The sequence below is a fragment of the Pristiophorus japonicus genome, unplaced genomic scaffold (genome assembly GCF_044704955.1).
Source record: "Pristiophorus japonicus isolate sPriJap1 unplaced genomic scaffold, sPriJap1.hap1 HAP1_SCAFFOLD_749, whole genome shotgun sequence".
In the NCBI taxonomy this organism is placed as follows: domain Eukaryota; kingdom Metazoa; phylum Chordata; class Chondrichthyes; family Pristiophoridae; genus Pristiophorus; species Pristiophorus japonicus.
The window spans coordinates 17,523-130,855 of record NW_027254665.1 but is presented as its reverse complement, the minus strand read 5'-3'; the positions used below and the strand labels follow the sequence as shown (position 1 = coordinate 130,855).

The following is a 113,333-nucleotide window of genomic DNA, read 5'->3' as shown; positions in this document are numbered from 1 at the left end:
CCGGTCACTGCTTCCTGTAAACATAAAGTCCCGCATCGATCCCGCCAGTGCCGTCCCATTTAACCGATTCTCACACAGAAACCTCACATGACAGGAATTATCTGTGAGGGGAGACTGTAATGTCTGGGACTGTGTATCCTGCCCGGTAATTGTGACTGTCTGCCGGAGTTTTTGATCTCTCATATTTACAATAGTTGTAAAATATTTAATAATTCCCATATTCCTACAGCGACTACACTCCAAAAGTACTTCATTCGTCTTGTTTATTGGATGTGTTCGGGAGGGAATTGGATGTGGTCCTTGCGGTTGAGGGGGGGCGGGGGTCGGGAAGTGGAGGTGCTGGAGTGGGTGATCAGCTGTGATCTTGTTGAATGGCGGTGCAGGCTCGAAGGGCCGAATGGCCTATTCTACTCCTGCACCTATTTTCTGTTTCTATGTCTTGAGACGTTCGGTGGTCGTGAAAGGCGCTATATAAATCCAAACCTTTCTTTCCATTAAACAGCCGAAACCATTTCCCAACCCAACTGTCCGCGCTCCGATCCCCAGGTCGCTGCTCTCTCTGTGAACCGGTGGGTGGCTCTTAGAAGAGCCTTTGTGTTGTGTTTGGGGGAAAAGGGTCGAGTTATTCAGCCGCCGAATCCATAGAGAGTGCGGCCCTGCCTTTTCAGAGCGTACACCACATCCATGGCAGTGACCGTCTTGCGCTTGGCGTGCTCAGTGTAGGTGACTGCATCCCTGATCACATTCTCCAGGAAAACCTTCAGCACCCCGCGGGTCTCCTCGTAGATCAGGCCCGAGATCCGCTTGACACCGCCACGGCGAGCCAGGCGGCGGATGGCTGGTTTGGTGATGCCCTGGATGTTATCACGGAGCACTTTACGGTGGCGCTTGGCTCCGCCTTTACCCAGTCCTTTGCCTCCTTTCCCGCGACCAGACATGATAATGACTCTTCAGTTAAACTGCCGCTGAATGAGAAGTGAACTGCTGCCGGCTCCTTTTTATAGAGACGGAGCCGACCTGACTGAGAAAGCGCAGAGTGAGAGAGGCGGGAAGGGGAGGAGACAGAGTTAAGATTGACAGACAGAGCAGTGAGCGGCCTCTGATCTTCCAGCTCCGCCTCCAGCTTTCTGCAGCCGCCAATTTCAAACCGTTTTCCGACAATAGAACCGAAACAGACTCGGAATTTATATTCAAAGCTTCCAGGAACCTGAAGCTTTTAAATAAAGTCCCGTTACAATTAACAATCGCGAATATTCCCGCCGACATACAGCCTCTTCCCTGTCAATCTCAGACCTTGTTCCATCTCCCCACACTCCCTCTCACAGACGGGTTCAGCAGTTTACAAACACCGATTCCAGTTGATTTGGAGAATGTGGTGTTTGGGGTTTGAGTTGTGAGGCGGGGTATCTCCGCCAGTATCATCGTCTCACAGACTCTCCCCCTGAAAATGACAATGACCAGGAACTGAGACTGGAGCTGAACACATCCCCAGTTACAGTGAGGTCCGGGCCCTGCACGTGTACTCATCTCCTTTCTGTCTTTTGCTTTTGTCTCCTTTTTGTTTCCCTCTGTCTCCCTGCATTGGTTCCCATCCCCCTGCCATATTAGTTGAACTCCTCCCCAACAGCACTAGCAAACACTCCCCCTAGGACATTGGTTCCGGTCCTGCCCAGGTGCAGACCGTCCGGTTTGTACTGGTCCCACCTCCCCCAGAACCGGTTTCAATGCCCCAGGAATTTGAATCCCTCCCTGCTGCACCACTGCTGAAGCCACGTATTCATCTGAGCTATCCTGTGATTCCTACTCTGACTAGCACGTGGCACTGGTAGCAATCCCGAGATTACTATTTTTGAGGTCCTACTTTTTAATTTAGCTCCTAGCTCCTTAAATTAGTTTTGTAGGACCTCATCCCTTTTTTTTTACCTATGTCGTTGGTACTAATGTGCACCACGACAACTGGCTGTTCTCCCTCCCTTTTTAGAATGTCCTGCATCCGCTCCGAGACATCCTTGACCCTTGCACCAGGGAGGCAACATACCATCCTGGAGTCTCGGTTGCGGCCGCAGAAACGTCTATCTATTCCCCTTACAATTGAATCCCCTATCACTATCGCTCTCCCACTCTTTTTCCTGCCCTCCTGTGCAACAGAGCCAGCCGCAGTGCGATGAACTTGGCTGCTGCTGCCCTCCCCTGATGAGTCATCCCTCTCAACAGTACTCAAAGCAGTGTATCTGTTTTGCAGGGGGTGACCACAGGGGACCCCTGCACTATCTTCCTTGCACTGCTCTTCCTGCTGGTCTTCCATTCCCTATATGACTGTGGACCCTTCACCTGTGGTACGACCAACTCGCTACACATGCTATTCACGTCATTCTCAGCATCGTGGATGCTCCAGAGTGAATCCACCCTTAGCTCCAACTCCACAATGCGGTCCGTCAGGAGCTGGAGGCGGATACACTTCCCGCACACGTAGTCTTCAGGGACACTGGAGTCATCCCTGAGTTCCCACATGGTACAGGAGGAGCATAAAATGTGACCGAGCTGTCCTGCCATGACTTAACCCTTAGATAGGCAACAACAATGGTAAAGTTTACTCACTGTTATAGAAGAGAAAAAAGAAAAACGAAAAACTACTCCCAATCACCAGCCAATCACTTACCCCCTTGGCTGTGATGTCACCTTTCTGTTTCCTTCTACTTCTTTTTTGCCTTCTCCCTGTAGCTGCACCGGCACGCCTCTCCACGCACCTCTCGCGGACTCTGGGCCCCGGACTCCCTGCTGTGCCTTTTATAGGCCTCTCACCAAAGTCCCGACTGCCTCTCCATGCACCTCTCGCCGACGCTGGGCCCCGGACTCCCTGCTGTGCCTTTTATAGGCCTCATCAACGAACTCCCGACGCCTCTCCATGCACCTCTCGCCGACGCTGGGCCCCAGACTCCCTGCTGTGCCTTTTATAGGCCTCACCAATGAACTCCCGATGCCTCTCCACATCCCTCTCGCCGACTCTGGGCCCCGGACTCCCTGCTGTGCCTTTTATAGGCCTCTCACCGAAGTCCCGACTGTCTCTCCACGCACCTCTTGCCGACGCCATCAGGGCCATATCTAACTCCCTTTTGAATATATCTAACGAACTGGCCTCAACAACTTTCTGTGGTTGAAAATTCCACAGGTTAACAATACTCTGAGTGAAGAAGTTTCTCCTCATCTCGGTCCTAAATGGCTTACCCCTTATCCTTAGACTGTGACCTCTGGTTCTGGACATCCCCAACATCGGGAACATTCTTCCTGCATCTAACCTGTCCAATCCCGTCATAATTTTATATGTTTCTATGAGATTCCCTCTCATTCTTCTAAATTCCAGAGAATATAAGTCTATTCTATCCAGTCTTTCTTCATATGTCAGTCCTGCCATCCCGGGAATCAGTCTGGTGAACCTTTGCTGCACTCTCTCAATAGCAAGAATATCCTTCCTCAGATTAGAAGACCAAAACTGTACACAACATTCAAGGTGTGACCTCACCAAGGCCCTGTGCAACTGCAGTAAGACCTCCCTGCTCCTATAGTGTTGTACTCATAAGTGTTTCCACATCACGCGAAATAACAGAATCCCGCCTTCACAGACAGTACAAGAGAAAGGGGAAAGCGACAGAGAGAGAAAGAGTGGGCTGAGAGAGAGAGACAGGGGAGTGCGAGGCAGGACGGTGAGACACAGAAACGTGCACAGTATCAGTTCTAGACTGACCTGTGAGGTCCGGTTTTATCCTGAAAGATCCCATTGGAGGGACAGAAGATGCAGTCCCCTCTCTCACTGATATTGTACCACAGACAGACACATTATTAGTCCCACACTGCGGGACAGTGTCAGAGAGTGAGAGAAACAAGGTCCCACATTTAACCCTCGCTTGCCTGTTGTACTCTCTGTAATCTTGCAGCTCAGGGCCGTTCGGTATTACTCTCAGTGACCGAATGTTTCACTCTGATTAAATTAAACTGGGACAGTTTCTGTCAGATATTAACTCCTGCACAGTCCCAGCAAACACTCCTACTCTGCCGTCCCTCCGATGTTTCTGCAGGATTGCTTTGTGAAGACGGGCTCACGAAGAGAAAAACACCCTGCACGGAATGATCACAAATTGAGCATCTCAAAGGGGCAAGGCCCCCAGCTTTAAACATTCCCTGGCCTTGCCCCCCAGGCCCAGTTCCTTAGCTCAGATTCTGATAAAAGTAAATCGAGAAAAGTGCACTTTGCTTTTTGAAGGCTGAATTATTGCAGAGCTGCGCATGCGCGATTAAGCCCCGAACCAGTGAGCAGAAGAGCGCATGCGCCTTCCCCTCCCCCAGCCCAGCCTGTGCGCGCCATTCACTCAGTGACCAAAAAAATAATTTAAAAAAAAAAGGGGCCTTGAAAATGTCTGCTGTGTCACCCAGGTCGGGTGGCATGGTCTTAATGTTTTATGTTTTGCAGGTAAACTCAAAAGAGTTTCACTCAGTGAGCGGAAGAAGATGGTTTAAACAGCCGGGAATGGAGATACCGCGGTCTCGGGGTAAGGCAGCGAGCAGCAGCCTCCTTACAGCAGCACATCGCTTTGGGAGCGTGTCCGTAGATGGGCTCCGAGATCGGCACTGAGTCCGGGGGAAGTTCAGGGGGAGTCGGGGTCTGTGTGTAACAGGTGGAGTGGAGCAAGAACTGGTCTCAGTGCGTGGAGTGAGTGGGGGAAGGGAGAGGCCATTCTCGGGCTGTGTGTGGACAGCGTGTGTCCCGGGTAAGGGAGACAGAATGGGAAGGATCTGCTGTTGACAATCATTGCTGCTTTCTCCCTGCAAACCAGTAGTGAACGTTCCTGCTTTAGTTCCAGTCTCACCGTGTTTGTTGTCATTGGACAACGAGCGGTGGAAGCAGAGCCGGACACTGAGGATTTATACAAGGAGCATCTATTGCAGGCACCGGGTGAGAAATGTGAAGGACACGTTTTAAACAGCGGCTCTTTGTTTCTGGTTGAACGGTTAGTGCCCTGGGAGAGGAGAGCAGCAATCTGAGCTGTGTAAAAGTTCGTGCTCCATCGGGTAGTCCCATTCCTGAAGCAGGGGTTGGGTTGTGTCTGGATGTCAGTAAATTGCTGTAAATCTGCCCAACACACTTGGTGTGCAGAAGCTCAGTACTGCAGTACTGCAGTGGAGTCAGACTCTTGACACTGTTTGTATCGCTGGCTTCCCTTTGTGAATGTTCATAATGAATATTAATTGAACGATTACATTCATCACTTTAGTCTTTTCTACCTCTCCTGTTCTTGAATGATCAGAGGTACCTTATTCTCCTACAGGCAAGGAATTGAAGGAACCAGAACAAATGTGAAGTTTCCTCCACCTGAGACATAAGGAACAGTGCAACCAGCTCCTTCTCACACACAGTAGGTACGGTACCTATCACACTGTGCGGGTACACAGACAGGTTATCCAAATTAAACATGTATGTGGTGCTGAATGGCCGCCTCCTATTCCTGTGTAACAGGCCCGAGGGGGCTGATAACCGTCTCCTGTTCCTAATTTAACAGACTGGAGATACTGAGTGGCCTTCTCGTGTTCCTAATGTTATAAACACGAGGGGCTTATTGGCCTGCTCCTGTTCATATGTACCACCTCTAGGGGCAGAATGATCTCCTCCTGTACCTATGTATCAGGCTAGAATGGGATGAATGGCCTCCTTTAGTTCTGATGTAACAGGTTCCAGGGGCTGAATAGCCTCCTCCAGTTCCTATGTAACAAGCTTGAGGGGCTGAATGGCCTCCTCCTGTTCCCATGAAACAATCCCATGGGGATGATTGCCTTTGTCCTATTCCTAATGTAACAGACCCAAGGGGCAGAATTGCATCATCCTATTGCTTTTTAAATCCAGTTGCTGAATAGCCCTCTCCAGTTCCTAATATAATCAGCTCGAGGAGCTGAATGGCCCTCTCCAGTTCCTAATGTAATAGGCTCGAGCAACTGAATGACCCGCTCCAGTTCCTAATGTAATAGGCTCGAGGAGCTGAATGGCCCTCTCCAGTTCCTAACGTAATAGGCTCGAGGAGCTGAATGGCCCTCTCCAGTTCCTAATGTAATAGGCTCGAGCAACTGAATGACCCGCTCCAGTTCCTAATGTAATAGGCTCGAGGAGCTGAATGACCCTCTCCAGTTCCTAATGTAATAGGCTTGAGGAGCTGAATGGCTTTCTCCAGTTCCTAATATAATAAGCTCGAAGAGCTGAATGGCCTCCTCCTGCTCCTTTTTCACATGCAGGAGGGGCTGAATGGCCTCCTCCAATTCCTCTGTAACAGGCTTGAGGGGATGAATGGTCACCTCCTGTTCCTGGTTAACAGTTCCGAGGGGTGGAATTGGCCTACTCCTATTCCTATGTAACAGACCCGAGGGACTGAGTGGTCTTCTCCTGTTCCTAATGTAAGAAGCTCGAGGGGATGAAAAATGTCCTGCTGTTCCCATGTCACAGAATCAAAGGCTGAGTGGTTTGCTTGTGTTTCTAATGTTAGAGAGGCTGAATGGACTCTTCTTCCCACATAACAGAATGGAAGGGCTGAATGGCATTCTCCTGATCCAATGTAACAGGCTCAAGGGGAAGAATGGCCTCATCCTGTTCCTGTCTAACAACATTCGGTGCTGAACAGCCACCTCCTGTTCCTGTGTAATAAGTTAGATGGGATGAGTGGCCTCTTCCAGTTCCAATATAACATGTGCGACTGGCTTATTGGCCTCTTCCAGTTCCTATAACATTGTCGGTGGGCTGAATGGCCTCCTCCAGTTCCTACATAACATGCTTGAGGGTCTGAATGGCCTACCCCTGTTCCGATGTGAAAGGCTCCAGAGGATGGATGGCCTCCCTATTCCTGTGTAACAGTATCCAGTCGATGCATCGCCTCCACCAATTCCTTTATAGCAAGGCTGAGGTGCTGAATGCCCACCTCCTGTTACTTATGTAACAGGCTCGAGGGACTGAATGGCCTCCTCTTGTTCCTTATGTAACAGGCTCGAAGGGACTGAATGGCCTCCTCCTGTTCCTTATGTAACAAGCTCGAAGTGACTGAATGGCCTCCTCCTGTTCCTTATGTAACAGGCTCGAAGGTATGATTTGCCTCCAGGTTCCATGTGCTGAAAGGCCTCCTCAAGTTCCCAGATCCAGGGACTGTTCTTCCCCATTGTTTTGGAAATAGCATCGGGCAGTAAACAGGAGCTCACTGCTTCTTGCCCACCAGCTCTCTGATTGGGTTCCTTGTGCTGATTATGTTTTCTCATCTCGCTCAAATGTTGCTTTCTTTTCCATCACCTCTAGAGTTATTAGCCAAGTTTGTATCGAGCACATCGTGATCTCACCAGTAACAGCACTTTCCTGATGGTTATCCACGAGGCTGCTTCTGACATTTTCTTCTGCGTAAATGTTAGCCACCGTAAGTAACTGAAAAGCTTCGTTTCTACAGCAACAACAAACACTTGCATTTATGACAGATACAGAGTGAATCCCACACTCACTCACTGTACCACAGACACATATGGTTTATATTATGTACTAATAGCTCGTCTCTACTCAAAATATTTCTGAATCGCATTCATCCAATATAATGAGAGAAAAAAAATCACAGATATAGGATAAAACACACTCTCACATACCAGAAGCTGACAGATACAGAATAAAACCAACGCACACATACCAGGAACTGACAGATACAGAATAAATCCCACTCAGATACTAGAAAATGACAGGTTCAGAATAAAACCCACACTCACATACCAGAAACTGACAGGTACAGAATAAAACCCACATTCACATCACAGAAACTGACCGGTACAGTATGAAACCCACATCCACGTATCTGAACAATAATATGCAAGTAAAACCCACATCCGCCTATTAGAAACTGACAGGGAAACACTCACACCAGAGACTGACGGAACAAATAGAACAGGTTAGTCACTCTTACTCCAGTGTCAGGCTCACACAATTGTTTATTCAGTAATTCGGATGATAACTAACATGCTCTCAATGTGGCCCATTTAATGGGCCCAAGTTTCCACACGATAAAAAACGGGGGCCCCTCCGAGCTGGGCGCCCGTTTTTCGCGCCTAAAACGGTGCCTAAAAAAATAATCGCGATTCTGGAGCATTCTGCAGCTCTGTCTGCCTGGCGCGGTGCCCAGGGGGGCGGAGCCTACACTCGCGCCGATTTTGTAAGTGGGAGGGGGCGGGTACTATTTCAATTAGTTTTTTCCCTGCCGGCAATGCTGTGTGTTGGAGCGTTCGCGCACGCGCAGTGTGAAAAAAACATTGGCATTCGGCCATTTTTGTAGTTCTTTGTCGCTGTTTAATTTTTGAACATTTTTTTAAAAAACGCACATTGCCATCAGCACTTGCAGCCTTCTCACTGCCTCCCCCCCCACCCGCGGGAAGAACGGGCGCCTCCTCCCCCCGCCCCCCCCTGGGAAAGAACGGGCGCCTCCTCTCCCCCCCCCCCCGCGGGAAGAACGGGCGCCTCCTCCCCCCCTCCCCCCCACGGGAAGAACGGGCGCCTTCTCGCCCCGCCCCCCCGTGGGAAAGAACGGGCGCCTCAGGCTGACTGCAGCATTCTCCGTGCCTTCACACAGGTAGGAAGATGGTTTATTTAATCTTTTCTTTGCTTATAAATGTTTATTCAGGTTGGATTTATTTGTATAATATTTGTAGAAGTATAAATAAGGATTTATTGTAGAATTTAATGACTTCCCTTCCCCCCCCCCCCCCACACCTCGTTCTGGACGCCTAATTTGTAACCTGCGCCTGATTTTTTTAATGTGTAGAACAGATTTTTTCAGTTCTACAAAAATCTTCACTTGCTCCATTCTAACTTAGTTTGGAGTACGTTTTCACTGTGCAAACTTTGAAATCAGGCGTCAGTGGCCGGACATGTCCCCTTTTGAAGAAAAAAATTCTGTTCCAAAGTAGAACTGTTCTACCTGACTAGAACTGCAGAAAAAAAAATGTGGAGAATTGCGATTTCTAAGATAGTCCGTTCTCCACCAGTTGCTCCTAAAAATCAGGTGCAAATCATGTGGAAACTTGGGCCCTATGAGTGATAAAAGCAACTTGTGAAACAATCCCATTTTTCCTAATTTAATTTGTGACAAAAAGATGGTCTGAGCATGCGCTAAATACATGCTGCTCCTCCCCTCCCCACACAGTGTTTAAACCGACGGGAAGGGCCCAGGCGAGCTCCCCTCCTTCAGCTCTGTCAGCGGCTGCCGTTTCCTCTGTGCTCGGCTGATGATCGTTGAACACATCAGGGAGTGCAGATATCCCGGGCCCGAGTAAGGGAGCAAACAGCAGCCTCCTTCCAGCAGCTCATCGCATTGGGACTGTGTCCACAGATGGGCTTTGTGTCGGGGTAAGTTCAGCGGCAGTCGTGGGCTGTTTGTAAGGGGCAGAGTGGAGCAGGAACTAGTTGTGGAACATGGAGTGAGTGGTGGAAGGGGGAGGCCATTCTTGGGCTGAGTGTACAGTGTAAGGTAACAGAGAAAGTAAATCACCTCGCTCTTTCAAATCAGTGCTGCTTTCTTCCCCCAAATTAGTAGTGAATGTTCCTGATTCAGTTCCAATCTCACAGTGTCTGTTCTTGGACAGTGAACAGTGGAAACACAGCCTGACTGAGGAGTGTCGCAAAGTGTATCTATTGCAGGCAGCGGGGGAGGAGTGTGAAAGGAGACATTTCAAAAATGGGTTATTTTGTTTCGATGTGTTGAATTCTCCAGAATCCTGTGGCTGGTGATCGAGAGATACATTGTCGCTCGCTCATATACATCAGCATCTGGTCACTGTGACATTCTGTTAATGACACAGGCCCTCAACTCGGTTTCAATGGACTGAGAACAATTGTTGTACAGCCCAGGTACCTGTGGTTAGATTCCAGGACGCGATTCAGAGTTTTACAGGTAGTCCCATGGGAGGACTGTGCCAATCGGGTGTTCCCATTCATGGACCAGTGCTGGGTTTGGGTTGTGTCTGGATGCTGATAACTTACTATAGAATCGTCCTACACACCTGGTGTGGGGAATCTGAGTGCCGCTGTAGTTCTTGCATCTCTCTGCAAATTTGCTCCCCCATAATGTTGGAAAGTGTGAGATCATGCACTTTGGCAAGAAAAATCAAAGAGCAAGTTATGATTTAAATGGAGAAAGATTGCAAAGTGCTGCAACAGCGGGTCCTGGGGGCACTTGTGCATGAAACACAAAAGGTTAATATGTAGGTACAGCAAGTGATCAGGAAAGCCAATGGAATCTTGGCCTTTATTGCAAAGGGGATGGAGTATAAAAGCAGGGAAGCCTTGCTACAGTTGTACAGAGAATTGGTGAGGCCACACCTAGAATACTGCGTGCAGTTTTGGCTTCCATATTTACAAAAGGATATACTTGCTTTGGAGGCAGTTCAGAGAAGGTTCACAAGGTTGATTCTGGAGAAGAGGGGGTTGACTTATGAGGAAAGGTTGAGTAGGTTGGGCCTCTACTCATTGGAGTTCAGAAGAATGAGAGGTGATCTTATCGAAACATATAAGATTATGAGGGAGCTTGACAAGGTGGATGCAGAGAGGATGTTTCCACTGATAGGGGGAACTAGAACTAGAGGGCATAATCTTAGAATAAGGGGCCACCCATTTAAACCTGAGATGAGGAGAAATTTCTTCTCAGAGGGTTGTGGATCTGTGGAATTCTCTGCCTCAGAGAGCTGTGGAAGCTGGAGCATTGAATAAATTTAAGACAGAAATAGACAGTTTCTTAAATGATAAGGGGTTATGGAGAACGGGCAGGGAAGTGGACCCGAGTCCTTGATCAGATCAGCCATGTTTGTATTAAATGGCGGAGCAGGTTCGAGGGGCCCTATGGCCTACTCCTGCTCCTATTTCTTATGTTTTTATAAACCTTAGAATCATAGAAAAATGACGACACAGAATGGGGCTATCTGTCCCATCGTGTCCGTGCTGGTGTACATCATGTCCCATATTTTTCCCTCTAGTTGGTGGCCTTTACAATACATCTATTGCGTAACCTCTATTATTTCTTAACCATAGCCATATAGATTCTGTCCTTGACCCCTCCAGGACATCCTCTCTCTCCAGCATTGTAACATTCTCCTTAACCAATACTGCCACATCACCTCCTATCTGTCCTTCCCTATCTTTCCTGAACTCCTATATCCAGGAATATTTAATACCCAATCCTGCCCTTTTTGAGCCAGGTCTCCGTTATTGCCATGACAGCATATTCCCTGCAGCTCACCAGCCTTGTTTACTATGCTTCATGTGTTTACATACATACACCATAAACCCATCTTAGACCATTCTGTGTTCTCTCTTAGTCTGACCCCACCTAATACCTTACTATTTCTTGCTTTGGTGCTATCCGTCTCTCCCAATCCTTTGTGCCCTTTGTTTTTCCTTTATAATTTTACATCCTGGTGTCCATCCTCCTGCCAACTTAGTTTAAACCCTCCCCAATAGCACTACCAAACCTCCCCGCAGGGATATTGGTGCCGGCTCTGTTGAGGTGCAACCCGTCCGGCCTGTACAGGTCCCACCTCCCACATAAACGGTCCTAATGCCCCAGGAATCTGAAGCATCTCTCCAGCCATGCATTCATCGGCTCTATCCTACTATTTCTATACTCGCTCGCGCATGGCACCGGGAGTAATCTGGAGATTACTACTTTTGAGGTCCTGCTTTTTAATCTCTTTCCTAACTCCCTATAATGCCTGCAGGATCTCATCCAGTTTCTACCTCTGTCGTTGGTACCAACTTGGACCACGACCTCTGGCTGTTCACCCTCCCTCCTCACAATGTTCTGCAACCATTCAGTGACATAGTTAACCCTAACACCAGGGAGGCAACATACCATCCTGGAGTCACATCTGTGGCCGCAGAAACACCTGTCTGCTCCCCTGACTATCGAAGTCCCTACCACTATTGCTTTTCCTATCTTCCTCCTTCCTCCCTCCCCCGCTGTACAGCTGAGCCACTCGTGGTGACATGGATTTGGCCCTGGCTATATTCCTCGCCCTCACCATTACTCAGAACGGAATACTGGTTGGAGAGCGAGATGCAGTAGTGTTTTATATAGATTTAGCATCAATTCCTGGCTTTGTTAACCTGTCCTGCCACCTCCAAAGAATTTTGCACAGGCATCCACAGATCTCTCTCTTCTTCCATCCTGTTAACATTGTACCATTTGGAATGTATTGTCTCTCATTCTTCCGACCAAAATGGACCACCTCACTGTATTGAATTTTATCTGCACTCCTTTTACAGGGTTTTAGAAGAGGAGCATTTACCAACTGTAAACTCAAAACAAACATCACGTCAAGATCTGACAGAGTCACACGATTCATCAGGACCTAATTCAATCGGTCCTCGAATCATCTGGCATATTAGCGAGTTCACACTCATGACAGACCTTTTAAATCTGAGTGTGGGAAGGCCTTCAAAATCTACAAGTACCCAAAGAGACACCAGCGCCGAGACACTGGGGGAGCCTATTCACCTGCTTGTGTGAGGGATGGGATTCACTCGATCATCCGCTGCGATTAACACCAGTGAATTTGCAGTAGGGAGGGACCGTTAACCCGCTCCATTAGTGGGAAGGGATTAATTGCACCATCCGTGCTGCTGAGACACCAGCATGTCCACTCTGATGAGGGTCGGTTGACCTGCTTCGTGTTTTTGAAGCGATTCACTTATTCTTCCACCCTCCTGAGACACCAGTTTATGCACAGTGATGAGAAACCAATTAAATGGTCTGACTTTGGAACGAGATTTAAAAGTTCCCAGGATCTGAAGGGACATCAGCTGGAGAGAATAGGAGAGATTCTGTTCACCTGCTCCGTGTGCGGGAAGGAGTTCATTCAGTCATCCCACCTGCTGAGGCACCAGTGAGTTCATGGGGGGGACATGCCGGTGAAACATTCTGACTGTGGGAAAAGCTTTAAAAGGTCTCAGGAGTTGAAGCAATTCCAGCTGGAGGGAGCTGGACAGAGACCGTTCACCTGCTCCATGTGTGGGAAGGGATTCAAACAGTCATCCAGCCTGCTGACACACCAGAATGTTCACACTGACGAGAGACCATTTAAATGTTCTGACTGTGTGAAGAGCTTTAAAAGCTTCGGGAACCTGCTGACACACCAGCGTACTCACACTGGAGAGAGGCCGTTCACCTGCTCCGTGTGTGAGAAGAGATTCAGTCTCTCCTCCACCCTGCTGACACACCAGCGTGCTCACACTGGGGAGAGGCCATTCACCTGCTCCGTGTGTGAAAAGAGATTCAGTCTCTCCTCCACCCTGCTGACACACCAGCGTGCTCACACTGGGGAGAGGCCGTTCACCTGCTCCGTGTGTGAGAAGAGATTCACTCGGACATCCCACCTGATGACACACCGGCGAACTCACACTGATAAGAGACCATTTACATGTTCTGACTGTGGGAAGAGCTTTAAAAGCTCTGGGGATCTGAAGGGACACCAGCGAGTTCACACTGATGAGGGGCCGTTCACATGTTCTGTTTGTGGGGAGAGCTTTAAAAGCTCTGGGGATCTGAAGGGACACCAGCGAGTTCACACTGATGAGGGGCCGTTCACATGTTCTGTTTGTGGGGAGAGCTTTAAAAGCTCCGGGAATCTGAAAGGACACCAGCTTGTTCACACCGATGAGAGACCTTTTAAATGTTCTGACTGTGGGAAGAGCTTTAAAAGCTTCGGGAATCTGATGGCACACAAGCGTGATCACAGTGGGGACAGACTATTTCACTGCTCCGTGTGTGGGAAGAGCTTCACTCAGTCCTCGACTCTGCTGACACACCAGCGAGTTCACACTGGGGAGAGGCCGTTCATCTGCTCTGTGTGTGGGAAGTGATTCACTCGGCCGACCCACCTGCGGACACACCAGCGAGTTCACACTGGGAACAGGCCAGTGAAACATTCGGGCATTGGGAAAAAAGTTTAAACGGTCCCAGGAGCTGAAGAGACACCAGCTGGAGAGAGCGGGAAAGAGACTGTTCACCTGCTCTGTGTGTGGGAAAGAATTCCCTCGGTCCTTGACTCTGCTGACACACCAGCGAGTTCACACTGTTCTGTAACACAGGGCCCTGCAGAAAGCTGGGCCCACATGAACATGGAACGGATGAATGTTTTATAAATTCTTGTACTGCTGATAATCTTTCAAACTGTTGTGCTGATAATTCCCTTTATTTGACTTTTCATGCTATTACATAGAATATACAGCACAGAAACAGGCCATTCGGCCCAACCAGTCTATGCTGGTGTTTATGCTCCACTCGAACCTCTTTTGACCCTACTTTAATTAACCCGATGAAAATAACTTTGTATAGCTTTGTCCCTTGTGTTTATCTGGCTTCCCCTTAAATGCATCTGTGCTATTCACCTCAACGACTCTTTGTGGTAGCGAGTTCCACATTCTAACCACTCTCTGAGTAAAGAAGTTTCTCCTGAGTTTCCTCCTGGATTTATTAGTGACTATCTTATATTTATGGCACCAGAAATATGTTGAGCTTCTGTTAAGCTGAGCAGTATGTCGTTGTGCTTTACTTGTTCTGATGATATTAAATAAATGAAGTTATCGGAGCTGCAAGATAATTGCAGCTTTGGATTAGCAACCAACAGTATAAACAACTTAGCACTGTGTTCCTTCATGGCAATACTTCACGTTAACAAGTTCTGAAACTATTTAGAGGGATGAGAAAACAAGAGACGTAAAACACTTCAAATATCTGACCCATGATTACAAACGCAGACGTTAATTATCGCCACTAATTTTCACTTTTTTTAAAAAAAGTATGAGCAGGTCCTCTCATTTTAAAACAAAGTTTAAAAAAAAACAGTTGGAGTGAGTTAAGTATCAAAGCTTTAACTACAGCTAACAAGCTCATTTTTTCTTGTTGAGAAATTCATGGTTTGAGATACACAGGAACAAAGGATGGTTAAAAACATTAGAAAGCAAAATAAATCAGGAAGTAATTGGTGCCACCGAGCTTGGGTTTTTTAAAGCCTGGTTGTAAGAGGAAGCTAATGGTTTGAAGTTGTGGAAAGTAATGAGAGTTAGGTCAGGACACTGTGATAGGAGCATTGATTACAACACAATGATATAACCCAGCTGTGTACAGTCCTCAGTTCAACATAGTCATATCTCCCAGAAACCTTGCCTTTTCCTAGAATATAGGGGGCACAGTTCTGATCCACATTAGTGCCAATATCAAGTAAATAAAAACATTGAGCTACAGATTAGCATGTTTAAATTTAAAAGGATTTGATAGGTTAGATATGGAGAAACTATTTTATCATGAAGGGAAATAATCTTAAAATTAGAGCTAGGCCATTTAGGAGGGAAATCAGGAAACACTTTTTCATATAAAAGGCTGTAAAAAAAAAAAACTGGAATTATCTCCCCAAAAGGCTGTGAATGCTGGGATAATTGGAGCTTTCAAGACTGAGATCGATGATATTGTTAGTTAATGGTATCCAGGGATATAGAGATAGAGATGGGTCCTGTGGGAAGATCCAGGGATATAGAGATAGAGAGGGGCCCTGTGGGAGGATCCAGGGATATAGAGATAGAGAGGGGTCCTGTGGAAAGATCCAGGGATATAGAGATAGAGAGGGGCACTATGGAACGATCCCGGGATATAGAGATAGAGAGGGGTCATGTGGAAAGATCCCGGGATATAGAGAGAGAGGGGCCCTGTGGAAAGATCCAGGGATATAGAGATAGAGAGGGGTCCTGTGGAATGATCCAGGGATATAGAGATAGAGAGGGGTCCTGTGGAATGATCCAGGGATATAGAGATAGAGAGGGGTCCTGTGTAATGATCCAGGGATATAGAGATAGAGAGGGGCCCTGTGGAAGGATCCAGGGATATAGAGATAGAGAGGGATCCTGAGGAATGATCCAGGGATATAGAGATAGAGAGGGGTCATGTGGAAAGATCCACAGATATAGAGATAGAGAGGGGTCCTGTGGAATGATCCAGGGATATAGAGATAGAGAGGGGTCCTGTGGAAAGATCCAGGGATATGGAGAGAGAGGGGCCCTGTGGAAAGATCCAGGGATATAGAGATAGAGAGGGGTCCTGTGGAATGATCCAGGGATATAGAGATAGAGAGGGGTCCTGTGGAATGATCCAGGGATATAGAGATAGAGAAGGGCCCTGTGGAAGGATCCAGGGATATAGAGATAGAGAGGGATCCTGAGGAATGATCCAGGGATATAGAGATAGAGAGGGGTCATGTGGAAAGATCCACGGATATAGAGATAGAGAGGGGCCCTGTCGAAGGATCCAGCGATATAGAGACAGAGAGGGTTCCTGTGGAAAGATCCAAGGTTATAGAGATAGAGAGGGGTCATGTGGAAGGATCCAGGGATATAGAGATAGAGAGGGACCCTGTGGAATGATCCAGGGATATAGAGATAGAGAGGGACCCTGTGGCATGATCCAGGGATATAGAGATAGAGATGGGTCATGTGGGAGGATCCAGGGATATAGAAATAGAGAGGGGTCCTGTGGAAAGATCCAGGGATATAGAGATAGAGAGGGGCCCTGTGGGAGGATCCAGGGATATAGAGATAGAGAGGGGTCCTGTGGAAAGATCCAGGGGTACAGAGATAGAGAGGGGTCCTGTGGAAGGATCCATGGATATAGAGATAGAGAGGGGCCCTGTGGAAGGATCCCGGGATATAGAGAGAGAGGGACCCTGTGGAAAGATCCATGGCTGTAGAGATAGAGAGGGGCCCTGTGGGAGGATCCAGGGATATAGAGATAGAGAAGGGTCCTGTGGAATGATCCAGGAATATAGAGATAGAGGGGGGTCCTGTGGAAAGATCCAGGGATATAGAGATAGAGAGGGGTCCTGTGGAAAGATCCAGGGATATAGAGATAGAGAGGGGCCCTGTGGGAGGATCCAGGGATATAGAGATCGAGAGGGGTCCTGTGGAAAGATCCAGGGATATAGAGATAGAGAGGGGCCCTGTGGAAGGATCCAGGGATATAGAGAGAGAGGGGCCCTGTGAAAAGATCCAGGGATATAGAGATAGAGAGGGGTCCTGTGGAATGATCCAGGGATATAGAGATAGGGAGGGGTCCGTGGAATGATCCAGGGATATAGAGATAGAGAGGGGTCCTGTGGAAAGATCCAGGGATATAGAGATAGAGAGGGGCCCTGTGGATGGATCCCGGGATATTGAGAGAGAGGGGCCATGTGGAAAGATCCAGGGATATAGAGATAGCGAGGGGTCCTGTGGAAAGATCCAGGGATATAGAGATAGAGAGGGGCCCTGTGGAAGGATCCAGGGATATAGAGATAGAGAGGGGCCCTGTGGAAGGGTCCAGGGATATAGAGATGGAGAGGGGCCCTGTGGAAAGATCCAGGGATATAGAGATAGAGAGGGGCCCTGTGGAAGGAGGGAGGAAGGAGGACAGTAGGAGTATGTTTGAGATTGTGTGTATTTATTGGCACATGTGGCAGAGCCTGGTCTCCAGTTGTCTTGGATCCCCTTACCACTGGACCAAGACCTTGCTCCGTCCAGTCCGTGTGGTGGCTGGTGTGCAACGACCAGCTCACATTAAAAGAATTCAGGCACAGGCATTTTAAAATGTTTAAACCGTTTAAAATGAGTTCATCGGTCACCTGGGTGCTCATTTTTGGTCTGGAAGCAAGTCATCATCGACCCCGAGGAACTGCTTATGATGATGATGATTTTCTGAGGAATGAAACATTACTGAGCCCCTGGACCCATGTTATGGGATGAAGTGCTAGACAAGTAAAGGCCCAGTGTCTGGGTGTGAATCTAATAATAACCTCAGGGACCGTATAGGTGCGATAACCAGACGGGCTTGTGGTTATAGTCTGGTCACAGATGGACAAAACTCCCAGAATTAACAGGAGTTCAGGAGACGGTCAACGGATAGGTCCAAACAATCCCATTCACTGAATTTAAGCCGTTGTCAGTTGGAACAGACTCCAGAAGATCGCCTGTGAAGCCACTGTACTTCTATTCTGCAGACTGAGGGAATTATCACAATCTGTGTTCTTGTGAGCTTGATTACCTGATGTCCAAAACCCTTGGACCCTGGATCATTCAAGTCAACCTCAGTGTGTGGAAAGGGATTCATTGGGGTATCTCACCTGCTGACACACCAGAATTTCCACATCATGACTGCAGTGGTTCAATTGCATTATTTCCAGTGCTTTTAAACACATCCAGGACTAAACACATTCAGGCAACTGGGGTTTGTTAATGTTAAGAGTCCCCAATAAGTGGGCTGGATTTAAAGATTCTTCCATGTTCTCTCCATGCTAGTGTGCAGAGAGGAGCTGATGTTACAGAATCAGAGCACAGTAGGATGCCTTTCGGCCCATCATGCTGATGCCAGCTCTCTGAAAGAGTTACGTAATTAGTCCCGCTCCCCTGCTCTTTCCCCACAGCCCCGCAAATTTCTGCTTTCAACTATATATCCAATTCCCTTTCGAAAGTTAATATTGAATCTGCTTCTGCCAACCATTCAGGCAGTGCATTCCAAAACATAAAAACTCACTGCGTAAAAACTGTCTCTTCATTCCCCCTCTGGATTCTTTTGCCAATTATCTAAAATCTGTGTCTTCTCATTACCAGCCATCCTTCCACTGACAATATTTTCTCCTAGTTTGCTCTAAAAAAAAAAGCACCTCTATCACATCTCCACTTAACCGTCTCTGCTCCAAGATACATTGCCATTGTTCTGTGAATTCCTACAGCCTGAGGAATGGGACATGCTATCTTTGTGAGCAACGAGTGTCAGCATCCAGCAATCTCTGGTCAGGGACTGTTTTTTTAAACTGCCTCATGATCATTGTATAGAAATTTACGGCACGGAAGGAGGCCATTCAGCCCATCATGTCCGTGCCGGCCGACAAGCAGTTATCCAGCCTAATCCCACTTTCCAGCTCTTGGTCCATATTACTGCACTTCAAGTGCACATCCAAGTACCATTTAGAAGTGGAGAGGGTTTCTGCCTCTACCACCCTTTCAGGCAGTGAGTTCCAGACCCCCACCATCCTCTGGGTGAAAACACTTCCCCTCAAAACTCCTCTAAACCTCCTACCAATTACTTTAAATCTATGCCCCCTGGTTGTTGACGCCTCTGCTAAGGGAAATAGGTCCTTCCTATCCACTCTATCTAGGCCCCTCATAATTTTATACACCTCAATAAGGTCTCTCCTCAGCCTCCTCTGTTCCAAAGAAAACAACCCCAGCCTATCCAATCTTTCCTCGTAGCTAAAATTCTGCAGTCCAGGCAACATCCTCGTAAATCTCCTCTGTACCCTATCTAGTGCAATCACATCGTTCCTGTAATGTGGTGACCAGAACTGCACACAGTACTCTAGCTGTGGCCTAACTAGTGTTTTATACAGTTCAAGTGTAACCTCCCTGGCTCTTGTTGCTACCTCGGCTAATAAAAGCAAGTACCCTGTATGCCTTATCTATCTGTCCTGCTACCTTCAAGGATTTGTGGACATGCCCTCCAAAGTCCCTCTACGCTTCTCAGTGTTCTACCATTTATTATGTATTTCCTTGCCTTGTTAGCCTTCCCCAAATGCATCACCTCACATTTCTCCGGATTGAATTCCATTTGCCACTGTTCTGCCGACCTGACCAGTCCATTGATACCTTCCTGCAGTCTACAATGCTCTTTTTCATTATCAACCACACAGCCAATTTTTTGTATCATCTGCAAACTTCTTAATCATACCCCCCACATTCAATTCTAAATCATTGAAATATACCACAAAAAGCAAGGTTCCAGTACTGAGCTTTGCGGAACCCCACTGGAAACAGCCTTCCAGTCACAAAAACACCCATCAATCATTACCCTATGCTTCCTGCCTCTGAGCCAATTTTGGATCCAACTTGACACTTTGCCCTGGATCCGACGAGCTTTTACTTCCATGACCAGTCAGCCATGTGGGACCTGATCAAAAGCCTTGCTGAAATCTACATAGACTACATCAAATGCACTGCACTCATTGACCCTGTCTCTGTCTCTGTCTTGTGGTTAATTCCAGGAACACTATTCCAGAGTCATTCTGGAATGTAAAAATAAACTCCGGCTTCTATTGTCCATGGATAACCATCTTCTTAAACCACTCTCCTCAGTCTCCACCCTCTCCTCCGACAATGTGAGAGGAGCTCATGGCCTTCTTTGTCTCAAAGATTGAGACCATCCATTCAGCCGCCTCTGCCACTTCCCTTCCTCCCCCTAGCCCACTGGGCCAAACTTCCTCTGAACTTCCCTCCTACCCTAGCCCTAAACTCATATCTTTTTCTAGTTTCTCTCCAATTTCCCCTCATGACTTCTCCACGCTCATCTTGTTCATGAGACCCACTTGCTGCTGCCTCGACCCTATTCCCACCAATATGCTGACTACCCAACTTCCTTTTCTGGCTCCCATGTCCGCTGCCATTGTTAATGGTTCTCTCCCCTCACGTACAGTCCCCTTTTCCCTCACATCTGTCATCACCCCGCTCCACAAAAAAACAACCCTTGACTCCTCCATTCTTGCAAACTACCAACCTTCCATTCCTCTCCAAAGTTCGTCAACATGTTGTCACCTCCCAAACCATTCCCATCTTTCCCGCAACTCCATGTTTGAATCCATCAAATTAGGTTTCCAACCCTGCCATAGTACTGAAACAGCTCTCATCAAAGTCACAACTGACATTGTTTGTGACTGTGACTAAGGTAAACTATCCCTTCTCATCCTTCTTGACTTGTCTGCAGCCTTTGATACGGTTGACCACTGCATCCTCCTCCAATGCCTCTCCACCATCATCCTGCTGGGTGGATGTGCACTCGCCTGGTTCCATTCTTATCTAATTGTAGCCAGAGAATCACCTGCAATGGCTTCTCTTCAGAGTCAGGTGACAAGTAGCAGAATGGATAGCTCGCTGGCTTCAAGACAGAAAGCAGAGAGTAGGGGTAAAGGGTAGCTATCCACAGTGGGAGAAGGTGGGCAGTGGTGTTACACAAGGATCAGTGCTGGGACCACATGTTCGCAATTTACATTAACAATTTAGACTTTGGAATCAAAAACACAATTTCTAAATTTGCAGATGACACCAAATTGGGAGCAATAGTCAATACTGGGGATGCCTGCAACAAATTAGAGGAGGACATTAATAAACTTGCAGAATGGGAATATAATTGGTAAATGTAGTTCAACACAGATAACTGTGAGGTATTACATTTTGGTGGGAAGAATAGGGAGGTCACTTATTACTGGAAGGGAGCGAGTCTGGGTGAGGTAGAGGAACAAAGAGATCTCAGAGTACAAATACACCAATCACTAAAAGTTACGACACAGGTTAGCAAGGCCATAAAAAGGCAAACTGAGCACTCGGGTTTATTTCTAGAGGTATAGAGTTGAAATGTAGGGAAGTTATGCTGAACCTGTTTTGAACCTTGGTCAGACCACACTTAGAATACTGTATACAGTTCTGGTCACCATATAAAAAGGATATAGAGGCATTGGAGAGGGTGCAGAAAAGATTTACAAGGATGATATAAGAAATGTGAGGGTATACATATCAGGAAAGGATGAACAGGCTGGGTCTCTTTTCTATTGAAAAAGGCCAAGGAGTGACCTAATAGAGGTCTTTTAAATTATGAAAGGTTTTGATAGAGTGGTCAGAGAGAGAATGTTTCTACTACTGGGGAAGAGCATAACTAGAGGCTATCAATATAAGATAGTCAACAAGAAATCCAATAGGGAATTCAGAAGAAACTTCTTTACCCAAAGAGTGGTGAGAATGTGGAACTCACTACCACAGGGAGTGGTTGAAGTGAATAGTATAGATACATTTAAGGAGAGACGAGACAAGCATATGAGGGAGAAGGGAATCGAGGGTTATGCAGATAGATTTAGATGAGGAAAGATGGGAGGATTCTCGAGTGGAGCATTAACGCTGGCGGGTCTAGTGGGGCCAAATGGCCTGCTTCTGTGTCGTATATCCGATGTAATCCTATGTAATTCCTGCTCCCGCATCGTTACCTATGGTATCCCCCAAGGATCTATCCTTGGCCCCCTAATTCTCATTTATATACTGCCCCTTGGTGATATTATCCAAAACCAAAGCGACAGTTTCCATATGTACACTGATGACATCCAGCTCTACCTCACTACCACTTCTCTCAATCCCTCCATGGCCTCTAAATTGGCAGATTGCTTGTCCTGGATGAGCACAAATTTTCTCCAATTAAATATTGGGAAGACCAAAGCCATTGTTTTCGGTCCCCGTCACAAACTCCGTTCCCTAGCCACTGACTCCATCCCTCTCCCTGGCATCTGTCTGAGGCTGAACCACACTGTTCGCAACCTTGGTGCCATACTTATCCCCGAAATGAGCTGCCGACCACATATCCGCAGTCTAACTAGGACTGCCTATTTCCATCTCTGTAACATCGCCCGTCTCCGCCTTCTTCAGCTCATCCGCTGCTGTAACCTACATGCATGCTTTTGGTACCTCAGGACTTGACTATTCCAATTCACTCTTGGCTGGCCTCCCACTTTCTACCCAACGTAAACTTGTGGTCATCCAAAACTCGGCTGCCCATGTCCGAACTCGCACCAAGTCCCATTCACCTATCTCCCCTGTGCTTGCTGACCGACATTGGCTCCCGGTTAAACAACACCTTGATTTCAAAATTCTCCTCATTTTCAAATCTCTCCATGGCCTCGCCCCTCCCTATCTTTGTAATCTCCTCCAGCCCCACAACCTCCTGAGATGTCTCTGCTCCTCTAATTCTGCCCTTTTGAGCATCCCTGATTATAATCACTCAACCATTGGTGGCCGTGCCTTCAGCTGCCTGGGCCCTAAGCTCTGGAACTCCCTCCCTAAACCTCTGCTTCTCTACCTCTCTTTCCTGCTTTAAGATGCTTCTTAAAACCTACATCAAATATCCTAATTTCTCCTTGTGTGGCTCAGTGTCAAATTGTTTGTGTTGTAATACTCCTGTAAAATGCCTTGGGACAATTTACTACATTGAAGGCACTATATAAATACAAGTTGTTGTTGTTAAAGGGACAGTGGGATTGTGATACATCTTGATTTCAGTGCAGAGAGGAGGGAGAGCAATTTTGGGCAAAACATAAAGAAAATGTAAGATTGAAAATTGTGTATTCTGAAATTCTCTCCTGCACTTACAGTCATTAGTAATGTCAGGGCATTACATGGAGAGGACGTGCAGAAGGGAAGATTGAAGCAAAGATCACGTCAAGATCTGACAGAGTCAGGGCCTGAATATTGTCGGCATATGGAAGTGGAAAGCAGCAATCTGAGAACGGACAAACCTTACGCGTGATCCCTTTGTGGACACTCCTTCAGCCGACCATCCAGCCTGGGGAGACACAAGTGCAGCCGTACTGTGGAGAGACCCCATCAATGTGGGGACTGTGGGACGAGATTAAACTCTGTGTCTCAGCTAAAAACTCATCAACACAGTTACACCAGAAAATGGCCATTCATCTGCTCCGTGTGTGTGAAGGGATTTAACCACTCGTGGAAACTGCTGAGACACCAGCGAGTTCACACCGGGGAGAGACCGTTCGCCTGCTCTCACTGTGAGAAGAGGTTTACACAGTCTTACAATCTGTTGTCACACGAGTTGGTTCACAGCGAAGAGAGACCTTTTCAATGCTCTGACTGTGAGCAGAGCTTTAAATGGTCCAGCAACCCGATACAGCACCAGCGCTGTCACACTGGCCATTCATCTGCTCAGTGTGTGGGAAACGATTCACTCATTCATCCGCCCTGCTGGTACACCCTGCGAGTTCACACTGCAGACAGGCCGTTCATCTGCTCAGTGTGTGGGAAGCGATTCACGTGTTCATCCGCCCTGCTGGTACACCAGCGAGTTCACACTGGGGAGAGGCCGTTCACCTGCTCCGTGTGTGGGAAGCGATTCACGTGTTCATCCGCCCTGCTGGTACACCAGCGAGTTCACACTGGGGAGAGGCCGTTCACCTACTCCGTGTATGGAAAGCGATTCACTTGTTCATCCGCGCTGCTGGTACACCAGCGAGTTCACACTGGGGAGAGGCCGTTCATCTGCTCAGTGTGTGGGAAGCGATTCACTTGTTCATCCCCGCTGCTGGTACACCAGCGAGTTCACACTGGGGAGAGGTCATTCACCTGCTCCGTGTGTGGGAAGCGATTCACTTGTTCATCCACCCTGCTGGTACACCAGCGAATTCACACTGGAGAGAGGCCGTTCACCTGCTCAGTATGTGGGAAGCGATTACTCAGTCATTCAATCTGCTGACACACCAGCAGATTCACACCGGGGAGAGACCGTTCTCCTGCTCCGTGTGTGGGAGGGCATTCACTCATTTATCCTACCTGCATGTGCACCAGCGAGTTCACACTGACGAGAGACCCTATAAATGCCCCGAATGCAAGAGGAGCTTTAAAAGCACCGAGGAACTAAAGATGCATCAACCGGGGAGAGGCCGTTCAGCTGCTCTCACTGCGGGAAGAGGTTTGGGAGGTCAGCGACCCTGGTGAGACACCAGCGAGTTCACAGCGAGGAGGCACCGTTTAAATGTTCCGACAGTGAGAAGAGCTTCAGGAGCTCCAAAGACCGTTGACGAGAGCCCGTTCAAATCCTCTCATTGAGGTAAGACGTGTACACAATCATCCGGCCTTCTGAAACATGAGTGGCTTCACACCGGGGAGAGGCCGTTCCCCTGCGCCCTGAGTGAAAAGTGATTCACCAGTCCATCTGACCTGCTGAGACACCAGCGAGTTCACACTTCACTGCAGTGGTCTGATTCTGCAATTAATCACACCCAGGCCTGACCCATGTTAATTATGGTATTTTAGGGGGTTTGTTGATGCTGATAACCCAGAATAATTAGACTGGAGTTTAATATTCTGTATATACGTCTGTTGGAAGATAAATGCTCCTTTTATGCCGGAATTTCGTGCTAAACAATGAGAAAGTGGCTAACACTAGCATCATGGGTAAGCAAAGTTAGCCTGAGGTCGAACATGCAGCCAGTCTCGTGGCCCCACAAGTGCTTTGCTGACACAAAAGCCTCGGAAAAACATGTTTCTGAGCAAAGCGGCCAGAAGAGGAAGATCAGGTGAAGACAGAGACAGAGAGGTGATAGAAGGCACTGGAGAAAGAAAGGAGTGAACAGTCTGCAGCCTTGAGACAGTGGAAATAAGAGAGGGGTCTCTGAAGCAGCTGTGGTTCTACTGCCGTGTTCTCATGTTCACTGACCCGAGTTATACATAGACCCGAGTTATACACAGGAACAATTATATAAGTGGGGGAGGGGGGGGGGTGGTTAAGGGGAATAAATTTGCGGATGCCACAAAATTGGGGGGGTGGGTGTAGGGAATAGTCAATACTGAGGATGACAGCAACACGCAACACATTACAAGAAGACTTTAATAAACTTGCAGAATGGACATATAATTGGTAAATGATTTCAATACAGATAAGTGTAAGATTTTGTTAAGAAAAATAAGGAGGTCACATATTGCATGGAAAATATGTATCTAAATGGGGTTGCAAAGCAAAGGGAACTTAAAAATACAAGTACACAAATCACTAAAAGTAGCGACGCAGGTTGATAAGGCCATAAAAAAGCAAACCAAGCACGAGGGTTTATTTATAGAGGGATAGAATTGAAAAGTAGAGAAGTAATGCTAAACTTGTATCGAACCTTCGTTGGAGCATGCTTGTGTATAATTCTGGTCAGCATATTATAAAAAGGTTTATAGAGGCATAGAGAGGGTGCAACAAAGATTTACAAGGATGATACCAGAAATGTGAGGTTATATTTATCAGTAAAGGATGAACAGGCTGAGTTTCTTTTTTCTTGAAAGGTGATAGCTGAGGGGGGGGGGGTGACCGAATAGAGGTATTTTTAAATTATGAAAGGTTTTGATAGAGTAGATACAGAGAGAATGTTCCCACTTGTGGCAAAGGGCATAACTAGAGGCCATCAATATAAGATAGCCACCAAGAAATCCAATAGAGAATTTAGAAGTAACTTCATTAGCCAAAGAATGGTGAAAATGTGGAACTCGCTACCACAGGGAGTGGTTTAAGCAAATAATATAGATGCATTTCAGGGGAGGCTAGACAAGACCATGAGGGAGAAGGGAATAGAGGATTATGCTGATAGTGTCAGATATCGAAGGATGGGAGGAGGTTCGAGTGGAGCATAAATGCCGGCATGGATTGGTTGGGCTGAAGGGCCTGTTTCTGTGCCGTATATTCTATGTAATTAGTTACCCATCATATTGGGAGAACGGAGCCCAGCTCCTTGACTCAGCCGAGGTTCTACCCGGGTCATGAGGGTGTAATCACTGACGGCTTGTGGTAGAGCAGGTGTCGTAGGATTGATGTCTAGCTAAGACTGTGATGCTTGGTTAAATTCGGATGGACTTTGGACAAATAAAGTTTTACACCCAACTGAAGTGTCTTTGTGAGTTTGTTGAATCAACTGACATGACACCTGGTGAGTGCGATAATGTCAAATCAGTCAGTTTTAAGAATAAAATTGTGCAGTGTTAAATTTATCCATTATAATAAACATTAAATTTAAGAAGCCTTTTTTTAAAGTTTGTTCATCTTTATTTCAGGTTCGCTGTTTCCCCATATGGGAGCCCCAATCTTTGTTTTGTTGTAACATTTTTCTAAAAAGTAAACATTTATAGAGCTTATCCACTTCTTTGTTCGTGTTGAGAATTCTGTGTTTTGATTGGCTGTTTCGGCAGCTTGTTGACATCACAGCAACTCGCGCTCGGGGATTCCCACTGCACTCTGTTGATTTGAATAACACGTCGGAAAACACGAACATCTCGACACAGAGATTGCCACATCTTTGCGGGAAGCTTACTTTGGGGCCGGGGGTGAAAGTATTTGCTTCACTGCTGACCACAAATTACAGGCCATTATTAAACAGTTTTTGCAAAGTGACAGAGGCTGTCTCTGATACTGCAGGAAATGTGTATTTGAATAACTTATCAGGTGATGCTGATGTCCCTCTGGCCCTTTGAAAGGCCGCTCACTGTGGCTCCTCTCCCAGATTCCAGCCCCAGCTCTGTGTTCGCTGTGGCCCCTCTCCCAGATACCAGCCCCAGCTCTGTGCTCACTGTGGCCTCTCCTAGATTCCAATCCCAGCTCTGTGCTCACTGTGGCCCCCTCTCCCAGATTCCAGCCCCAGCTCTGTGCTCACTGTGGCCTCTCCTAGATTCCAATCCCAGCTCTGTGCTCACTGTGGCCCCCTCTCCCAGATACCAGCCCCAGCTCTGTGCTCACTGTGGCCCCTCTCCCAGATTCCAGCCCCAGCTCTGTGCTCACTGTGGCCCCTCTCCCAGATACCAGCTCTGTGCTCACTGTGGCCCCTCTCCCAAATTCCAGTCCCAGCTCTCTGCTCACTGTGGCCCCTCTCCCAGATTCCAGCCCCAGCTCTGTGCTGCCTGTGGCCCCTCTCCCAGATTCCAGCCCCAGCTCTGTGCTGCCTGTGGCCCCTCTCCCAGATTCCAGTCCCAGCTCTCCTCTCCCAGATTCGAGCCCCAGCTCTGTGCTCACTGTGGCCCCTCTCCCAGATTCCACCCCCAGCTCTGTGCTCACTGTGGCCCCTCACCCAGATTCCAGTCCCAGCTCTGGGCTCACTCAGCTGCTCTCACCTGGGGACAGCGCGTCACAATCGGCCCCCGCACACCTGAGCTGGGCACCAGGCCCCGCCCCCTTGCTGCGCCGCCATTGGTTGGAGGACCCGCCGCCAGCTCGCTCCGCCCATCTCTGCCGGGGCTCTTCCTATTGGTCCGAGCTCCCGTCAGTCAGGCCGAGCACACGTGGTGCTGGGCGGGCAGATTGAGGCGGTTTGTTCTGGAACTTTCCTTCAGCAGGATGATGTGATTGACGGATGGGACAAGGATCCCGCAGCCTCTGCTGTTCAGGCCTGAATCATTGGGCCGGTTAGCAACTTATTGAGGGCCTGCGGCCGGGGGTTGAGAAGCTGCTGCGATCCCGGGGGAACATCTTGTGGCGCCGCCCAGGTCCGTCAGTCTGGTCATTGGCAGCAACACCCGGGCTCGGCCCCGCCCACAACCAGGCTCAGCCCCGCCTCTCGCACACTCCGATTGGTTGGAGGACCAACTGCCCGCTCGATCCTCCAGCCCCGCCCCCGCTCTTTCTATTGGTCCGGAGCTGCTGTCAATCACCCGGGCAATGTGAGCTGAGCATGCGCGGTGGGGCGGCTGTGTCTGAGGCAGCAGGTGAGAGATGGGCGGAGGGAGGGAACGGGTTAATAAACTCCGGCGGGCCGGCCGCGGACTTCACACACACCGAGTGCGTGCACAGGCCCCGCCCGTCCAAGAGACAACATTCCGCATTATCCGCTTCACACACACCCGCTGTGGGCCTCAGGCCCCGAACAACAACCTGCGGCTCCGGCTCAGGGAGGTTGGTTGCTAGGCACTGCAGTGATGTCATAAAGCAGGGCCATTCAGCCCAGCGGGTCCTCTCCTTGTCCCTTTAAAGGTGGAGAGCTGGGACATCCTGTCTCAACACACATCCCCCTGTTCATACTGAGAATCCCCGGGGAAGCGCCAGGGCCCAGAGTGTGCAACACAACTAAGGGGGAAAGAGGAAGCGAGACGGTGCAGTGTGGGAAATGAGGGAGGAGTCTGCTCATTCCCAGGGGCAGATCGGATAAAGTGCTTTGAGTGGTGTGTCCAGCAATGAAAGTGAAACCAAACCAGAGGGAACAAATAAAAATGCAATCCAAGGGAAGCGGGAAGAAACCACAACCAGCCCAAAAGTGGGACTAATCGCCCCAAGGTCACTCAAGACAGTTAGCAACTGCTCCTAGTGACTGTGTGGCTGCAGGACTCGGCTTCACTCCAGTGTTTAATGGCACAGAGTGCTAGCCTCACACCCAGGGGGTCAATGCATTAGAATTCCAGGGGCAGTGAGAACATGCTTGGAAATATCCCAGAGAACATAAGAAATAGGAGCAGGAGTAGGCCATTTGGCCCATTGAGCCTGCTCCGCCATTCAATAAGATCATGGCTGATGGGATCCTGGCCTCAACTCCACTTCCCTGCCCGCTCCCCAAAGCCCTTGACTCCGTTCTCCTTCAAAAATCTGTATCATCACTTAAATATGTTCAAAGACCCATCCTACACAGCTCTCTGGGGTAGAGAATTCCAAAGATTCACCACCCTCAGAGAAGAAATTCCTCCTAATTTCTGTTTTAAATGGGCAACCCCTTATTCTGAAACTATGGCCCCTCGGTTCCCCCATGAGGGGAAACATCCTCTCTCATCTACCCTGTCAGGAGCAGTGAAAGCTCAATGGGCCCCAGCATATGCTCATCGCAAAACCCCGGGAAAGGAAAAAGTCAGCTCTGAAGCCAGTTTGCTGCTCCTTCTGCCCAGCACTGCCTGCACCCCCAGCACACGGAGGGGGAATTTTAGCCTCAGTATTACAGGTTTCATTTACAGGCTGGTGAGAGGAATAGTTCATACTGACACCGAGCTGTGTGTTTGGTTCAGTCTGTATATGACTGATGGGCTCTTTTAAATTTGAGTGGTCATGTATTCGAATTCCCCGTAACTCTAATGGTGGATATAAAAGAGAGATGTGTTCAAATCAAAGAGTCTCCTTGGAGATTCTCAGAGAAGGAACAGGTCAGCTTGAAACGCTGAAAAAGAGAACATTTTTTATAAGTTTTCAATCAGCAGTTTTTGACCGATATTGACTCCCACAGGGACAGAGAATTCTACAATAAGGAACTGGTCACGATTTGAAAAGTATTAAAGGATTCGAGGGGCTCTTACATTTGGGCTCTTTATTTTGTTCACTCGAGGAGTTAGACAACAGACTTCCTGCTGTCAATAAGGAGTTGGATTATTGGGCCGTGATGTATTTACTTGTTCATATTTTGTTAAATACATTTGCTGAGTGGATTTAAATTCAAGACGAGGTTTGCAGGTGGGAATGTTAATTCCTGGATTCTTTTACCTCAATCTGGTTCAGTAAAATTACTGAGTCGAATACCTCTTGTGCTTTGAACAAAGCAGTCTTTATTACCGGCCAGTAAGACCTATCAGACAGAAGATATACTCTCTGGATAGAGCGTACACACTCCCTACGGATAGGTGAAGTTACATCGTAAAGCGTTAACAGTTATACAGTTTTGAAATCAGATAACAAAATACAAATGGATTGACAGTCTAACTCAGACACTCATTAGTCAATCTATATGAGATGTTCTTCTTGAAAGCTCAAGTATTGCCTCCAAATGTTTCAATCTAATGGTGTGACTATTTACTGAGACCTTGCAATTCTGCAGATGTATTTCATGTTACAATTATATATTATTGGCAGGATTAGTGACTTGAAACCTTGAGACAGATTGTTAGCTATGCTGATGTTGCACTATTTGCAATCTGACATTCTCCCAGCTATTCTTCCATGGCTTATACATTTTCATATATCCCGTTTACTTTACTATCCTTAATTCCATATATTCCGTTCAGATATCCACATCCCCCCTTTTATCATTCTATGATAACATTTAGGATCATTCTATGAGTATTGCATTGTTGAGTAGTTCTCTAGTTTGTTGGATCATAACCCGGGAACCCTTGACCACAAGAGGGTCTGCTAACCTTGTCATTGCTTTACAGCAGAGGTTAAGGCAACCAACAATCAAACAGCAGGTAATTATTACGAAACCAATCAAACCTGCTAAGTTCTTTTGCTGGTGTGGATAACTTTTTCACCTCCCTCCTTATGTGATCGGCAAGGTGGGTTACGTTTTCTGAACTATCAGGAATGTAAGTGCAACATTCAGATCCTATCAGGGCACACGTTCCCCCTTTCTCAGCTAACAGGTAATCGAGGGCCATTCGGTTTTGTAATGCTACGGTCCTTATCGCTACCATTTCAGCTGTGATGCCCTCCAGAGCCTCAGCAGTGCGGTGAGCTACCTGTTCCAATATCGTTTCTTTGAATCCATCTAACAGTCTCAGTTAGGGTCAGGGGAACGGTGCGCAAAGGAATTCCCCCTTTGGAATGTATAGGGATATGTGAACACACCCAGCATCTAGTGAAGTGCCCTTTTTCCGCATAAACGTAAGACATATACAAAAAGGTGTTTACATGGAGCTCTCGCCTTTGTCTTCCTTCCCGTGCACCAAAACTGTCATATATCAACACTATTATGCAGACAGTAGCATACAGACACAGTCTCATAAATAGTCCAATTATTTAGCTGATAAAAAGAGTTCTGTTTTCACGTTTCCCTTCAGGTTTCCGTCAGTGTATTTGGCTGTCTGACAGGTAAGAGTTCAAACTGATCCTCCTTCAACTGCATTGTTCAGCTATCGGGAGGAGGAGATCTGGAACAGAAACAGGAATTAGACTAACCAGCAAGATTTGTTTAAATGGTGATGAGCTTGCAGTGGTGCAGGTGAACCCAGGCACTTTTCCCCTCAACCTTGGCTGCAGTGGGGGTAGTGAGTGACACCTAAAAAGGCCCCTCCCATTGTGGCTCTAATCCCTTCCGAATCCATACTTCCCTGGTGCCACGAGGGACAATTCAGGTAAAACTGGGAGGTCAAGGTGAGCATCTTGAACCTGGTTGTGAACTAGTCGCAGAGCCTGAGTCAGAGAAAGAACATAGGTGGTCATCAGTCTAGCTGAGATCTCATATCTAGGAACAATTTCCCTCATTAACACCTTAACAACAGTCTGAGTCTTATTGTCCAGGTTAGGGTAGGCTTCAATCCATCTGCTAAACACATCTACTATTACTAACACATATCTGTAACACTGAACTTTTTGCAACTCAATGTAGTCCAACTAAAATGTCTCAAAGGGACCTTCGGGTAGGGGCGTTTTACCCCAATCACAGGGGACTCCCTTCCCTGGATTATGTTGCTGGCCAACCAGGCAACGACTACTGATGTTCTGGGTGAGCGCCTGGAGTTTAGGGTGCCACCAAGTAGCCAAAAGCGTATCACTTGTTGCCCTTGCTCCACAATGAGTAGCAAAATGCAGACATTCTATAACCCATGAAACCAACTCGTCAGACATGCAAGTCTGTTCCGCGGGAGTGGTCCAGAGTTTAGAAACATTGTCATAAGTACATGCATAATATTTCCACAACAGTTTATCTTTTTCAGGAGCGTCCCCCTGTGCTTTTATAACATCTTGGATGGTTGGCATTGGTTTTTCCGAGGCTAACTTATCCTTTGCAGGATTTTTAATCTGACTCATAATTTTGGGCACTACCATCTGTTGGTCACGAGAGGCCTGTTTGGCCTCTTGGTACAATGGCAATGCGTTTGGGGAACATGAGAGCTTGCAACAAATCAGATACTAACTGTTTATGAGATATCTCATTCCCCTGTGAGGTTAGGAATCCCCTATTTTTCCATAATTGTCCGAAATCATGCGCCACCCCAAAGGCATACCTAGAATCGGTATAGATATTGACTTTGAGATCTTTGGCCAAGATACAGGCTTGGGTGAGGGCGAATTGTTGAGCTTGTTGAGCAGAATAGGCGGTTTCAAAGCAGCAGATTCCAAGACCTGATTCTCCTGGTTTACTATGGCGTATCCTGAGATTCGTGTATCTTCTGGATTAATAGAAGTACTTCCGTGAACAAACATAAACAATCATGACTGGGTTCTTCCTCATCTTGGGGTGGCTCAGTAAGAAAACAGGCCGGATTAATTTTAGGATTGCCTGTGATTTCAGTGGGTTCTGTCGGATTGCCCTGCACTGAGATCTCAATCGGATCAATGGGAGTATAACCCACTTGGGAGGGGTTCTCTGCCCACACATAGTCAGGTATGCCGGAGCCAGTATGATGCTGTAGAGTCGTTAAGACCTTCTCGGGGTCCCCATGAAATTTGCACATCCCGGCTGGTAGGGTCAGCCTCATCTATGGCCTTGCGTACCATAACTCCCAAATCTTTAGCATGGTGAGGGGCTAATACTTCACAAGCAATATGCGGTGCCATTGTTAGGGGCTGTTTCCACAGATTCTTATCCACTTCCACAAAATCTGCCTCTCTTTCCAGTCCAGTCACTCTAGCCCTTAATAGAATTCCCTTCACTTCCCCTTCGTGATCCTGATAAAAGTTCTGCAGGTCCTGATTCTTTCCACTGGGATCGTATGCTAGGGTCACGTGACAGGGTGCCTGCGGCAGGTCCAGAGACCACCACTGAGGGGTTCTAGTGGTATAATACTGCCGCTTAAGGGTTTCCTGTTTTACAATAATCCCATTATCTCCACACTCCAAATGCAACTGGAATTTGCAAAGGAGGTCTCTAGCCATCAAGTTACAGTCCAGATTGGTTGTGATAACAACTCGATGTTCCACCGATTCTTCCTGGTAACCCATTTTAACCGGTTCTGACACTGGGAATGTCGAGATTTGTCCCAGGAATCCTGAAAGTTCCTGTGTTTCAGTAGAAGCAGGGAGTTTAAGCTTTGATTGTACAGAAGACATGAAGGCTCCCGTATCTATCAAAAAGGGTTGCCACTCATTCAGAATGGGTTCGTCGTCCGGGGAGGATCCCTGCACAATCAAGCTGCGTAGTCAATCGGGGGACAATTGACCAAAGGGGTTGTTCTGGGAGAAGTTAGTGTAAGATCCTCCTCTTCCCCCTTGCCCCCCTTCTCTTCCTCCTCTTCCTTTTCCATGCTGACGGTAGGGGCAATTTTTATTCCAATGTCCTTCCTGCCCACAATTAAAACAGTCAATTCCTCTTACCCAGTCCCGGCCTCTTCCCATACCATGCCGGGGACAATAAGGAGGTTTATTAGCAGGGCTCGGGCCGTTTGGTTGTTTAGTATAACCGTCTCCTTGCTTATCCATCCAATCCTGTATGCAACACTGCGGTTCTATTGATCCTTCCTCCCGAGATGGCTCTTCCTTTCTAGTAAGATCACAGACATCTATAGAGAGGTGGTCTGCAGCTTGTTGTGCATCAGGGTTTGGCATTGGTCTGACAGGGAATTGGTGTCGGGACTTTGGGATCTTGGAAATCATTTCCAGGCCGGAGGATGTTTCAGAGCTGTCTGACTGCTTGACAGTTCTGCGTCTCAATCAGCGGGGGTGTTTGCTATGTCTTTCACAACTTGGACTGGTAGGTTGACTAGAAGATTTACGGGACTGTTTGTGATGTTGAGATATAGTTCTGCCCTTTCGAGTGTGAGATCTGGTCCTTTCGGCTGTATTGCCTGTGAACTGGGGATCCGAATCGCTATCAGAGGATGAGGAGTCAGTTTGGGTTTGTTGCTTTGGTGATATGTGGTTGTTGCTAACTCTTTTTTACTGGAGTGTTAGGTGGAGGGTGTTGGGAAGAGGACTGGAGCAAGAGGCCAGGGGGTGCGGGAGGCGCCGTTGGGCGCTGAGTCAGTGGCCACTCATCAATTTCATCATCAGCCTCGGTTAACACAAAGCCAGCCATTTTAACTTGTAGTTGATCAATACCTTTCTCAGAGGTCCCAGAGGATCTCTTAGCAAGTTTCTCGTGCGCACATTCATTCATTTTTTTTAAAAGACGTCTACAGTTTTAACATGTGTTCCCTCTGTCAATGCAAGTCCTAATTTAATAGCATTGTTTGCCAACTCGATAGAAGTGATGCATCTTTTAATTTCTGACAATAATGTCGCCAGGTTGCAATTAAATTTTTTTATCCCCTTTTCCTCGTCCCCTTCTCCAAATTAATCCCTGTGCTTTTTTTTTACCTCTACGCTTCTAGTGTCACTTAGAGGCCACTGGTCATCCCCTAATAATTTGTTCAGGGCTCCTGATAATTTTCTAAAGTCTTCAGCTCCTTCAGGGAATTCCTCACATAACTTTTGTAGCGGACTATCCGCATCCGTGGTTTTATCTAACTGATTTCCCATTTTCACACTGCCCCTCGTATTACTGTGTCGCTACGCGTTCGTGTCGTCGTGCAATTTAAACAAACTTACAAATAGACACAGACTTTACAGAACTAACACGGACTTTAACTAACTCCAAATCTAACACTTACCCGCATCGCCGCACGGTCCGCGTCGCCGCACGATCTCAATACTAAACTACCACGTCGCCTCGCAGTTCACGTCGCCTCGCAATCCGCGTTGCCTCGCAGTTCACGTCGCCTCGCAATCCGCGTTGCCTCGCAGTTCACGTCGCCGCGCAATCCGCGTCGACCCGTGGCTCGCGTCGCCGCGCGAGTTAAGATACTTTAACTTTACTTCAAACACTTACCCGCATCGCCGCACGGTCCGCATAGCCGCGCGATCTACAAAATAGACAAAGACTTCTAACACTTACCCGCATCGCCGCACGGTCCGCATAGCCGCGCGATCTACAAAATTACCCGCATCGCCGCACGGTCCGCATAGCCGCGCGATCTTAAAACTAAACTTAAAACTCTAAACACTTTAAGACTTACAGACTTACTGCCATTAGCACTGACTTTCGCGATTCGCGTTGCTGCGCCTCTGCGTCATTACGCGTCGGCGTCACTGCGCGTTTACGTCACTGCGCGTTGACGTCACTGCGCGTTGACGTCACTGCGCGTTCGCTTCACTGCGCGTTTACGTCACTGCGCGTTCGCTTCGGCCCTTCTCTCGGCCGCGCGTTCGCGTCGGCCCTACCTTCCGAGTTGCTGCGGGGTTTTTTTTTAATTCAATCAAAGCCGAGACGGGCCAAGTGATATTCAAGGTCCCTTCGTCGTACCTGAGTTGAACACCTATCCTCTATTTAAATCCCCATTTTATTCCCTGTGAGCCTAATTTTCTAATTTTGATTTCTTATGAGCCTCAATTAATTTCTTTTAGTCTCCAAATTTCCCGATCCTTTGACGTTACTGCGCAGTTTAAATTCAATCAGTCAATGAAAGCCCTAATTTAATGGAGTTTTTCTGCCAACTGGACAGGAGTGATTTTATATTTTTCATAATTTAAAATCTCAGAACATTTTTTTCTTTCAGCACCTATTTAGTACGTTACTTTTTTTTTATAACTAGAGAGAAGTCTGGCACGTAGGCTGTGGACTGCTTTTCGTTATCTCAATTGTTCCAGCCTCAAGGTCGTGTTATTTAATATAATTTTTTTTAAATCCTTTTGAATCCATCTCAGTTGTTTTGCTGTGCCTTCTCTGAATGTTTGCTTTCAACAAGTTTTTCTTTTTTTTTTAAACCACCGGGACCATGTAATTTTTTTCTCTTTTTAACAAATCTATCCTTTGGGCATTTCCTGGCTCCGCAACTTATCATCCGAATATACGTAATTCAATAAGGTTCACACTCTTAAACTTCCCACATACAGGACAACACTACGAAGGGTTAAAACAAACTTTCATTCTGTTTGAGATAAAACAAACCACAACTCCCCGGCTTTTTTTTTTTTACAGTAAAAGTCACAGAAGCATTTCTCATTTAAACAGACATTCACAAGAGTCTCTTTTCTTTCCTATTAATTTTTTTTTTTTGGATCCATGATTGATCATCTATCCCTATCTAGCTCTAACTATCTTTCCCTTTCCAAGTCGCTGCTTGGTTTGCGTCATCGCACAATTTCCCTATCTCTATCCCTATTCTAAGTTTGAAAGGTATTCACCAGATTGTCCTGGATCTCGTTCAGACACTACCTGAGAACCAGCGAGTGGCTAAACTTTCCTCAGACTTTTGAAACCGGGGGAAACTGGAGCAGTATTGAAATCATACTCACTCCAGTGGCCACTTTCCCCTCGTCTCGTCCAAGGCTAGTCTGCCTCTTAATTCGCAAGTTTTCGGCAGTCGTCCGTTGAGATCCCACTTCTGACACCAAATGTTAATTCCTGGATTCTTTTACCTCAATCTGGTTCAGTAAAATTACTGAGTCGAATACCTCTTGTGCTTTGAACAAAGCAGTCTTTATTACCGGCCAGTAAGACCTATCAGACAGAAGATATACTCTCTGGATAGAGCGTACACACTCCCTACGGATAGGTGAAGTTACATCGTAAAGCGTTAACAGTTATACAGTTTTGAAATCAGATAACAAAATACAAATGGATTGACAGTCTAACTCAGACACTCATTAGTCAATCTATATGAGATGTTCTTCTTGAAAGCTCAAGTATTGCCTCCAAATGTTTCAATCTAATGGTGTGACTATTTACTGAGACCTTGCAATTCTGCAGATGTATTTCATGTTACAATTATATATTATTGGCAGGATTAGTGACTTGAAACCTTGAGACAGATTGTTAGCTATGCTGATGTTGCACTATTTGCAATCTGACATTCTCCCAGCTATTCTTCCATGGCTTATACATTTTCATATATCCCGTTTACTTTACTATCCTTAATTCCATATATTCCGTTCAGATATCCACAGGCTCTTTATTTTGTTCACTCGAGGAATTAGACAACAGACTTCCTGCTGTCAATAAGGAGTTGGATTATTGGGCCGTGATGTATTTACTTGTTCATATTTTGTTAAATACATTTGCTGAGTGGATTTAAATTCAAGACGAGGTTTGCAGGCATGCTGCTCTATTCACACAGCGAAGGTGAGAGAGATGCTGTGAGGCACACGCTAAGTCCAGTAGCTGAACATGATTAACAAACTGTGTTTTGTGTTTAGTGATCCCGGGCATGTTACCGAGACCGTCCCTGGATACCAAGGCAAGGAGAGGCACTCTGGAAGGTAGGGGGAGCTGGGACTTGTCCCTGAGAGTAACGAACAGGTTTGAGAACTGAAATAATGTAGAGTTAGAATTGAAAAAAGGCCCAAAATAGAGCAGTCAGAAACAGGACATCAATTAGTCTCCTCTTATCTTGGAGACATTAAATATCGACACACTGTTTTATTTGAAATATCAAAATATTAAACAACAGCCCAGTTACAGGGGTCATTAACATCAGCAGAAACAAACCCCAACTGTCAGAATGAACATGGTTCAGCCAGGATGTGCTTAACATCAGCAATAACAGTAGACTCCCACCCCTGCAGTCACTTGTGAACATGCTGATGTGTCAGCAGGATGGATGAATGAGTGAATCCCTTCCCACACTCTGAGCAGGTGAACGGCCTCTCCCCAGTGTGAATTTGCTGGTGAGTAAGAAGTCTGGATGACTGAGTGAATCGCTTCCCACACTCCAAACAGGTGAATAGGCTCTCCCTGGTGTGAACTTGCTGGTGTGTTAGGTTAAATGAACTAGTGGATCCCTTCCCACACTCAGAGCAGATCAACAGTCTCTCCCCAGTGTGAACTTGCTGGTGTGTCAGCAGGTTGGATGACTGAGTGAATCCCTTCCCACACTCAGCAGGTGAATGGCCTCTCCCCAGTGTGAACTCGCTGGTGTGTCAGCAGGGTTGATGATGAAGGGAATCCCATTCCACACATGGAGCAAGTGAATGGGCTCGCCCCAGTGTGAACTTGTTGGTGTGTCAAAAGGTTGGATGACTGAGTGAAATGCTTCCCACAGTCAGAGCAGATGAACGGCCTCTCCCCAGTGTGAACTCGCTGGTGCCTCAGCAGATGGGATGACCGAGTGAATCCCTTCCCACACATGGGGCAGGTGAATGGCCTCTCCCCGGTGTGACTGCATCGATGAGTTTCCAGCTCAGACGGGTAACTGAATCCCTTTCCACAGTCCCCACATTTCCACGGTTTCTCCATGGTGCAGGTGTCCTTGTGACTCTCCATGTTTGGATGATCAGTTGAAGCCTCGTCCACACACACAACACGTGTAATGGTTTCTCCGTGCTGTGAATGGTGCAATGTTTTTTCAGGTTGTGTAACTGGTTAAAGCTCCTTCCAGTCAGTGCACTGGAACACTCACGCGGATGTGTGTGTCTCAGTGCTTTTCCAGTCATGCCGATTTGTGAAATATTTTCTCAAAGACAGAACAAGCAAATAATTCTCCTGCCACATTCAAAGGCCTGAGGAATCAAGTAACTGTCAGATCTTGACGTGATGTTTGGTTTCTGTTTCCAGTCTGAAAATCTCCCCTTCTAATATCCTGTAAAAGGAGATTACAGAACTCATCACTAAGTATAGAACAGACAATTCTAGATTCTATGGAACATTCTTTCCTCTCTTGTTCCCCCAAAGCTGTAAATCCCCATCCGACTCTCTCCCTCCTCCCTGTGCTGAAAGCCAAACACATCGCACGTCTCAAGACAGTTTGTCCTCCGCTCCCAGTTTTCACCACCAACTCTGGCTGGGTGCAATTCTACACTCACTGGTTCCCCTCCCTCTCCCTTCTCTGAAGGCGCTGACTCTGGCTGGGTTCAGTTCTACACTCACTGGTTCCCCTCCCCTGAAGGTGCTGACTCTGGCTGGGTTCAGTTCTACACTCACTGGTTCTCCTCCCCTGAAGGTGCTGATTCTGGCTGGGTTCAGTTCTACACTCACTGGTTCCCCTCCCTCTCCTCCCCTGAAGGTGCTGACTCTGGCAGGTTTCAGTTCTACACTCACTGGTCACCTGAAATATAAAAGAAAATAATGGAAATACTCAGGCAACATCTGTAGAGATAGAAATAGAGTTAGCGTATCAGGTCACTTTCCTTTCATCAGAACTGGAAAATAGGAGCAGGGGTCGGCCCTCCGGCCCCTCGAGCCTGCTCCGCCATTCAATAAGATCATGGCTGATCATCAACCTCAATTCCACTTTCCCGCCCCATCTCCCTATCTCTTGATTCCTCGAGACTCCAAAAATCTATCTATCTCAGTCTTGAATATAAGTTTTAAATTAGTGCAGAGGCAGGGAAAGAGGGGAGGAAAGACAGGAGTGATTAAATGACAAAAGGGATGATGCAGCAAGGCAAAAGGAGATGGTGATGGGACAAGAAACAAAAGATGGGTCTGGAGGAGGTGTAAATGGAGATCATTACCAACAGCTGCTGTACTAAACAATGGGAGCGGTGGTTATGGTGAAATTGTGGAACTCAATGTTGAGTCCGGAAGGTGAAATTCTGTGCCTCGAGCGTTATTAGAACAGTGGAGGAGGCCGAGGAGAGAGAGGTCAGAGAGGGAGTGGTCGGGAGAATTTCAATAACAAGCGATCAGAAACTCAGAGTCACGCTTGCGACTGAACGAAGGTGTTCCGCGATGCGATCATCCAATCTGCATTTGGTCTCTCCAATGTAGAGGACACTGCATCGTGAGCAGCGAATACAGTATACTAAATTCAAAGTAGTACAATAAATCGTTGTTTCACCTGGAAGGAGTGTCTGTGGCCCTGGATGGTGGGAAGGGAGGAGGTGAAAGGGCAGGTGTTGTATTTCCTATTTTAATGTAGGAAACGTGGCAGTTAATTTGTGCACAGAAAGCTCCCACAAACAGCAATGAACAGATAACGTATTTTCGTGATGTTGATTGAGGGATATATATTGGCCAGGACGCCGAGGTAACTCCCCTGCTCTTCTTCGATATAGTTCCATGGGATCTTTTAAATCCACTCGAGTTGCAGCCGGGTTCTCGGTTTAACGTCGCATCACAAGAGACGACATCTGACAGTGCAGTGCTCCCTCAGTGCTGCACTGGAGTGCCAGCCTGGACTTTTGTGCTCAAGTCTCTGGAGTGGGACTTGAGCAGTTCAGAGAACAGGGTGATCTAAATCTGGGCCCACCTGTTACAATTCTATGGGCTGTAAACCGTCTCCCCGGCAATTACCAGCACCTTCAGAAGAGATGCTGAGAAAGCCCCTGTGTGCAGAGTGAGAACAAAATCAATGAGTCAATGATTTTCTCTCCCGCCCACTCTTTGTTGCTTTACAAATATGGACAAAGAAGTTCCTTTGAACCATCCCAATTTATAACTATATTACATAAGATGTGAAATCAGTTATTTTCTGTAAAATTCTTTTTTGATCAGTTTTCATAAAAATCCTCCACATATATTGCATATGACAGGGGACAAGAGAGAGAGGGAAACCAGTCTCTATTTCTCCTTCATTTACAGACCCTCCCTGGTCTGTCACCAATTCTCCTTCATTTACGACGCTCCCTGACCAATCACCAATTCTCCTTCATTTACAGACCCTCTCTGACCATTCGCCATTTCTCCCTCACTGACAGACACTCCCTGACCAATCACCAATTCTCCTTCATTTACAGACCCTCCCTGGCCTGTCACCATTTCTCCTTCATTTACAGGCACCCCCTGACCACTCCATGTTTCTGCTTCATTTGCAGACGCTCCCTGACGAGTCGCCGCTTTGTGGATCTTTCTGTTGTGGCTTTCAACAGAAGAAACCCTGTTGGGTGGGGCAAACATTGCAATGTTTGGTAGTGAAATGGATTAGTTCAGGACAGACAGCAGGGATTATTTGAGGAAATAACAGTGCAGTGAGAAAGGAAATGCAGTGGATGTTGTGTAGATGGATTGTCAAAAGGTGTTTGATAAGGTGCCGGACAGGAGGCTTGTTGATCAAATTAAGGCTCATGTTATTAAAGGGAGTGGGGCAGCGTGGAGAGGAAGTTGGGTATAGGACAGAAAACAGAGAATAGTGATTAATGGATGCTCTTCAGATCCGAGAAATGTAAACAGTGGTGTCCCCAGGGTCAGTGTTGGGACCATTGCTCTGCTCAATATAGAGAAATGATTTGGGCTTGGGTATATGGGGCACACGATCAAAATCTCCAGAGGAGACCAAAAAAGGGCCCATGGCCAACTGAAAGGACTGTACATAGTTTCAGTGTGAATACACAGGTTAGTAAATGGGGCAGGTAGATGTCAGCTGAAATGTAACAGAGAGAAATGTGAGGTGATACATTTTGGGACAAGGAAATTTTAAGAAAAGTACATTAAATGGTAAAAATGTAAAAGCAGTAGAGAAGCAGAATAGGAAAGAGGTGTTAGATTCTAGCTAATGCCTTGTCCTGTTAATTAGCAAGTCCAGTGTCAGAAACTATTACCTTAGCAAATAAATGTAAGATGAGCAGATTCTCTGTCCTCCACCGTAACTTATATTGACCCATCAATCAGAGTAAACATGCAAGTCCCGCGTGCCCACAGTAACTGACACAAGGTCAGCCCGCTGGATGGAACCTCGGGCGCCCTGAGCTTGATCTCCGGTGTCTCCAGTCCTGACTGTCCCCTTACATCAGTCTCCCCTCACTTTTATACACTGCAGTGATCCACCTCTGGCACCTGACTCTTCTGTGTCTTCTCTGCTGGGTTTGGGCAGGAAGCTGGGAAAAGACAGCTGGAACTTCTCTAATCTGTGATTTACAAGGACACTTTCCCTGGTTCCCAGCAGTTACTTTTCTTCAGTAATTTTCTCATTATCTCTAAACTACCCTGCCTGCTGATAGTTGTTATTTCTTATAGTTTCACAATTATAGGGATAAACATCACACATTATAAATCTAATCTATTGTGACATTCACTCTGGTTTCAGCTTGCATTGTGGTTACTGACAGACAAACCCTGTTCATTCCCCTGATCTGATTACAGATTCCAACAGTGGATTCAGTGAATGGAATGTCTTATCAGTGTTGCCATGGCAACCTGTCTGCACCGAATCGATTGTCGAGTTTCTAACTCAGACTAAACTTCTCTTTCACGCTATACACATTATATCAGCCAGTTTATGTCATAGAATCCATAGAAATTTACAGCACGGAGGGAGGCCATTTCGGCCCATCGTGTCCATACCGGCCGACTAAGAGCTATCCAGCCTAATCCCATCTTCCAGCTCCAGGTCCGTAGCCCTGCAGGTTACGGCACTTCAAGTGCACATCCAAGTATTTTTAAATGTGGTGAGGGTTTGTGCCTCTACCACCTTTTCAGGCAGTGAGTTCCAGACTCCCACCACCCTTTGGGTAAATACATTTCCCCTCATGTCTCCTCTATACCTCCATCCAATTACTTTAAATCTAGACCCTCTGGTTGTTGACCCCTCTGCCAAGGGAAACAGGTCTTTCCTATCTACTCTATCCAGGCCCCTCATAATCTTATACACTTCAATCAGGTCTCCCCTCAGCCTCCTCTGTTCTAAAGAAAACAGACCTAGACTATCCAATCTTTCCTCATAGCCAAAGTTCTACAGACCAGGCAACATTCTTGTAAATCTCCTCTACACCCTTTCCAGTGCAATCACATCTTTCCTGTAATATGGTGACCAGAACTGCACACAGTACTCCAGCTGCGGCCTAACCAGTGTTTTATGCAGTTCAAGCATAATGTCCTTGGCTCTTATATTCCATGTCTCGACTAATAAAGGCAAGTATTCCACATGCCTTCTTAATCACCTTATCTACCTGGCCTGCTACCTTCAGGGATCTGTGAACCTACACTCCAAGGTCCATTTGTGCCTCTACACCTTTCAATGCCATACCAGTTAATGTGTATTCCTTTGTCTTATTAGACCTCCCCAAATGCATTACCTCACACTTCTCCAGATTGAATTCCATTTGTCACTGTTCTTCAGCTTTCTTCATTATCAACTACACAGCCTATTTTAGTGTCATCTGCAAACTTCTTAATCATACCCCCAACATTTTAGGTGCAAGTCATTGATACATACCATAAAAAGCAAGGGACCCTGCACTGAGCCCTGCAGAACCCCACTGGATACAGACTTCCAGTCACAAAACACCCATCAACCATTACCCTTTGCTTCCTTCCTCTGAGCCAATTTTGGATCCAACTTGCCCCTTTACCTTGGATCCCATGGGCTTTTACTTTCATAACCAATCTGCCATGTGGGACCTTATCAAAAGATTTGCTAAGATTAATTTGCACTACAATATACGCACTGATCTTATCGACCCTCCTGGTTACCTCCTTGAAAAATTCAATCAAGTTAGTCAGGCATGACCTTCCCTTAATAAATCCATGCTGACTGTCCTTGATTAATCCATGTCTTTCCAAATGAAGATTTATTCTTTCCGTCAGGATTTTTTGCAATACTTTTCCCACCACTGAGGTTAGCGTACTGGCCTGTAATAACTCGGTCTATCCCTTTCTCCCTTTTTAAGCAAAGGTCTTGGTCGGCAGGTGCAGACACGATGGGCCGAAATGGCCTCCTTCCATACTGTACATTTTTTTGATTCTATGAAAAAGTCCCGTTCATTCCTACTCTGTTTTCTGTCCATTAACCAATCCTCAATCCATGCTAATATATTACCCTTAATCCCATGAGATGTATTTTAGCCATGTTATGTTAATATCTCTAAAACCTAGAAGGGCTTCAGATACACAAACCTTTAAAAGTGGGAGGACAAGTTGATGAAGTGGTTAAAAAGCACATGTGATCCTAAGTTTTATAAATAGGGGTGTGGAGTACAAAAGGGCAGAGGTCATGTAAACCTGTACTAATCATTGGTTCGACTGCAGTTCGAATATTGTGTCAGGTTTTGGGGATCTTACACCAGGAAGGATGTCGAGGCCATGGAGAGGGTGCAGAGAGATTCACTGAGACGATACCAGGGACAAGAGCCTTTAGTTATCAGGGGAGATTGGAGAAACTGGGGCTCTTTTCATTAGAACAAAGGAGAATTGGAGATCTGAGGGAGGTGGTCAGAATGTGATCAGGTAAATGAGGAAAAACTATTTCCACCAGTCGGTGAGTCAGTAACTCGAGGACATCAAATTCAAATCATCACCAAAAGGCTCAGACCCAGGGAGGAACTATCGAGCACACTGCACAACAATGTTCGGGACACTCACTGTCCCTCTGCATCTGTGTCCAGGTGATGGGTTTCTCTTATCTTTGGGTTAAATGATGTTCTCATCGAGGTGATGATGTCAGTGCTGGGGAATGGGATATTCTGAGATCATATTGTCTGCCTGAAGCACTCTGCAGTCAGCTACAGCATGGGTTAGATAGAGTAAAGCTCCCTCTACACTGTCCCATCAGCCACTCCCAGGGCAGGTACAGCACGGGTTAGATACAGAGTAAAGCTCCCTCTACACTGTCCCATCAACCACTCCCAGGGCAGGTACAGCACGGGTTAGATACAGAGTAAAGCTCCTTCTACACTGTCCCATCAAACACTGCCAGTCCACAATGAGCAGGGCTCAGTGAGGTTGGTTGCGAGGCACTGCAGTGATGTCATAAAGCAGGCCATTCAGCCCAGCTGGTCCTCTCCGTGTCCCTTTAAAGGTGGAGAGCTGGGACATCCTGTCTCAACACACATTCCCCCTCTTCATACTGAGAATCCCTGGGGAAGGCCCAAGGTCCAGAGTGTGGAACACATCCAGGGGGAAAGAGAGAGAAGGTGTGGTAAATCAAGGAGTAGGGACTGAGGGACACCAAGCTGAAGTTTTAGAGGAAGAGTGAGTTCAGTAGTTTAAGATCCAGGGAGAGAACAAGGCATATTGCACAAATTGCTACTATTTTACCCTTCTCTTCCTCTCCACCCCTGATGGTGCTGACTCTGGCTGGGTTCAGTACTACACTCACTGGTTCCTCTCCCTCTCCACCCCTAAAAGGTGCTGACTCTGGCTGGGTTCCATTCTGCATTCACCAATACGTGACCCATGTGCCCAATTTCCCTGTATGAACCTCGACAGCGAGTGTCAACAGGCTATTCCACTGTCCTCACCTGAGGCCTCACACGTGTATTTTCCAGCAGGGTCACTGGACCCTCCTCCCAATGGCTCAGTGGGTAAAGGTAACGCCCAGTGTGACTGAATCATAGGAACAGGAGGGACCCAGGTTTAATCCTGTCTGCATATCCTCTCCTTCTAATCCCCTGTAAAAGCTGTTTACAAATATCATCAGGAACATAGGAACAGGAAAAGACCATTCGGCCCCTTGAGCCTGTTCCGCCATTCAATTAAATCATGGCTGATCAGTATTTTAACTCCGTCTACCTGCCTTGGTTCCATCGCCCTTAATACCTTTGCCGAAGAAGAATCTATCAACCTCAGTTTTGTAATTTTCAATTATCCCCCATCCTCAGTTTTATTGGGAACAGAGTTCTTGATTTCCACTACCCTTGAAGAACATATGAGGATAAGAAATCGGAGGAGTGGGCCATGCGGTCCCTCGAGCCTGCTCCGCCATTCAATAAGATCATGGCTGATCTTCTCCCTCAACTCCACTTTCCCTCACTATCCCCGTATCCCTTGATTCCTTTCGTGCCCAAAAATCTATCGATCTCAGCCCTGAATATACTCAATGACTGAGCATCCACAGTCCTCTGGATTAGAGAATTCCAAAGATTCACATCCCTGAGTGAAGACATTTCTCATCTCAGTCCTAAATAGCCGACCCCTTATCCCAAGACTGTGACCCCTATTTCTAGACTCTCGAGCCAAGAGAAACAGCCTCTCAGCATTTGTGTGAGGAAGTGCTTCCTGACATCACCCCTGAATGGCCTAGCTCTGACTTGAAGGTTATTTCCCCTTGTTGTGGACTCCCTCACCACTCCTTGAGTGGTCTGCACAGTGCGATCTTAAACGGAGTGTACTTAAACAGAATGGTTTATTTGGGAACTTGGAAAGAGTGGGAATTGGGAGAAGAGGGGGAAGGAGTTGCAGCTTTTTGCCACACTGTTTGTAATGCTTTGTGTTACAGGTAGATATTTAATGTCATTATCCATTACTCAATGCAGATCAAGTAAGAAATCAAAGAACTAAACTGTAAAATAAGTTACTTAAATACAAATGTAATAACATTTAATTAAATAGAACATGGTGATCTAGGGCTGGCAGTGCAGGTGGTGTGTCACAAATGCAGCATGTGGGAGTTTGTGGGGAGCATTGTGATCCCGGACAAACACCTTTGCAGTAAGTGCATGCATCCTGAGGAGCTTCAGCTCAGAGTTGTTGAGCTGGAGTCTGAGGTGCAGACATTGTGGGGCATCAGGGAGGGGGGAGTTATCTGGACACTTTGAAAGGGAATGTAGTTGTGTTGGGGGACAGTATAGTCAGAGAGATAGATACTGTTCTCTGCAGACGCGACCGGAAGTTTCGAAGGTTGTGTTGCCTGCCCGGTGCCAGGGCTAAAGAATCTCCTCACAGCTGGAGAAGAACTTGGAGTGAGAAGGGGGGGATCCAGTTGTCGTGGTCCATGTAGGAACCAACAACATAGGTAGAACTAAAAATGAGGTTCTGCTGAAGGAGTCGGGGTCCAAATTAAAAAGCAGAACCTCAAAGGTAATAATCTCTGGATTGTTACGTGAGCCACGCGGCAATTGGTACAGGGATAAGCAGATTGGAAAGTTAAAAGTGTGACTCAAAGAGTGGTGTGGGAGGCAAGGGTTTTGCTTCATGGACACTGGCACCAGTACTAGGGAAAGACGGAGCTGTTCCATTGGGACAGGCCCTACTTAAAACGGGCTAGAGGCTAGAACCAGGGTCAAAGTCCGAGGTCCCATGGAGGGACAAAGCCGGTGTCAGCAGGATGGGGCCGACACGGAGCATCGACGAACCGCTGTCCAAATTCAGAGACAGGTGGAGCAGGCGAGTGAAGTCCAGAGGCTATTTGAGGGGCAGAGAGTTCGAGGAGGGAGGTTGTTGCCATAGGAATCAGAGTCGGTGGCGGGAAAGGAAGCTGATGGCGAAACAGATGCAAGTTGGAGGTCACCGTAGGTCAATAAGAATATAAGAATTAGGAACAGGAGTAGGCCATCTAGACCCTTGAGCCTGCTCCGCCATTCAATAAGATAATGGCTGATCTGGCTGTGGACTCAGCTCCACTTACCCGCCCTCTCCCCATAACCCTCAATTCCCTTATTGGTTAAAAATCTATCTATCTGTGACTTGAAAACATTCAATGAGCTAGCCTCGATTGCTTCCTTGGGCAGAGAATTCCAGATTCACAACCCTCTGGGAAATTCCTTCTCAACTCGGTTTTAAATTGGCTCCCCTGTATTTTAAGGCTGTGCCCCCTAGTTCTCGTCTCCCCTACCAGTGGAAACAACCTCTCTGCCTCTATCTTGTCTATCCCTTTCATTATTTTAAACGTTTCTGTAAGATCACCCCTCATCCTTCTGAACTCCAAGGAGTAAAGACCCAGTCTACTCAATCTATCATCATAAGGTAACCCCCTCATCTCCGGAATCAGCCTAGTGAATCGTCTCTATACCCCCTCCAAAGCTAGTATATCCTTCCTTAAGTAAGGTGACCAAAACTGCACGCAGTACTCCAGGTGCGGCCTCACCAATACCCTGTATAGTTGCAGCAGGACCTCCCTGCTTTTGTACTCCATTCCTCTCACAATGAAGGCTAACATTCTATTCACCTTCCTGATTACCTGCTGCACCTGCAAACTAACTTTTTGGGATTCATGCACAAGGACCCCCAGGTCCCTCTGCACCTCAGCATATTGTAATTTCTCCCCATTCAAATAATATTCCCTTTTACTGTTTTTTTTCCCCCAAGGTGGATGACTTCACACTTTCCGACATTGTATTCCATCTGCCAAACCTTCGCCCATTCGCTTAACCTATCCAAATCTCTTTGCAGCCTCTCTGTGTCCTCTACACAACTCGCTTTCCCACTAATCTTAGTGTCATCTACAAATTTTGTTACACTACACTCTGTCCCCTCTTCCAGGTCATCTATGTATATTGCAAACAGTTGTGGTCCCAGCACTGATCCCTGTGGCACACCACTAACCACCGATTTCCAACCCGAAAAGGACCCATTTATCCCGACTCTCTGCTTTCTGTTCGCCAGCCAATTCTCTATCCATGCTAATACATTTCCTCTGACTCCGCGTACCTCTATCTTCTGCAGTAACCTTTTGTGTGGCACCTTATCGAATGTCTTTTGGAAATCTAAATACACCACATCCATCGGTACACCTCTATCCACCATGCGCGTTATATCCTCAAAGAATTCTAGTAAATTAGTTAAACATGATTTCCCCTTCATGAATCCATGCTGCGTCTGCTTGATTGCACTATTCCTATCTAGATGTCCTGCTATTTCTTCCTTAATGATAGTTTCAAGCATTTTCCCCACTACAGATGTTAAACTAACCGGCCTATAGTTACCTGCCTTTTGTCTGCCCCCTTTTTTTAAACAAACAGAGGCGTTACATTAGCTGCTTTCCAATCCGCTGGTACCTCCCCAGAGTCCAGAGAAGCGGCAGAGAAAATTAAAACCACAAGCCAGCGAGCAGCAAAGCTGGAAACCGGTAGAATGATCAGTTGAAGCCTCGTCCACACACAGAACACATGTATGGTTTCTCCCTGCTGTGAATGGTGCGATGTTTTTTTCAGGCTGTGTAACTGGTTAAAGCTCTTTCCACAGGCAGTGCACTGGAACACTCTCACACGGGTGTGTGTGTCTCGGTGCTTTTCCAGTCACACTGATGTTTGAAATCTGTTCCCACAGACAGAACAGAGAAACATTTCTCCTTCCACATTCAAAGGCTGATGATATTCAAGTCCTGAGAAATTGAATAACTACATCAGATCTTGACGTGATGTTTCATTTGAGTTTCCTGTCTGCAAATCTCACCTTCTAATACACTGTGAAAGGAGATTTCAAAACTCATCATTGAAAGTACAGGACAGAAATTCAGAATAGGCATATGTACTTTCCATGGAAGATTCTTTCCTTTCTTGTTCCCATAAAGCTGTAAATCCCTGTCCCACACATTGTCCCTCCTGCTGTGCTGAAATCCAAGCACATCGCACATCTCCTAGACTGTTTCTCCTCCACTCCCAGTTTTCACTACCAATTCTGGCTGGGTTCAGTTCTACAGTCACTGGTTCCCCTCCCTTTACTCCCCTGAAGGTGCTGACTCTGGCTGGGTTCAGTTCTACACTCACCAGTTTCTTTCCACTATGTGACCCATGTGCCCAATCTCCATGTGTGAACCTCGACAGTGATTAGTGTGCAAAATTAAAGCACATGGTATTGGGGGTAATGTGCTGACGTGGATAGAAAACTTGTTGGCAGACAGGAAGCAGAGAGTCGGGATGAATGGGTCCTTTTCAGAATGGCAGGCAGTGACTAGAGGAATGCCGCAGAGCTCGGTGCTGGGACCCCAGCTACTTACAATATACATTAATGATTTATATGAAGGAATTGAGTGTAATATCTCCAAGTTTGCAGATGACACTAAGCTGGGTGGCAGTATGAGCTGTGAGGAGGATACTAAGAGGCTGCAGGTTGACTTGGACAGGTTAGGTGAGTGGGGAAATGCATGGCAGATGCAGTATAATGTGGATAAATGTGAGGTTATCCACTTTGGGGGCAAAATCACGAAGGCAGAATATTATCTGAATGGCGGCAGATTAGGAAAAGGGGAGGTGCAACGAGACCTGGGTGTCATGGTACATACATCAGTCATTGAAAGTAGGCATGCAGGTACAGCAGGGCAGTGAAGGCGGCAAATGGTATTTTGACCTTCACAGCTAGGAGATTTGAGTACAGGAGCAGGGAGGTCTTACTGCCGTTGTACAGGTGAGGCCTCACCTGGAATATTGTGTTCAGTTTTGGTCTCCTAATCTGAGGAAGGACATTTTTGCTATTGAGTGCTGCGAAGGTTCTATTGTTGAGGCCAATTCACTAAATATATTCAAAAAGGAGTTAGATGAAGTCCTTACTACTAGGGGAATCAAGGGGTATGGTGAGAAAGCAGGAATGGGGTACTGAAGTTGCATGTTCAGCCATGAACTCATTGAATGGCGGTGCAGGCTAGAAGGGCCGAATGGCCTACTCCTGCACCTATTTTCTATGTTTCTATGTTCACCTGGCTGATTCCGAGGATGGCAGGACTGACATATGAGGAGAGACTGGATTGACTGGGCCTGTATTCACTGGAGTTTAGAAGGATGAGAGGGGATCTCATAGAAACATCTAAAATTCTGACGGGACTGGACAGGTTAGATGCAGGAAGAATGTTCCCGATGTTGGGAAAGTCCAGAACCAGGAGACACAGTCTAAGGATGAGGGTAAGCCATTTAGGACTGAGATGAAGAGAAACTTCTTCACTCAGAGAGTTGTTAATCTGTGGAATTCCCTACCGCAGAGAATTGTTAATGCCAGTTCATTGGATATATTCAAGAGGGAGTTAGATATGGCCCTTACGGCTAAAGGGATCAAGGGGTATGGAGAGAAAGCAGGAAAGGGGTACTGAGGTGAATGATCAGCTATTATCTTATTGAATGTTCGAAAGACCGAATGGCCTACTCCTGCACCTAGTTTCTATGTTTCTATGTCCTCACCTGAGGCCTCACACGTGCATTTTTCAGCAGGGTCACTGGAGCCTCCTCCCAATGGGTAAAGGTAACACCCAGTGTGACTGAATCATAGGAACAGGAGGGGCCCAGGTTTAATCCTGTCTGCATATCCTCCCCTTCTAATCCCCTGTAACAGCTGTTTACAAAAGTCATCACTGTGTAGGAACAGAGGAACAGAAAAAGGCCATTCAGCCCCTTGAGCCTGTTGTGCCATTCAGTTAGATCGTGGCTGATCAGTATTTTAACTCCATCTACCTGCCTTGGTTCCATCGCCCTTAATACCCTTGCCGAAGAATAATTTATCAATCTCAGTTTTGGAATTTTCAATTAGCCCCAGCCTCAATTTTATGGGGAACAGAGTTCCGGATTTCCACTACGCTGTAAGAGCATAAGAAATAGGAGCAAGAGTAGATCGTACGGCCCCTCTCGCCTGCCGCGCCATTCAATAAGATCAAGGTTGATCTTGTACTTCAACTCCACTTTCCCCGTATCCCTGGATTCCTTCAGTGTCCAAACATCTATCGATCTCGGCCCTGAATACACTCAATGACTGAGCATCCACAGCTCTTTGGGGCAGAGAATTCCAAAGATTCACAACCCTTTGAGTGAAGACATTTCTCCACATCTCAGTCCTAAATGGCCGTCCGTTATCCTGAGACTATGACCCCTAGTTCTAGACTCTCCAGACAAGAGAAACAGCCAATCAGCATTTGTGTGAGGAAGTGCTTCCTGACATTAGTCCTGAATGGCCGAGCTCTGATTTTAAGGTTGTGTCCCCTTGTTGTGGACTCCCTCACCAGAGGAAATAGTTTCTCTCCATCCACCCCATCAACTCCTTTAATCATCTTAAACACCTCAATTACATCACCCCTTAATCTTCTATATTTCTCATAATTTACAAACTTCATCACTAAGTACAGGATCATAGAATCACAGAAGTTTACAGCACTGAGAGGCCATTCAGCCCATCGTGTCTGTGCTGGCCGACAAAGAGCTATCCAGCCAAATCCCACTTTTCAGCTCTTGGTCCGTGGCCTTGTAGATCACGGCACTTCAAGTGCACATCCAAGTTCGTTTTAAATGCTACAAGGGTTTCTGCCTCTACCACCCTTTCAGGCAGTGGTCTCCAGACACCTACCACCTCTGGGTGAAGAGATCTCCCCTCTAAACCTCCTACCACTTTATAATCTACGCCCCCCTGGTTGTTGACCCTCTGCTGAGGGAAATAGGTCCTTCCTATCCACTCTATCTAGGCCCCTCATAATTTTATACACCTCAATTAGGTCTCCCCTCAGCCTCCTCTATTCCATAAAAAAACCCCAGCCTATCCCATCTTTCCTCATAGCTAAATTCTCCAGTCCAGGTAACATCCTCCTAAATCTCCTCTGTACCCTCTCTAGTGCAATGACATCTTTCTTATAATGTGGTGACGAGAACTGCACACAGTACTCTCGCTGTGACCTAAGTAGTGTTTTATACAGTTCAAGCATAACCTCCCTACTCTTGTATTCTGTGCCGCGGCTAATAAAGGCAAGTATTCTGCATGCCTTCTTAACCACCTTATCTACTTCCTGCGACCTTCAGAAATCTGTGGACATGCCCTCTAAGGTCCCTTTGTTCTTTTACACCTCATTGTCCTACGATTTATTGTGTATTCCCTTGCCTTGTTAGCCCTCCACAAATGCATTACCTCACACTTTTCCGGATTGAGTTCCATTTGCCACTGTTCTGTCCACCTGACCAGTCCATTGATATCTTCCTGCAGTCTATAGCTTTCTTTTTCACTATCAACCACACAGTCAACTTTTGTATCATCTTCCTTGCATTGAAGTATATACTATTTAGCATTGCCAAACCATGGAAGAGAGCGGCTGGGACACATTTCTGACACAGCTCAAGATTAACCCGCACGGCGACTTTGTTGTCGGTGATGATAGACGAGAAAGACCAAAGTGCCATTTGGCCCCCTCAGTGTGGCCCTGAAGGACTGTGTCCAGGCTGAAGTTCTGTTCCCACCGTACAATCCTCCCCCCAGATTGTCCTCTCTGAGTTCGCTAGGTGATGCTAAACACTCAGGTGGGAAAGACAAAAATCCACAGCAATGTGTGAAAAGCAAAGCTGATTTATTTCCCATTCATCCAGAATATTAAACTCCAGCCCAGTTATAGGAGTCATCAGCAGAAAAATAAACCAACTGTCAGAATGAACATGGTTCAGTCCGGGATGTGATTAACAGTAGCAAGAACAGCAGAATCCCACCTCTGCAGTCACTTGTGAACTCGCTGGTGTTTCAGCAGGATCGAAGACTGAGTGAATCCCTTCCCACACTCTGAGCAGGTGAACGGCCTCTCCCCAGTGTGAATGCGCTGGTGTTCAGTGAGGAAGGATGACCGAGTGAATCCCTTCCCACACTCTGAGCAGGTGAACGGTCTCTCCCCAGTGTGAGTGCGCTGGTGTCTCAGAAGGTCGGATGACTGAACGAATCCCTTCCCACACTCGGAGCAGGTGAACAGCCTCTCTGCAGTGTGAACTCGCTGATGTCTCAGAAGGTCGGATGACCGAATGAATCCCTTCCCACACACGGAGCACCTGAACGGTCTCTCCCCAGTGTGAACACGTTGATGGCAGCTCAGTTCTGCTGAATTTTTATAGCACTTCCTGCAGTCCGGGCATTTAAAAGGTCTCTCGTCAGTGTGAATACGCTGGTGTCTCAGAAGGTTGGATGACTGAGTGAATCCCATCCCACAATCAGAGCAGGTGAAGGGCCTCTCCACGGTGTGCACTCGGTGTTTCAGCAGGTCAGATGACCGAGTGAATCCCTTCCCACACTCCGAGCAGGTGAACGGTCTCTCCCCAGTGTGAACTCGTTGGTGTCTCAGCAGGTTGCATGAATCAGTGAATCCCTTCCCACACTCAGAGCAGGTGAACGGCCTCTCCCCAGTGTGAACTCGCTGGTGTCTCAGCAGGCTACCTGACCGACTGAATCCTTTCCCACACACAGAGCAGGTGAACGGCCTCTCCCCAGTGTGAGTGCGCTGGTGTATAGCGAGTTTAGATGATCGACTGAACCCAGTCCCGCAGTGAGAGCACCTGAATGGGCTCTCCCCGGTGTGAACACGTTGATGGTATGTCAGTTCCCCGGAATGTTTATAGCTCTTCCCACAGTCCGGGCACTTAAAAAGTCTCTCGTCAGTGTGAACTCGCTGGTGTATCAGAAGGTGGGATGAACGAGCGAATCCCTTCCCACACTCGGAGCAGGTGAACGGCCTCTCCCCGGTGTGACTGCGCTTGTGTCTCAATAGGCCAGAGATTTGGCTGAAGCCTTGTCCACACACAGAACACGTGTACACTTTCTCCCCACTGTCAACGGTGCTTTTTGCTTCCATATTGAGAGGCCGATGATATTCGGGTCCCGATGAATCGAGTGACGCTGTCAGATCTTGATGCGGTCTGCGATTTGAGTTTCCCGTCTGCAAATCCTCCCCTTCTAATACCCTGTAAAATTAATTTAAAACAGGAAAAAGGGAGTGAGAGAGAGAAAACAGAGGCAGATTAGTAATTTGAACTTAATGAGCCTGCTAATTTGTGGGGCTGGCACTAGAACAAAGTGACCATGAAAGCGACCGAATTGTCGTAAAAACCCAACTGGTTCACTAATGTCTGATTCTGGCTGGGTTCAGTTCTACACTCACTGGTTCTCCTCCCCTGAAGGTGCTGACTCTGGCTGGGTTCAGTTCTACACTCACCAGTTTCTCTCCAATATGTGACCCATGTGCCCAATGTCCACGTGTGAACCTCGACAGTGAGTGTCGACAAGCTATTCCCCTGTCCTCACCTGAGGCCTCACACGTGCATTTTCCAGCAGGGTCACTGGAGCCTCCTCCCAATGGCTCAGTGGGTAAAGGCACCGACCAGTGTGACTGAGTCACATTAACAGGAGGGGCCCAGGTTTAATCCCCTCGGCGTATCCTCTCCTTCTAAACCCCTGTAAAAGCTGTTTACAAAAGTCGTCACTGTAAGTAGGAACATAGAAACAGGAATAGGCCATTTGGCCCCTTGAGCCTGATCAATTGGCCCCCAGCCTCAGTTATATGGGAAACATCGAGTTCTGCATTTCCATTACCCTTTAAGAACACAAGAAATTGGAGCAGGATTAGGCCCATTGGCCCCTCGAGCCTGCTCCACCATTCAGTAATATCATGGCTGATCTTCTACCTCAACTCCACTCTGGTTACCGACCCTTCTGACACTGAAAATTATTTCTCCTTATTAAGAGGGTTGGCGGGCTGGAGGAGATTACAGAGATAGGGAGGGGCAAGGCCTTGGAGGGTGTCATGTATGTAACCACAATGTAACACCACTGTATTACTGTATACACTCAACCTAGATGCACACCTTGACAAGGGGTGAACTTGTGGGAGACACTCCTTACCTGATCACACAGGTGTAAAAAGAGAGGTCCCACACAGGGTCATCATCTTTGGAGTCCTGCAAATAAAGAGAGCAGGTCACAGAGTGACCTTGTCCCCAGAATGTGCCTCGTGTGGTTTCATGCTGTAGAGTAAGGACTTTACATTGGCGACAAGAAACGGGAATTCACGAGAATGGCCACCGGTAGCACAGAGGAACGGTACTGTGCTGGGGAAGACTGGGACGATTCTGTCGAGAGGCTTCAGCAAAGCTTCATTACGAAAGAATGGCTAGATGATGCAGCGGCTGACAAGCGAAGGGCTCATCTTTTGATCAGCTGCGGACCAAAGACTTTCATGCTCATGAAGGACTTACTAGCACCCGAAAAGCCGGCGGACAAAACCTTTGAAGAACTTACTGAATTGATCAGGGAGCACCTCAAACCGGCGAGTAGCATACATATAGCCTGACACAGATTCTACACCCACTGACGTCATGAAGGACAGAGCATACCGGACTTCGTAGCGGACCTCTGGCGTTTGGCCAGCCTCTAAGTTCACAGACGCCTGCACGGGGACTTGCTAAGGGATTTCTTTATCGAGGGCATCGGTCATGCGGGAATTTCCACAAATTAATTGAGACCAAGGATTTGACCTTAGAAGCGGCGGCGTTGATGGCTCAAACTTTCATGGCGGGGGAGGAAGACACGAAAATAATATACGCGCGCAACTCTGCCTCTAACGCGGTGATGGATCAGGGAGTCAACATCATCAATGTGACTCAGGCAGGCAGGGGCAGTCCAACATTCCCCAGGCAGCAATAGACCCCAGAGTAGGACTGTAACAGACAATGGCAGGCTGAACGGACATTCACGCCATCACAGTGGACAATGTGGCTCGGGACGGGGCCATTGACACCCACTAATAGGGTACTTAAGAGCAGTCAAAGGGACAGTCAGCGAGGAATGCCTGGCCATAGTCCCTTTGTTCCCAACAATAGAAACTTTAACTCATGCTGGAGGTGTGGGGGAAAACACTCAGCTAGATCTTGCAGATTTCAACAGTTTGTCTGCAGGAACTGTAATCTCAGTGGCCATTTAGCTCAAATGTGCAGGAAGCCTGCAACCAGACTAATATATGAGGCGGATGGACCAGAAGAGGGTTCTTTGAGGCAGGATGACTTTTGGGGCGAATCGATGGATGCCGAAGCTTAGCGGGTCCATGTGGCGAATATTCACAGCTCATACACCAGAACGCCATCAATGATGATGAGCGTTTTATTAAACGGCATCCCTGTACGCATGGAGCTGGACACTGGGGCCAGCCTGTCACTCATGGGCGTTCAGCAATTTGAGAAGCTATGGCCACTTAAAGCCAACAGACCCAAATTAGCACATATAGACACAATTACGGACTTACACCAAAGAAATCATTCCGGTACTAGGCAGTGCAATGTTGGCTGTCACACCCAATGGGATAGTGAATCGGCTGCCACTCTGGATTGTCCCGGGCAATGGTCCAGCACTGTTGGGGAGGAGCTGGTTAGCCGAGATGAACTGGAAATGGGGGGATGTTCACGCAATGTCGTCTGTGGAGCGAAGTTCGTGCTCACAAGTCCTACAACAATTCGATTCACTATTCCAACCGGGCGTCGGGACTTTCAAAGGCACTAAGGTAGTGATACACATCACCCCAGACGCCAGGCCAGTGCACCACAAAGCCAGAGCGGTGCCATATGTGATGCGGGAAAAGATCGAGAGCGAATTGGACCGGTTGTTGAGAGAGGGCATCATCTCGCCTGTTGAATTCAGCGACTGGACGAGCCCCATCATGCCCGTCCTAAAAGAGGATGGCTCTGTCAGGATCTGTGGAGACTACAAGGCCACCATCAATCTGGTGTCCCTACAAGATCAATACCCGCTCCCGACAGCAGAGGACCTCTTCGCCACGCTGGCAGGCTGCAAGCTGTTCACCAAGTTTGACCTCACTTCAGCCTATATGACCAAGGAACTGGCCGACGAATCTAAACTACTGACCACCATCACCACGCACAAGGGACTGTTCGTTTATAACAGGTGCCTGTTTGGCATTAGATCAACGGCCGCAATTTTTCAATGATTCATGGAAAGCCTGCTTAAATCCATTCCTGGAATGATCGTATTCCAGGACGACATCCTCATCACGGATCGAGACACCGAGGAACATCTCCACAACCTGGAGGAGGTGCTATGCCGACTGGACCGGGTAGGCCTGCGACTCAAGAAGTCTAAATGTCTGTTCTTAGCTCCTGAGGTTGAGTTTCTGGGCACGAGGGTTGCTGCAGATGGGATTCGGCCCACCGAATCCAAAACAGAGGCGATTCGACGAGCACCCAGGCCCTGCAACACATCGGAGTTGCGTTCATTCCTGGGACTCGAACTATTTCGGGAACTTTCTGTCGAACTTGAGCATGTTGTTGGAGCCGCTACACGTGCTCCTGCATAAAGATTGCGATTGGTTTTGGGGGGACTGTCAGGAACGGGCTTTTGATCAGGCGCGAAACCTACTTTGTTCAAACAAGTTGTTGACCCTGTACGACCCCTGTAAAAAAATTGGTTCTGACATGTGATGCATCGTCCTAGGGGTTGGGTGCGTGTTGCAGCAGGGCAATGCTGAGGGTCAACTACAACCTGTGGCTTATGCCTCCAGGTCGCTCTCTCAAGCAGAACGGGGATATGGGATGGTCGAGAAGGAAGCGCTTGCGTGTATCTGTGGTGTAAAAAAAATGCATCAGTACCTCTTTGGTAGGAAGTTTGAATTAGAGACGGACCACAAGCCATTAACATCCCTATTGTCAGACAGCAAGGCCACCAATGCCAACACATCAGCTCGCATACAGCGATGGGCTCTCACGCTGGCTGCCTATGACTACTCCATCCGGCACCGGCCCAGCACTGAAAATTGCACTGACGCGCTCAGCAGGCTTCCACTGGCCACCACTGAGGGGACAGCGGAGCAAAGTGCCGAGATGGTCATGGCTGTCGATGCCTTTGACAGCGCAGGCTCCCCCATCACAGCCTGCCAGATCAAAATCTGGACGAACAGAGATCCCCTCCTATCCCTGATTAAGAAATGTGTCCTGACTGGGGATTGGGCGCCCGCACACGGAGCATGCCCTGAGGAGGTCAGACCGTTCCACAGACGGATGGATGAGCTCTCCATCCAAGCCGACTATGGGGCAGCCGGGTAGTTATGCCCCAGAAGGGCAGGGAGGCATTCATCAGGGAACTCCACAGCGAGCACCCAGGCATTGTGCTGATGAAGGCTATTGCCGGTCACACGTTTGGTGGCCTGGAACATTGTGTTCGCAGGCACACGTGTGCCCAGCCGGGCAATGCCCCCAGAGAGGCCCCGCCCAGCCCGTGGCCCTGGCCCACCAGGCCATGGTCAAGCATTCATGTTGACTATGCGGGCCCATTCATGGGTAAGATGTTCCTTATTGTGGTAGATGCGTATTCGAAATGGTTCGAGTGCATCATTCTGAATTCATGCATGTCATCCACCACTGTGGAAAGCCTATATGCGATCTTTGCAACCCATGGCTTGCCAGACATCCTGGTTAGTGATAACGGACCATGTTTCACAAGCTACGAATTCCGAGAGTTTATGTCGGGCAATGGCATCAACCACGTCAGGACTGCGCCGTTCAAGCCGGCCTCCAATGGCTAGGCGGAACGTGCGGTCCAAATCATTAAGCAAGGGTTGCTCAGGATTCAAGGACCCTCCCTACAATGCCGCCTGTCGCGCCTCCTGCTGGCCTATAGATCCCGTCCGCACTCGCTCACGGGGGTCCCGTCCGCAGAGCTACTAATGAAACAGACACAAAACTCGGCTGTCCCTCATTCACCCAGTCCTGACCGACATAGTTGAGGGCAAGCGCAAGTCTCAAAATGAGTACCATGACTGTAATTCGAGGGGGGAGGTGTATAGAAATAAATGATCCTGTATTCGTCCTCAATCACGCCGTGGGGCCCAAATGGCTTGAGGGCACTGTAATTGACAAAGAGAGGAATATGGTCATCGTGGTAAAACTCAACAATGGTCAGATATGCCGTAAGCATCTGGACCAAGTAAAAAAAAATGTTCAGCACCGACACGGAGGAACCTGAAGAAGACCATGAGATGGATTTCACAACACCGCCAGTGAACGAGCAACAAGAGCAATCAGAAGAATGCACAGTCCCTGCGGTCAGCCCGGAGAGGCCGGAATCACCACAGGTGACAGACACTCACGTGAGTGTCCAACAACCAGAGCCCCAACTGCAGCGCTCCACGAGGGAGCGTAGACCACCTGAAAGACTAGACCTATGATCCCGATATGACTTTGGGGGGGGGGGGGGGGCGGAGGTGATGTCATGTATGTAACCACAATGTAACACCACTGTATTACTGTATACATTCAACCTAGATGCACATCTTGACCACATGGGGTGAACTTGTGAGAGACACTCCTTACCTGATCACACAGGTATAAAAAGGGAGGTCCTACACAGGGTCATCGTCTTTGGAGTCCTGTAAATAAAGAGAGCAGATCACAGAGTGACCTTGTCCCAGAATGTGCCTCGTATGGTTTCATGCTGTAGAGTAAGGGCTTTACATTCTTTACACAGGGATTTGAACAAGAGGAGTATTTTAAAGGCTGAAGTCACCAGCCATCTCTCCCAGTGCAGAGTGACTCACTACGAATAGGAAGGATTTTTGTTTAACTACTAAAGATGCATAATGAGGGGGAAATCAATCTCTGTACCTTTAACTAACAGCAACATGGAAAGAGGGAAATGAATGACCTTTAAACACCTGGTCCACTTGGCACCGAAGTTTCTGAAATTCATAATAGGAACTCCAGGGAAACAAAATAGCTGTGTTGATAAAGGATGGAATCACTGCAATAGTGAGAGACAACATTGGCTCAAATGATCAGGATGTTGAAACAGTTTGGGTGGAGATAAGGAATAATAAGGGGAAAAAAGTCACTGGTGGCCGTAGTCTATAGGCCCCCTAACAGTAGCAACTCTGTTGGTCGGAGTATAAACCAATAGTGTGTGCTTGTAAAAAGGGAACAGCAATAACCATGGGTGATTATAACCTCCGTATTGATTGGACAAATCAAATTGGTCAGGGTAGCCTTAAGGAAGAGTTCATAGAGTGCATAAGGGACAGGTTCCTTGAGCAGTATGTAACAGAACCAACCAGGGGGCAGGCTATCTTAGATCTAGTCCTGTGTAATGAGACAGGATTAATAAACAATCTCCTAGTAAAGGATCCCCTTGGAATGAGTGACCATAGCATGGTTGAATTTCAAATTCAGATGGAGGGTGAGAAAGTTGGATCTCAAACCAGCGTAGGAAGCTTAAATAAAGGAGACTACAAAGGTATGAGGGCAGAGTTGCCTAAAGTGGACTGGGAAAATAGATTAAAGTGTCGGACGGTTGATGAACAGTGGTGTACATTTAAGGAGCTATTTCATAACTCTCAAGAAAAATATATTCCAGTGAGGAGGAAAGGGTTAAAAGGAAAAATAGCCATCCGTGGCTAACTAAAGAAATAAAGGATGGTATCCAATTAAAAACAAGGGCATGCAACGTGGCCAAAACTAATGGGAGGACAGAAGATTGGGAAGCTTTTAAAAACCAGCAAAGAATGACTAAAAAAATGATTAAGAAAGGGAAGATAGACTATGAAAGTAAACTAGCTCGAAATATAAAAACAGATAGCAAAACTAAGACAGTAATAAAAATAACAGAACCAACCCCTAAACAATAACAAAATTTTTTTTTTATACATTTTTAAAAATTATTTAAATCAAAAAAACAAATATTTATGAAAAGTAAGGGAAAATGAGATATACGGCAGAAAGGAAACAAACAAACCACTAAGAAATTAAAACATTAGACCCCGCCTAACAAAAAATCCCCACTCCAAACCATGGACATTCAACTAGGTGAGGCATCACATACTACACACTAACAAAGAGAAGGCGGACTCTACATTTTTACCTAACAAACAGGTAGGACAACAGACCACACAGAGAGAACACATCAGAAGGAGAAAGAAGAACCAGAAGACCAGACAAAGCAAACAATTGACACCTGATCATTGAGAGAAACAAAGGTTTAAATAGTTCTTTTCCCTCCTCACAGCCCTTCTCGTTTTGACTGATCTAGTGGAAGGTAAGGAGCTCTAAATTCTCCATAACCTCTCACTGTACGTTTTTCGATCGAAAACTCGCGTGACTCTTGAACCCCCACCACACTAACCCCCCCCACCCCCGCACCCGTTTGCTTTTCCTGGCCTCAGATGAAGCCCCAGTAAATGTGAAACGTTAGGTCTATAGACTACAATCAGCCACCTAGACGACGGATCGTGAAGTGAGTTTTATAAATCCTCCCCCAAAAAATCCCCCTGACCTTTTTCTCCCCCCTCCCTGGTGGATTTCTCTCTCACTCTATCCAGATTTCAGATCCACGGTGCTGTCTTTAAAAAAACCTCTCTCATTTTTCTCTGCTTCTAAAAAAATCTTTCCTGTACCAGCTCTAATTGTACTACTAACTAGAACTAAATAAGATAATTGTCTGCTGTGGTACCGTGATTTCTCTGTTCCCCCTTGTTGTCCCCCTGACCTCACCCACCACCAACCGATAATTATTGCCGTCGAACCGTAGTGTACACATACGAAAATAAATTGAAAAACAAATAAAAAAATGCTTCCTAAATTCCCCACCCCCCCCCCCACCTCCCCACGTGGTCAGTCAACACGGCACGGATCCTGATCAACCCACCAAAACCATTCACAATTTAAGGCCCATAATCCCCTTCCCCACCCTACAGCCCAATCATTCATAAAAAGAACCCTCACCTAAAAATAGTTACAACAATGTAATTTTTTTTATTATTAAATAATTAAATTAAAAATCCAAAAATAAAAATCAGTCCACCAAAGTACAAAACTAAATCTCCACAAAGAACGTAACAACGACTTAAAATCAACCCCCTAAAAAACCCAGAGACTGATCCCTTCCCCGGGAACAACAGGACCTCTGCTCCAACCCGCCTCCCTCCCGAGCCACACAGAAATCCAGCCGAGGCTGATTATCAGCACTAGGCCCAAACACACAAACCACCGATTGACCCAAGACACCATCCCACCAATCACAACAATTAACCCCAGCCACCAACGCTCCCCCACCACTGCCCAAAACATGGTAACATCCCCCCTCCACTCTCAAAACATGGTAACACCACCCCCCTGTGAATATTTAAAAATGTATCGAGACATTTAAGTTGAGAACGTGGGAATTGTATAGGAACAGTGTAAGCTAACAAAGAATTCATGGAGGAATAGCCATGACATCTCAGACTCGAGACTGCAAAATGTTACAACACTAACACATTTTGAAACAAAACCCACAGCTTGCAAAACAAACCTCAAGGTCGTACTAACTCACATTGCTAACCTGAAACATTAACAGTAAGAGAATAATGGGCCTGTGTAAAATCAGACCATTCTTAGATCGGCTTATGAGTGGACAAAGGGAAAGAGGGATCAAAGAGGATAGGCTGAACTAGGATGTCACTCATATTGTATCTTGTTATCTTTTTCCGAAAATGTATAACCGTCGTGCCTTTACAATGTAACATCACTTTGTCCGTAGGAAGTGAGTGCGATCTATCAGAGTTGCATTCCTTCTGTCTGATAAAGTCCCCGATCGGGATTTGCTTTTGAAATAAATGCTCGCTTTGTTTAAAGCAGAATCGGTATTTGACTCAGTGATTTCGCTGTACCAGATTGAGGGAAAAGAATCCACATTTACACCCCCACTGCCCAAAACACGGTAACCCCACCCCTCACTGCCGAAAACATGGTAACAACACCCCCCCCACCTCCGCCACTGCCCAAAACACGGTAACACCCACCCCTAAAAACTTAAGCACAACCCAAACAACCGATGAATGAAAACCAAGCCCTAAAACCCAACCCTGAACTGAACTTTGTACTGGTCCCACCTCTGGGGGTGGTGAGACCAGTACAAACCGGACGATCTGCACCTGGGCAGGACCGGAACCAATATCCTAGGGGGAGTGTTTGGTAGTGCTGTTGGGGAGGAGTTAAACTAATATGGCAGGGGGATGGGAACCTATGCAGGGAGACAGAGGGAAATAAAAAGGAGGCAGAAGCAAAATATAGAAAGGAGAAAAGTAAAAGTGGAGGGCAGAGAAACCCAAGGCAAAAAACAAAAAGGGCTACATTACAGCAAAATTCTAAAGGGGCAAAGTGTGTTAAAAAAACAAGCCTGAAGGCTCTGTGCCTCAATGCGAGGAGTTTCGGAATAAGGTGGATGAATTAACTGCACAGATAGCAGTTAACGGATACGATGTGATTGGCATCATGGAGACATGGCCCGAGGCAGGTGGACCAAGGCTGGGAACTCAACATCCAAGGGTATTCAGCATTGAGGAAGGATAGACAGAAAGGAAAAGGAGGCGGGATGGCGTTGCTGGTTAAAGATGAAATCAATGCAATTGTAAGGAAGGACATTAGCCTGGATGATGTGGAAACGGTATGGGTGGAGCTGCGGAATTCCAAAGGGCAGAAAACGCTAGTGGGAGTTGTGTACAGACCACCAAATAGTAGTAGTGAGGTTGGGGACAGCATCAAACAAGAAATAAGGGAGGTGTGCAATAAAGGTACAGCAGTAATCATGGGCGACTTTAATCTACACATTGATTGGGCTAACCTAACTGGTAGCAATGAGGTGGAGGAGGATTTCCTGGAGTGTATTAGGGATGGTTTTCTAGACCAATATGTCGAGGACCAACCAGGGAGCTGGCCATCCTAGACTGGGTATTGTGTAATGAGAAGGGACTAATTAGCAATCTTGTTGTGCGAGGCCCCTTGGGAAAAAGTGACCATAATATGGTGGAATTCCTTATTAAGATGGAGAGTGACAAAGTTAATTCGGAAACTAGGGTCCTGAACTTAAGGAAATGTAACTTCAACGGTATGAGGTGTGACGTGGCTAGAATAGACTGGCAAACGATACTTAAAGGGTTGACGGTGAATAAGCAATGGCAAACATTTAAAGATTACATGGATAAACGTCAGCAAATGTACAACCCTGTCTGGAGTAAAAATAAAACTGGGAAGGTGGCTCAACCATGGCTAATAAAGGAAATTAAGGGTGGTGTTAAAGCCAAGGAAGAGACATATAAATTGGCTAGAAAAAGTAACAAACCTGAGGATTGGGAGAAATTTAGAATTCAACAGAGGAGGACTAAGGGTTTAATTAAGAGGGGGAAAATAGAGTACGAGAGGAAGCTTGCAGGGAACATAAAAACTGATTGCAAAAGCTTCGATAAATATGTGAAGAGAAAAAGATTAGTAAAGACAAATGTAGGTCCCTTCCAGTCGGATTCAGGTGAAATTATAATTGGGAACAAAGAAATGGCAGAACAATTAAACCAATACTTCGGTTCTGTCTTCACTAAGGAAGATACAAATAACCTTCCGAAGGTAGTAGGGGTCAGTGGGTCTAATGAGAAGGAGGAACTGAAGGATATCCTTATTAGGCGGGAAATTGTGTTAGGGAAATTGATGGGATTGAAGGCCGATAAATCCCCGGGGCCTGATAGTCTGCATCCCAGGGTGCTCAAGGAAGTGGCCCTAGAAATAGTGGATGCATTGGTGATCATTTTCCAACAGTCTATTGACTCTGGATCAGTTCCCATGGACTGGAGGGTAGCTAATGTAACACCACTTTTTAAAAAAGGATGGAGAGAGAAAACGGGTAATTATAGACCAGTTAGCTTGACATCAGTAGTGGGGAAAATGTTGGAATCGATCATTAAGGACGAAATAGCAGCGCATTTGGAAAGCGGTGACAGGATCGGATCAAGTCAGCATGGATTTATGAAAGGGAAATCATGCTTGACGAATCTTCTGGAATTTTTTGAGGATATAACTAGCAGAGTGGACAAGGGAGAACCAGTGGATGTGGTGTATTTGGAATTTTCAGAAGGCTTTTGACAAGGTCCCGCACAAGAGATTGTTGTGCAAAATCAAAGCACATGGTATTGGGGGTAATATACTGACATGGATAAGGAACTGGTTGGCAGACAGGAAGCAGAGAGTCGGGATAAACGGATCTTTTTCAGAATGGCAGGCAGTGACTAGTGGAGAGCTGGGACCCCAGCTCTTTACAATATACATTAACGATTTGGATGAAGGAATAGAGTGTAATATCTCCAAGTTTGCAGATGACACTAAACTGGGTGGCGGTGTAAGCTGTGAGAAGGACACTAAGAGGCTGCAGGGTGACTTGGACAGGTTAGGTGAGTGGGCAAATGCATGACAGATGCAGTATAATGTGGATAAATGTGGGATTATCCATTTTGGGGGCAAAAACACAAAGGCAGCATATTATCTGAATGGCGGCAGACTAGAAAAAGGGGAGGTGCAACGAGACCTGGGTGTCATGGTTCATCAGTCACTGGAAGTGGGCACGCAGGTACAGCAGGCGGTAAAGAAGGCAAATGGTATGTTGGCCTTCATAGCTAGGGGATTTGAATATAGAAGCAAGAAGGTCTTGCTGCAGTTGTACAGGGCCTTAGTGAGGCCTCACCTGGAATATTGTGTTCAGTTTTTGTCTCCTAGTCTGAGGAAGGACGTTTTTGCTACTGAGGGAGTGCAGCGAAGGTTCACCAGACTGATTCCAGGGATGAGGAGAGACTGGATCAACTGGGCCTTTATTCACTGGAGTTTAGAATAATGAGAGGGGATCTCATAGAAACATATAAGATTCTGACAGGACTGGACAGGTTAGATGCAGGAAGAATGTTCCCGATGTTGGGGAAGTCCAGAACCAGGGGACATAGTCTTAGGATAAGGGGTAGGCCATTTAGGACTGAGATGAGGAGAAACTTCTTCACTCAGAGAGTTGTTAACCTGTGGAATTCCCTGCCGCAGAGAGTTGTTGATGCCAGTTCACTGGATATATTCAAGAGGGAGTTAGATATGGCTCTTACGGTTCAGGGGATCAAGGGGTATAGGGAGAAAGCAGGAAAGGGGTACTGAAGGAATGATCAGCCATAATCTTATTGAATGTCGGTGCAGGCTCGAAGGGCCGAATGGCCTACTCCTGCACCTATTTTTCTATGTTTCTATGTTTCTAAAACAGATCCCTACCTGGAAACATATTAACCAAATTGGAGCCCCAATACCAAACCCTAACCCAGAACCAAACAGCCAATCAACCCTAATCTAAAACATAACCCCACAAGGATTAGTCAAGACCCAAACACCACAAAACCTAAGCCGTCAGAGCCCAAGACCAAACCCAACACAGACCTAAAACCTAAAGATACTAAATTGCATCAGTGTCTAGAACGAAACACATATGCACAGCAAGGTAGGAATAATAAAATAAAAAATCTTAACTTAGAAATGAGAGACAAAACACCAATCCCTAGAAAATCCAAGAATAAACCGCCCTCCCCCCCACCGACACACAAACAATTCAAAAGGAACAACATGCCCCAGGGTCCAGAACGACACAGAGGCACAGGGATTATAACATAGAACACCAGAACATAAGGAACAAGAGATAACCCAAATAAAGGAAGTGATAAGACTAAGAACAAGAAAGATCGAGTAGCATAATTTCTAAAAAAACAGCTAAACCAATTTACAGGGGACAGTAAGGAATACAAAACTCCAAGGGGACATTACCCCTCTGTCCATAACACCAAAAATCTAAAGGACAAGCCAATGGACAAGGGCAAGAATGGCTGAGTAGTAAACTTCGAAAAGCGTGAGCTAATCAAAAGTGACAGTAAGGAATACAAAATTCCAAAGGGGTATTACCCCCCTGTCCGAAACACCAAAAGCCGGGCGATGTTACGGAGGTGGTTTTAGTTATGCTAGAGAGGGAGAGAGATATGGACAGAGGGAAAGACAGAGGGAGACAGACATAGAGACAGAGACAGCAAGACAGATGGAGTGAGTGACAGAGAGAGAGAGAGAGCGACAGTGGGAGACTAGAGACAGACAGAGAGATAGATGTAGGGAGACAGAAGGAGAGAGACAGCGGGAGACGAGAGAGACGAGAGAGACAGAGAGATAGATGTAGGAGAGAGATAGTGTGAGAGACAGCGAGGGAGAGGGGGAGCTCGACCAAGGGAGACAGTGAGATCAAAATAGAGGAAAAGAGACAGATGGAGATACACTGGGAGAGAGAGAGAGAGTGACTGACCGAGAGAGGCAGACAGACAGAGAGACTGACAGAGAGGGTGGGGGCGGGGACACAGCGAGACACTAAGTTGGGACCCATAGGATTGGGGGCAATATATTACACGGATTGACGGTCATTTTCAGGTTGTCAGGCTGTAACCAGTGGGGTACCGCAAGGATGGATGCTTGGGCCTCAGCTATTCACAATCTGTATCAATAACTTAGATGAGGGGGCCGAGTGTGCTGTATCCAAGTTGACTGATGATACAAAGCTCGGTGGGAAAGTAATGTGTGAGGTTAATGCAAAGAGGCTGCAAAGGGACACAGACAGGTTAAAGTAGTGGCCAAGAACATGGCAGATGGAATGTAATGTGGAGAAATGTGAAGTTACCCACTTTGGTCAGCAAAATAGAAAAGCAGAGTATTTTTTAAATGGAGAGAGATTGGGAAATGTTGGTGTTCAGAGGGACCTGGGTGTCCTTGTACAAGAATCACAAAGTTAACATGCAGGTACAGCAAGCAATTAGGAAAGCAAATGGTATATTGGCCTTTACTACAAGAGGATTTGAGTACAAGAATAAAGATGCCCTACTGCAATTATATAGGGCCCTGGTGAGACCACACCTGGAGTATTGTGGACAGACTGTCTGGGGAGTCTAGAACTAGGACTCAGTCTCAGAATAAGGGGTCAGCCATTTAGGACTGAGATGAGGAGAAATTTCTTCACTCAAAGGATTGTGGCTCTTTGGAATGCTCTACCCCAGGGGGTCTTATGCTTTTTTGCTTTTATGTTCAAATGACTGGCAGAGAGTGGGGCAGAGACTGGGAGCGATACAGTTGAAGTAAGCGAGACAGAGAGAGAGGGAGACAGAGAGAGAGAGGGAGAATGAGGGAGACAGTGAGATCAAAATCAAAGAAAAGAGACAGATGGAGATACACTGGGAGAGGGAGCGAGACAGGGAGAGAAAGCAAGACACATTGTAGAGGAAACTGTTTGATCTCTTTGTTTCGCCGTACACTGTCCCATCAAACACTCCCAGTGCAGGTACAGTACAGATTAGATACAGATTTAAGCTCCCTCTACATTGTCGCTTCCAAGACTCCCGGGGGCAGATGCAGCCTGGGATAGATACAGATTTAAGCTCCCTCTACACTGTCCCATCAAACACTTCCAGGGCATGTACAGCAGAGGTTAGTCTCTGGGGCAGAGAATTCCACAGATTTACAACCCTCAGAGAAGAAATTTCTCCTCATCTCAGTTTTAAATGAGCGGCCCCTTATTTTCAGACTATGTCCCCTAGTTTTAGTTTCCCCCCATGAGTGGAAATAATCTCTCGGCATCCACCTTGTCGAGTTCCCTCATTATCTTATAAGTTTCAATAAGATCACCTCTCATTCTTCTGAACTCCAACGTGCATAGGCCCAACCTACTCAACCTATTCTCATGAGTCAACTCCCTCATCTCCAGAATCAACCTAGTGAACCTTCTCTGAACAGCCTCCAATGCAAGTATTTCCTTCCTTAGTTACAGAGACCAAAACATGTGAAGGTTAAAATCACCCATGATTATTGTCATTCCTTTTTTACAAGTCTCCATTATTTCTTGATTTATGCTCCATCCAATCATGTAGCTACTATTAGGGGGCCTACAGACTACGCCCACCAGCAACTTTTTCCCTTTATTATTCCTTATCACTACCCAAACTAATTCAACCTCTTGATATTCTGAGCCAATATCGTTTCTCACGAACGCACTGATCCCATCCTTTATTAACAATGCTACTCCACCTCCTTTTCCTTTCTGTCTGTCCTTCCGAATTGTCAAATACCCCTGAATATTGTGTTCCCAGTCCTGGTCACCTTGCAACCACGTCTCTGTAATGGCGATCAGATCATACCCATTTGTATCTATTTGTGCCGTCAACTCATCTATTTTGTTACGAATGCTACGTGAATTTAGACAAAGAGCTTTTAAATTTGTTTTTTTTACCCTTTTTCCTGCTTGTTTCCTCTGTCCTTCAAACTCACTTTCTACATGTTTGATGGAACTTTACTCTGAATCTAACCTGTGCTGTATCTGCCCTGGGAGTGTTTGATGGAACAGTGTAGAGGGAGCTTTACAAAATCTAGGCTGACACTCCAGCACAGTGCTGAGGGAATGCCATTCTGTTAGAGGTGTCGTCTTTTAGATGAGACGTTAAACTGAGAGGTCGTGTCTGCTCTCTCAGGTGGATGTAAAAGATCCCGAGCTTGTTACTACAGTTGTACAGGGCCTTGGTGAGGCCACACCTGGAGTATTGTGTACAGTTTTGGTCTCCTAACTTGAGGAAGGACATTCTTGCTATTGAGGGAGTGCAGCGAAGGTTCACCAGACTGATTCCCGGGATGGCAGGACTGACATATCAAGAAAGACTGGATCAACTGGGCTTGTATTCACTGGAGTTCAGAAGAATGAGAGGGGATCTCATAGAAACGTTTAAAATTCTGACGGGTTTAGACAGGTTAGATGCAGGAAGAATGTTCCCAATGTTGGGGAAGTCCAGAACCAGGGGTCACAGTCTAAGGATAAGGGGTAAGCCATTTAGGACCGAGATGAGGAGAAACCTCTTCACCCAGAGAGTGGTGAACCTGTGGAATTCTCTACCACAGAAAGTTGTTGAGGCCAATTCACTAAATATATTCAAAAAGGAGTTAGATGAAGTCCTTACTACTAGGGGGATCAAGGGGTATGGCGAGAAAGCAGGAATGGGGTACTGAAGCTGCATGTTCAGCCATGAACTCATTGAATGGCGGTGCAGGCTCAAATGGCCTACTCCTGCACCTATTTTCTATGTTTTGGTTTCCTTACCTAAGGAAGGATATACTTGCCATAGAGGAAGTGCAACAAAGGTTCACCAGATGGATTCCTGGGATGGGGGGGGATTGTCCTACACACTCAAGAGTTTAGAAAATGAGAGGTGATCTCCTTGAAACGTGTAAAATTCTCATAGGGCTTGACAGGGTAGATGCAGAGAGCATGTTCCCCCTGGCTGTGGCATCTAGAACCAGGGGTCACAGTCTCAGAATAAGGGGTTGGCCATTTAGGACTGAGAAGAGGCAAAATTTCTTTACTCAGAGGGTGGTGATTCTTTGGAATTCTCTACCCCAGAGGGCTGTGGAGGCTCAATCTTTGAGTATATTCAAGACAGAGATGGATAGATTTTCAGATAATAAGGGAATCAAGGGATATGGGGATTGGATGTGAAAGTGGAGTTGAAGTAGAAGATCAGCCATGATCTCATTGAATGGCAGAGCAGGCTCGAGGGACCGAATGGCCTTCCTGCCCCTATTTCTTATGTTTCCTTGCCCAATCTTTTGGTCATCTGTCCCAACATCTCCTGGGCTTCAGGATCCCAGTGACCAGCAGAGAAAGAACTTAGAATCATAGAATGGTTACAACACAAAAGACCATTCGGCCCATCAAGCCCATGTGGGCTCTCAGCTAGTCCCTCTCCCCTGCCTACAAACTTTATCTCGTCAGATATTTATCCAACTCCTTTTGAAAGAAAAGATTGAGTCTGCCTCCACCACCTTTTCAGGCCGTGCATTCCAGATCTTAACCACTCGCCGCATAAAAAAAGTTTCTGTGTCGCCTTTGGTCCTTTTGCCATCACCTTAACTCTGTCCTCTGGTTCTCGACCTTTCAACCAATGGGAACAGTGCCTCTCTATATACTGTGTCCAGATCGCTCATGATTTTGAACATCTCTATCAAATCTCTCAATCGTCTCCGCTCCAATGAGAACAAGTATTCACATAACTGAAGTCCCCCATCCATGGAGTCATTCTCATAAATCTTTTCTGCACCCTCTCTAAGGCCTTCACATCCTAAAGTGCGTTGCCCAGAATTGGACACAATACTCCAGTTGGGGCTGAACCAGTGTTTTATACAGGTTCATCATAATTTCCACACTTTTGTACTCTACCTCTATTTATGAAGCTCAGGATCCTGTCAGCCTTTTTAAACTGCTTTTTCCAGCTGCCCTGCCACCTTCAACAATTTTTGCATACATACCCCCAGGCCTCTCTGTTCATACAACCCCTTTAGGATTGTACCATTTAGTTTATATTTTCTCTCATTCTTTCTACCAAAATGTATCACTTCACACTTTTCTGGGTTAAATTTCCCCTGCCACATGTCCACCCATTTTACCAGCCCACTCTCCTCGTCACTGTTCACTATACTTCCAAGTTTTGTGTCATGTGCAAATTTTGAAATTGTGCCCCAAGTCATTAATATATATCAAGAAAAACAGTGGTCCTAGAACAGGACCCTGGCAAACACCACTGTATACCTTCCCCCAGTCTAAAAAACAACCATTCACCACTATTCTGTTTCCTGTCACTTAGACTATTTTGTATCCATGCTGCCACTGTCCTTTTTATTCCATGGGCTTCAACTTTGCTGGCAAGCCTTTTATGTGGAACTTTGTTGAACACCTTTTGGAAACCCGTGTACACCACATCAACCGCATTACCCTCATCACCCTCATCAACCCTCTCGGTTACCTCATCAAAAAACTCAAATTAAGTTGATTAATCACGATTTGCCTTCTAACAAATCTGTGCTGGTTTTCCTTAATTAATCCACACCTATCCAAGTGACTATATTAATTTTGTCTCTGATCGCTGTTTCTAAAAGCTTCCCCACTACTGAGGTTAATCTGACTGGCCTGGAGTTGCTGGGTTTAATTTTACACCTTTTTTGAACAATGGTGTAACATTTACAATTCTCCAGTCCTCTGGTACCACCCCCGTATCTATGGAGGTTTGGATTATGGCCAATATTTCTGCAATTTCCACCCTCAATTCCCTTGGCGTCCTAGGATGCATCCCATCCGCTCCTGGTGATTGATCTACTTTAAGTTCAGCCAGCCTTTTTAATACCTCTATCAATTTCTATCCATTCAGGTTTAAACCTGTAATGGAACAGTGGTCTGCCTTTAAAGAAGAAATAGTTGAGGTACAGTTGAGTGTATTCCACTCTCCACAACTTCCTCCTTCACTGTCTATGGCAGCATCCTCTTCCTTGGTGAAGACAGATGCAAAGTACTTATTTAGTACCTCAGCCATACCCTTTGCCTCCATGCATAGGTCTCCTTTTTGGTCCTTAATCAGCCCCACCCTTTTACTATTTATATGCCTGAAAAAGAACATAAGAAGTAGGAGCAGGAGTAGGCCCAACACCCCCTCGAGCCTGCTCCGCCATTCAATATCATGGCTGATCATCGACCTCAACTCTACTTTCCTGCCTGATCTCCATATTCCTTGATTCCACTAGACTCCAAAAATCTATATCTCAGCTTTGAATATATTCAGAGATTCAGCATCCACAGCCCTCTGGGACCGCAAATTCCAAAGATTCACAACCCTCTGAGTGAAGGAATTCCTCCTCATCTCAGTCTTAAATGGCCTACCCCTTATCCTGAGACTGTGCCCCCTAGTTCCAGACACTCCAGCCGGGGGAAACAACCTCTCAGCATCCACCCAGTCAATACCCTTCAGAATTTTGAATGTTTCAATGAGATCACCTCTCATTCTTCTAAACTCCAGACTTTTGGATTACCTTTGATGTTGGTTGCCATTCTATTCTCATACCCTCTCTTTGCCCCTCTTATTTTCTTCTTCACTTCCCTTCTGATCTTTCTATAGCCTATTCTCAGATGTATTAGCAACCTCACATCTGTCATACATGCTCTTTTTCTGCTTGATCATGTTCTCTAGGTGTTTCGTCATCCAGGGAGCCTTGACTTTAGTTGCCCTACCTTTCCCACCAGTGGGAATGTACTCAACTGTACCTCAACTATTTCTTCTTTAAAGGCAGACCACTGTTTCATTACAGGTTTAAACTAGCTTGGCAGGAGGATGAGAACCTGAAAATAGATTCAGTAGGAGAGGAGTAAAGCTGTAGTTAGAAAGCAAAAATAAAGAAAGTGAGTTTGAAAGAGAGGAAACAAGCAGGAAAAAAGGGTAAAAAAACAAACTTAAAGGCACTTTGTCTAAATGCACGTAATATTTGTAACAAAATAGATGAGTTGACGGCACAAATTGAGACAAATGGGTACGATCTGATAGCCATGACAGAGACGTGGTTGCAAGGTGACCAGGACTAGGAATTAAATATTCAGGGGTACTTGACAATCCGGAAGGATAGACAGACAGGAAAAGGAGGTGGGGTACCTCTATTGGTAAAGGATGGAATCACTGCAATAGTAAACGATATTGGCTCAAATGATAAGGGTGTTGAAACAGTTTTGGTGGAGATAAGGAATAATAATGGGAAAAAGTCACTGGTGGGCATAGTCTATAGGTCCCTTAACAGTAGCAACTCTGTTGGTCGGAGCATAAACCAGGAAATAGTGGGGGTTTGTAAAAAGGGAACAGCAATAATCATGGGTGATTTTAACCTCAATATTGATTGGACAAATCAAATTGGTCAGGGTAGCCTTGAGGAGGAGTTCATACAGTGCATAAGGAACGTGTTCCTTGAACAGTATGTAATGGAACCAACCAGGGGGCAGGCTATCTTAGATCTGGTCCTATGTAATGAGACAGGATTAATAAACAATCTCCAAGTAAAGAATCCCCCTGGAATGAGTGATCATAACATGATTGAATTTCAAATTCAGAAGGAGGGTAAGAAAGTTGGATCTCTAACCAGCATACTAAACTTAAATAAAGGAGACTATGAAGGTATTTGGACTATGAAGCGCATTTGGAAAGCAGTGACAGGATCGGTCCAAGTCAACATGGATTTATGAAAGGGAAATCATGCTTGACAAATCTTCTGGAATTTTTTGAGGATGTAACTAATAGAGTGGACAAGGGAGAACCAGTGGATGTGGTGTATTTGGACTTTCAAAAGGCTTTTGACAAGGTCTCACACAAGAGATTGGTGTGCAAAATTAAAGCACATGGTATTGGGGGTAATGTACTGACGTGGATCGAGAACTGGTTGGAAAACAGGAAGCAGAGAGTCAGGATAAACGGGTCCTTTTCAGAATGGCAGGCAGTGACTAGTGGGGTTCAATGCTGGGACCCCAGCTATTTACAATATACAATAATGATTTAGATGAAGGAATTGAGTGTAATATCTCCAAGTTTGCAGATGACACTAAACTGGGTGGCGGTGTGAGCTGTGAGGAGGATGCTAAGAGGCTGCAGAGTGACTTGGACAGGTTAGGGGAGTGGGCAAATGCATGGCAGATGCAGTATAATGTGGATAAATGTGAGGTTATCCACTTTGGGGGCAAAAACACGAGGGCAGAATATCATCTGAATGGCGGCAGATTTGGAAAAGGGGAGGTGCAACGAGACCTGGGTGTCATGGTACATCAGTCATTGAAAGTTGGCATGCAGGTACAGCAGGCGGTGAAGAAGGCAAATGGTATGTTGGACTTCATAGCTAGGGGTTTTGAGTATAGCAGCAGGGAGGTCTTACTGCAGTTGTACAGGGCCTTGGTGAGGCCTCACCTGGATTATTGTGTTCAGTTAAGATCTCCTAATCTGAGGAAGGACGTTCTTGCTATTGAGGGAGTGCAGCGAAGGTTCACCAGACTGATTCCCGGGATGGCAGGACTGACATATGAGGAGAGACTGGATCGACTAGGCCTGTATTCACTGGAGTTTAGAAGGATGAGAGGGGATCTCGTAGAAACATAAAATTCTGATGGGACTGGACAGGTTAGATGCAGGAAGAATGTTCCCGATGTTGGGGAAGTCCAGAACTAGGGGACACAGTCTAAGGATAAGGGGTAAGCCATTTAGGACTGAGATGAGGAGAAACTTCTTCACTCAGAGTTGTTAACTTCTGGAATTCCCTACCGCAGAGAGTTGTTGATGCCAGTTCATTGGATATATTCAAGAGGGAGTTAGATATGGCCCTTATGCCTAAAGGTCTCAAGAGGTATGGAGAGAAAGCAGGAAAGGTGTACTGAGGTGGATGATCAGCTATGATCTTACTGAATGGTGGTGCAGGCTCGAAGGGCTGAATGGCCTACTCCTGCACCTATTTTCTATGTTTCTATGTATGAGGGCAGAGTTGGGTAAAGTGGACTGGGAAAATTGATTAAAGTTTAGGACGGTTGATGAACAGTGGTGTATATTTAAGGAGATATTTCACATCTCTCAAGAAAAATATATTCCAGTGATGAGGAAAGGGTGTAAGAAAAAAGATAGCCATCCGTGGCTAACTAAAGAAATAAAGGACGGTATCCAATTAAAAACAAGAGCATACAAAGTGGCCAAAATTAGTGGGAGGACAGAAGACTGGGAAGCTTTTAAAAGTCAGCAAAGAACGATTAAAAAAATGATTAAGAAAGGGAAGATAGACTATGAAAGTAAACTAGCACAAAATATAAAAACAGATAGCAAGAGTTTCTATAGGTATATAAAAAGGAAAAGAGTGGCTAAAGTAAATGTTGGTCCCTTAGAGGACGAGACCGGGGAATTAGTAATGGGGAACATGGAGATGGCAGAAACTCTGAACAAATATTTTGTATCAGTCTTTACGGTAGAGGACAAAACAATATTCCAACAGTGGATAGTCAAGGGGCTATCGGGTGGGGAGGAACTTAACACAATCACAATAAGGAGGTGGTACTCAGTAAGATAATGGGACTAAAGGCAGATAAATCCCTGGACCGCATGGCTTGCATCCTAGAGTCTTAAGAGAAGTAGCGGAAGGGATAGTGGATGCATTGGTTGTAATTTACCAAAAATTCCCTGGATTCTGGGGAGGTCCCAGCAGATTGGAAAACTGCAAATGTGACGCCCCTATTTAAATAAGGAGGCAGACAAAAAGCAGGAAACTATCGACCAGTTAGCCTAACATCTGTGGTTGGGAAAATGTTGGAGTCCATTATTAAAGAAGCAGTAGCAGGACATTTGGATAAGCAAAATTCGGTCAGGTAGAGTCAGCATGGATTTATGAAGGGGAAGTCATGTTTGACAAATTTGCTGGAGTTCTTTGAGGATGTAATGAACAGGGTGGATAAAGGGGAACCAGTGGGTGTGGTATATTTGGACTTCCAGAAGGCATTTGACAAGGTGCCACATAAAAGGTTACTGCACAAGATAAAAGTTCACGGGGTTGGAGGTAATATATTAGTATGGATAGAGGATTGGCTAACTAACAGAAGAGAGTTGGGGTGAATGGTTCATTCTCTGGTTGGCAACCAGTAAGTAGTGGGGTGCCGCAGGGATCAGTGCTGGGACCCCAATTATTTACAATCTATATTAACGACTTGGAAAAAGGGACTGAGTGTAACATAGCCAAGTTTGCTGATGATACAAAGATGGGAAGAAAAGCAATCTGTGAGGAGGGCACAATAAAAATCTGCAAAAAGACAGACAGGCTAAGTGAGAGGGCAAAAATTTGACAGATGGAGTATAATGTTGGAAAGTGCGAGATCATGCACTTTGGCAGAAAAAAATCAAAGAGCAAGTTATTATTTAAATGGAGAAAGATTGCAAAGTGCTGTAGTACAGCGGGACCTGGGGGTACTTGTGCATGAAACACAAATGGATAGTATGCAGGTACAGCAAGTGATCAGGAAGGCCAATGGAATCTTGGCCTTTATTGCAAAGGGGATGGAGTATAAAAGCAGGGAAGTCTTGCTACAGCTATACAAGGTTTTGGTGAGGCCACACCTGGAATACTGCGTGCTGTTTTGGCTTCCATATTCAAGAAAGGATATACTTGCTTTGGAGGCAGTTCAGAGAAGGTTCATTAGGTTGATTCCGGGGATGAGGGGGTTGCCTTTTGAGGAACAGTTGAGTAGTTTGGGTCTCTACTCATTGGAGTTCAGAAGAATGAGAGGTGATCTTATTGAAATGTGTAAGATTATGAGGGAGCTTGACAAGGCAGATGCAGAGAGGATGTTTCCACTGATGGGGGAAGACAAGAACTGATCTTAGAATAAGGGGCCGCCCATTTAAAACAGAGATGAGGAGAAATTTCTTCTGAGGGTTGTAAATCTGTGGAATTCGCTACCTCAGAGAGCTGTGGAAGCTGGGACATTGAATAAATTTAAGACAGAAATGGACAATTTCTTAAATGATATGGGGTTATGGAGTTGAGTCGATGATCAGATCAGCCATGATCTTACTGAATGGCGGATCAGGTTCAAAGTGCCGTATGGCCTACTCCAGTTCCTATTTGTTCCGTTCTTATAACCGGTTCCAATGCCCCAGGAATCTAAAGCCCTTCCTCCTGCACCATCTCTCCAGCCACGCATTCATCTGCTCTATCCTCCCATTTTTGTACTCACTCGCGCGGGAGTAATTCGGAGAATAGAAACATAGAAATTTACAACACAGAAGGAGACCATTTCAGCCCATCGTATCCGCATCGGCCGACAAAGAGCCGTATTGCCCTTGGTCAGCAATCCTAAAGATTACATGTAAACCTATGAACAATGACGGAAAGGCAAAGAGCACCTAGGCCAACCAGTCCGCCTCACACCACTGCAACACCCCTTATACTGAAAACATCTACACTTCACCCCAACCCGAGCCATGTGATCTCCTGGGAGAGGCAAAAACCAGATAAAAACTCAGGCTAATTTTGGGAGAAAAAATCTGGGAAAATTCCTCTCTGACCCATCCAGGTGATCGAAACTAGTTCAGGAGATCACCCTGGCCGTATTCTATTCCCTGCAGTACTTACCATTATATCTGCATCGTCCAACAAAAGGTCAGTCTGTCTGATCCCAATTACCAGCTCTCGATCCGTAACCCTGCAGGTTACTGCACTTCAAGTGCCCATCCAACCATCTCTTAAAAGTGGTGAGGGTTTCTGCATCCATCACTCTTCTAGGCAGCGAGTTCCAGATCCCCACAACCCTATGCGTAAAGAAGCCCCCCCTCTCCTCAAATCTCCTTTAAATCTTCCACCAACAACCTTAAAACAATGCCCCTCATAATAGATCCCATCGACCAGTGGAAATAGACCCTTACTATCCACTATGTCCCCCCTCAATATTTTGTACACCTAATGAAGTCTCCTCTCAACCTCCTCCGTTCCAATGAGAACAAACCCAGCCTATCCAATCTGTCCTCATAACTAAGATTCTACATTCCAGGCAGCATCCTCGTAAATCTCCTCTGCTTCCTCTCTAGTGCAATTACGTCCTTCCCATAATATGGTGGGCAGAACTGTACGCAGTACTCCAGATGTGGCCTAACCAAAGTATTATACAATTTAAGCATAACCTCCCTTTTATATTCTATGCCTCGGCCAATAAAGGCAAAGATTCCGTATGCCGCCTTAACCACCTTATCCACCTGGCCTGCTACTTTCAGGGATCTGTGGACAAGCACTCCAAGGTTCCTTTGTTCATCTACACTATTAAATGGCCTACCGTTTAATGTGTATACCCGTTCCTTATTAGCCCTCCCAAAGTGCATCACCTCACACTTCACTGAATTAAATTCCATTTGTCACTGTCTGCCCACCTGACCAGTAGATTGATATCCTCCTGCAGCCCATGACTTTCCTCTTCATTATCAACCACACAGCCAATTTTATTGTTGTCTGCAAACTTCTTAATCATACTCCCTATATTCAAATCTAGATAATTGATATATACCACAAAAAGTAAGAGACCTAGTACTGAACTCTGTGGAACCCCACTGGAAACATCCTTCCAGTCACAAAAACATCCATCAATCATTACCCTTTGCTTCCTACCTCCAAGCCAATTTTGGATACAACTTGACACTTTGCCCTGTATCCCATGGGCTTTAACCTTCATGATCAGTCTACCATGTGGGACCTTATCAAAAGCCTTGCTAAAGTCCATATATACTACGTCGTATGCACTACCCTCATCAACTTTCTTGGTTACCTCCTCAAAAAAATTCAATCAGTTTAGTCAAACACGATCTTCCCTTAACAAATCCGTGCTGACTGTCCCTAATTAATAATTGCCTTTCCAAATGCAGATTTATCCTATCTTTCAGGATTTTTTCCAATAATTTTCCCACCACTGAGGTTAGGCTGACAGGCCTGTAATTACTCGGCCTATTCCTTTTTCCCCTCCGAGGTCCTTTTTTTTATAAAAATCTCTTTTCTAACTCCCTAAAATCTGCCTATAGGACCTCATCCCTCTTTGTACCTATGTCGTTGGTACCAATATGGACCATGACCTCTGGCTGTTCACCCCTCAGAATGTTCTGCAGCCGCTCAGTGACATCCTTAACTCAGGCACCAGGGAGACAACACAACATCCTGGAGTCACGTATGCGGTCGCAGAAATGCCTGTTGGTTCCCCTAACTATCGAATCCCCTACCACTATTGCTCTCCCACTCTTCTTTACCCCCACCCCCCGCCCCCTCAGTACAGCTGAGCCACCTGTGGTGCTGTGGATTTGGCTCTGGCTTTACTCCTCAGAGGAATCATCACCCTCACTGGTACTCAACAGAATATTGGTTGGAGAGTGAGATGCACTTAGGGAACACCTGCATGACCTGCCTATCTGATGGAATAAAAGCCCACAGTCAATAACAGTCCGCAAGTCTCGTGTTTGCCCGGGGTAACTGGCCGCCATCTTGGACAGAGAGGGATCAGGGTGCCTGCGTGGCCATCTTGCTCGTGGCTTTCTCCCCGACAGGCTTGGGTTACAGCACCTCCACGGCCATCTTGGTACAGGAGCAGCGAGTGAGTGGGGCTTCAATGTCCCAGTGACCAGGAGAGAAAATCATTGCCTCATTGATTTTATTCTCACTTTGCACACAGCGGGTGAAGAACTGAACCCAACTAGAGCAGAGGGAGGGAGAAAACTGAGGATGGAGGAAATAAATGTTGGAGATGGTGTGATGGGTTTGGATTTCAGCACAGGGAGGAGGGAGAGTGTGTGGGATGGGGATTTACAGCTTTGGGGGAACAAGAGAGGAAAGAATGTTCCATAGCAATTAGAATTGTCTGTCCTCAATTTCTATCCTATACTTCCAGTGCTGACTTTTGTAAACCCATTTTACAGGATATTAGATGAGCATTTGCAGATGGGAAACTCGAACCAAACATGATGTCAAGATCTGACAGAGTCACTCCATTCATCAGGACTTGAATATTATTGGCCTTTCAAAGTAGGAGAAATGTTTGTTTGTTCTGTCTGTGGGAAAAGATTTCAAACATCAGTGTGACTGGAAAAGCACCGAGACACACAAACCCGAGTGAGTGTGTTCCAGTGCACTGACTCTGGAAAGAGCTTGAACCAGTTACACAGCCTGAAAAACCATTCACAGCAGGGAGAAACCGTACACATGTTCAGTGTGTGGACGAGGCTTTAACTGATCGTTTAACCTGGAGAGACACAAGGACACCCGCACCACAGAGAAACTGTGGGAATGTGGGGACTGCGGGAAGCGATTCAGATCCCCCTCCCGGCTGGAAACTCATCGGCGCATTCACACTGGGTAGAGGTCGTTCACCTGCCCCATGTGTGGGAAGGGATTCACTCGTTCATCCAACCTGCTGATACACCAGCAAATTCACAGTGGGGAGAGGCCGTTGATCTGCTCCGTGTGTGGGAAGAGATTCACTCGTTCATCCCACCTTACTTCACACCAGCAAGTTCACACCAATAAGAGGCCATTTAAATGTTCTGATTGTGAAAAGGGCTTTAAAAGCAGAAATGATCTGATGAAACACCAACGAGTACACACCGGGGAGAGGCCATTCACCTGCTCTGAGAGTGGGAAGGGATTCACTCAGTTGTCCAACCTGCTGAGACACCAGCGAGTTCACAAGTGACTGCAGGGGTTGGATTCTGCTGTTATTTTTGCCATTAATCACATCCAGGACTGAACCATGTTCACTCGGACCATTGGGGTTTGTTGCTGCTGATGTAATTAATCCTTATAACTGGGCTGGAGTTTAATTTTCTGGATATCACAGAATCATAGAATGGTTACAGCACAGAAGGAGGCCTTTCGGCCCATGCCGGCTCTCTGCAAGGGCACTTCAGCTAGTCCCCCGCCCTTACCCCGTAGCCCAGTTTCAGGGACTTATCCAATTCCCTTTTTGAAAGCGATGATTGCGTCTAGCTCCACCACCCTTGCAATCAGTGCTTTCCAGATCCTAACCACTCGCTGCACAAATTTTTTTCTCATGTCGCCTTTGGTTCTTTTGTCAATTATCTTGAAGCTGTGTCCTCTGGTTCTCGACCCTTCCGCCAATCGGAACAGTTTCTCTCTACTCGGTCCAGCCCCTCATAATTTTGAACACCTCGATCAAATCCCCTCTCAACCTTCTGTTCTAAGAAGAACAACCCCAGCTTCACCAGTCTATCCATGTAACTGAAGTCCCTCATCCCTGGAATCATTCTTGTCAATCTTTTCTGCACCCTCTGTCAAACAACTGTTAAATAAATCAGCTTTGTTTCCTACATACAGTGAGTCGATTCCTTGATTTCTCCAAGAGGAGACTAATTGATGTCCTGTTACCGACTGTTCCATTTTTGAACCTTTTCTCCTTTGTTAAAGGAAGACTTGTATTTATAAAGTGCCTTTCACCACCTCAGGAATTCCCAAAGCCCTTTACAACCAATGAAGTAACTTTTAAATGCAGTTGCTGCTGTAGTGTCGGAGATGCAGCAACAAATTTGCACACAGCAGGCTCCCACACACAGCAATGTGATAATGACCAGATAATCTGTTTTAATGATGTTGGTCGAGCGATAAATGTTAGCCAGGACACCAGGGAAAATTCCCACTTACTTGGAAATAATGTCATGAGATATTTTACGCCCACTTGAGGGGTCAGATGGGGTTGAATGTCTCATGTGAAAGACGGCACCTCTGACAGTGCAGCGCTCCCCCTCTACTGTATTGGAATGTCGGCCTAAATTTTATGCTCCAGGCTCTGGAGGTGGACTTGAACCGACTGACTCAGAGACTAGTGTGCTACGCCTGAGCCACGACTAACAGCTCATTGCTCTGGAATATTTCAGTTCTCTTACCATCGGTTACTCTCCTGGACAAGTCCGAGCTTCCCATACCTTCCACAGTACCTCTCCCAGCCTTAGGATCCCGGGAAGGTATTGGTAACATACCTGTGTACCTGCCCTGGGAGTGTTTGATGGGACAGTGTAGGGAGATCTTTATTTTGTATTTAACCTGTGCTGTTCCTGCCCTGGGTGTGTTCAATGGGACAGTGTAGAGGGAAGCTTTCTCTGTATCGAACCCCTGCTGTACCTACACTGGGGTTTTTTTGAGACAGAGTAGAGGCATCTTTATTCTGTATTTAACCAGTGCAGTGTCTGCCCTGGGAGAGTGTAGAGGGGGCTTTACTCCATATCTAACCCGTGCTGTAGTGTCCCTGGGAATGTTTGATGGGACAGTGCAGAGGGAGCTTTACTCTGTATATAAATCATGCTGTACTAGCCCTGGGAGTGTTTGATGGGACAGTGTAGAGGGAGTTTTATTCTGTATCTAACCTGTTCAGTCCCTGCCCTGCGAGTGTTTACATAAGAACTCGGAGCAGGAGTAGGCCATTCGGCCCCTCGAGCCTGCTCTGCCATTCAATGAGATCATGGCTGATCTACCTTAACTCCACGTTCTTGCACTATCTCCATATCCATTGATTCGCTTAATATCCAAAAATCTAGCGATCTCTGCCTTGAATGTACTCAACAACTAAGCATCCACAGCCTTCGGTGTAGAGAATACCAGAGATTCACCAGTGAAAAAGTTTCTCCTCTTCTCTGTCCGAAATGGCTGACCCCTCATTCTGAGACTATGACCCTTTGGGTTCAAGACTACCCAGCAAGAGGAAAGATCCTCCCCCTGTATCTACCCTGTCAAGCCCTGTAAGAATTTTTTTATGTTTCAATGAAATCACACCTCATTCTTCTAAACTCTTGAGAATATATGCCTTGTCTACTCAATCTCTCCGCATAGGACAATCCCCCCCCATCCCAGGAATCAGTCTGGTGAACCTGGCCGTGAATATGGGTTGAGGAATTCACATGGAGGCTTCATTTAAGGTTTCATTACCCCTGAACAAAGTTTCCATCAGGGCCTCGATGCAATCATCCACGATAAGCTCATGGGTGGGAAGGGCCTTGTTTGCAAGCCAACGGACATTCTGGAGGGAGATGTGGAAGGGTTCGGTGATGGCTGCCCCACTATCTACGTCCACAGGGTCAGCGCTGGGGGCGGGGGGTGAAGGGGGAGTTGGACGGGGAGGAGATTGGCAAGATTAGCCCCCAGTGGCCCACTGGGTGGGAAGGTCGGCAAGAGAGTAGGATGGGACTGTTGGTCTTGCTGCTCCTGAGGAGGCAGCGATGAGTGTCTCGATGGGCCCTTTGGAGGATGCTGAGAGGGGCACCAAGGGAAGCTGCAGGCTTGTTTAGGAGGGAGTCAAGCCTGGGACAGCAGCAGGAGAGTAGGAAGGTCAAAGAGTAATGAAGGATTGGGTAGGGATTTGGGAGGGCAGAGTATCCAAAAGAGAGGACATGAAAGGAGGTGCGACAATAGGAGAGCGCGGTCAGGCAGGGATAGAGAGAAAAGGAAAAGGGGAAAAAGTTGAAAAGTATTGAATGACTCTGCCCGAGCAGCAGCCAAAGTGCACACATGAATGGACACGGGAAAAGCTCAGGTTACATCGGCCTTGTTACATGTGATAATTAATGGGATACATATTTCCTGGCAGCAGGTTGGAGACAATAGTGGGGAGACCAGGGTCAAAGTCCGAGGTCCCATGGAGGGACAAAGCTGGTGTAAGTAGGATGGGGCCGGCAGGGAGCATTGCCAGACCGCTGTCCAAATTCAGAGACAGGTGTAGCAGGCGAGTGAAGTCCAGAGTTTGAGGAGGGAGGTTGTTACTGTAGGAACGAGAGTCGGTGGTGGGAAAGGAAGCTGATGGCGAAATAGACGCAAGTTGCAGGTCACTGTAGATCAAAGTGGCGGAGAAAAAGTAAAACCACAAGCCAGCGAGCAGCAAAGCTGGAAACCAGTAGAACGAGTCACCGGACAGCGAGTGAAACAGCTTAGTTATAGGCCAACAGCGCTGAAAAACCACTGGAACCAGTTCAGCAGACACACAGCCGCAGTATCAATTTTAAAACTTTTTTTTTTAGCAGCAAAGAGAGAGAGAGACGAAGCAGATAAATCTTACAATGTAGACCAGTTGTGGCCACGGCAGGGGGTGGTAAGAAAGGACTTAATTGATCAAGATAAGGTTCGCACATAGTAAGGAAGACTCCACTTGGTAATAACTCTTGGAAGCAAGAGACAAGTTGAGATAACAGCAGAATGTCTCTGTGTCTTGTAGAAACAAGCAGGCAATTAGTAGCAACACACATGGTTAACTGAGGGACAAAAAAGGTATAAAGATAGACAAGTTCGGACAGTCCAGAGCAAGAATCCGGGAACAACACTCAATAGAAGCACAGACCAGGGAGCGACCCTTGAAGGAACAGTGTCAGGACCGGATTGATCACCCGGGATGTATTGGATAACAGTGTATTTTGAGTGGCAAGGAACACCTTTTGTAATGCTTTGTCTGCAGAGTTGAGTTAAGCAGAGTGTTGTACTTTTCAAGTATTAAACAAACATTAACGATACTGTCATTTGTCTAGTGTGTAATTTGATATTTAACTCAGGCACTACTAGTCACATGACTAGCGAAATTGCCATTTGCGCAACAGTGGAGAGCACTGGTTCATACAATCACAGGACAGAGAGTGGAGAGCATCAGTTCATACAATCACAGGACAGAGAGTGGAGAGCACCAGTTCATACAATCACAGGACAGAGAGTGGAGAGCATCAGTTGATACAAATCACAGATCAGAAAGTGGAGAGCACCAGTTCATACAATCACAGGACAGAGAGTGGAGAGCATCAGTTCATACAATCACAGGACAGAAGTTGGATCATTGGTCTTTGGTCTTTGAAATGATTACTTCTCATTGTGCCTTTTGATCTACCCAAGAATTGATTTAATGATTTACTGAGACAGCTAGAGACTGATTTAACTTTTCAATTACTCAAGTTCTGATTTTAAGTTTACTTATATTTAATCTATATATGAATCAATTTTGTTTCAATATAATTGATCTTGATTATACTGAGAGTACTATCATAGAATCCCTATTCTAGTATTCCCTATTCACTGTGTAAACTGAGTTTTTCCTGTGTCTATTTGCTGCCGCTTCAGACCCGAGCCATTCCCTTCTATTTCCACTTCCTTCTCCCGCTTTTTCTTTTCTCTCTATCCCTCCCTGACCAATCTCTTCTGTCGTCATGTCGCCTTTCATCTCTCCTCTCTCGGAAAATCTGCCCTCCCAAATCCCTCCCCTAACCCTTCATTACTCTCCGACCTCCCTACTCTCCTGCCACCGTCCCAGGCTCGACTCCCTTTGAGACAAGCCTGCAGCTTCCCTCTGTGCCTCTCTTGGCATCCGCCGAAGGGCCCAACGTGGCTCTCGTCGCTGTCTCCTCACGAGCAGCAACCCCAACTGTCCCATCCTCCTCTCACCGACCTTGCCACCCAGCTTGGGGAGGGGGGGGGGGGGCTAACCTTGCCAATCTCCTCCCCGTCCAACTCACCCCTCCAATCCCTGACCCTGTGGATGCTAGCAGTGGATCAGCCATCACCGATTCTCTCTGCATCTCCTTGCAGAATGTCCGTTCACTTGCGGACAAGGCCCTTGTCATCCATGAGCTTATCGTGGATGATTGCATCGACATCATGGCCCTGACTGAAACTTGGCTGAGGGATGATGACACATTATCTTTAAATGAAGCCGCCCCTCCCTTCGGTGGTGTGGCTCTCATCATCAAATCCCACCTTGGTCTGTCCCCCTACTCCTCCGGCATTTTCTCCTCCTTTGAACATCTCACCTTATTCCACCCCTCTCACCTCATTTAAATTTCTCGTTCTCTATCGCCCTCCCAAGTAAGATTAAAATATTATCGCGGATATATCCTCACTGCTCTCCTCCCTCAGCACCAAGTGACTTCTCATCCTCGGTGATTTCAACGTCCATCTCAATTCAAGTGAACTCCTCAACCCATACTCACACCCTCCCCCTTGACCTTGCCATCTCTCGTGGCCTCGATATTCCTACCGTGTCAATTACAGATAAGGCCATCTCTGACCATTTCCTTGTATCGCTCTCCACCCACATCCCCCGTCCCCCACCCAAATCTACTTCCTTCTGCATCCTCCCCGGGAAAATACTTTCTTCAAACTCTCTTACAACTGCACTTATCAACTCCAACTGTCCAGCCTTTGGCCCTCCTTTCACCATGACATTTCTGTAGCCACCGATCTGCTCACCCACACCCTCACTACCACCTTTGATGCCCTAGTCCCTGTTATTACTCTCTCTCACCCTGGCCATTCCCCCCGGTACAGCTCTTACCTTTGCTCCAAGTCCAAAGAGCGCAGACTTGAACAGATGTGGCAGACAAGTTGTTTAGCCATTCATCACGAGATCTGGCTCGACCACATAAAGCATTTTCAGGTCCTACTCTTGTCTGTAAAAACTGCTCACTGTTCCAGGATCATTCTGGAATGCAAAGCTAACCCCCAGCTACTATTCTCTACTGCTAACCGTCTCCTTAAACCCTTCTCCCCTGTCTCCACCACACTCACCTCCAACAAACTCATGGACTTCTTTGTCTCAAAGATTGAGACCATCCGATCATCTGCCTCTTCCAGTTCCCTTCCTTCCCCTCGCCCATGGGGGCAATGTTCCTCTGAGGTGCCCCCTTGCCCTAATTCTAAACTCGCATCTTTCTCTAGTTTCTCTCTGATCTCTCCACGCTCATCTTGTCCGTGAGACCCACTTCCTGCTCCCTTGACCCTATTCCCACTAAACTGATGACCACACAACTTCCTTTTCTAGCTCCCATGTTAGTTGACATTGTTAACGGTTCTCTCTCCTCAGGTACTGTCCCCTGCATGGTCTACAGAGCAGTAGTGAAAGCCGCCTTCCTATATGCTTCAGAGAATGGACCATGTACAGCAGGCACCTCAAAGCACTGGAGAAGGACCAATGCTGCCTCCGTAAGATCCTGCAAATCCATTGGCAGGAAAGGTGCACCAACGTCAGTGTTCTCGCTCAAGCCAACATCCCCAGCATTGAGGCATTGACCACACTCAATCAGCTCTAATGGATGGGCCACATTGTCCACATGCCCGATACTAGACTCCAAAACAAGTGCTCTACTCGGAGTTCCAACACGGCATGTGAGCCCCAGGTGGGCAGAGGAAACACTGCAAGGACACCCTCTGTGGAAGAAAGAATCTATGAATCTATGGCTTATGGTAAAGGGAAGGGTTAAATTCTGTTTTTGCTATATTTGAAGAAATAATAGGACTAGAACAACACCCACACTTTTTAGCCTTGAAACTTAGAAATGTAATTAAATGACTATCCGGTATTAAAAGGGAGTCTCCTGATATTCTGCTTATCAGACTGTGAACAGGGAGAAACTATGCCAGGACAGATAGAGTGTGTGCCTCCCGAGACGACCTTTGTACTCACGGAACTAATGAATAAGATTCCTTTTCTATTTCTGTATAAAGATAGGGACAATTTGCTTGTACAGGAGAGTTTTCTGCCTTGCTACGGTCCAAGCAGGCTCTCCGAGATATCTCGCTTTTTAAAAATAAAATTCTCTCGAAGCACGACTCTGAAAGCCTCCGCCTGAGTTAATTTAACTTAGAAATTTCCTCAAAACCTCCTTGAAAAAGTGCAACATCCCCATTGACAACTGGGAATCCCTGGCCCAAGACTACTCAAAGTGGAGGAGAAACAACTGAAAAGGCGCCGAACACCTCGAGTCTCTTCGCCGGGAGCAAGCGGAGATCAAATGCCAACAGCAGAAGGAGCGCGCGGCAACCCAAGCACTCCACCCACCCGTCCCTTCAACCACTATCTGCCCCACCTGTGACAGAGACTGTAGGTCCCGCATTCGACTTCATTCACCTGAGAACTCATATTAATGTGGAAGCAAGTCATCCTCGACTCCGAGGGACTGCCTAAAAAGAACTGTCCCCCTCTCCTTCAAATCTGCTGTCATCACCCCTCTCCTCAAAAAAAAAATAGCTCTTGACTCCACTGTGTTTGTTAGCTTCCACCCCATCTCCAACTCCCTTTCCTCTCCAAAGTCCTTGAATGTGTTGCCTCCTCCCAAATTCATGCCCACCTTTCCCAGAATTCCATGTATGAATCCCTTCAATCTGGTTTCCGCCCTTGCCACAGTACTGAAACTTCTCTCATCAAAGTCACAAATTACATTCTTTGTAAATGTGACGAAGGTAAACTAACTCTCCTCATCCCCCTCAACCTGTCTGCAATCTTTGACACAGTTAACCACTCCATACTTCTTCAACGCCTCTCCACCATCATCCAGCTGGGTGGACTGCACTCGCTTAGTTCCATTCCTATCTATCTAATCATAACCAGAAAATCTCCTGCAATGGCTTCTCTTCCCACCCCCGCATCATTACCTCTGGTGTCCCCCAAAGATCTATCCTTGGTCCCCTCCGATCTCTCATCTATATGCTGCCTCTTGGCGATGTCATCCGAAACATAGAAAATAAGTGCAGGAGTAGGCCATTCAGTCCTTCGAGCCTGCACCTCCATTCAATAAGATCATGGCTGATCATTCCCTCATACCCCTTTCCTGCTTTCTCTCCATACCCCTTGATCCCCTTAGCCGTAAGGGCCATATCTAACTCCCTCTTGATATATCCAATGAACTGGCATCAACAACTCTCTGCGGCAGGGAATTCCACAGGTTAACAATCCTCTGAGTGAAGAAGTTTCTCCTCATCTCGATCCTAAATGGCTTACCCCTTATCCTTAGACTGTGACCCCTGGTTCTGGACTTCCCCAACATTGGAACATTCTTCCTGCATCTAACCTGTCCAGTCCCGTCAGAATTTTATATGTTTCTATGAGATCCCCTCTCATCCTTCTAAACTCCAGTGAATACAGGCCGAGTCAATCCAGTCTCTCCTCATATGTCAGTTCTGCCATTCCGGGAATCAGTCTGGTGAACCTTCGCTGCACTTCCTCAATAGAAAGAACGTCCTTCCTCAGATTAGGAGACCAAAACTGAAAACACGGAGTCAGGTTCCACATGTATGCTGATGACACCTAGCTCTACCTCTTCATCATTTCTCTCGACCCCTCCATGGTCTCTAAATTGTCAGACTGCTTGGCTGACATCCAGTACTGGATGAGCATAAATGTTCTGCAATTAAATATTGGGAAGACTGAATCCATTGTCTTTGGTCCACGCCACGAACTGCGTTCCCCAGCCACTGACTCCATCCCTTTCCCTAGCATCTACCTGAGGCTAAACCAGACAGTTCACAACCTAGGCATCATATTTGACCCTGAAATGAGCATATGGCCACATCCGCGGCATAACTAAATCCCATCTATTTCCACCTCCGTAACATTGCCCGCATCTGCCCTGCCTCAGCTCACCTCCTGCTGAAACTCTCATCCATGCCTTTGTTACCTCTACTTACCTTGACTACTCCAACGCACATTCTACCCTACGTAAACTTGAGGTAATCCACAACTCGACTGCCCGTGTCCTAACTCGCTCCAAGTCCCGATCACTGATCATCCATGTGCTCGCTGACCTACATTGGCTCCCGGTTAAGCAACGCCTCGATTTCAAAATTCACATCCTTGTTTACAAATCCCTCCATGGCCTCGCCCCTCCCAATCGCTTATCTCTTTCAGCCTCACAACGCCACGTGATATCTGTGTTCCTCAAACTCTGCCCTCTTGAGCATTCCTGATCAGAACTGTTCCACCATCGGTGTCCGGGCCTTCAGCTGCCTGGGCCCGAAGCTCTGGAACTCCCTCCCTAAACCTCTCTGCCTCTGGACATTTCTTTCCTCCTTTAAAGACTTTGCTTAAAATCTACCTCTTTGACCAAGCTTTTGGTCATCTGCTGTAATTTGTTCTTTTGTGCCTCGGTGTCAAATTTATTTGCTTTGTCTTGTAACACTGCAAGCACCTTGGGACATTTTACTATGTTAAAAGTGCTATAAAAATAAAGTTGTTGATGTTGTTGATAGCAATGGGAGCTCGTACAACCGGAGCTCCCATTATTATCAATGAGAATACTAGATGTTCATTGGTGGTCCAGGTCCACGTTATCCCAGGATATGAATATATACCTGGAAGACCATGTTCCTGTACATTGCACTGCGAAAATAGGACTCCGATCACAATCCTATGTTCCTCCGAGTCCACCAGTTAATTTTGATTAAAAAATTCCGGTCGGAGGCATTCGCCCGAAAGAAGCCTCCGACCGCAATTTCCTCCCCAAAGTATTTGTTTAATTTCTCTGCCATTTTCTTATTCCATATTATAATTTCTCCTGTCTCAGCCTGTAGGGGACCCACATTTACTTTTGCTAATCTTTTCCTTTTTAACAATACTATAGAAGCTTTTACAATCTGTTTTTATGTCTCTCGTTAGTTTACTCTCATTCTATTTTCCCATTTCAGTTTCTTGGTCCTCCTTTGCTGAATTCTAAAATGCTCCCAATCCCCAGACTTACTGCTCTTTTTGGCAACATTATAAGCCTCTTCCTTTGATCTACAACTATCTTTAACTTCTCTTGTTAGTCACAGTTGGACCACCTTTCCTGTGGGGTTTGTGTGCCTTAAAGGAATGTATGTTTGCTGTAAATTATGTATTAATTCTTTAATGCGAGGCATTGCTTATCTACTTTCATACCTTTTAATGTAGTTTCCCAATCTATCTTAGGTAACTCACCCCTCATAGCTAAAAAGTTTGCTTTGTTTAAATTTAAGACCCTAGTTTTGGATTTAATGAAATCACTTTCAAACTTAATGTAACATTCTATCATATTATGGTCATTCTTCCGTTACCAGCACATCCCATGTACAAATAAACAAGACTCACTGTTAAAAGTTGTTGCTGTTAATAATCACAAATCATTTTTTACAAATCACTCCATAGCCTCGCCCCTCCCGATCTCGGGAATCTGTTGCAGCCCACAAGATGTCTGCACTCCTCAAATTCTGCCCTTTTGACCATCCCTGATTATAATCGCTCCACCATCGGTGTCCGGCCCTTCAGCTGCCTGGGCCCCGAGCTCTGGAGCTCCCTCCCTAAACCTCTCCGCCTCTTTCCTACTTTCAGACCCTCCTTAAAACCTACCTCTTTGACCCAGCTTTTGGTCATCTGCCGTAATTTCTTCGTTTGTAGCTCGATGTCAAATGTATGTGTTGTGTCCTGTAACACTGCTGTGAAGCGGCTTGGGACGTTTTACTACGTTAAAGGCGCTCTATAAAGAAAAGTTATTATTAATAGTGCAGGAGTGAGGGATTCAGTGAGTTGGGAGTCCGGCGCAGGCGCACTGCGAGTGGTACCGCCCCTCAGCACCGACGCGACGAGGAACGTCGAGGGCGATATGGGCGGGGCTGTTACGTCACCCGCTCGGCGTGCGTTGAGGCGGTTTAACGGTTTTCAAATCAGGAGCCACGTGACCCCCGAGCTGCCCAGCGCGCCTTCAACACAGTGGGCGGGGCTCTGTGGCGCTGCCGACTCCTATTGGTGGGCGTGGCTGACAATCTGCTGCATTCAGCCAATAGACGGTCCGGACTCTCTAAGGGTCATTAATTTATGCAGCGAAGGCGCTCCGTGGCGGCACTGCCCATGCTTGGTGCCGCCCTCTCCACCCCCAGTCCCCGGATGCCAAGCAGTTTGCTATAACCAGCAGTTGGACAATGTGGGGAACCGGGGGCCGCAGGGAACCGGACTGATGGTGGGTGGCTGGGGCTGGGGCCGGGGCAGAGCGCTCGGCTGGCGGGCAGGGAGGGTGCGGTGAGTCTGTGAGGGAAAACACCGGACTGAACACACAGCCCCGGAGCTCAGGGTTTGGGGACATGCGGGAGATAGACTGAAACTTCCAGTGAGCTCAGACAGTGTGTAACCCGGGGGCCCAGTGAGCTCAGAAGACAGTGTGTAACCCGGGGGCCCAGTGAGCTCAGACAGTGTGTAACCCGGGGGCCCAGTGAGATCAGACAGTGTGTAACCCGGGGGCCCGGTGAGATCAGACAGTGTGTAACCCGGGGGCCCGGTGAGATCAGACAGTGTGTAACCCGGGGGCCCGGTGAGATCAGACAGTGTGTAACCCGGGATCCCGGTGAGATCAGACAGTGTCTAACCCGGGGGCCCGGAGAGATCAGACAGTGTGTAACGCGGGGAGGATGGGCCCAGTGAGATTAGTCAGTGTGTAACCCGGGGAGAATTCTGGTGATTTTCTGTAAGTCCAGACGGGCGGGACAGGAATCTGAAGAATAGGATAAAATCAAACAGAAATACTGGACATATACTTTTCTGAAACATTGGAAAAACACTTTACACTACATTCCACTTCACAACATTAATATTCTTCTAATTTTCTGCCCTTTCATAATTAGATCTCCCGGTGAATGGCGGAGTGATTGAGAAAGTTCCACAGCTGGAAGGAAACAGGGATTGTGGACTGAGGAACAACAGCAGGTGAACCAGCACAGGATTGTGAGAGCACCAACCAGTGAGCCCCTTCCGATTGAAAGCGCTTCAATAGATCGACTGGGGAGGAAGGTAAGAGAAAGTGCCATTTACTCAGATACACACCGGTCCTGTAGACAGTACACACAGGTTACAAGGTAAGGCAGGAAATGAGACTGGGAGAGTCTGACCACCGAGCACAATTATCCAGCATGAGGCCGTGCAATGGGATGTGAAGTGAGATCACTTTCTGTCTCTAAACACACAGTCACAGTGAATCTTGTGTGTTTTAGAGTAAAGGGCTTTGATCTAAGAGGTGACTCCAGTTTGAGGCAGAGCCCAGCAGATGGACCCGTCTCTGTACATTCGGTGGGGCTGAACTCACACCGACACTATCAGATCTCAATGTTCAAATATTTCCCATCTGGTGAGAAAGCCATTGGAAAGATTGAACTGGAAGCATCATAGTCAATTCATTGATCACGATGCACAGACCAATCTGAAAGACCAGCACGGCCTATCACTGACAGAATCAGTTATTCATTCATGAACATTTGGAATTAACAGAAAATATATTGATAAGTACTACTATTGAAGCATTGATCACTCGAGGTATGTAGTATTCTAATAAAGTGAAACACAGATGAGGAGAGTTGCAATTTATTGATTGGCGTCGTACTTGACTCCGAGATGAGTTTCCGAACCCATATTCTCTCAATCACCAAGTACGTTTACTTCCAGCTCCATAACATCGCCGGTCTCTGCCCCTTCCTCAGCTCATCTGCTCAAACCCTCATCCATGCCTCTGTTACCACGACTTTGGACTATTCCATTGCTCTCCTGATCGGCCTCACACCTCGCACTCTCCGCAAACTTAAGCTTATCAAAAACACTCCTGACCGTATCCTTACTCAAGAACACAAGAAGTAGCAGCAGGTGTTGGCCATACGGCCCCTCCCATCTGCTCCGCCATTCAGTAAGATCTCTATTCGATAGAGAATTTCAAAGATGCACAACTCTTAAGTGAAGAAATATCTCATCTCAGTCTTCAATGGCCGATCTCTTATCCTAATGCTAGGACCCCTAGTTTTAGACTATCCAGCCCGTGACAATTCTATGTTTCAATGATATCACCTTCCATTCTTCTAAACTCCAGAGAATATAGGCCTATTCTACTCAATCTGTCCTCAGCCCTCTCATCCCAACTTGTACCAATTTCCGTTCACCCATCACCCCTGTGCTCACTGAACTACATTGGCTCCTGCTCCATCGATTTCAAAATGCTCTTCCTTGTTTTGAAATCCATCAAGGACCTTGCCCCTCCCTATTGCTGTAACCTCCTCCAGCCCTACAACCCTCAGAGATCTTTGCATTCCTCCAATTCTAGCCTCTTGAGCAGTCCAATTTTCATCGATCCAATATTGGTGGCAATACCTTCAGCTGCCGAGGCCATAAGCTCTGGAATTCCCTCATTAAACCTCTGCACCTTCAAAATGCTCCTTAATACCTACCCTTTTGAACAAGCTTTTAATCCTGTTGTAGTATTTCCTTACGTGACTGGGTATCAAATTCTGTTTGCTAACGGTCCTGTGAAGTGCCTTGGGATATTTTACGATGTTTAAGGCGTGATATTAATGCAATTTGTTGCTGATAACAGGCATGGGGAATTGCAATAGATTGATAACTGCAGAGGAAGAGGATTGTTATGTATTGCTAACAGCGTGAATTATTTTAATGTGAGGTGGCCCTTGTACATTAGCTACCACACGAGCTTGGCAAAGCAAGGTCTTGGTCCAATGGCAAGGGGATCCAAGACGACTGGACACCAGGCTCTGCTGCATGTTTCCTCTGGCACTGACACTCACTGGGGTACAGTTTCCTCTGGCACTGTCCCTCACTGGGATACAGTTTCCTCTGGCACTGACTCTCACTGGGGTACAGTTTCCTCTGACTCTCACTGGGGTACAGTTTCCTCTGGCACTGTCCCTCACTGGGATACAGTTTCCTCTGGCTCTGACTCTCACTGGGGTACAGTTTCCTCTGACTCTCACTGGGATACAGTCTCCTCTGGCACTGACTCTCACGGGGGTACAGTTTCCTCTGGCACTGACTCTCACTGGGGTACAGTTTCCTCTGGCACTGAACTCACTGGAGTACAGTTTCCTCTGGCACAGATTTACTGTGTATCTAATTCGTGCTGCCCCTGCCCTGGGAGTGCTTGATGGGACAGTATAAAGGGAGCTTCGCTCTTTACCGAACCCGTGCTGTACCTGTCATGGGATTGTTGGGACAGTGTAGAAAGAGATTTGCTCTGTATCTAACCCGTGCTCTGCCTGCCCTGTGAGCTTTGATGGGTCGCTGTAGGAGAAGCTTTCCTCTGAATCTAACCTGTACTCTACCTGTCCGAGTTGTATCTGATGGGACAGTGTAGAGGGAGGTTTACTCTGTATCTCCATCATCATTGGCAGTCCCTTGGAACATAGGAAATAGGTGCAGGAGTAGGCCATTCGGCCCTTCGAGCCTGCAACACCATTCAATATGATCATGGCTGATCATGCAACTTCAGTACCCCATTCCTGCTTTCTCTCCATACCCCTTGATCCCTTTAGCCATAAGGGTAACATCTAACTCCCTTTTGAATATATCTAATGAACTGGCCTCAACAACTTTCTGTGGTGAAGAATTCCACAGGTTCACAATTCTCTGAGTGAAGAAGTTTCTCGGTCCTAAATGGCTTACCCCTTATCCTTTGACTGTGCTCCCTGGTTCTAGACTTCCCCAACATCGGAAACATTTCTGCATCTAACCTGTCCAATCCCGTCAGAATGTTATATTTTTCTGTGAGATCCCCTCTCATTCTTCTAAATTCCAGTGAATATAAGCCTAGTCGATCCAGTCTTTCTTCATATGTCAGTCCTGCCATCCCAGGAATCAGTCTGGTGAACCTTCACTGCACTCCCTCAATTGCAAGAATGTCCTTCCTCAGATTAGGAGACCAAAACTGTACACAATATTCAAGGTGTTGCCTCACCAAGGCCCTGTAGAACCGCAGTAAGACCTCCCTGCTCCTATACTCAAATCCTCTCGCTATGAAGGCCAACATGCCATTTACCTTCTTCACCGCATACTGTACCTGCATGTCAACTTTCAATGACTGATGTACCATGACACCCAGGTCTCGTTGCACCTCCCCTTTTCCTAATCTGTCACCATTTAGATAATATCCTGCCTTCCTGTTTTTCCAAAGTGGATAACCTCACATTTATCTACATTATACTGCATCTGCCTTGCATTTGCCCACTCACCTAACCTGTCCAAGTCACCCTGCAGCCTCTTAACATCCTCCTCACAGCTCTCACTGCCACCCAGCTTAGTGTCATCTGCAAACGAGGATGACTTGCTTCCACGCCAAAAAAGGATGAGTTCACAGGTGCTTCAATGAAGGACCTAATATTCCAGATCCTGAACTACATCCTGAAGGGTGGAAGATGCCTGTGCGTGGCTTTTTTTAACGTGTGGTGGCCGTTGCACGCCAGCCACCACATGGGAAACTCAGTATCTAATCTGTGCTGTGCCTGCCCTGGCATTGTTTGATGGGATAGTGTAGAGGGAGTTTTACTCTGTATTTATCCAAAGCTGTACCTGCCCTGGGAGTGTCTGATAGGACAGTGTAGATGGAGGTTTACTCTGTATCTAACCTGTACTGTACCTGCCTTGGGAGTGTTTGACGGGACAGTGTAAATTGGGCTTTATGCTGTATCTAACGTGTACTGTACCTGCCTTGGAAGTATTTGATGGGACAGTGTCGAGGGAACTTTACGCTGTATCTAACCCGTGTTGTACCTGCACTGGGAGTGTTTGATGGGATAATGTAGAGAGAGGTTTACTGTGTATCTAACCTGTGCTATCCTAGCAAGTTGTGAGGAGGACGCAAAGAATCTACAAACAAATATAGATAGGCTAAGTGAGTGGGCAAAGCTTTGGCAGATGGAGTATAATGTGGAAAAATGTGAGGGTATCCACGTTAGTAGGAATAATAAAAAAGCAAATTATTTAAATTGTGAGAGATTACAAAATGCGGTGGTACAGAGGGATCTGGGGGTCCTTGTACATGAAACACAAACATTTAGCATGCAGTTACTGCAATTGATTAGGAAGGCAAATGGAATGTTGGCCTTTATTGCAAGGGGGATGGAGTATAAAAGTAGGGAAGTCCTGCTCCAACTGTACATGGCATTGGTAAGACCACAACTGGAGTACTGCGTACTGTTTTGGTCTCCTTATTTCAGGAAGGATATACTTGCACTGGAGGCAGTTCAGAGAAGGTTCACGAGGTTGATTGCTGAGATGAAAAGGTTGTCATAATGAGAGAGGTTGAGCAGGTTGGGCCTGTACTCATTGGAGTTTAGAAGACGTAGAGGTGATCTTATTGAAACGTGTAAGATTCTGAGGGGGCTTGACAGGGCAGATGAAGAGAGGATGTTTCCCCTCATGGAGGAATCTAACACTAGGGGGCATAGTTTCAGAATAAGTGGTCGCTCATTTAAAACGGAAATCAAGAAGAATTTCTTCTCTGAGGGTTGTGAATCTTTGGAATTCGCTACCTCAGAGAGCTGTGGTGGCTGGGTCATTGAATGTATTTAAAGTGGGGATAGACAGATTTTTGAAAGATAAGGGAGTCAAGGGTTATGGGGAGTGGGCAGGGAAGTGGAGTTAAGGCCTGGATCTGATCAGCCATGATCTTATTGAGTGGCGGAGCAGGCTCGAGGGGCCAAATGGCCAATCCTGCTCCTATTTCTTATGTTCCATACCTGCCCTTTGCATGTTTGATGGGACAGTGTAGAGGGAGATTTGCTCTGTATCTAACCCATGCTGTACATGCCCCAGGAGTTTTTGACAGGACAGTGTACAGAGAGCGTTACGCTGTATCTAATCAGTGCTGTACCTGCCCTGGTAGTGTCTGATGGGACAGTGTAGAGAGAGCTTTACTCTCTGCATAACCCGTGCTGTACCTGCCTTGTGAGTGATTGATGGGACACTGCAGAGGGAGCTTTTGCTCTGTATCTAATCCATGCTCTACCTGACCTGTGAGCTTTGATGGGTTGGTGTAGGGGAAGCTTTCCTCTGTATCTAACCCATACTCTACCTGCCCTAGTTATGTTTGATGGGACAGTGTAGAGGGAGCTTTAGGCTGTATATAATCTGTGCTGTACCTATCCTGGGAGTGTTTGTTGGAACAGTGTAAAATGAGGTTTACTCTATATCTAATCCTTGCTGTACTTGCCCTTGGGAGTGTCTGATGGGACAATATAGAGGGAGGTTTATTCTATCTAATCCGTGCTGTACCTACCCTGCAAATATTTGATGGGACAGTGTAGATGAAGCCTTACTCTGTTTATGACCCGTGCTGTACCTGTTGCGGGAGTGTTTGATGGGACAGTGTAGAGGGAACTATACTCTGTATCTGACCCATGCTATTACATGCCCTGCGAGTGTTTGATGGGGCAGTGTAGAGGGAGCTTTACTCTATATCTGGCCCATGCTATACCTGCCCTGTGCGTTTTGGATGGGACAGTGTAGATAGATGTTTATTCTGTATCTAACACGGGCTATACCTGCCCTGGCATTGTTTGATGGGACAGTGTAGAGGGAGCTTTACTCGGTATCTGACCTCTACTGTACCTGCCCTGGCAGTGTTTTTGGGACAGTGCAGAGGGAGCTTTAATCAGTACCTAACCCATGCTGTATCTGCCCTGAGAGTATTTGATGTGACAATGTAGAGGCAACTTTACAATGTATCTAATCCATGCTGTACCTGTCCTGGGCGTGTTTGATGGGCTAATGTAGACAGAGATTTGCCGTGTACTGAACCTGTGCTAACCTAGGAAGTTGTGAGGAGGATGCAAAGAATCTACAAAGAGATATGGAGGGGCTAAGTGAGTGGGCAAAAAATTGGCAGATGGAGTATAATGTGGGAAAATGTGAGGTTATCCACTTTGGTAGGAAAAATAAAAAAGCAAATTATTATTTAAATGGGGAGAGATTACAAAATGCGGTGGTGCAGAGGGATCTGTGGGTCCTTGTACATTAAACACAAAAAGTTAGCATGCAGTTACAGCAAGTAATTAGGAACGCAAATGGAATGTTGTCCTTTATTGCAAGGGGGATGGAGTATAAAAGTAAGAAAGTCCTTCTACAACTGTACAGGTCGTTGGTAAGACCACACCTGGAGAACTGCGTACAGTTTTGGTCTCCTTATTTAAGGAGGGGTATATTTGCACTGGAGGCAGTTCAGAGAGGTTCCCGAGATTGATTACTGAGATGAAGGGATTGTCATATGAAGGAAGGTAAAGCAGGTTGGGCCTATTCACATTGGAGTTTAGAAGACTTAGAGGTGATCTTATTGAAACGTATAAGATTTTAAGGGGGCTTGACAGGGTAGATGCAGAGAGGATGTTTCCCTTCTTGGGGGAATGTAGAACTGGGGGCATAGTTTCAGAATAAGACTGTTTAAAACTGAAAATGCGGAGGAATTTCTTATCTGAGTGTTGTGAATCTTTGGAATTCTCTACCTCAGAGAGCTGTGGAGGCTGGGTCATTGAATGTATTTAAGGTGGGGATAGACAGATTTTTGAATGATAAGGGAGTCTAGGGTTATGGAGAGCGGGAGGGAAAGTGGAGTTGAGGCCAGGATCAGATCAGGCATGATCTTATTGAATGGCAGAGCAAGCTCGAGGGGCCAAATGGCCTACTCCTGCTCCTATTTCTTATGTTCTATATCCGCCCTTTGAGGTTTTGATGGGACAGTGGAGAGAGAGATTTGCTCTGTATCTAATCCGTGTTGTACCTGCCCTGGGAGTGTTTGATGGGACAGTATAGAGGGAGCTTGACTCTCTGTCTAACCCATTGCTGTACCTGCCCTGGGAGTGTTTGATGGGACAGTGTAGAGGGAGCTTGACTCTCTGCCTAACCCATTGCTGTACCTGCTTTGTGAGTGTTTGATGGGACAGTGTAGTGGGAGCTTTCTGCTATATCGAATCCGGGCTGTACCTGCCCTGGCATTATTTGATAGGGGAGTATAGAGGGGGCTTTACCCTCTGCCTAACCCATGCTTTACCTGCCCTTGGAGTGTTTGTTGGCCGGTGTAGAGGAAGCTTTACTCTGTATCTAACCTGTGCTGTACCTCCCCTGGGAGTGTTTGATATGGGAGTGTAGAGGGATTTTTACTTTGTATCTAACCTGTGCTGTATCTGCTCTGGCATTGTTTGATGGGTCAGTATAGAGGGAGCTTTACTCTCTATCCAATCTGTGCTGTGCCGGCCCTGGGAATATTTGATGGGACAATGTAGAGGGAGCTTTACTAAGTCCCGAGGTTGCAAGCCATCGGGTCCAGGGGACTTTTCCACCTTTCGTCCCATTATTTTACTGAGCACTTTTTCTTTAGTGATTGCTTTAAGTTCCTCCCTCACTACAGCCCCTTGATTATCTATTATTGGGGTGTTTTTAATGTCTTCTACCGTGAAGACTGATACAAAATATTTGTTCAAAGTCTCTGCCATTTCCCCGGTCCCCATTATTAATTTCCCAGTCTCATCCTCTAAGGACCAACATTTACTTTAACTACCCTATCCTTTTTACATACCTGTGGAAGCTCTTTTTATATTGCTTGCTAGTTTACTCTCACAATCCACCTTCCCTCTCTTTATTATTTCTTTAGTCATCATTTGCTGTTTTTAAAAACATTTGCCTCCCACTAATCTTGGTCACTTTGTGTGCCATTGTTTTCAGTTTGATACCATCCTTTGCTTCCTTCATTAACCGCGGATAGTTCTCCCGTCGCTTAAAGTCTTTTCTTCTCACCGAAATATATTTGCTCGTGGCTCAGGTAGTAATCCAGAGATTATTGCCTTTGTGGTTCTGCTTTTTAATTTAGCCCCTAGCTGCTCAAAATTCTTCAGCAGAACCCCTTTCTTTGTTCTAGCTATGTCATTGGTACCTACGTGGACCACGACAACTGGATCTTCCCCCTCGTACTCCAATCCCTCTTCAGCCCAGAGGAGATAGAAACATAGAAAATAGGTGCAGGAGTAGGCCATTCGGCCCTTCAAGCCTGCACCGCCATTCAATGAGTTCATGGCTGAACATGCAACTTCAGTACCCCATTCCTGCTTTCTTACCATACCCCTTGATCCCCCTAGTAGTAAGGACTACATCTAACTCCTTTTTGATGTCCTTAACCTTGGCACTGCGCAGGCATCACAGCCTTCGGGACTCACACACTCGGCTGCAGAGAACAGTATCTATCTCTGAAACTATACTGTTTCCGAACACTACAACATTTCTTTTTACTCCCCCCCCCCCCACTTGAATGGCCTCCTGTACCACTGCGCTGTGGTCAGTTTGCTCATCCTCCCTGCAGTCCCTGCCCTCATCCAAACAGGGAGCAAGAATCTCGTACCTGTTGGACAATTGCAAGGACTGAGGCTCCTCCATCACTACCTCCTGGGTCCCCACAGCTGCCTCGCTCATAGTCACACCATTCTGTCTCTAACCACGGACCAAATTTGAATTAATTAATCTAAGGGGTGTGACTGCCTCCTGGAACACAGGGTCCAGGTAACTCTCCCCCCCTGATGTGTCGCAGTGTCTGCAGCTCGGACTCCAGCTCATCAACGTGGAGCTGAAGTTCCTCGAGCAGCCAACACTTACTGCAGATGTGGTCGCCGTGGACCTCAATGGGGTCAACCAGTTCCCACATGCAGCAGCAGTAACACATTGCTTGCCCTGCCATCTCGAATGTATTTAGTTAAGTTTTCACATTTTGAAAGTTTAGATTTTTAATCCCATGCCCAAGAAAAGAGAGAAAAACTGACCAACCAATCACTTCCCTGCTTTCCTATGATGTCACATTTTGAATCTTTTTACTTCTTATCCTCCCAGGTCACTTGGTGCTGTTTCGGCTGTCTGCTCGGCTGACTCACGCCCTTTGTAGGCTTACCGCTGCTCCCGCTCTCGCGCCCTTTCCGAAGTCCCGCTGCTCGGCTGACTCACACCCATTGTAGGCTTACCGCTGCTCCTGCTCTCGCGCCCTTCACGAAGGGATGGGCATAAGTTGGGTTTTCCCCTCGTGTTGGTTCTCTCACCCCCTGCTGCTGGCCCAGTCTGGCAGTTATGTCCTTCAGGACTCGGCCAGCTCGGTCAGTAGTGGTGCTACCGAGACAGTCTTGATGGACATTGAAGTCCCCCACCCAGAGTACATTCTGTGCAGCTTGCTACTCTCAGTGCTTCTTTCGAGTGGTGTTCAACATGGAGGAGTACTGATTTATCAGCTGAGGGAGGGCGGTGGGTGGTCATCAGCAGGAGGTTTCCTTGTCCATGCTTGACCTGAAGCCACGAGACTTCATGGGGTCCGGAGTCAATGTTGAGGACTCCGGGCCACACCCTTCCGACTGTATACTACTGTACCGCCACCGGTGGGACAGGACACACCCACGGATGGTGATGGAGGAGTCTGGGACATTGGCTGAAAGGTATGATTCTGTGAGTATGACGATGTCAGTCTGCTGCTTGACTAGTCTGGGACATCTCTTCCAATTTTGGCACAAGTCCCCAGATGTTGGTGAGAAAGACTGGGCTGGGTGGGCCGTTGTCGGGTCCGTAGCCGGTGCGGAGGTCGATGCCGGGTGGTCCGTCCGGTTTTATTCTTATTATTGTTTTTCGTAGCGGTGGATCAATTGATGAATCAATATGATCTTATTGAATGGTGGAGCAGGCTCGAGGACCAAAGGGCCTACTCCTGCTTCTAATTCTTATGTGCTTATTCCCTAGCCCAGACCCTGTCTCTATATTAAGAGCAATGGTCCCAACACTGACCCTGGGGGACACCACTGTTTACATCCCTCCAGTCTGAAGAACATCCATTAACCACTACTCTCTGTTTTCTGCCCTTTACCCAACTTCCTCTCCACGCGGCCCCACTCCCTTTAATACCATGAGCCTTAATTTGATCAACAAGCCTCCTGTCCGGCACCTTATCAAACACCTTTTGACAATCCATCGACACAACATCCACTGCATTTCTTTTCTCACTGCACTGTGTTATTTCCTGCAATAATCCCTGCTGTCTATCCTGAATCAATCCATTTCACGACCAAATATTGCGACATTTACTTCTGTAGCCAGAATCCCGCGCGCAGGGGTAAAGTGCTCTATCAATGACACCAGGAGCCCAGACACGGGACCGGGCTGTGCTCTGAGTAGGCGCAGTGCCAGTGGTGGAGGTGGTCTGAGGTGGAAGAGACATTCCGCGAGTCGGTAGGAGTTTGTGGGCTCAGCGGAGCAATTAGACCCCTGGGTGGGCTGGGCAGCTTCATAAACACCTGGTGTAGGCCCCAGGCACCTAATATGAGCCGGCAGGACCCATGTTTGACCCGCGGTGATAGACCCGACCACTCGGGGTAACTAGCCGAATTCTTAGACACGATCAGCGTGCCTGCGCGGCCATCTTGGTACAGGAGCAGAGGGCGGGCAGGGCTTTAGGGTCCCAGTGAACTCGAGAGAAAATCATTTCCTTATTTATTCTCAGTCTGCACACTAGGGATGTAGAACTGAACCCAACCAGAGAAGAGGGAGTGAGAAAACTGCAGATGGAAGAAAGAAATGATGGAGGTGGTGCGATGAGTTTGGATTTCAGCACAGGGTGGAGGGAGAGTGTGTGGGATGGGAATTTACAGCTTTGGGAAACAAGAGACGAAAGAATGTTCCATAAAAAGTAGGATTGTCTGCCCTCAATTTCTATCCTGCACTTCCAGTGCTGACTTTCGTAAACACCTTTTACAGGATATTAGAAGAGGAGGATTTACAGACAGGAAACTCGAACCAATCAAGACCTGACAGAGTCACTCGATTCACTTGAATATCATAGGCCTTTGAATGTGAAAGGAGAAATGTTTGTCTGCTCTGTCTGTGGGAAAAGATTTCAAACATCAGTGTGACTGGAAAAGCACCGAGACACACACACCCGAGTGAGAGTGTTCCAGTGCACTGACTGTGGAAAGAGCTTTAACTAGTTACACAGTCTGAAAAAACATCGCACTATTCACAGCGGGGAGAAACCATACACGTGTTCTGTGTGTGGACGAGGCTTCAACTGATCGTCAAACCTGGAGAGACACAAGGACACCTGCACCATGGAGAATCTGTGGAAATGTGGAGACTGCGGGAAGGGATTCAATTGCTCCTCTGCGCAGTCACACCGGGGAGAGGCCGTTTACCTGTCCTGTGTGTGGGAATAAATTCACTGCATCTTCACAGCTCATTGAACACAAGCGAGTTCACACTGGGGAGAGACCGTTCGTCTGTTCCGTATGTGGGAAACAGTTTGCTAAATCATCTCATCATCTGAGTCACCAGCGAGCTCACACAGGAGAGAGGCTCTGTGTGTGGAAAGGGATTCACTAATTCATTCGAGCTTCATGCTCACCAGCGTATTCATACCGGGGAGAGACCTTTTACCTGTTCTGTGTGTGGGAAGGCATTCAGTCGTTCATCCCACCTCACTGAACACCAACTTGTTCACACCAGTAAGAGACCGTTTAAATGTTCTGACTGTGAAAAGAGCTATAAAAGCAGAAATGATCTGATGAAACACCAACGCACTCACACTGGGGAGAGGCCGTTCATCTGCTCCGAGTGTGGGAAGGGCTTCCCTCTTTCATCCAACCTGCTAACACACCAGCGCATTCACACTGGGGAGAGGCCATTCATCTGCTTCGAGTGTGGGAAGGGCTTCACTCGTTTATCCAACCTTCAGTCACATCAGCGAGTTCACAAGTGACTGCAGGGGTTGGATTCTGCTTTTATTGTTGCCATTAATCACATCCAGGACTGAACCATGTTCACTCGGACAGTTGGAGTTTGTTGCTGCTGGTGTAATTAATCCCTATAACTGGGCTGGAGTTTAATTTTCTGGATATCATAGAATCATAGAATGGTTACAGCACAGAAGGAGGCCTTTCGGACCATCGAGCCTGTGCCGGCTCTCTGCAAGAACACTTCAGCTAGTCCCACTCCCCGCCCTTTCGCTGTAGCCCTGCAAATGTTTTATTTCAGGTACTTATCCAATTCCCTTTTTGAAAGCCACGATTGAATCTGCCTCCACCAGCCTTTCAGGCAGTGCATTCCAGATCCTAACCACTCGCTGCTTAAAGAAAAGTTTTTTCTCATGTCGCCTTTGGTTCTTTTGCCAATCACCTTGAATCTGTGTCCTCTGGTTCTCAACCCTTCCACCAACGGGAATATTTTCTCTCTACTCTGTCCAGACCCCTCATGATTTTAGAGCACCTCCATCAAATCTCCTCTCAACCTTCTCTGTTCTAAGACGAACAACCCAGCTTCACCAGTCTATCCATGTAACTGAAGTCCCTCATCCCTGGAATCATTCTTGTAAATCTTTTCTGCATCCTCTGTCAAACAACGATCAAATAAATCAGCTTTGTTTCCTACATACAGCGAGTCGATTCCTTGATTTCTCCAAGAGGAGACTAATTGATGTCCTGTTATCGACTGTTCCTTTTCTCCTTTGTATTTATAAAGTGCCTTTCACGGCCTCTGTTTTAGTGATGTTGGTTGAGGGATAAATGTTAGCCAGGACACCAGAGAGATTTCTTCGAAATAACGTCATGGAATCTTTTATGCCCACTTGAGAGGTCAGATGGTTCTGATTCTCAGAAGATCAAGATGTAGAATCAGTTTGGGTGGAGATAAGAAATAATAAGGGAAATAAGTCACTGGTGGGAATAGTCTATGGGCTCCCTATCAATAGCTGCACTGCAGGACAGCATATAAATCAAGAAATAATGGAGGCTTATAAGAAAGGTACTGCAATAAGCATTGATGATTTAAATCTTTATATTGATTGGATATATCAATATAAAGATTAGGTAGCCTTGAGGAAGAGTTCATAGAGTGTATTCGGGATGTTTTCTTAGAACAATGCGCTGTGGAACCAACCAGGGAGCAGACTATTTTAGAATTGGTAATGTGTAATGAGACTGGGATTAATTCATGATCTCATAGTAAAGGATCCTCTTGGGAAGAGTGATCATAGCATGGTAGAATTCCAAATTCGGTTTGAGGGTGAGAAACTTGGGTCTCAAAATAGAGCCCTGAAAAATAAAGGCAATTACAAAGGAAGGGTAAGACAGTAGATCAGGAGTGGCAGACATTTAAGGAGTTATTTCATAACTCAGCAAAAAAAATTCCAGTGAGAAAGAAAGACTCTAAGAAGGATGAACCATCCGTGGCTAACTAAGAAGTAATGGGTGGTATCAAATTGAAAACAAAGGCATACAATGTTGCGAAGATTAATGAAAGGCCAGAAGAGGGAACTATTTAGAAAATAGCAAAGGACAACGGGAAAAAAAAGGGTATAGATTGAGATTAAACTAGCAAGAAATATAAAAACAGACAGTAAGAGCTTCTACAGGTATATAAAAAGGAAGAGAGTAGCTAAGTTGGTCCCTTAGAAGATGAGACTGGGGAATTAATAATGGGAAACAAGGAAATGGCAGAGAATTTGAATAAATATTTTGTATCGGTCTTCACTGTAGAAGACACTGAAAGCATCTCAATAATTGATAATCAAGGGGCTATTGGGAGGGGAGAACTTAAAACAATCACTATTGCTAGGGAGAAAAGGTACTCGGCAAACTAATGGGACTAAAGGTGGACAAGTCCCCTGATCCCTAATAGCCTGAATCCTCGGGTCTTAAAAGAAATGGCTGCAGAGATGGTGGCCACATTGGTTGTAATCTACCAAAAATCCCTGGATTCTGGAGAGATCCCAGCAGATGTAATTCCCCTATTTAAGAATGGAGGGAGACAGAAAGCGGGAAACTGTAGACCAGTTAGACTAACATGTCATTGGGAAAATGCTGGAGTCATTATTTAGAAAATCATAATGCAGTCAAGCAGAGTCAGCATGGTTTTATGAAAGGGAAATCATGTTTGAAAAATTTGCTGGAGTTCTTTGAGGATGTAACGAACAGGGTAGATAAAGGGGAACCAGTAGATGTCTTGTATTTGGATTTCCAGAAGGCATTTGATAAGGTGCCACATAAAAGGTTACTGCACAAGATAAGAACTCACGGGATTGGGGGTAATATATTAGCATGGATAGAGGATTGGCTAACAAACAGAAAACAGAGAGTAGGGATAAATGGGTCATTTTCAGGCTGGCAAACTGTAACTAGTGGGGTGCCACAGGGATCAGTGCTGGGGCCTCAACTATTTACAATCTATATTAATGACTTGGATGAAGGGACCAAGTGAATGTAGCTAAACTTGCTGATGATACAAAGATAAGTGGGAAAGCAAGTTGTGAGGAAGACGCAAATAATCTACAAAGGGATATAGATCAGCTCAGTGAGTGGGCAAAAGTTTGGCAGATGGAGTATAATGTGGGAAAATGTGAGGTAATCCACTTTGGTAGGAAAAATAAAAAAGCAAATTATTATTTAAATGGGGAGAGATTAGAAAATGCTGCAATACAGAGGGGTCCTTGTACATGATACACAAAAAGTTAGCATGCAGGTACAGCATAATTAAGAAGGCAAATGGAATTTTGACCTTTATTGCAAGGGGAATGGAGTATAAAAGTAGGGAAGTCCTGCTACAACTACACTGTTGGTGAGACCACACCTGGAGTACTACATACAGTTTTGGTCTCCTTATTTAAGGAGGGATATACTTGCATTGGGGGCAGTTCAGAGAAGGTTCACAGGGTTGATTCCTGAGATGAAAGGGTTGTCTTATGAAGAAAGGTTGGGCCTATATTCATTGGAGTTTAGAAGAATGAGAGGTGATCTTATTGAAATGTATAAGATTCTGAGGGGGCTTGACAGGATAGACGCAGAGAGGATGTTTCCCCCTGTGGAGGAATCTAACACTAGGGGTCATAGCCTATTTAAAATGGAGATGAGGAGGAATTTCTTCTCTCCGAGGAACATGAACCTTTGGAATTCTCTGCCCCAGAGAGCTGTGGAAGCTGGGTCATTCAATATATTTAAGGTGGAGATAGACAGATTTTTGAACGATAAGTGAGTCGTGGGTTATTAGGAGTGGGCAGGGAAGTGGAGTTGAAGGCAAGATCAGATCAGATCAGCCATGATCTTATTGAATGATGGAGCAGACTCAAGGGGCCATATGGCCGACTCCTGCTCCTATTTCAAATGCTCTTATGGGGCCTCATGTGAAAGACGGCACCCCTGACAGTGCAGCGCTCCCTCTGCACTACATTGGAATGTCGGCCTAGATTTTATGCTCCATGCTCTGGGAGTGGACTTGAACCCACAACCTACTGACTCAGAGACTACCACTGAGCCACGACTAACACCGCATTGCTCGGGATTATTTGAGTTATCTTGCCGTCTGTTACTCCCACAGACAAGTCCGAGCTCCCCATACCTTCAAGAGCGCCTCTCCTAGCCTTGCGATCAGAGAATCATAGAAATTTACAGCACAGAAGGAGGCCATCATGTCCGTGCTTGCTGACAAAGAGCTTTCCAGCCTGATCCCACTTTCCAGCTCTTGGATTGTAGCCTTGTAGGTTGCGGCACTTCAAGTGCATATTCAAGTACTTTTTAAATGCTATGAGGGTTTCTGCCTCTTCCATTCTTTCAGGCAGTGAGTTTCAGACCCCCACCAACCTTGGTGAAAATATTTCTCCTCAAATCCCCTCTAAATCTCCTACCACTTACTTGAAATCTATGCCCCCTGGTTATTCAACCCTCTGCTGAGGGAAATAGGTCTTTCCTACATGCTCTATCTAGGCCCCTCATAATTTTATACACCTCAATTAGGTCTCCTAAGCCTCCTCTGTTCCAAAGAAAACAACTCCAGCTTATCCAATCTTTCCTCATAGCTAAAATTCTCCAGTCCAGGCAACATCCTCGTAAATTTCCTCTACCCTCTCAGAGGCAGTCACATCTTTCCTGTACTGTGGTGACCAGAACTGCACGCAGTACTCTAACTGTGGCCTAAGTAGTTTTTTATACAGTTCAAGCATAACCTCCCTAATCTTCTATTCTATGCCTCGGCTAATAAAGGTAAGTATCCCATATGCCTTCTTAACTACCTTATCTACCTGTCCTGCTACTTCTGGAATCTGTGGACATGCACTCCAAGGTCCCTTTGTCCCTCTACACTTCTCATTGTCCTACCATTTATTGTTTATTCCATTTCCTTGTTAGCCCCCCCCCCCCCCCAATTACCTCACACTTCTCAGTATTGAGTTCCATTTGGCACTGTTCTGCCCACCTGACCAGTCCATTGATATCTTCCTGCAGTCTACCGCTTCTTCATTATCAAGCACAGGGCCAATTTTTGTATCATCTGCAAACTTCTGAATCATACCTCCTACATTCAAGTCCAAATCATTGATTTTATATATATATATATATATATCACAAAAAGCAAGGGACCAGCTACTGAACCCTGCGGCAGCCCACTGGAAACTGCCCTGGGAGGGTGTAGAAGGACATTTACTCTGTATCTAAACCAGGCTGTAGTTGGCCTGGGAGTGTTTGATGGGGAGTATAGAGGGAGCTTTACTCTATATATGTAGAGGGAACTTAACTCTGTACCTTGCCCGTGCTATATATAACCTGGGAATGTTTGATGGGACAATGCAGAGGGAGCATTACTCTGTCACTAACCCGTGTTGTCTATGCCCTGGGAGTGTTTGAAGGGTCAGTATGGAGGGAGCTTTACTCTGTATCTAATCCGTGCTGTACTACATGTCTTATTACATTAATATACTTGCAGAATTGGCATATAATGAATTTCAACACTGATAAATGTGAGGTATTGCATTTTGGTAACAGAAATAAGGAGGTCACATATTAGTTGGAAAACCAAGAATCTAAATGGGGCAGAAGAGCAAAGTGATCTCGGAATACAAATGCAAAAATCACCAAGAGTAGCAACGCAGGTTAATAAGGCCGTTAAAAAGAGCAAACCAAGTACTCGGGTTTATTTCCAGGGGGATTGAATTGAAAAGTAGCTAAATTATGCTGAACTTGTATCGAACCTCGGTTAGATCACATTTGGAGTACTGTGTACAATTGTGATCTCAATATTATAAAAAGGATATAGAGGCATTGGCGAGGATGGAAATTAGATTTACAATTATGATACCAGAAATGCGAGGTTATGCCTATTAGGAAAGGATGAACAGGCTGTGTCTCTTCCTCTTGAAAAGAGAAGATGACTTTTGTTTTAATTCGTTCATGGGATGTGGGCTTCGCTGGCAAGGCCAGCATTTATTACCCATCTCTAATTGCCCTTGAGAAGATGGTTGTGAGCCACCTTCTTGAACCGCTGCAGTCCGTGTGGTGGAGCGGTGAGGTCAGGGCGAAGGAGTGGCGAGAGATTGTAGCGGGATATGATCGGGACCTAGGTGAGGCGTGAGTTTGGGGACCAGAAGAGGCGAGGGCCCAGGGGCAGCACGGGCAGTCCACACTGCGACATACGTGAGCATTAGGTCCGTGTAGCAGAGCTGGTCTCCAGTCGTTTGTACATGGGACATGCTGGCAACGGAAGAATGACCATAATATGATAGAATGTTACATTAAGTTTGAAAGTGATTTTGTTAAATCCGAAACTGAGGTCTTAAATTTAAACAAATTTAGGTATGAGGGGTGAGTTGGCTAAGGTAGATTCGGAAACTACATTAAGAGGTATCAAGATAGATAAGCAATGGCTCGCTTTGAAGAATTAATACATAATTTACAATAATTACATTCCTTTTAAGGCACAAGACCCCCACAGGAAAGGTGGTCCAACCGTGACTAAGAAGTGAAGTTAAAGATAGTTTTAGAACAAAGGAAGAAGCTTATAATGTTGCCAAAAAGAGCAGTAAGCCTGGGGATTGGGAGCATTTTAGAATTCAGCAAAGGAGGACCAAGAAACTGATCAAGAAAGGGGAAATAGAAAATGAGCGTAAACTAGCGAGAGACATAACAACAGACTGTAAAGTCAGTCGAGGAGGCGGGAGCTCGGAGCAGCGCGAGTCCGGGGTCGGCGAGAGGCGTGCCGGTGCAGCTACAGGGAGAAGGCAAAGAAAGAAACAAAGGTGACGTCACAGCCTAGGGGGTAAGTGATTGGCTGGTGATTGGTGAGTTCTTTTTCTTCTTATATTAGTCAGTAACTTTTAACATTGTTGTTGCCAATTTAAGTGTATCTAAGGGTTCAGTCATGGCAGGAGAGCTCGGTCGGGTGTTATGCTCCTCCTGTACCATGTGGGAACTCAGGGACGCTTCTGGTGTCCATGACGACTACGTGTGCGGGAAGTGTATCCACCTCAAGCTCCTGACGGTCCGGGTTACGGAATTGGAGCTGAGGGTAGATTCACTCTGGAGCATCCACGATGCTGAGAATGACGTGAGTATCACGTGTAGTGAGTTGGTCTTACCGCAGGGAAAGGGTCCACAGCCAGATAGGGAATGGAAGACCAGCAGGAAGAGTAGTGCAAGGAAGGTAGTGCAGGGGTCCCCTGTGGTCATCCCCCTGCAAAACAGATACACTGTTTTGAGTACTGTTGAGGGGAATGACTCATCAGGGGAGGGCAGCAGCAGCCAAGTTCATGGCACCGTGGCTGGCTCTGCTGCACAGGAGGGCAAGAAAAAGAGTGGGAGAGCAATAGTGATAGGGGATTCAATGGTGAGGGGAATAGACAGGTGTTTCTGCGGCCGCGACCGAGACTCCAGGATGGTATGTTGCCTCCCTGGTGCAAGGGTCAAGGATGTCTCGGAGCGGGTGCAGGACATTCTGAAATGGGAAGGAGAACAGCCAGTTGTCGTGGTGCACATTGGTACCAACGACATAGGTAAAAAAAGGGATGAGGTCCTATGAAACGAATTTAAGGAGCTAGGAGCTAAATTAAAAAGTTGGACCTCAAAATTAGTAATCTCGGGATTGCTACCAGTGCCACGTGATAGTCAGAGTAGGAATCGCAGGATAGCGCAGATGAATACGTGGCTTGAGCAGTGGTGCAGTAGGGAGGGATTCAAATTCCTGGGGCATTGGGACCGGTTCTGGGGGAGGTGGGACCAGTACAAACCGGACGGTCTGCACCTGGGCAGGACCGGAACCAATGTCCTAGGGGGAGTGTTTGCTAGTGCTGTTGGGGAGGATTTAAACTAATATGGCAGGGGGATGGGAACCAATGCAGGGAGACAGAGGGAAACAAAAAGGAGGCAAAAGCAAAAGACAGAAAGGAGATGAGGAAAAGTGGAGGGCGGAGAAACCCAAGGCAAAGAACAAAAAGGGCCACTGTACAGCAAAATTCTAAAAGGACAAAGGGTGTTAAAAAAACAAGCCTGAAGGCTTTGTGTCTTAATGCAAGGAGTATCCGCAATAAGGTGGATGAATTAATTGTGCAAATAGATGTTAACAAATATGATGTGATTGGGATTACGGAGACGTGGCTCCAGGATGATCAGGGCTGGGAACTCAACATTTAGAGGTATTCAACATTCAGGAAGGATAGAATAAAAGGAAAAGGAGGTGGGGTTGCATTGCTGGTTAAAGAGGAGATTAATGCAATAGTTAGGAAAGACATTAGCTTGGATGATGTGGAATCTATATGGGTAGAGCTGCAGAACACCAAAGGGCAAAAAACGTTAGTGGGAGTTGTGTACAGACCTCCAAACAGTAATAGGGATGTTGGGGAGGGAATCAAACAGGAAATTAGGGGTGCATGCAATAAAGGTGTATCTGTTATAATGGGTGACTTTAATATGCACATAGATTGGGCTAGCCAAACTAGAAGCAATACGGTGGAGGAGGATTTCCTGGAGTACATAAGG

The 113,333-nt window shown here is 46.5% G+C and overlaps 1 long non-coding RNA gene and 2 pseudogenes across 1 annotated transcript; 2 read left to right on the top strand and 1 right to left on the bottom strand.

Annotated features, from left to right (window-relative positions):
• The first annotated feature begins 4,361 nt into the window (after positions 1-4,361).
• On the top strand, positions 4,362-24,777 carry LOC139256606 (zinc finger protein 271-like; annotated as a pseudogene).
• Positions 24,778-37,918: 13,141 nt separating this feature from the next.
• Positions 37,919-92,317, bottom strand: LOC139256604 (zinc finger protein 420-like; annotated as a pseudogene).
• Positions 92,318-92,648: 331 nt separating this feature from the next.
• Positions 92,649-104,534, top strand: LOC139256605 (uncharacterized). Its single transcript, XR_011592191.1, has 3 exons — positions 92,649-92,734; positions 93,393-93,558; positions 104,305-104,534. It is a non-coding gene; the product is annotated as an uncharacterized lncRNA (long non-coding RNA).
• The last annotated feature ends 8,799 nt before the right edge of the window (positions 104,535-113,333 follow it).